At 39.0% G+C, this 116,281-nt stretch overlaps 1 protein-coding gene across 1 annotated transcript; it reads left to right on the top strand.

Moving 5' to 3' along the window:
• Positions 1 to 61,186: 61,186 nt before the first annotated feature.
• Positions 61,187 to 115,936, top strand: PALMD (palmdelphin; the record flags this gene model as incomplete). The annotated part of the gene is made up of 9 exons (XM_082002990.1): positions 61,187 to 61,230; positions 88,871 to 88,916; positions 94,313 to 94,393; positions 99,815 to 99,945; positions 108,587 to 108,701; positions 109,581 to 109,614; positions 109,704 to 109,814; positions 110,564 to 111,658; positions 115,893 to 115,936. The coding sequence occupies 9 exons, from the start codon at positions 61,187 to 61,189 to the stop codon at positions 115,934 to 115,936; spliced, it is 1,701 nt and encodes a 566-aa protein (XP_081859116.1).
• Between the last annotated feature and the right edge of the window lie 345 nt (positions 115,937 to 116,281).

Genomic DNA, 116,281 nt, shown 5'->3' with positions numbered 1-116,281 from the left:
CTACAACACTGCATACTTCATCCTCTATTACAGTCAGTCTTGTACTAGTCTTGTAAAGACTTACCAGCCTGTTTCACCTAAAGTGCAACTGCTTTGTGTGGAATCAATGAACTCTTTAAACAAATAAAAATAAGCCACTGTCTAAATCAGTGCAGAAACTGGACTTTAAAGTTTACTTTTAGAAAAAATGATAATGACAACAGTTCAAGCCTGAAATGTTATTTCTATGTAGTCACTATCTCATTGTTCACAATTCTATAGTGAAGTGCAAATGTATTTCTGCTTTAAAATTATGCCACCATGAAGCATTAGATTATCAGAAAGAGTTTAGCATTGATATATAGCTGATCTATTGAATTCTGAGCCCATCTGATTTTCAATTCCTTAAAAGTATTTGACTACATGAAACAAATTAGTAGCATAACAACTTACAGGGAGAGATGTGATATCTGTTATGTGTATTGTATTTAGGGCACAAAGATGACATTTGGTAGATGTTATAATCTCCTGCAACTGTATTAATCTTTACTGCCAGTTCCTGGTAGAATTCTGATGTTATCACTTAAATGGGAAAAAAATGGTATGTTTGAAAATTATTATGATATGTTTGAAAATTTTTCTCTCTTCTGTGAGACCAAAATAAGGTGTTCCCTTTAAATGTACTCCTACATGGATTTCACTGCATAATGGTATTCAGTGGCAGCAGCTTACACAGTAATGCTGCTTTGTATTAAAAAGCATGAATACACTTTATGTAAACTGCAGTAATTGTTTCCTGCATTAATGAAATGATCTTTCATCTTTCCAAAATGGGAAATTCAATTGACTTAAGAAACTATTGATCCAGAAGTTCAGATATTTGCAAAGTTTACACATCTCTGGTAACAATACCATAGAACAATCTATGCAAGCCGAAGCCTCTGGATGTGAATATCACAGATCTATCATGTTAAGCATAAAAGTGTTGAAAGTACTTTCAATCTATGTCTTCTTAAGAAGACACATACTTTCCAAATATGGAAGCAATACATATTTTTAGATGTTTTGCTCAGCATCCAGTTGATTCTGGTGACTCTTCACCTCGCTGAGAAAAGGACTGACTTTTGGCTCAGCAGTGTTGGTCTCTGGGAATATATTATGCCACATCTCTGTTGACTGTATTGTCTCTCTGCTGAATACAAAGTTCAAATCTATGAGTCTCCTTCTCCTAACTGCCTGAAAGGAGTCTTAAGAAAGAAAACTCTTCCATTTGGGTTGACCTTGTTTTTATTCCTTGAGAGTGCTTGGTATATACTAGAGTAATGAGTGCTAATTAAGGTGAGACAAAAGGACAGAAGGCTTGTATATTGTATACTGTTTCTTTTCAAACTGTCACCTACATCACCTAAAAAAAAAAAAAAAAGGCTGTAGTGGCTCTTAGGACAGGGAAGATCCAGTTGTAATGACCCTTTAACTATCATAGTGGATGTTAAAAATTTCTGCAACTCTATATGTTAGCTAACGTAATCAGTCAGTGTTTTCAGGATCTGAATTCCACTGAATTGACTGGAAACAGATAAATCAGGAGGAAATGTATACTGTCAATTCAACCCAAGATTAAATAACCTCATATGCCAAAATTTAACAGGGAATCTTCTAGCTGCTGCTATGACTTACAGCTCTGCCCAGGTAATCGATCCTGATAAGACAATGTCAAAATACGGCACACGCATGGACACATACATGATTAGTGGGTGGATTAAATTAATTTCTAACAGATTAAAAAATAAAAGAAACATTCCATTGAAATTACCAGAATTATTTGATAACTGCCAGTAAGAAACCAGATGCCCTATCCTTATATGTGTGATCTGTGTAGAACATGTGGTTTCACATAGGCTCAGTGCAGCCCTGGCTCTCCTTGTTCCAGCATAAGTATATTGGGTGAGGCTTTGGGCTTTGAAAACTGCTAGCAACAAGAGCCTAGGAAATTACAAACCTGGGGTAGCAGTAGCAGGGATCAGTGATTAAGCAGCATGGAAACTGCTGACAAGCAATAGAACAAGGACAAGAGGGGAAGACAATGAGATCTGGAAACCTTTGCTGTCTCCAGTTGCTTCCATTCTCCTTTAATGCTCTTAGAAAAGTGGAAATCCATGTATTTTTTAAATTTTATACTATTTAGCACTCCTCAGTGCTAAATCCACAGATGCCATGTCCCAATATCCTCCCTTGTTTTCTTACAAAAACTACAATTCCATAAAATAGCTTGTGTTTACCTATTTCTTCCTTTTACCGTATCATTACTTTTTGTTTTCCTTAGATTGCACATGTTCTGGGAAGCACAATCTCTCCCTGTGTTTATCATTACACAGGGAGAAAGACAGTGATTGTAACCTATATAGATGGCCATAATATATATGTCAAAAAGTGACCCTAGAGGCTAATCTCTGTCAAGCATTTATGTCAGAACACCAGGGAAGGTACTGCATAATCTAACATAAACTGCTATACCAGAGCCCACTTGAGACAGTATTAGGACCTACTGTATTGGCAGTATGAACCACTGCCAGTGTTATGCCCCTTTATCTACAGAAACAAAAACTGACCGACACATACTTCTGGCGGGCTGATACTGCTTCAAGGTACCTATTTTTAATGCTCTCCATTCCTCCTCTCCCTACTAAGAAAGGACAAAAGGATTCTCCAGAAGGGAAGTGCAAATAATGTGCAGTACCGTCATATGTAGCTTTCAAACCAGGAGAGTATCTTCCAAAGCAGATCAAATAATCAGCACTAATAAAACGATCAATGCAAGCAGGGGCTAATTATTAACCCACACTAACAAATGAAAGCAGTAGCATTTCAGCTCTTCCCTTAGTGTTAAAATTCAAAACCTCAAAATGAGAAAATGCTCTAGCTGGAACCTAGCAAGTGTCCTAACCCTCTCACCAATCTGTCTTTCCTGCCCATCAAATCCAATTGACTGACAGGCAGTTTGTATGAGCCTTTGTACTATGTAAGCTCCAGTAATTCCTTCTTTTAGAAAGCCTTTAATTCCTGTTCAATGTAACAGGTGAAAAAAATGTGTCTGTGTGAAGAGAACAGGTACATTTGGCAGAATGCAACCCATCAACTCCCATTAGCACTACTCTTGAGTATGGCAGCTGGGATGGCCATAACTAGCCACTTTCTCATCATTTTACTTAGCCTCTCAAGAGATGGTGATGAGATCTTACTGGCCCAATTAGCATCTAAGTCTTGTCAGACTACCTTATCTCAGACTTAGTCAAGACTGTTTGGACAGATGAAGCTACAGAGATAAAAAATACTGAGAATGACACATTTTATGTCGTGAATTGGCCATTTCTTCAAGGAAGAGGAAGGATTATTTCTCCCTTACCATTTCCCTAGCAACAGAGAAAATGAGAGGTTCTTTTTCATTTCTAGGAGAGCCTTGATTTCAGGATTGCTAGAAAATAGAAGCATCTGCTTATAACCAAGTCATCTTCTGAGTAGCACAGGACTTTCAGTTAAAACCCTAAGAGCTTTATAGACCTTATGTCTTATTATGGCAATTATTTCAGATAAAAGCAAATTACAAAGCCTGAGGTATGGGAAGGCTTTCATCACACCATGTAGTGCCCATATTATAATCCCTCCCTAGGAGAGAACTTGCTTGACAAATACGATAAATAGAAGCCTACGTAAGAGGATAAATAATTATTCATCTGCTAATAAATTCTGACAGATCATCTTTCCTATGCAACTTGAGTGAAAGACATAATCAGGAAGTCCTTGATCTGTTAATGGCCAAATAGCACTCTAAATCCAAACTACCTTGAAAAATACTGAAAGCTTTGTTAAATGTTAAAATGTTAATTTACATTTTTCTCTTTGTCAGTGAGGTAATATCACTGAACTCTAAGCATCATATTGACGCAGGACTGTAGGGCTTTTGTTTGTCTGTGTTTTTTTACTTTTTCACCCTATTAATGTTTAGTGGAGTTATTTTCATTCCCACTAAATTTAGTCTAAGTTCTCAAGCATTGCTTTTTGTCAGGGAGGCTGGCCAATCTCTCAGTTGAGAGAAAGGGTTAAAATGAATCATAATTAATTTGTTAAATCAATATACAAAACCCAAAATTTCTTACCAACTGCTACACTCGTTCTTTAGTCAGTCATTGTGTCAATTTCAAATGGACAAGCAGGCAATATTGGAGAAAAAAGCAAAAAAATTCTGCAACCTCAAACTACAATCCCATTATGTAGTGATCGCTGGAGTCTCCAAACTAAGAATTTCAGCTAGTCTCATTCCTTACAGAGACTGAAGAAATTTTTAGGTGACTATACAAGTATAGGTCATTAAATAGAACCTAGAAATGGAAACAGGTGCAATCTCCACAGCTTCTTGACTGCTGTGTTTGGAACTGCTGTTACTACCGCTGTGTTAGTAACTGTTATTACTACTGTCCTGCCAGTTTGCAGGGAGAGAAAGTAACTAGTGCTGAAGATGAATGAGAGAAGTATTTCTCCTTTTCCACCAGACCAATTATTTTTAAAATCACTGTGCAGCTGACAGTTTGGGGCCTGCTATAATAGCAGATCTGAAAAATCAGAATAACACACCTCTAGTGTACAAAGGGTAATGATTTTTAAGAGATATAAAAATACATGAATGTATAACAACCTATATTCCAAAAATCTTCCACTGAAGTCATGGTGAGGAGGGGGAAGGGGGAGGCAAAAAGGTTTTAACCATGTGATATGGCCACATTTTTCATATATATATATATAGATATTTGTGGAACAGTTTAGGGTTTTCTTTTTTTCCCATTTTTTCCCATGAAATGAAACATTTTAAATAAAATTGTAATAATTCATATTCAAAATGGACCCTCCATGCCAGATCTCTGAAGAGTAATGATGCTAAAAATAAAATGTTACCAGGGAAACTGAATGGAATAGAAATTAGCAATAGGGCCTGATCTAAAGCCACTGAAATAAATGGGAACAGGATCAAATTACACTGAAGAAAATAAAACTGTGCTCCAGAATTTCCTCCTTTCACATTTTAGTGGCTTCTGTTCCATGTTTGTGAAGAAATCAGTCTGAGTTGAAATAACACATAACCTGTCAACAGAATACAGGTTTCTAAGATTCACTGTGCTGGATACTGTAAATTCAGCAACAGGAGCTTTTGCACAAGCATTTTTAAGAGGACTCTGGCCCATTTTTGCTCCCTTGTCCTTTAAGACTACAGACTAGAAACAGGAAATAGACTTCAATTGGGGAAATACGAGAAAAGAGCAGAGGAGGAGACAATATAGCTGCCTGCATGGGAAACCTGCAAGGCACATCTTAGCCTGGACTTTACCTTGTGGAAGAATTGTGACAACAGGTGGGAGGCACAGGTAGCGTGTGGCATCCCAGAATGACGAAGGAGAATACACAGCTGGCTGATGGAGGAATAGGGCCAGTTGGTTGGATAAGTGGCTCAGCAAGCACGCAGAAAAGGAAGTTACTTCATGGGCAGGAGGAACGAGAGTGAAGTCCAAGTTCCAGTGCTCAGGATGAGGCAGACACTGCAAATGAAATTCAGTTGTAAAATGGTCTGTGTTTCCACATAAACATAAAGAAAGCAACAAGCATAAAAAACACAAACTGGCTCAATTTGCTCTCAGAACTAAAAGGTATTGTCCTTGAGAACATTATTTACCAACTTTATTTTTGTGTCATTGACAGCTGCTGTTATTAATTACTTGGCTAATACTTCCCGGTCCTGGGGCCATAGGCCATAAGTCTGTTTTTTGGAGAGGGAGAACATGAAAAATGAGAAAAATCCCATTGAATAAAATCCACCTCACTTTGTTCCATTAGTAACAGGAAGGCACAGCTGAATGCTAATGCTTTCAGGACCCCCAAAACTGTATTCTTACAGCACTAGGCCAAACACAGATCTCATGCAAAAGAAGTGGCTTTTATTAAAACCCCCATCATTGTCTTATGACAAAGCCAAAAACCCAGGTGCAATCTTTATAGAGGAACCACTCTGCTAGCAGCCCAACAGACCAAATATTTGTACGAGCAAGTAACATTACTGCAATTCATGGGATGTCTTATATAATTATGCCCACACTAATGTGATCAAGATTTTGTAATTTTACTCCTGACAAAGACCTGTTCTTGGATGCCATAGTACTGCCTGTAACTGGTTAGTTCTGTCTTCTTACTCAGTACTCGTTTTCATAGTGGTATTTTGTTTTCCAGGGCAAAGAGTTTCTTACACAGTCTCGTTTAACGATTCTTTGTTCCAACAATATAGGAAATTTCAGAGTACCTTATTTCACTACAGCTGATGAGGCTACTCTTCACATTCTTCCATGCAAATTTCTTAATTTACTAGCAGGGTAGTGGGGAAGGAGAGATAGGGAAAAATTCCTGTTAAGCAATTCAGCATTTCCTATTAAATCAAGAATGAGGTAGATTCTGCTCTGGTTTACATTGACACAATCACACTGACACGTAGAGGGCTTTGTACAGGCAAAGGCAGAGGAATACTTCAGCCATACAAAGCAGGACTTATTTCATGTAGATTTGCAGTAAGGTTTATTTTAAAGTGGGGGAGACTCTTGACATCTACAAAGCTGAAATAGATTTCCCATCCATTTCTTCATAAGCAGCTCAAAGGCTTGTTTATCTCTGTGTTCCAAATTCCCAGTTCTGAAGCCAATCTCCCATTTAAGAGTCAATCCTGGACTTACATATAAGGTTATCGCAATTATTGCAGTTACAAACCTTCAACAGCGAAAGCTTTACTCTGTTAGTATCCCTGGTTATAAAACAAAACCAAAATACAGCTCCTGGTAGGGCTTTCTTTTTAAACTGTCTGAATGTCCTCATACAGGGAAGTGAACAAAACTCTCAATATCTACTTAGCACCAACTGGCTACAAGAGGTCCCCAAGCTTGGCCTGCACTGCACTGATTTCCCCCTTAGCGTTAGAGCTAATAACTTGAGTCAGTTTTACATAACTAAAACCTCATCTGTTCTTTCACATTAGCAACTCTTCCATGTTATGTTTCTAAACTCCTTCTGAGAAAGAAAAAAGGTGGAAAATCATTCAGGATACATTTCATTGAGGGTCTAGACACTCTAATTTCAGAGTAAGATACACACATTCATAAGGACTAGAGAGTCACCTACCAGAAAGTAAAAAAACCAAACTTCTCTATTTCTGAATAAGTTAGTCTACTGCTATAAAATAGCCAGTTAACTATTTTCAGACAGAAGACATTACTTCAGGATTAAATTATTTACAGAGAAGTACAACGACTGCAGGCTTGACATCTCCATCCCACATTTGCTAATTTTAGCACCAATCTCAAGCTTATTTCCTCACTTCACCCACAACTTCACTGTGGTATTGGTATCCGAGATCTCTGCCACAATATCTATTCCTACTCACTGATAGCAGAAAGGCTCCCCTCTTTGCACTACTGCTCGCCAACTGAAGAAATCTTAATGTCTACATCCTCTTTCAAAAGAGTAAAAGTTTAATACTTACCAAAGTAACTACTTCAAGACCCATCTGCCCTTGAGGATCACAGTGAAAAACTCCTCTGTACTGTCTACGACACTGACAGCTTCACACAAATCAAGCCAGTCTGAACTCACAGAGGGCACACTGCTTGATAGGAGCACACTTCCACATATGAAAGCAGACAAATTAAATATAGCAATGTCTATAGTACATTGCATCTTCAAAGCACTGGTGTAGCATAATTATTTGATCCTTGCAGCACAGTGGTAAGCTAAAAAAGGATCATTATACCACTATATATATAATAAACAGGAAGAAAGAGCGATGAGGCTTGCTATGTTTACAGGGTTTTCTCAGAACTCTGATCATTTAGATTCTCTTCTGCAGTTCAGAGGCTTACCTCTCACACAGGTATCATGTAGGCTGTAGTTAGCTATTATGTTTTTATTCTACTTCTCTTGGGTTATGCTTATTGAAGTTAGATGCACTATTTCTATTTTCAACTTTCTTGAAGCTTTTGAAGTTGTCATTACATTTTGAAGAAATGAATCTTAATTCTCTTTCATGCCTAAAGTACTTGGGTTTTTAAATTAGAAACAATGAAGAAAGTGTCAGCTGGAAAGCAAAACTATTTGTCATTTCTATCAGATGGAATTTAGCCATTATTAATGCCAATACACAAGAAAGAAACATCTAACATTAAAATCCACAAGTACAAAATGTTTCTTCCTCTTGCCCAAATCATTTTACATTGGTCAAGTAGGAGGGTAAGAGTCTGCTCTTTTAAAAATATGATCCCACTCTTACACATCAGGGTTTGACTCATAATTCATGATAATTTGGTCGTACTACATCAACACCAACCATTCCAGCTGTAAGAATGAAACCATGAGGAGTACTGAAAGATCATGTGGAAATCCTCAAATCTCAAAATATAAGTAGGTACATCAGCATCAAATATGGTCTGATTCAAAGTCTAGTGAAGTCAAAAGAAACAGCTTTTGAAAGGAATTTTGAATAAAGCTGTGTGCCAGAAACTGGTGGATATTTTTGCCATCATTAATTGTTTGAATAGAAATCCAAATTAATTCTATACAATTACTCGGTGTCTGTATTTGCAACCTTGCAAACCTACACTTCTTCATAGCGGCTTTGAGTTCGCAGGCTGTGCTTGTCACTCAGTCACAAAAGTCAGAGTCCCCATCATAACCCAGACATTGTTATGAATTAGTCATAGCGAAACATCTACCACCAAGTATTACAAACCCCACTGCATTCTAAAGACTGGCTTGCATTAAAGCAACCTCATTATAGTCAGACGGTGGGTGCAGCCAAGCAGTGACAAGGCTGACAGCATGATGACTACTATAAAAATGAAAACCCCATTTCATAGCTTGCTTCCATAGTCATCACTGTGGAATATTATTCAAGGATTAGAGTCCTCTGTTATTCCTCCTCCCATTCTTCTCCATGTCTCCTTTTAGAAGATGTTGGGAAAAGCAGAAATGTACATTTCAGTGCAAATATTTGCTCAAGGGCATCAACCTCAACAGATCTGTTGAACACATGATGAAGTCTGTACACAGGTATGAGGGCCAGAGCTACGTCAATGGTAGCTCAGATATGTGTATCCATACTATTGTTAGACTTTCCGGTTATAGTGTGCACATACTGATCGGTTCATTAAAAAATCCTCACCCTTAGTCTGGGAATCACTACTTGTTCAAAATAAAGGTATTCTAGGAGCAGTCTATTTGGCACCAATAAATACAGTATGAGTACAAATGAAAGAACTGTCCCCCCTCTTGCATTTATAACCCTACTTACATTTATAACCTCCTCCTCCCCCCTACATAACTTGTTTTCCTTCTTTAATCAGAAGCAATGATAACCTCTCTAAATCCATGGATTAAACAAGGGTACATTTGCCATGAGGAACTTTGGCAAAAATCTTCAGCACATGTAGTGGTTTGTTTATTCATGACACAACACAGCAACGTTGGGGCTTTTTGATAGTAAAAATTGTCACCGCTCTCCAGACGTAGAAAGTAAAACAAGTGAAGGACAGGGTAGGTGAAGAATACAATAGAAATCCTGGTTCAAATGTGTGCCTCACCAAATGTAACTGCTTTGTCTAAGTCTAGAGAATACAAGTCTTCCATCTTGCAAACAGTATAAAATATTTGCTCTTTTAAGAATCCGATCAGATAACAATGGCCAAATTAAGAATTAATTAATCCCAGCATAATCTGAAGTAAATTCAGTGCAGTTCAGTGGAGCCCTATAAATCAGAGTGGCTGTTATACCAGATTCACGCTCAATGATTCTGCAATCACTTTCATTTAGTCATCTAACAAGTAAAATTATGCTGGCAGCTCTCTGAGCATCATTTTCTCTAAAACGTTACTGATTTTTCTTTTCTGGAATCTGACAGAAAGGTTCACAACATAGATGTTAACCAGTGCTTTTTAATGGCTATTCATTTTACACACATTTTGGTTCTTGGGCCAGATTTCTACATCCAACCGAAACACAGCTCAATATTGCTGTTATTATTAATTATTTGTTCAGAGTTGTCATTGTGGGCTAAATTTTTTCAAGTTGATGTCCCAGGGTTCATGCATAAATTTGCAAAGTCAAGGGTGGATTTTCATAACGTGTTATTGGCAGCATTTGTACCTTTTGTGTAATTACTCTAGCTTAAATAAAATGTAGGTGTAAGTACCCCAGAGTACAGTATTTTCCTTCTTTACCTTTTAAAATCTTGGTATTGACTTTCAGCAGAGTAGGTGCTTTTTAAACAATTTAAATGTAATTATTTTTGCAGAAACCCTATTGCAGGTTTACAGACATAACCATTTACTTTGCCTTGCATGCCAACTCCTCTGCTTGGGAAGAGAAACCACAACAGGCAATCTGTATCTCCGTTCTTCCACCTTTCCTGCATGTCCCCAGCACATCTCTCTGAATGCCAGGAATCAAAGCCTGCATGGTATCAGTTCAACATATTAAGTTGAAATAAAAACAAAACAAAAATCCCAACTCCAAATTGGTCACTTCGGAGTCATGTACGCATCAAAATGCCCAGTAGCCATGTTAATATAACTTATTTCCTAAGCATTATATATATTGCATTATTGCTACCAGAAAATAATTATTCACTACAAATGCCTCTTTGTCTTTACATTATAGGCACTGGACCCTGTTCAGAATTTTAAGACTACATGCACAGAGCCAGTCCATGCAATAAGTTAACTGAGTTAACTTACAGTCCACTGATGCAATAAGTTAGCAGAGTATTGTTGTCCATGTGTCCTGCATACTGCCAAACATACACAGTACCAATTTCAATAAAATTTCCATCTGTTCACTGTCTTTACTGCACTAGAGGAGATTCTTCTTTATATCCGTGTTTGAATCATTAGTATATAGTCTATATGTATGTGGTTAGGAGACATGAAGTTGAATAGACTTTACTGTTTTGTACAATTCAAAGCAAAAATTCAAATGTAATTGTTCTCGGGTTCAATAATATTTTAATCTCATTGACACTTTTTCTATTTTGTTTTTCCTGAAATGGTCGGCAGTAATTTTTGAATCTGTACTGCGGAAATGAGAACTTGCCTAAAGCCAAAAGAACAACCTGAGGTAGTTTGTTTGCCTCAGAAGCAGCTGTGCACACCTAATATTTAACACAGGATCAAATAAACTTTACCTCCCTCGCCCCCCAAAAAAATCACCTAAACTGCTCCCACTTGCTTTATTTTCTCATCCATGCATTCTACTGGCAAACTACAACCAACCTGTTTTCTCACAGCAACATTTTACCTTATCATAAGCTCATATGCTTCTGTGACATGCAATGACTTTATATGAGAATGTCTACTAACGACACTTGAAAACATAATATTTTGTAATACATGCAGATAATAAAAAGGTACAGAAAAGGATATTACTATTTTGTGATATAAAATATCATCAGTATGCAAAATACAAAGTTATAAAGCAAGAACAGACTGCAGCTTTTAGAATAAAATTATAACATTTAAACTGCCTGTAATACAAAGAAGATTCATAGCCAGCAAGAGTTGTAGAAAAAGCCCTATGTTAGCTTTTCTGAACGGCTTAACTAAAGTTCATGAGAAAACAGGAGGTAACCTGCAAGCAAAGCAAGTGATAACACAAGTCCATGTAAATTACCAGACATCGCATTTAACACCTAGCTTGCATAGCCTCCATCATTTTCACATAGCTATAAAATCATCTAGGTTGGAAAAGACCCTTAAGATCATCAAGTCCAAGTGTAACCCTAACACTACCAGGTCCACCACTAAACCATGTCCCTAAGCACCACGTCTGCACCGTCTTTTAAACAACCTCTGGGGGGGGTGGTGACTCAACCACTTCCCTAGGCAACCTGTTCCAATGCTTCACCTCTCAGTGAAAAAATTTTTCCTAATATCCAATTTAAAAATCCCCTTGCACAACTTGAAGCCATTTCCTCTCATCCTATCTCGTTATTTGGAAGAAGAGACCAACACACCCCTCACTACAACCTCCTTTCAGGTAGTTCGAGAAAGCAACAAGGTCTCCCCTCAGCCTCCTCTTCTCCAGGCTGAACAGCCCCAGTTCCCTCAGCCGCTCCTCATAAGACTTGTGCTCCAGACCCCTCACCAGCTTCGTTGCCCTTCTCTGGACACGCTCAAGCACCTCAGCATTCTTCTTGTAGTGAGGGGCCCAAAACTGAACACAGTATTTGAGGTGCAGCCTCGCTGGTGCTGAGTACAGGGGCACAATCACTTCCTTGCTCCTGCTGGCCACACCATTTCTGATACAGGCCAGGACGCTGTTGGCCTTGGCCACCTGGGCACGCTGCCGGCTCATATTCAGCCGGCTGTCAACCAGCACCCCCAGGTCGCTTTCCGCTGGGAAGCTCTCCAGCCACTCCTCCCCAAGCCTGTAGCGTTGCATGGGGTTGTTGTGACCGAAGTGCAGGACCCTGCACTTGGTCTTATTAAACCTCATACAGTTGGCCTCTGCCCATCGATGCAGCCTGTCCAGATCCCTCTGCAGAGCCCTCCTACCCTCCAGCAGATCAGCACTCCCACCCAACTTGGCATTGCCTGCAAATTTACTGAGGGTGCACTCGATCCCCTCATCCAGATCATTGATAAAGATATTAAATAGAACTGGCCTCACTACCGAGCCCTGGGGAACACCACCTGTGACTAGCTGCCAGCTGGATTTAACTCCATTCACCACAACTCCTTGGGCCTGGCCAGCCAGCTAGTTTTTTACACAGTGGTACAGCTTTTTACCCCAGAGGATACAGCTCAGGCAGATGGAGGCAGAAAAACTTTAAGTGCCCCTTCACTGGATTGGCAATGTCTGGAGGCTGAGGCAAACCTGAAAGCTAGTAGATCTAAACCTTATTCATCAAGCCGGTTCCGGCAAAGCTCATTGTTACAGAGACTACTTGCCCCAGCGTGCTCCCAAATCCGGTCCCCAGACCAGACAGCTGGACAACATAGGTCTACCACACTGCTTGTCTTCTAAGCAACTTCTGTCTGGTAAGTTACAGGCTGAACCCAAAGAAATAGTGGCCTTTATGGCAGACACCAAGGTCTGCCATTGTCACAAGGAAAGGTAGTATGTCATCTCCATGCCAAGGCAATATTAAAAATGAAAATGCACACTTTATTTTTGATGAAATGAACATATCAGTGACACTTTTATATTTTATTTATAAGACATAAAGCAGAATTAATTTTGAGCTTTATTCTGAAGCACTCAAACAGCATTTTCTTTAAATAGGCTCTCCACTATCATGCTATAGAGCACAGGACAGCAACACAGTAAGCTACATTTCCCTTAAAAAGTTCACGTGGAGTGGCATCACGATTCAGAACAGCAAAGCTCATTTGTTACTTCAGTATGAAATTAGTTAATTTCTCCTGTCAAAACTTCTTTTTAGAAAAACAAAGGGTCAGATAAAAAAATTTATTAAAAAAAGATACATTCCCACTTATTGTTTAGACTTGAATTTATATGTTTGCTGTTTTAGACTGTTATTCATATATATCTCTCTCTCCATTATTTCAGGATATACTAAAAATAGTTGCAGGGTATAATTTGAAATACCTTTTCAAAATCCTAAAATCAAATGCTAAAACTGAAATACTATGAATTTCCATTTTGTAGAAAAAGATTTTAAAAGTTGCTTTGTTCTAAATTAAAATTAAATCAGAACACTTTCCTTTATGAAATCAGAACACTTTCCTTTATGAAATGTAAATTCAGAGCTTTAACCAATGATATGCAGGGGCTATACAAGAGACTAGGATAGAGTGCTGCATAAGCTATGTCATAATGAACATTAATACACAGCTGAAATGCAGTTAACAGGTATCCTACCTCCCCATATAGTTAAGATAATGATTAACTGGCATTACTGCATGACATCTTGTGTTTTATTACTAACTTAAGCACCTGAGACATCCAAAAAAAAGTGCTAAAGCTCATCAAACCTGAACTCAGCAACATTCAAGTCGCTTTCAGACTTTTACTACGCTAAATGGAAGTGCAGCTGCTGAATATGTCAACGTAGCCAAACAGCAGCAGCTGTCTGGATTTCACACCTGGAAAAGGCTATTGGGAAGGCAGCTTATCAGAAAGAGAGAAAATCCCATGATGCTTAGTTTTTATTCTTTACTTTTTTTTTTAAATACTGCAGTGCAGTGTAGTGGAAAAAGAAAGCTTACTGAACCTGACAAAAGCAGATTTCTGCTTCAGATCAAAGCAAACGTACAGTCTGTGATGGAGTAGCTTTGCCCTTCCCAGCAAGCTCACTCAGCGATGGGAAATATCTACTCCATGTTCAGAAATGGTCTGAGGAAAACGAACTGATTTCTGAAACGGAGTAGACGGTTTGAAAGAAAGGCATTGGCTGCTCATCGAAAAATATCTCTTTCTAGGCAGCACTGTAGCAGCAGCCTGGCTGATGGCAGAATGGACAGATGTCTGCACATCCACCTGGTGGCTGAAATAATTATATCACCAAGTATTTCTTTGTTGAGAAGAACTGCAAGATACAAAAACAGCAACTGAAATGTATCATCCCACAATTGTACCAACACATTTTTATAGGTGCTTTAGCTGAAATATATGCCTGGCATAATGCATATCCAGTGTTTGTGATTACCAGCTGGTTATTACAAGAGAATCAACGTTTCTGTAAATCCAGGACTCACCTCCCCCTTTTGCTCACCACCACTCCTCAATATTCTTCAAAATCTGTAATTCATTAAAACAAGCAAAGCCTATGGAATTCTGTCTTTACTGTCAGCTATGGCTGATATATGCAACACACATCTAATGTACCATATTCTGTTTTCTCAATATTTATAAATCTTTAAAGTTCTTCGAAACTAATAATCCTACATGCTTGTGTATCTTGTTATACGGACTGACTGGAGCTTCAAAATTAAGACCAAAAGTGCTACAAGAATTAGTGCTAGAATCGCTTGATGGAGAAAAATATCTCAGGATATGGAAGACTACGCAGAAATACCAATACGATAATGTAAGAAAACTCTCAACTGTCTATTGTCCAGAGGGTTCTCAAACAATGTCTCCGTGGTAATACACGAGGCCAGATGCAAACTGGATTTAATGCAGCCATGTTAAATGACTGTGATATCCTAAGCCAGAGCCACCTTTTACTAATATCTGATTTGAGCCCTCGCATGAACATCTACCATGCAATTTCCTGACATTTTCTATGCAATTTATTATAATCTACAGTTTGGTCACGGTTGGGAAGATGATCAAAATTTATTCTTCAAAATGTACAGCACTGCTGCTCTTACATTCTTGCTATTCTGTTCTAAGAAAACTGCAGCTGCCACTAGGAATACAGTAAGGCTTCATAAAACAGCTGTCCTTAAATATCTCATCGCACCTCTCCATAGACAAATATGCCATAAAGCCATATTTTTTTTTTTTTCCGTTCTTTTCATCCATGTCAGTTACAAATGAACAAACACTGACATTTTGTGATATCTCTGATGAACCATGTTACTCTGGTGATAACTTCCACTCCAAAGTGCAATTGTAAAGTGCCCAAAAGAAAGACACTAGGAATAAAAATGACCCAAGTAGACATTATATTTCTGCAAGGTTCCTGATGGTTAAAAATGCAGACTGCTTTAGGATTGCACCAAGATATTAACGTTAACTTCCCTTTTTTAGTTCCAGATGAGACTAAAAGGCAACCTGGAAAACACAAAACATTAAAAAACTGTTTTTCATGTCTCATCTGGAGCAGCAACACAATATTAAAAGGATTTACAAGAAACTAAATTTACAATATTGAAGGATTTGCAAGAAAATTACTTCAACCAGTTACTGTTTCAAAGATAGAGCTTCATCAAAATATAAACTGGATTAAAATCAAATATAAACTGTGCATTCCTATGATCGCTAAAATGTAAAATTCATACAAAGTAAAGAAACAGATCAAGTTTATTTTTCTAAATTTTGTCTAGTATTTCCCTGCAAAATTAGACAGAATTCCCAGGAAACCAGTCAGTTCTATTAGGAAAACATTCATGTGTCTGTAAATCTCAAACAGAAGCTATCCCAATTGCACATTTATATCATGTGTTACCATTGATAAACATCCTTATAAAATACACCAATTAATAACTTCACTCTTCATGTCCAATGCGTCAGTAAAATTACACTGGAGTAACAGAGAATAACCACGGGCTGCAACTGTAGGGAAATGCATCAGACCACCTTTAGGAGGATGGGAAGTATGCCCACCACACGCTTTATCTCACCCACAATATAGGATGACTTACAGATTCAGCTTTAAACTTTGTAACATCCCTAATGAAATAAACTTAAAAGAAGTAGGAAAAAAATTAAATTTTTTTAAATTAGTGTAAGATAGTGAACACAAAATCCTCCACTCTTTTGCTTAAAGTCACTATTAAGACTGCTAAAAGTGATATTTTCGAAAAATATTTACAGCAACCCTGTGGACAACTTTGCATTAGAGAAAAAAAAAAAGTCTTACAAGGACACCATGCAAAGATATGCAGCTTTAATGTTTTTACAGAAGTCTAGTAACCTTCTACCTTGGTCTACCTGACATAATCACCACTCGTTACTGTCAGTACAGAATATTGATTTAATGTCGGGTAACATGCCCTGTACCGGTACTACTTATGTACTATTTCTGCCTTTTCATTTTTAGGAGATGTTTCAGAATTGCATTAATGATACACAGCAAGAATTTAATGAAGCATTTAATATCTTCATCATAGGTTTGTATCTTAAAATCACATCTATCATGGGATTAATTTTTGTAGTAACTACAAAACAACATTTGTTTTGTAATCTTTTAACTGGTCTTAGTTCTGACTAAAATGGTTTCTAACTGTAATTAGCTAATGATAAAAACACTTTTATGTGTTTTCATAACAGATGGATTGGAATCACATTTGCTTTCCCTGTGGCTTTGTCACTCATTTCTACATAGCAGAAAACCAAAACAAAGCCAGCATTTTCATATAACTTCTGAGAATATTTCTCTTCCGTTTTTTTACTTCTCTCTCCATTTACTCCATCTTCACAGCTGCCAGTTTCATCCTAGCCCCTTGCTTCCACTGGCAATGCTGGTCACAAGATTCAGTACCGTAACTTCCAGAAGAACAGTTTTCAGATGGGTTGTCATTCAACACAGGGAGGCAGCCATGATTTAAAGTTCCCACCTTCTAGCAGAATATTCTCACACCATAATGTGAGAATTAAGAATTCTGCCTCTTTCTCTTTGGCATACTACATTTCTTCTTGCTTTTCAGCAATGAGTTTCACACTAGAAACACTCAAAACTTCAGACAAATCTATTCTAAATACTTCCCTCTTTTGCAGAAAGAATCACATCTCTACTCATGATGGTCATCTACTTTGATTCACATTACAAAAAAACTCAAAGATAAGAAGTTTAATATGTACTAATTGTGTGTGTGTTTTTTTCACTTAAAACTTTTCCCTGATTTTCTCAGGGTGATTTTGTGTGTGCTTCCTTTACTTTTAGAATAGCACATAGTTAATATTTTTATTCAGCGGTTCTAAATAAAACACTCACTAAGGTGAGTTATTTCTTTGGCAGACCAGATGGCTCATTTAGATATGACATTTAATTTACAAAGCTTTTTAAGCACTTCCAGAGGCTCACACAGATTCCATAATGTATCTCCATGTATCTCACCCATGAAGGACAGACTAGGGCCCATGTACAGGCATAAACAGGCTGCTGTGAAATGATATACAGAGGTAGTCAAGCATAAACCAGAAAACAATTCATAGACACAATTTTTCTTCCATCAGCAGTAAAACTCTGAGTAGCTTCAGTTAAAGCAGCATGGCTGGAAAATCAGGACCAGAACAGTATTCCACCAGCACACCACCAATCTACCTCATTTAGACACTTCTCCCTATTGATTTTTGCCTTGAAAAGTTGAAGTGCGGGTATGATTTGAGTATTCTAAACTGCTGTAGTCGGTTGTCCACTATCCTTTGTTAGAGTGTGAGTGTTACTCACACGTGGTCATTATGATATGTTATGTCACCTAAAAGTGAGAATTTACACAGTTGACAGAACACTATAGTGCCCAGGATGTAGCTGCTGATACCCGATATTCAGCTGTTGTGATTTACAACATCACAATGCAAATATGAATTTCTACTTACGGAATACTTTGTGTTTGAATAATCCTACACAACTATGTTCCCATATTGCCAGAGTAAGGAAAGAAGGCATGGATACCAACCAGTCTCTAAACAACAACATAAGTGATTCTCTTTGTCCCTATACTTTGTACAGTCTCTTTCACTGTTACACAGCAGCTATCAAGAGATTCTGAAGAAAATTTTCACAAATTACTACATAAAGACAAAATACAAAACTAGATGTAATGTCAATGGGAACCTCAAGGCTTTCAATACTTCAATATTCCTCTACAAAAATTAGTATTAAAAATTGTGCCCAGTACTTTATACATACAGTGACTTACTACCCTGTCGTATGAAATCTTTCCTGAAAGGCAGATTTTAAATGCCTACTCTTTCCTAACAGCAGCAGTCTTTCTTGGAAACAGTAACACTAAAAGCACAAGCCTGACAGCTCTGTAAGAGTAGGTGCTTGTCATATGCAATGACAGATATTCATCCATCCACCCATCCATAATGACACAGCCTAAAATTATTATTTTTAAAAATCATTTGGTGTTGTTAAAATGTCTTATGGAGAAGGAAACAATTTTAAAAAACTTAATGTTAAGAGCTAGTTAAAACAGAATTCTTTATAGTACACACCTGTTCTCAAATTAATTTGAAAATCCAGAATTCTAATGAAAAAACATTTTCCCTTCTGCTTTTGTGAGCCTACAACATGTTTTCCCTTCTCTTCTTCATAACCACATGAGTGATCAGAGCTCAAGTAATATTATATTAGGTTGGCATGTCTTGAAAGCCTTGATTATTTCTGTCAAAGTCACTGTGGAAAGTTAAATGTAATTTAACAGCCAAATTGTTCAATATTAGTACTAAGATACAGTGGTTTTGACCTTGATCAGTAAGCCTCCTGGCACTGGTCAAAGGGCATAGGATCACCCTGATAATCTAAGAAAAATGTTGTAGCTAAGAAGGAGTATTGCCTTCAGTCTAAGCTGTCACAGGCTGAAGTACCTGATCCTAAATTTTAGTTGTGTTTGCGATGTATAACGCTCCCTTAAGACAGTGGATGGATCTACTCCAAAATTCTCTCCATGAAGTAGATACAAACACTGATTATGATTTTGATAAGATTTTGTTTTAGAAGAAGCAGCAGCAGCATTGACACTAATAGTAAATATAAGCCCATTTGGGGCATTAAGGGTTGAAGAGGAGAGTACTTGGGACGCTTTTACAGCCAATAGTTTTTAATCTCAGTTCCCTAGAAAAAAAACTGCCCAAAAAAGCCAACAATCTATCAATAATGTCACTTACCACTGCTACTTTTTATCACAGCTTCACTACCAATATGAGTAAAGAATGTTATAAGTAATATAAGTGAAAAGTGGAGAGGGAACTTTAGACACACCAGAAAGATCGAAAACCACAGCATTAGGAACATGATTTAGGGCAGCTATAAGTCCTGGACTCTTACTTTTTTCCCTCAAATATATACATGATATATATGTATTAGCATATATAAGCACCAAAATGAATGATTAGTATAATATTGAGATCCTGATTTTGATCAGAATAAAAGAAAAAAGCATTACTACATTTTAGTCTAGAATTAAAAATAAACTTTGAGGCTTTTACAAATGCAAGTAACTGCTTTTTGCATGCATGTATCCTTGGTGTCTTAAGAGTTTGGAATAAATGCTCATTTTAAACCAGCCATAAATGGGATTGTAGCAATAGCATTTACATTCCAGTGCAGTACCGTGCCATAAGATCTACATGACTATACCGCACCTGACTATGTGGTATGAAAATAATATTCTTCAATATTTCAATATCATTAATATTGTTTTAATACTGATACAACTTCATACCAAAGATCTGAAATCTACATGTAAGAATACTAACAGGGAATTTCTGCTCATTGCAGGGGGCTGGATTAGATGACTTCTAAAGGTCCCTTCCAACCCAAAGTATTCTATGATTCTATGACGCCTACTTTTAGATATTTAATTAGTAAGTTGTTCTCCCAGTTGAGAGAAACTCTCCACATTTTCAGACCTGGGCTTTTGAAAGTGGGCTATGAGGTCAAAATTTTAAAGCACAAATTGCATGCAGACAACTGGTGTCCAGGCTCTATTATAATGCACATTTAAATATCCAGATTGGATTCATGGTTTAACTACAGGCAATTACATCTTTAGCTACCAATTCCAATGAAGCACAACTTCATTTTCAAAAGCACTGAATGCTTGCAACTTCTATTGAATTTTATGAGAGCACTGGATGACAAAAGTTATTTATTTAGATACCTGAATTTGCATTAACTTCAAAAATAATGAACTTCAATTTAAGAAAAACTAGAAAGGATTATCTGAATTGGAATGGATCAGACAAAGAAGGAGATTTAGTCATTACAAGACTTTCCCAGGCACTTGGCAAATGCACAATGATTATGATTCCCTACTCAGGGAACTGTGTAGCCTAAAGTCATGATGAATTTGCTTTTCACAGTGGGCTGTCTCAACAAGTTCTGATGAACTAATAAAATCTCTCTGTGCTGTTTCTTAGAAGATGGTACCTATGGGCAGCTGTGAGGGGCCAGGGAGCAGAGACTGAAAGATTTATGCTAATGAGAAGTCACTTCAATCTTTAACATGCTTAAGTAAGGATTTACATGAAATCTTCTCCCTAATATTTTAATTCTAAGACAAGAGGAACAAATTCTGACCCATGGTGTCCATGAGACAAATTTAATCCATTTGAAGATCAGGATTTGTCACACCTATAAAACACTAACCATGTTATGGTGTGAAACAGCAAAACTTTCATTAAATATCATTCTTTGGCAGAAAATTTCACATCAATCTGTCTGGGAACCTTTAAGGTAAGGTCCATGCCAGTCTAGTACATTTTGAAGAGAACTTACTGAAACTATAGCTCATGGAGCCCAACAACGTGCTGACCTACAATAACTTCTGTTCTTCCACAACGTTATTAAAACACTCCTTGAAGAAGTCATCCCCTTGTCACAACCAGCATGGCATTAGCATGGAGTAGTGCCTGAGGGAGCCATAAGAAGTGAGTCTAGAGGAGACAGCCAGAACCCAGCATTGCCACACAAAACCTAGCACTCATGCCTCAGATACATAATAAATGCAGGACACATTTGGTATGTTTGACACTGTCTTGACCTACTTCACACAACCAATCCCCTGTAAAATGCTTAAGTGATGCTTCTTATGTGAATGCTTAAGAACTGAAGTTTCACTTTTCTTAGAAGTACCATAATTTAAAAACAAGTGAGGAAAAAATTATGACAGCTGATGGACTTTATGAATTGAACTAGCAGAAATATCTGCTGTGGCAGAACAACAGAGACTTTAGAGCTAGTTTGTGGGTGGTTTCCAGGCCACAGTATATAGCTATGCAATACACACAAAGAATACAACTATATTTCTGGCTCTTTCGTTTCCACTAGCAAGGATCTGAGAACTAAACTAGCAATCCCAGTAGTTACCTAGAAGAACATGAAGCCAGCGCTAAGCTGCAGACAGTATCATGAGAAAAATGGTTGTCTCACAACACATGTCAAAGGCCTCCAAGGACCCAGCCCATTCCTCAGATAAGAGATACAGAAGTAGCTCACCTAGAAAATAACTACAGTGAATGCCCAGAGAAACCCCTTCTGTACTGCATATGTTGCCTCCTAAGTGCAACCAGATTGTATCACATATGTATGGGACTGCCACATGGCCCTGAGCTCCTGTGACCTACTGACAAAGCCCTCAAGGCTCTCAGTCTCTCAGGGTCTTCTGCAACAGGATGCCTGGTAATCCATATAGGTATATTTATTCCCTCACCTTTGAGGCTCCTAACTCTACCAAATCATCCTAAATTTTCTACAATCCATGGAAAAATACAGGTTTGTACTGTAGGGAATTCTGAGCCCCTGAGGTCTTCCCTCAAACACGCTGCCTGGGACATCCCTCTCCATGAACGATACCAGGAGCCTGTGGAAATCCAACAGCTCAGCAAGCAGTTATGTTTCGTGGCCAGTGCTGAGTATGGTGTGCATCCCCTTGCTGCTCAGTAGTCCTGACCGTTTGCTGGGGTGTCTGATAAAGGCTCACTGGCCATGGAAGTTGCTGATCTGGAGACACATGCCATTAAAATTTTAAGTGCCTATTTAGTTACTCATGAGGACATTTACTCACACGAGCAAAATCATGGAGTGCAGGGGGACCCCTGCTCTCTGTTATAGATAGGATTATGTTCTGACCCATAATTACTTTGTATATGTCAAGCAGTAGCATTTTTTTATTCAGCATAAAAGGGCTACCATCAGGACAGGCATAGTCTGTCCAAGATAATTTGGCACAGTGCCAATGTGAAAGCTCTTACAGGAGTTTTTATTATAATATCTTGGTGACTATACTGCTGCAAAGATCAATAGAACAGTGCGTCTGCTCTGTTTACTGAAGTCATTTAAAATATGACAAATGGCCTATATCATATTTTTAATTAACCTGAAGTAAACAAATCTAGTATTGGTTGGATCAGAAATGGATATAAGGGTAAAGTCTGTACTGGAGTTAGGTGATAATTATTTGACTAAATATTTTCAATTAAAAACATGGCATTGACAGAGCTAAAACATTTTGTGGAAAAGAAACATTTTTCTATTTTTCTTAAAACAGGAAATCTGTTAAAATCTCTGTGGATATCCAAATAGCTTATTCTGTTTTTTCAAAACACAGAAAATACTATTTTTTGTTATAGTTTTCTTTTATATCTGAACACATAAATTTATAATATAAAATAAGGATAAAAAATAAATATTCCAAAATAATTTGAATTTCATTTGAATCATTTCATTTTTTCTGACTGCATTTTTTCCATAATATAAGTTCATTAATATTTTCAAGAGGCCAAATTTCATTATGATAAAGAAGGTCTTTAAATACTGAACATTTGTAAGATGGGAAAACAATTTCCTGCCCTGCTGTAAAGAAATTGCTTTTATTAAAAATTGCTCGGCTTGGTTTAAACCATATATAAAATTGTGGTTTTATTCACTTTATCTAATGCATCAGCAAATCAGAACTCTACCTCCACAACCATGCCTTTTGTAGAATAAACGTTACATGCAGGGCAGAAAATTGTCACAAATGCAGAATTGTTTCATTTCCAGCAGGTGAGTTGCCTGTAGAGTATCTTATACACAAAAAGCCTTTTAAATTGTTTCTCTTCTGCACTTGTGTAAAATGCACAATCACTGAAATAAAAGCTATGGGGGATAATGACAGGCAGGTTAAGCATACAGCAATTGGCAGGAAAATTTCTTCTCCAAATCCATCGTATTTGGCAGGCAGGTCTTGGGAACATACATATTAGCTGGCATTTATATTGGAAATCAGAAGAGTGTTCTGGTAACAAGTACAATCTCTTAAATTCTGTCAGAGCCCACAATATTTATTTTGTACAGCCCAATCATCCATTTCTCAAACACTTTCTGTTAATATTTCCTGAAAGTTAGATAGAGACCCAGCTGGTAAACAGCCAGGTAGAAGCACTAACAAAAGAGCTGAAAACAACAACAGAATCAGAAAACACAGTTTTCCTAGTGAAAAAGCACAGCTGAGTTTTCAAATCCTTCCTGGTTCATAGAATAGCATGAGAAACTTAGATTTTAGAAATACAAGGCCAGTTCCCCGAGATCCTGAAGTTAATACTTATTCATGTAAATCAGCCCAAATTTCTCAGCTGGAGTTTTTCCGCATGATGGTAATGTGCTCTATAAAGACTTGGTGGATTAAGCACATGGATTTTTAATCATGTCATATCTGTCTAAATCCATACAGTAATTTAATTTGTGTCCAACATGCCATTCTCACCCTCCAAATCAAGCTTTTTCCCTCCTTTCTTTTTTCTTCATCTTTTCACAACCATTAAAAAAATATTTCCATCCTGGAATCTCCCACCATGTTGTCTGCACTTGACAGGATGCCACCCACAGTTTTTTACAAGTGATAAGCCTACAGTATTCATAAGGTCTCTAAACTGCCATTCAGAATATTATCTGCAGCAGATGTTTTTCTTTGCTTCTGCTTTCGCATTTAGTAAGATTAAAAAAAAAATCAGTACAGATTAAAATGAAAGATGATAGAAATATAATTGCAGCCAGCTGAACACTGGAAGGAAAACCTCCATTCAAGAACATCTAAACGATCAGCACCCAGGCCTAAGCTCAGATACTAAGAAGTTAGAGCATCTTCTAGCCCCAATTTTCACTTCCACTGAAATGATTAAGAGGGTGCAGGCTGTTTGTTACAAGTCTTCCCTACTTGCATTGCTCCAGTGTTTTGATGTGCATATACAATGCCTGAACTTATGTATGCCAAGCAGATAACAAAAGATGGGCCAACAAGTGCTATTTGTGATCAGTGACATGCATGAACATTGGAACTAGTAGGTGGGGACCACAGTGAGACTCCTGCTGTGCCTTTGAAAATGTGATCCACAACTCCCGTGTGAAAACAATTTGTTCGTCTTTTTTAGATGATGGATCTTTGTGCTTTTTTTCTATTGAACTCACAAATGATGAGTGACTATGGTAGTTACTGCATGCACTGCAGGAGTAAACATGGCCACGATGCATGTATCATTTTGGGTACTCGGATTTGATATGAACACTTCCTTCTTTTGGGGCAAGGCTGTCAGCAAATCGGCCAGGTTCTGTTGTAGAGTAAGCTTGAAGTCTAAGATTCAAATTCACATTAAAATACATTTGAGTGGGGCTTATATATGTCACCACTTTCACACTGTTCCATAACTTTGTGTAGTTAATGTATGGCTGTATATCAAATTCATGCAGTTGTGTTACTTTTTTCATTGTAGGTAACATTTTTGCAACAAGTGAAAAGAATTCAGCTGATAGTGATGAACTTTAAAACCTCTGTTAAGACAGAATGTGTTAAATCATTAGAAAATTTATGTCTAATGGCTAGTGACAGTAATAAGAAGAGAATCTCCCTTTCTAAGATGAGAGAACAAAGTATTCTCTCCACATTATAAGGAAACCAGCTGGTTTTGTTGTCCAAGATATTGTTTAATGAACCCCAAAAACTGTCATGGTTTAGCCCCAGCCAGCATCCAAGAACCACGCAGCTGCTCTCTCACTCCCCCCACCGGCAGTGGGACAGGGGAGAGAATCAGAAGAGTAAAAGTGAGGAAACTCATGGTTTAAGATAAAGACAGTTTAATAGGTGAAGCGAAAGTCATGCACACAAGCAAAGTAAAACAAGGAATTCATCCACCACTCCCCATGGGCAGGCAGGAGTTCAGCCATCTCCAGGGAAGCAGGGCTCCATCACATGTAATGGTTTCTCGGGAAGACAGATGCCATAACTCTGAACGTCCCTCCACCGCTTCCTTCTTCTTCGTCACAGCTTTATATACTGAGCATGACATCATATGGTATGGAGTACCTCTTTGGCCAGCCTGGGTCAGCTGTCCTGCCTGTGTCCTCTCCCAGCTTCCCATGCACCTCCAGCCTTCTTGCTAGCAGGCCATCACAAGAAGCTGGACTGTCCTTAACTACTTAGCAACAACTCAAAACATCAGCACGTTATCAACATTTTCTCATCCCAAATCCAAAGCATAGCCTCACACTAGCTTCTGTGAAGAAAATTAACTCTACCTTGGCTGAAACCAGGACAAACACAGAAATGTAAATGTGACCAGTAAAAGGAAGAATGCAAATAGTGCTAAAACCAGAGGGGAGACTCAATAAATAAATATAGCAGGTGGGATTTTGTCTGCAAGTCCACTGCAGAGCATAAGAAAGAAACAAAGGATAGAAATTTCTGGGCAACTGCATATTGTCAGACAGTGCTGGTCATTATTGTATGGACAACACAGGGATCTTTATCTGTAACTTAGGAGGGATTTTAAGTAACATATTACTCCATTTTTTTGGCAGGAATGTAAAAATACCCTCAAAACAAACATTCTCTGTGTAAAGGCTCCATGACCATCTCTGCTGAACTTCTCACACAAATTATTTGTCCTGTAGCTCAGAGTTCTCCAGGTCAAAGGCTGAACAGTGCTAAGTTGTGAGCTAGGACAAGTAAACAGACAAATTATTTTCAGTCTTAAGATGTCAGAATCAACTCAGAACTCGGATTTAATTCCATTAACTTTTGTGGAGGCTACATTTGTTAAGTAAATTTAGCTACTGGATTTCAAAACAAAGGCTCTAGTATATTATGGCACTGCTTAACCTAACAGTCTGACAAAGCAATGTTAAAGGAGATCATCAACTTTAACTAGGAACCACAAAAAGTAAAGGAAAGTGAAATGTGCTTTAAGGAAAATAAAGGAAAAAATCCCAGAAAAGTTTGCAGAAAGCAGAAGACACTGAACTAAATAACCCCTCACAGCACTTTACTGAACTGAGTACAGCTGTCATTTGGCCTCTAACTCCTGGTGAGAAAGTTACCAAAACTTTAGAGGAATAAGAGGAGGTTCAAAGTACAAGTGCTGTGCTGCAAAACTAATCTATTACTTGCAAATAAAAAAAAAAAAAAGCGCTAACACTTGGTCTTACTTGATATTGTTACATGCATTGATGTTGTTATTACTTAGCTAGAGGAACAGATTCAACACTTACTTATTGAGAAGCAATTTGTTCTCCTGACAGTAACATGCTCTCATTGCCAGGTTTATTAGACATCACAGGAACTTATGAGAACACAAAAATTAAAAATGAAAGAGCAATCAACCACAAGAGGGAGTCAAAAAAACCCACAATCACAAGAATCAGTTATCTGAAATGTAAATGTAGGAGCACTTAAATTAAAGCTGACTCTCAGCCACTCATTTCCTACCAGTGCATTTCAAATGGGGCAGAGCCCAAGTACGCCTGGTGTTGTTCTCCCCCACTCCACTACGTTAGTATTATTTGCTACAGTCCTGAGAGTCAATTTTTCCCTTCTTTGTCATGGTTACAAACAGCACTGGTACAGTTCAGCAATAGCTATGTCTTATATCCAGTGGACTAGATAACCATAAAATTGTTTCCTTAAAGCAAGCAACTTGAATAGAACTGCAAGACAGCATTCTTACTGCTCACGTAAAAATATAGTATTCCTACGCCATATATACAGCACTCCATTTTCCAAGGCTTCCATGCAATTTCTTGTGCCTGTTGTGGCTATCTTACAACCAACCTGTAAATATAAACATATTCAAGAAAAGCTACACACTTCTGTGTTTGACCTTTGAACCAAATTCCCTCCTCATTTAAACAAGGTCCCCACTGATGTAGCTGAGCAAGAACTCCTAGAATTACCCTCCTTTGTCTTTCATCTTGTTCTAGCACTCCCTCATGCACACTTCACCGCCAGACTGAATGTTCATTTGAATGGAATTACAAGGAAAAACAAAATTCACCTTTTTTTCTTGTGTTTTTTTCCCCCTCTTTCTTTTTTATTTCTCCCTCACGAGCTTTAAAAGTCAGTTTTGAAAGGAAAAAAAGAAAAAAACAAAAATCACACTGCATACTTATTCCTCCCATAAAATCTGAATTTATGAATGTTTGAGACTTAAAAACAAAAATACTCAGGGATGCATCAATACATCTTGTTGAATCTTAATGCTGTTTTACATACTATTATGCAACATTCAAGAGGAACACAGAAATAAGGGTGAAATAAGCAAACAGTGCTTCAAAGGTATCTTCCAGCTCTTGAACATATCTTCCAGTTCACTGGCAACCTGTCAGTGCCTGCAAGGAGGTAGTGGAGGAGACAGAGCCAGGCCCTTCACACTGTTGCATGGTGGGAGGGTGAGAGGCAGCGGGGCTAAGCTGAAACAAGGGGCTCAGGATGGTTGTAAGGAGGGCCTTTCCCACTGTGAAGCAGTCAGGTAGTGGAGCAGGTCCCCCAAGGAGTCTGTGCCATTTTCCTCCTTGGAGGTTTTAAAGGCTGAACAAAGCCCTGAGCAACCTGGTCTGAGCTGATGGCTAACAATAGATATCTCTATAATCCTAACCTTTGCAATAAAATGCTATGATGACAAGGTCCGTCCTTTGCAGATGTAAAGATCATGTAAAAGTTTTCTTTTCCATACATAATTCAGCCAGCCAAAGAGGTGATTATCCTACTGTATTCAGCATTAAAGTACTGTGTGCAGTTTGGGGCCTCACAATTTAATAAGGATGTGAAGGTCCTTGAATGCAACCAGAGGAGGGCAACAAAGCTGGTGAAAGGGCTGGAAAGAATGTCCTATGAGGAGCAGCTAAAGGAGTCTGAGTTTGTCTAGTTTGGAGAAAAGAAGGCAGCGGGGTGACCTCGTTGCTCTCTACAGCCTCCTGAGGAGTGGAGGTGGAGGGGGAGCTGCTGATCCCTTCTCCCTGGTATCCAGTGATAGGATGTGTAGGAATCGTTCAAAGCTGCACCAGGGAAGGTTTAGACTGGACATTAGGAAACATTTCTTTACCGAGAGGGTGGTCAAACACTTGAACAGGCTTCCTAGAGAGGTGGTCGATGCCCCAGGCCTGTCAGTGTCTAAGAGGCATTTAGACAATGCTCTTAATAACAGGCTTTATCCTTTTGTCAGCCCTGAAGTGGTCAGGCAGTTGGACTAGACGATCATTGTAGGTCCCTTGCAACTGCCATGTTATATTCTAATCTAATTCAAAAGGCCCAAAATCTTCCTGATCTTAGCTATATCACTAGACTAGTACAACTAAGATGCATCAGCTTGTATAGCCAACCCAAAGGAATGGTTTCATTTAGCATCAGATCTAATTACGTTTGCATTCCCAGCCCAAATGACCAGAAACCCATTTGCAGATAGCTCATACAAAACAGTCCTCAGTGCAAGTCCAGAGTGAGGCTTGAGTCATAATAAGAAAAATTAATCATTCTGCTTCATGCACTTCCATATGTGAGTACTACTATGGATCTGAAGGCAGGTACACAATTTATCTGCACATTTCTCTCCCATGCCTTCAGCGTCAGCCTTAATTAACAGAATCCAAGAGCATTGACTGCATTTGATTTCAACTGCAAACATGCTCTGCGTAGGGACTGACCAGGTCCATTCATGTCAGGGAGCTGCATAATTATCCTGGAATTGTAACAGAAAATACAAGTTTTAAGTGCCAACAGGACAACAGGCACCTGACACATCCATGTAACTACATTACCTATGGTCACTTCAGCTTACACTAAGTGTTTTTCCTCTCAAATATACCTTCCTGCCAAAGTCAGCTAATTATTTATTCGCCTAGAATTCTTCAGTGCGCATTGTATATCAAGTTGCTCATGTGGACAAGTTACTGCACTTATACTTTAAAATCCTGGGGATACAAAAAGATAAAGTTATGACTATAGAAACAAGTACCCCTCGCAAGTGCAGTGAACTGCAGAATTATCATTTCTTCTTACTCATGCTTGTACGGATTGGCTATGCAAACACAGCAGTAGATGTTTATTCATAATGGTTCTGCACAAGCTGCTGTGAAATAAGCTCTAGAGAAAGAGTAGTGAAGCTGAAGGGCTATAAGAAAATCTCAGGTATTGTGTATTTTATGTCTCTTGTAGAATTACAGCACACTAATGGCTAGTAGAGAACTGCACAGAACAACCAAATGTCTCCTGAATATTTCATCAGGCATGTCCATCTCAAGAGTTCTTAACAAATATAGGACAATTGTATTAAATTAATTTATAAACTAATCTCTGTGAAATGTATCTCAGAAGACTCACTGTGCCTGGTTGCCTGAATAAATAAAAAAAATAAGACAGTACTGTGTAAAACTGGGTCTAGAAGCGATATTCACATTAATCGGTAGTACTCTTCCACTTGGCTGATAACCACATGGCTACTCATCAGCTGAAAATAAACTATTTACTCTACATTTTTTTGTTACGTATTTCACTGAAAATAATGAGATTAATCTGTTGCAATGGAAAACAAAAGCCAAAGAACCCGTTTAGACTAGTAAAATCTTCATAAGTGGGTACAGGTCTTTGTGAGAACTTGCACTAATCACTGCCAATCTGATCTATTTTCATTGCTAAGCTTGAATCAGCACCTCAAGAAAAAGCAACTCATTGCAGGGTTTTCATCAGGGGAGACTTGCACTTCTCTTCTCACATAACGAAAGCTAACCAGTGTACTGGTTTCTAGCAGGTGATTCCTTTCAGCCTCTACACAGAGCAGGCAATGGCTACTAAACTAAAACACCAGTTTGCTAACCAATTATCAACTAAAACCCACCTTTTAGCAATTTATAAGATAAATAAGAAGCTGTATTATGTCAAAACATTATCATGAGAATGGAGTTGAAACCACCCGAGCTTTACTATAGTATTATTCTAATGAAACTCAAATCTGGATGCTATACAATTGAAAGAGTAGGGTTACCATCAGAATAATAGGGTCCGATAGGGTTAAAATATTGCTTCATTCTTATGAAATCATATTTTAGAGCTTCTCTTGGGATACATATTCCGAGTTCTGACTGCTTATATTTAGGATTTTTGTAGATCAAAAAAATGAACAAGCAATTAGCAAATTACCACTGCAATTACATGCACGGGAATTTGAGGGCAAAATATAGTCAGAAACAGTATCTCCTTATTTCCATCTGCAAAAGCAAAAAGAGGTTTTCTACAGAGCTGAACAAGCTTGTATAAAAGACCTGCAGCACAAACAATATTGTTGATTAATGCTCTGCTAAAAATTCATTTTTAAGACTGTCATTGACATAAGCCCTCTCTTACAAAGAAACAGCTTCAAAGCACAATGAGAAAAAGTAATAAATGAACACATCTCAAAAAGTGACGTAGTTCATCTTGCTTGTTGTGAAGAACAATGTTTCTTTTCAGTGGCTATGCAAAAGGATCAGCATGGATCTAAGTATGCTACTGAATGTCAAGAAGGAATATTGAAATACCTGTGTGCCCTGTTCAAGCAGCCATAATGGTGCATCAGTGCTTTTTCTTACAACAGTTATTCCCATCAACGTAAAACTAAGTCTTTGAGAGCTAACTAGTACATGTCTTCATAACACCACCACAGGTAACAACAGATGAAATTATCATCTGCTGAATCTCTTACCACCGTTAGAGAGACAGACTCTGGCATTCAGTCTGTAACAGTATGATGTCCTAGAAATGCATACTGACTTTAATTTTATGTCTCTAATACTATAGAAAGCACTTAAGTGTCCAATCTTCCACTCACCATGTATTTTGGGAAAGGCTCGCAACAGTTACTGCTCTCTGCGTTCAGTCCATGCCCATAGGAATGGAGCACAACATGCACGGGCAGATCCTCACATATTTAAAATACTTCGTTCCATACCCACTCCATACCACTGTGGGAATTTGAACACATTTTGCACAAGAAGGGAGCATATGGGCTGGGTTTGTTTTGCTCATTTTTTTTTCCCCCCCAAGAGCATCCCCTAGGGAGAACAGCTTTGTGCATACTGCTGTTCAGAACAGTCCGTCCCAACAAGAAAAGACAACACCAAGGGAAGAATTGTTTACTGCCATATAGAAAAGATTTCAAACGGAGCCTCTTTTAATGGAAGCAATCTTAATAAATATCAGCCAAGATATCCAAACTGACAGAAGCACGGCCACAAAAGTACTGAATTTAACAACACATTTCTCAGAGATTAAAAATTAATTGGCAGAGGCCAAAGGCGAAAAAAATGTGATGCAGCATATTGTATCTTTTTATGACAGATGGTTTCAAATGGATTAATGAGGTGAATGCTGAATTTCTAGGTTGTGGCTAATATTTAACCTCCAGCCAGCAGACACCTCTAAGATTTTTACACCTGAGTGGTAAAGAGGCCTACCTAATTGAACTGTTGGAAAACCAGTGCTAATTTGAAGAGTATCTTCCAAATGAAAAAAAATAATAGATATTGGAAAGGGGGGGGAGAAGTAGAGATACCTTGTCACAATGTTGGCATGTCAGTCAAATGAAGAAAAAGAAAAGGATCAGTAAGATACATAATTTTTTCCCCTTCATTTCTAGACAATTTTAGAATGGTAAAAACTTACCTTTCCATTAAAAAAAAGACCAAAAAAAAGTTCAGCTGCAATAAAGAATCTTGTCACTGAACTTAGCACATCATAAAAATTACTTGCTTGATATAACCAGCAGGCACAGCATGTCTTCAATACCTCTTAGTATCTCCAAATTTTCACAGTTCATTTGGCTAATAAGTTATAGGAAAGTGTATCACTTTAGAGGAGGCAGAACCTTTCAGACACTAAACTACATCTGAAAAATAGTTGTAAGCAAGACCTAAAGTCCGGCTTCCTGGCTAAAACAATTTGAATCGGATTTATATGTGTAGAATTGCTGCTTAAACACTTCAGAGTGATTACTAATATTCGCTGTCAGTTACACTTTGAAGTAACTACTGGAAATGCAACAGTATCTATAGGAATTCAAAGATGAATGAGTGCAAAATCAAATGAGAAATATTAACATTCTTAGTGTAAATATTTACCATCCTAACAAAAATAATTATTAGGAAACTCCACTTCATCTTCCTGCTGCATTTATTCTTTTCCTGAAACACAGGTGAAGTCATTACGAAGTGACTTACATCATATTGAACACCCTGCACTTCTCCAACAAAATGGAAAAAAACAATGCCTGGTAACACACTCTTATATAACTGTAGTGATTTCCACAGTATCTGGTTCACAGAGAGCCTGCATAGGCCCCAAGTAACTCCATGGCATATCCTAATCTTTGAAGAATATAGGGAGTATTCATTATTCTCTAATAAACTAGGAAGAAAGAGATTGAGAGAAAAAATTACTCCTCCTTAAAAAAAAAACAAAACAAATAGTTAATGATGAGAATAACAAATTTCTTTTGGTTTCAAAATCCTTAAAGAGAAAAATTTAACACAGTTTCTCTTTTTTTTTTGCTAATAGACCAATAATATATTCATGCCATGGTAACCACAGACAGAAAATACAGTCACTAGAGCTTGCCTACAGAAAGCCAACTACAAACAGCTGAAACACAAATGCTCTTGGAAGGACCTGTGCTTTGGTCATAAAAGTTCCTTGCTTAAAAATCATCTTTCTGCCATGTTTATGAGAACTAATAGCCAACATGCCACACCCAGCCGCATCCCATTTTACACGGTTCTGACTGCAAATCAACACAGACCTCAATACCCCAGTCATCATCCTGTTCTGTTCCTGGGCAACTAGAGGGGATCTATATCTTTGTCTCAGTGTGGGCTGGGCTATACACTGTACGAATCAAATGCCCCTAAGGGTTTTTTTTCTTGATAGAAACAGGTAAGAAACTCCTTAATATTGCATTAATACTGCCAAGTAATTTGTGACAAAATGAAAGATTGATGCTCTAATTCAAACTGCAGTCCATGTATCTGTTCACCCCCCTTTACAAATTCTTTATAGAAAGCATTCATTTCCATGAAAGGCTGTCACAAATTGTTCTCTGAAGTAATTTCGTGACTTTTGGAGAAGAAAAAATATACATACATGTAATATACATAAATATAAAAACATTCCATATATGTTTAGATACTTCATATAAAATACATTTTGATGTAAATAAAGTGCAGAATACGCTCATTGATGATTGGCAATATCCACAGCATTTGTCAGATTTGTCTTTTGTGCTCTGTTTCAGCATATCCCAGGTAGACTTTCAAGAGGTAAAATAATTAGCCAAACTGGAATACACAGTGATTATCCAAAATGGTACTTAGAATTCTGGTCTAATAAATGTGATGAAACCCTTAACGACTTCAAGCAGTAAGGGGAGGGGGAACAGAGGCAAGAGAGTTTGAAGCGGTTTTCATTATGAAAACTGACAGGTCTTGGTTCCAATTTCACCCCAAACTGCCACAGAGATTAATATTTTTCTTTCAAAGCCACATTTTTATAAGAGATTACATTTTCCTCTGAAAGCAGAAGAGCTCCATTCAAAGACATTCCCATTTGTTGTTGTCAGATTCTGCCTAACTGGGCTGAAAGCCTACTGTAGCTCTGCAGATCTGTGACCTGCACTTCACTCCCTCCAGGCACTATAAATAATTTCCATGGAAACAGTGCTGAAGGAGATATCTGCAAGCCAAGAAGATATCTATAGCCTTTCTGTTAGATTTATGTCTTTTATTTTTTCCTCTCCATTTTCTCAGTTAAACCAACATTAAATACATTTATTTTATGAAATACTTTACACACACAACTAAAGTTATAAATGAAATGAAAGATACAGGGGAAAAAAATTGAAGGAGATTCCTACTCCACAATATGTATCTACCTATAGATTATCTTCACATCCTGCATTCCCATTTGCCCCAAGGAAAGAGTACATTGCATCTACGCTGCACTTTTTCCACCCAAGGAATAATTCTCCCTTAGCCATCAGGGCTGAAGCTAGTCATCTGCATAAGGCATTCAATGAAGAGTGTTCTAACTCACACCTTGATAAGGCTGAGAAGGAAAATAGATACATGTGAAATCCAAGCTGAAGGGCTCTGAAGCAGCCTCACCAGACCACGAAGGGAGAATTGAACACAGTATCACACAGGGAAAGTCACCTAACTTGCCAGCCACCTCTCTCTAAGCAATGGAAAGATAATGCCCAACACGTGGACATAGTAAAGATAATCCGGAAATCTACTGAACCCTGTTCCCTCATGATCCCCAACTAATGAGAGTCCATGTATATTGGAGGTGTACAGTACTCCCTTTCTCCTGGCCACAGGAATACCATGGCTTTGTGCCCTCCCTGCAAACTGTACAGCTGGTATTGTTTTCATTGTCCATGAAGCTGCAGGTGACTAGTCCCAAGTTGTAAGAGTCTCCTTACTGCAAGATCAGTCTAGAGATAAGGGGAGAAACAGAGATTGCCTTTTCTCTCCTTTTGACAGTGCTTGTACAGCCTGCTGTAGCTTAGCAGACAAAGGAAACAAACCATCAGATCAAAACTCAAACACAAACACATAAGGAGAAATAACTGTAATCACTGCTTTCTTTTTTTCTTTTTGGTATAACAATAGTTGTCACTGAACATAACAATAAATTTAAATAATTATTCTTAGCTGCATTACAGGAATTTTTTGGAGCTCCTTTTCCCCTCCGTGCTTTTCTTGTAGGATCTAGTTTATCCTCACGTAAGATTTCAGTGCTGACCATAAGGTTTATCTTCATTAAAACACACCAGATTCCACATCACCTTTTACATTTTTGTCTGTAGTTTAATCTCTTGTTTTATGATCCAAAATATTGCCCTTGCATCAGGAACAATTCATACAGTTCATAGTAGTATCAACATTAGCATTAAAAATAATGACTTGGGCTTCCTCAAGCCGCTGCTCTAAAACAAAGACTTCTTTAAGAAAAGACTGCCCACTAGGACATAAGCCATTAGCTGTACTCATCTTTTAAGGCTTCTGTCTGTACTATAAATATTAGAAAAATACTTGAGAAGCCAAGACTTTCTTAGAATTTTTTGATCCAAAGAAGTTTAGAAAAATATCAAATAGAAGCTGATTCATCCTAAGACATATTTGTATTGCATCTGTTCCTATAGCTACTGAAATCCATATTGTTGTTCAACTAATGTTTAACAGTTTTTACGTCCAGTAGTTAAAAGAACAAGAGTATCAAGATGAGAAAATTAGTTCTTGTTCTCAATCTAATATATCCTGAAGGCTGCTATTTTTTTTAGATTGCTTTCACATATCAACTTTACCTGTCAGAATTCACACTCTAACTACTTTAGGTACTACCAAATAATGTGGCACTATGTATACTACTTAAATTCTCTGTGCCTTGTCTTACCACTCTAAAATGAGTATCTCATAATAATCACCAACTTTCTTTCACAGAATTATTAAGAAGGTTAATTAATGTTTCTAGCACTCCTGAGATTCTCAGATAAAAAAGCAGTATATATAAGAAGGGCTTTGAAGAAAGTCTTAATTCACTGTTATACTCACAATTAAATCAAGGAGAAGTTTTATATTGTTATTCTCAGATTCTCTTTTCTTCGGTTCACTATTTTATTTTTTCCTACAAGTTACCATTTGCTGCAAAATATCTTAACTGATTTGAAATTCCATATTATAACTTGCTTTAGAAAAAAATGCAAGTTGCATCCATCACACATTAATCAATTGTATCTAAGCAACATAGGTGAGGTTAGATCATGTTTTTGCAATCACCGCTGTGCAAAGAGATGGACTCTGCACCTTTCACCTCTTTCATTCCTGGAAGTAGCCATGTTAGACCAAAAAAAAGATGCATAGGATCATAATTGTTCCTTAACTCCTGACACCAACCAGATACATCATCAGAATCTGTTCACTAGGAACAGTAACTCATAACAACATATATTAAATCTACCATGATCTTCCTGCCACTGTAGTTATGAACTTTGACATTCAGTCCCTAGTTTCTCTTGTCAACCATTTTCAATTAATAACAGAGTAACAAATTATTTCATAAAATATGGTCTAGACATTAAAAAAAAGATCAAGAATACGTGGATTGAGAAACAGTAAAAAAGAAGAAATTCAACTCTGCAATATTGTGTGTATCAAAAGTATGCTAGTTTCCTTCTAGCCATTTTCTGTGGAAAGACAGTCTTTTCATTTACCTAAAGGTATTAACTGAATTTTCCTGAGACATCCATTTAGTGTCTGTAACAATTATCTAATAAAAAAATCTTATAAAGTACAGGAAGATAAATAATTTTCAGAATCACATTCAGAATTTAAGATCGTGACATTTGATTCATCAGAGATTACACACTTACTAAAAATAGATGGTCTTGTTTTCACTTTCTGAATACCTGATTATTAGCTAATAAGATTAAATAGCTTAATATTCTGACATTAACTTAAAACCAAGATATTACCTTCAAAAGAAACAGTTTACAGAAGGAAAAAAAGCAGGTTTGGTCACTGAAATACACACCTTCAAGAAATAGACACAATTATAACAGTGTGCATGCTTTCAGTATTCTCTTGATTCTTATTTACCACTGAATCTGAGGCAGGTTCTGACCTCAGTTATAGCCAGGGTAACCGCATAGATTTATTTCACTAACCTGAATCTGCTTTTAGCTTTATAATTCAGAGTTTGGACTTTTTTTTATTATTTAAGCATGCTTTAGCCATATTAGTATATTTCACTGTGACACACCAGAACTATATTCGCCCTGTATGTAAGTACCTATGAGTTCATATACGGCCTGTTTTAACTTATCATCTGTTGTGCAAATACAGACCAATTAAATATACCAGTGGCTTCCACCACTTACTGAGCTTCCTGAGCAGCACCACTGTGAACCCCATGCTACCACTGCAAGAGCACCATGCAGTCCAGCCTCAGATAGCCCAAGAGAGGAAAATGAGGCCTAAGCCACTGGCAAAACAGAACTGTCTCTGCAGCTGCTTTAAAAAAATGCAGTTTTCTGCCAAATGTTTTTAGCTGAAAACTTTTTGACTTTGAGTTTCAGCCAGCTGTGAGACTCCCACACACAATGCCACTTTCTGAATTGTTCTACTGAGGAAAAAATTAGTAAAAGCATTGTTTCTGGCTTCCACTTTGTGTGGGTATTTATACCTCTGGAAGTTGGTGCATACTAATATGCCTGAAGAAATTTTTCCCTTTAGTACTTTTTTCAGTTTGCCTTACAGAGACCTTCATCTGTTCCTTGCTAACTCATTCCCTTTGAAATCAAATACTCAGAGATTCCCCCCACCACCCCTTCATTTTGGCCCCTTTAAGTTGCTGCAGCAGCACAAAATTGTTAAGTTTTTAACTCCAGTAGCCAATGGGGAAAGCTTAAAACATGAAACAAATGGAACTATAAGCAAAAATGAAGGGAAATAAAAAGAATCTTAACAAATGTTTTTATTCTCGGGGGAGCAGGGGGAGCTGACTCAGGATGTTGGAATGACTAAGTCCAGTAATAATAGTAGAATATTTTATTTTCACTCTATTTCACTCACAGTGAAAATATAAGAACACAAACATTCACCTTCCACAGCACTGTATAGAAGGTTTAGTGGGACTTAATAGAGCCTTTCAATACCTGCCGCAAAGTTCTTGGGAAAAGCTTTTACAGATGCCTGGCGGGAGGATGAGACAACAAACAAGAAATAAAATGAGAGGTTCTGACTTGAAATTAGCAAAACAGTTTTTGACAGTGACAGGACACTGAAGCAGTGAAACACGTTGCCCGGGTAGCTCAAAAAGTCTCCAAACTTGGAGGTTTTCAAAACCCTGAGAAATCTACTTTGAACTCCATGCAGACCCTGCTCTGAGAAGTGGGTTAGTCTGGATCCTGGGTCCCATCCAACCTGCATGAGTCTGTGAATCTCTGACATGTCGGTGTAAAAGCCAAAATTATCATTTCTTACACATACAGATTCTGAAGCATTCCAGACTCTGGACTTTCAATTCCACTCCCCCACCCTCCCTAATTCTGACTTTTGAAATGAGAAAGAAATCCCAAGGATATAGGAGAAACATACTCAAAGTCTCTGGCTGCTTTGGAAGAGAACCGGCAGATGATCACAAATGATGTCATTACAACAGAGTTGCCACTTGACTCCTACACTGTGGTAACTTCCTGTAAAAGCAATCTTCAATACAACCCACCACCACCCAAAAGCAGTGGTTTAAGCTTTGACAGTGCAGAGGACCATGCTGAGATTCACAGCATCAATTCAGAAGTGGTGGGAAAGAAACAGTGTACCCCAGGCCTCCATGCAGGTATTTACACTACTGAGCATTCAGACCTTCCACATCTGTTTGTATTTATTCTAACTACCTGTTTGACATAGTTGACCTACCTAAATAACTTATCTCAAATACAATACTGAAGGAAAAAGTTTAAATGAAAAACAAAAGCTCCAGAGATATTCAAGTTACTAGAGTCTTTTATTACAGGTCGTAAGGAGAACCTCTTTCTCTTAAGCAAGGGGGGGCCTCACTTTGCTGGTAACTGCTGAAACACATTCCTTAAGCCTGGGAGATCCTTCAGCAAAGCTCAGTGCACTGCCAATTTCAAGTCGCTTTTTCACTGCCAGAGTGCTCCTATACAAGTCTGTGATGAATGAAAACCCGCTTACTCTCACTACGGTTTCTGGTGCCCAGCAAGTCGTATCTCCGGCAGCATACATGTAAAATCATGGCTGTGATGAGCAACACACAGGTAACAGCTACAGGCTTCACACCTCAGCTGTAGATTTGGAGCAGCCTGGGAACTAGTGGATACATTTCTATTCTCAGATGATTCATCTCGTTTTACCGATGTTAAATTCTGTGGTGTAATTACTAAAAAGTCTTTCACGATCTTTTTGCTCAGAGATGAGTACTCAAATCATCTGGGATTAGGCTGTAATTAATTATGAGGAGCATTCCTTAGAAGCACATCCACTTTGCAATAGTTCTTGCTCCTCACAGCCATCTGACTTATGGTCGGGCTAAACAGGCTTCAGCCAGTGGTCCCCTTCCATCATTGAGCAAATGGGTCACTGCAGTATCTTAGAAAGTAGGCTGCCTTCTGCATTATTCCTAGACACAAGAAACACTTAAGACGTCAGAGTTCTCCTGTAATTGGGCACAGCATAAGCCTCAGGCTCCTGCTATGTTGTTTTTACAAAGAACAATATAGTGCTACAGTCTAGAATTGTAGTGTGTAGGACTATCTTCAAAATGTGTTTAAGAAAAATAATAGCTAATGCTGCAGAGGGTATTTAAAACACCACTGTTTTTTATAAGATGGGAAACATACAGATTTATTATATAGCTTTATATAGTTTAAAAATTATTCTTTAAATAGATCATAGGACTTTTCTTTGTGAGGACATGCAGTATCTGAGAAGCAGCAACTCACTGAAGCAGAAGACAAGCATTGTTTACATACCCCCCCCCCCCCAAAAAAACCCAAACAAAAACAGGCGACTTGCTTTCACTCAGATCATCATACAGCCGCAGAGACTGTGTTTTTGCAGAAATCGAAAGCAGGGGGCGGGGGATTGGGGAATTAAAAGCAGGGCTGTTGGGTTTTTCCCCCTTAATGCTCCTTAATTTTTGTCTCGTCCTGCCCCCTGGTGGTGGGAGTGCGGGCCCCGGGTCTGCTGGTTTCACACGAGCACGTTTGTACAATGTAACCCCAAATTACACTGCATTTCTTATACAGCTATTTGTGAAAAAGAATGTGTGTAACACGTAACATAGGAAGGATTTAATGACATCCTAAGGGACATACAATATTATTGTTACTAATAACAGCCTGTGTGTTGATTTATCTAAAAATTATCAAAGTGCCTGCAGAATTTTCACAACATTCCAATAAATCCTTTCTATTCTACATAGATATTTAATAGTCACAATTAAATGAAAATTAAAAGAAGAAAAAAAAATATAAGCACATCATTATTGAATGGTGTTTTAGTAGGACCTCAAGATATAACATCATCTATAGCATGAGAGAAAGTTTATTTACAGATTACATAAATTCCTTCATTTCCAGAAGGATCAAAGACCTGCTGTGGATTACAGCTTGGTAGTTGAAAAGGTACTTTAGATCTAACAGGTTGGAAGGACAAAAGCAGAATCAAAGGCCTTAAAAATGTTAACACTTGTCATCTATTTAACTGCTGCAATTCTGCTCTCACTGAATGATCTCCTCTAAGAATTACAAAATAAGACACTAGCAGCACAGATAAATGCTAATTTTAATCTTTTCAGCACATTCAGCCATGTTTAGATTATTTTTGACACATCTGTAGTGCAACCTCAATTCCTTCATCCTATTTCAGCTCAAAACACTTCTGTATACTCATGAACTCATTCAGGCAGCCAGGTGACCCACTGGCATTTCAGCTTTCTCTTGCCCTGAACTGCAGCTGCTGCAGACTCTAATGGCTGCAGGTAGCACATTCTGCTCTTGTCTACGCTACAGCTATAGTGGTGGGGCGGGGCAGGGGGGAAATCACTCAGCCCCACTCAGTTCACTGAAGGTTTGACAGTGAAAACACCAGCACTGCAGCCTCTGAACACACCAGAGCCTTTGAGACAACAATGTTTGCAAGGGCTCACTGTCACAACAATAATGGCAAGACCGGGGTGCGACACTAGAGTACACTCACCTCCAACGCTCCAGGAACTGCCACAGGCCTCTTGATAGACCAGAACAGTCTCAGCAGCAGCCAGAGCCCTGTCCACCTCACTTTCTTCAGGTGCATCTGCCTTCATCATTATTTCTTGCTGCAGAGGGCAAGAGTTACTTTTAAACATATATACATGCAAGCTGACAGAAAAGCTCAATCCTGTTCTCACCCAGACAACAGAAATCAGAAGTAACTGTAGAGGCATGTGTAAGAACAAAACACTAAAATGCCAGAAAATAGCAGAAACCAGAGCAAGGCTTTATGATTTCCATTTCCATATACATTGTGGCCGGGATTCTCAGCTGCAATAGAGAAGCATAATTTCTACTGCCTTCAACTTAACTGTTTTGCACTCACCAACAACCCAGCCATGTGTGACAGCTTTGGGCAAAGGGAGATCAGACATCTGATTGCAGTTACATAACAATTTGCCCAAGCTGTGAATTTACAAGCTGCCATCAGACTGGTCTATCCTGCGGAGGCATGTGAAAATGCCCCAGGCCATGTGACACAGAATTACACAATGTCCCTGACTGATCAAAAACCTGGTGAGAAAGGGTAGGTTGCAGGTGAACTGCCAGCTGCAGACTAAAACTAGAATGTTTAGAGAATAGACTGATTTGTGCTCAGGCATTTAGTGGTTATATGTCTTTATGAACCCCAGGTACTGGGGTACATAGGATTGCGTTTTCAGGGCCAGTTGATGGCTTATTTTAATAATGCTCTAACCGCACAATTAAAACCTGATGAGGTTTCAGTTCGGTTAAGTTCAGTTAAATTGCCAAGGGTACAAGTAGGTGCTATAAAGTCTAATTAAAAAAAGAGAGCTCTCACTCTGTTTACACTGAAACACAGAAAGGATTCTGGTTCATCTCCAGACTGTAATTGATTTAGTCCTTGGTTTATACAAATTTATATTCTAAATAATTCAGATGAGGACCTGATTCTGCAATCCCTGTTGGTGTCAAACAGGATATACTCAGCTGAACAACAACATTGATTTTAATATTCTAACTGCACACAGGAAGTAAGGAAGTAAATAAATAAGCAGGAAGCTTTGCAAGGTGAGAAAATATTTTATTTTTTGTGGTACTTTGGACTATAAAACACTCCCATGCTTAAAGTTGTTTGGTTGGGCCATCCAGCCCATAAGCAGTTTTCTTGACATGCTCAGGGAAGAAGCAGATAGCCAAACCCTGCCTACTCATAAACAGCCCATGAGTCAGAGCAATCTTCCTGAAGCAAGCTAGACATAGCACAGGTCTGCTATCTAGGCCACAGAAAGGACCCCTCAGGGACCAGCCCTAGGTGGGAAGAAATTCCCACCTAGCAAAAAGCTCTGGGTCTTTCAAGACCTCTTTGTGTAACAACTCTCCTTTTACCTGCTGTGATGCTCCGAAGTTGTTGCCCCAAAGCCCAGAGTTGGAGCCCACTGAGGGACGTGGCAAAGGCTTCAGACATAGCTCCCAGGCATGCTGCTTCACATCTTGGGGTTGCTGACCAGAAGAGCTGACTTCTTTCATCAAACCAAAACATATAGCTGGGAAAAAAAGACAAGTTTTCAAGACATATGGTACTTAGTGGCTTTTCTGTGCCCAAAACCTTTTTTTTTTTTTTGAACCAACTAGTCTGTCTAAATATAAGGTATCATCACCTCTACCTATCTATCTTGCATACTCACCAAGCACTTGAAGTTATCTGAATAAAAGAAAACCTCTGGCGTTAGAAGACACAGATAAATCTCTTAACAGAGACTTACTGACACTTGTGTCTTGGTACATATCTCTTGGCTCTGGACAGTTTTTGCTGTGGACCGCTGATGGTCCTCCCTCATCTAAGCAACGTGCAGTAAATTCCTTGCAAAACTTTTATCTGTTCCCTTTCACTAACATCACACAGGACAGTTTCTACAGCATCCCAAACTCTTTCCCTTAACCCACAATGGCGGAAGGCAGAAGTAAACCTAAAGTAGAAAGATATTTCAGTCATCTTGCAAGAAGTGTGAGGAATTATATAAAAGAGATTCCTTCTATATAATCACTAAATGGCTTCCATATAACCATTAAGTGTCTGACCATATTCCTCAGAAAAATGTGCTGCTTGGTAGTCCCAGTCATCCCACTGTGAGACCATTAGAGAACTTGTTAATTTTGCCCAGAATGCAGCCAGTGTAAGTTACCTGACCTCCCAGACAGGATTTTAAGCTGCTTAAAGGAAAGCAGCAAAGTATATGTCATAAACACAGAAGAAATTTCTGCACCTTCCAGCAGTGTTAAGTACAGCAGAAATCATCAATATGCCTCTGTGTGTGTGTGCACACGTGTGCAAGCGAGTACCAGTTGTCCGGACAAATAACAGAAAAACAAGTTCCAGTTGCGCAAATTTTAAAAATTCATTTCCATTTGAGCTCTCATTCTGTAAGGCTGCATCAGACATAACATGTTGTACTGCACAAAGTACATTTCAAATATTTGCTTTCACTATAAAAAGAAACAAACTGTAGCTAATTAAATATCACACTGCCTTTGGAAAAGAAAACGGAATAAGAGGAGGCTGAGAGGGCTATCTGTACTCGGCCCAGTGACCAGAAACTGTAACTAGAGAACCTACCTTGCTTTTAGCACAGGTCACTGATTTACTTTTACGTTGTGGACTGTGGTGTGTGCCTGGGCTCTTGCTCTCTGCAGCCTGCCTAGCAGTGTAATTCACTTTCTGGAAAACCACTCTGCAGAGATTTTGTTGCAATGCCTAGTGGGGATGGTCAGGTTTTCCATCTCTCCAGACTCCAGTCAAACGCTTTAAGCATTATGACCAAAAACTGAATGACCCAGTTAGAAAATTAAATATTAATACATGTATATTTTCCATCTCCTAAGCAACCACTCTTCCTTCTTGTTTCAGGAGATCTAAAATACAAACACACACACAAAAAGATTAAGGCAAGAAACAAACATCATTTCCCTCAGAAAGGTATGTGCTTTCCCCTACCTGAGCTATTTTTTGCCACGGCTTGTAACCATTGTCTGCAGAAAGACATTTGCATCACTTCATTGGCGAGATGTGAGGGAACCTGCTGGCTTGTGCTAGGGAGCTCTCATCCCATTCCCATCATGGATCTCGGCTCCAGTGCCCGGCGCGCCTCATGAGCCCCTCCTTCTCCAAGCTGCGGCGTTGCAGCGCTGCTCCTCACACTTTTTTCCCTCATTCCTCACCATCTTTGTGGCATTTTGCCCTTTCTCACATACGCTTTCACAGAGGTGCCACCAGCATGGCTGCGGCGTTCAGCCGTGCCCTGCTGTGGGGCTGGCGGAACCGGCTGGAACCGGCTAGAACCGGCTGGAACCAGCTGTGCCCGGCAGGCGGCAGCCCCGGCCTCCCCTCACAGAGGCCGCCCCCGCGCCCCCCACTGCCAGCACCTCGCCACAGACACCCCGTACAGAGAAACCCAATAAAGAGAAAATTCAGGATGTTTTCTGGGATCCGGTAAAGTGAAACTCGCACCACGCTAAGAACGACAATAGTTTTGCTGTTTTTCCTTGATGAAAAACGCAGTTTTTCCCCACTCAGAGAAGGGACTTCTTTTTTGCAGTTGTCTGAAGTTTGTGTGATCCCTTATGGACCGAGCAAGTTGAAAATTAATTCTCCTTAGTGAAACGAGTCCTTGCAAACTTCCACTCACATCCGTAATCGCATCCATGCCTGGCTAATTATCTGAGCTGGTCAAAATTATGAAGAAAGAACTAAACCACCAGCTAAAAAGCGCTTGCACGAGAGAACTGAATTAATTTTGAGAAATACAGCTGATCCCAAGAGGCAGCTGTATTGCTTGTTAGCAGCTAAAGGTGAACTGAAATCTCCAACCTGGTTCTCCTAAAACATAGTTTTTACCCCAAGCGAGACTGTGAACTGTTGGCTCCTTATCTTAATTCAGGATGATAAAAATCCTTTAAAGAAAAAAAAAAAAAAAATCACTTGAATGTTTTCCTGGAGGAGAGTTCCCTTTCCCAACTGCCTTCCTAACTCCTTCGAGCAGTCTCTCTTTGCAAAAGCACTTTCACCAAAGCTCTTCCAGTAGGGAATATTTTATGAGATATGTTTGAAAGAGATGTTCATCACATCGTGCAAAGACAGATCTGAACTTCTCCCAACGAATAATGTAATTCTCCCCCTCGGATCAGCCAAACAAAAACGTACTCCAACAGAGCAGCAAAGAAGGTGGCCCTGTCTGTCCCCTGCTTTTCCAGCACACCTGGCTGGGAAGATGCTCACTGCCCACTTCACAAAGTGCAGGTCGTCAGCAGGACAATAAAGGACAAGTAAATATGCAAACGTGAGTCTAACCTATTTCTTATCTATCACCTATTAACAAGCTAAAAAATAACAGCTTGGAAGTAATTGTTGAGGACACTCAGTATACCAAGAGGGGAAAAAAAAGGCAGGGGGAAAAAAAAGGCAGCCTCAGATCACATTTTCTTCTAGAAGTTGCTAGAGACAGAATCTTCCTTTTGTGCACCCTACTTCCTAATCTTTGATAAATTTTTAATATGGTTAGCACACAAAGGTCCACAAGGGTCATTAAACCCTCTAATTTTATATTAGCCCAGAAGCCCATAAAATTGCTTCAAAACCAACAACCACCCATTTTTTCACTTGAAGCAATGGAAAGTCCATCACCACTTTCCTCATTCCTTCCAGCAATTAATATGTCTGACTTACAAAAATCCCACCTGAAACACCATAGATCGATACTGATATAATCATGTGAGTCACCATCTTTACTGCAGCAAGATTACGTACGGGAACGCTGCTCCTAACATGGCTGTAGAAACGCAGTCCAGCTTCTCAGTGCTCGGGGAGAAAGAAATGGATGCTTCTGCCCGGGCAGATGTGACAGTTCCGAGAGATCGTGCTTCAGAAATCACACCGATGGCATGTGCCCTCAGAGCCAAGAGCAGTCAGGGAGCCTAGTTTCCCTTTCCTACCTTCACCATAGGTACCACCATTATTGGTTTTATCTTCCTATCAGTACAAAAAGTCAGTTCTGCTGCTGCTGTTTGGTACATTTGTCAGCAGATTTCCACAAGTTACGTTATGTGAAAATCTGGACCTTCATTAAAGTAAAGTATTTTTATACTTGCATTTGGTTATGAAAAACACATCTATTATTAGGAAGTAGTTTATACACCTAGGAGCGATATTATTATTCCTTCTTTCCTGTGACTTCTCCAAGGGGGGGGGGGGGGGGAGTTATTTGTACTACAGTAGCAATTATATCCCTCTAACAGCATCTGACTCTGCCAGGCACAGTAAATGCATGAAACACTAAAGCGACTTCCTGCCTCAAAGAAGTTACACTTTAAGCATACGTGACAACAGATGGAGAAAACCCTGGAGTATTAATATTGAATTCACCAGAAGGGATTATTCTCACCGTGCATGAATTAGACTGTAGACTGTTGCTACTTGTACTGAAAGTCCTTGGTCCAATACCACATCCTGCAGGACCGGAGGTGGAATTAGATTTTCTTTCAACAACTGATTGAGTGCTCCCTCCCACACATTTCATTATACTGCTGTCAAAGTTCATTCTCACTGGCATTGTCTTTTTATTTTGAAAATGTTTTCAGATTGCATGAGGCTGCAATGGAAAGAATAACTGACACAAATTTGGCATGCTTTTCTGTAAGCAGTAGAAGGAAACTCTGCCTGCATTGCAGGCATGACAATCAGCATATCCCATGGGTAAGACTACTTGTTTCCCTCATCTGAAAGCAAGACAGAACATAGCTGCACCAACAGTCACCATTCACTTCTGTATCAGTGCACCGGTGGTCAGTAACTGGGGAAAAGGAGAACTTAGTAAAGTCTAACACGTTGTGCTTGAATAGGCAGGGTCTGGAGCATTTCTGCAGCAAACTACTGACCTGAAAGTCCAGATGGTTTGTGAGCAGTGCCCTTACAAGTGATTTTCACTCTGACCAAACCAATTTAAAATCTGTTATGCTTGTCTCTACTGAGAACAGCTTTTGGCATATCTCAAACACATTATAGAGTGGTCTTCATTTTTGAGAAGCGTTGTTTCTTCTTATGCCTAATACATCTGAACTTCCGTAGAAGGACTAATCAAACCAAAAGAATACTCTGTCACAGGCTCTGTGTGGACCAGATGTGCTTCTGTCGATGTTGCTGAGAGATTTCTCCCAGTGGATTTGAATTGGGAACATGAAGAGGCCATATGGTAGTAAAGATAATTTACACAGCACCTTTTATCACCAAATATCACAAAGCACCTTGCAAATCACCTACTGTAAAGGAAAAATTTCACTCAGAACTGAAATGCAAATACCTTTGGAGTAAAACTTGGCAAACATAATAGCACACAGTAATGCTATGAAACAACTTGTAACTAGTTGTGAAGAATAAAGTCATAGAAAACTGAAATCATGAGAGGAGTATAGGCAGACAAGTTATGGTTACAAATGAGTTGCAATCTGCACAGTTTCACCCTATATTTGAAGCAATAATTTACTAAAACTAGTTTCTTCCTTTTGATAAATGCAACTCTGTTAAAATGATCTGCAAATATAGACATTGAAAACAGAACACAAGACTAAGTGGATAACTTATATTGGTTTTGCAGATTTACTATGCATACATACAGTAAATGTGTATACATCATCTTAATCTCAATGTCCCAAAGGGTAATGTGGCCAAGAAAAGTCATACTTTTTTGTATTTGCTATTGGGAGGTAGTGCGAGAGGCTCTGGACAGCTTCTGACACTGTCGTGCATATCACTACATAAGTTAGAATAATCAAGAAAAAGCAGTTGTTTCAAATACAATAACATTCTCTTTCTATCCATCTTGGAAAAAATGAACAGTAGGAGAAAGAACACATGATAGAGTGCAATACACATCAGAGTCGGCAAAGAAAAGAGTCAGTATTTAATTTTCAAATGATAGAACATAAAATTGCTTTAGTGTTGCTTTAGTGAGGTCTGTTATTGGAAAATGTTATCTTCTTCGCTTGCCATTCTACCACTTCCAGACTGACACTGTTTCAGCCCAGAATCTGACTTAATCTCCTGCAGATATATCCATATTATGTTTATGTGTTGTAAGGCGGCAATTCTAAATGCTGTTCAACAAATCTAATGAATATTAAGTAGACATACAATGTAATTTAATTTATGCTGCATATTTTAATTTGTAGAGCTCCCAGAATAACTTACTACAAAAATCGTTCACTGCACTTGAAACTGGAAACGTAGTTTTGACTTAAAGAGATTTTTGAGATGGGGATTTTCAAAGAACCCAGGAAGTTCAGCTGCCAGCTCCTACCTTTTGATTTTCTCTTTCTAAGAATTGCTGTCCACCCACAGTAATCCAGGCCTGGTCACACAAAGTCACAGCAGTCTTAGTATCATCTTTATCCTCATAACCTAGCCACAGTGATCTTTCCTATCCCTGAAAAGATAAAAGATGTAAAGACCATGTTACAGATTTCATAGTAAATGACCAGCAGGTCCTGTCCTCTTTCCAGCATTGCAACCTTTTGTAACGAAGAGCACAGCATTTTCAGCATAGCCATGTCACAGATGCAAAATTGTTGTGTATTAAACTAGCCGCTAATTAGGAGCAAAGTGTTTTCTTGGAGCTGTTCAAACCTTTAGAATTGGCTGTGACAAGATGGAGTGTCAGGATATTCCTGTTCGCTCCAAAGGAATAACAGCAGAGACTGTACAGCAGACACACCAATAAGTGGCTGTCTTGAAAATTATGGGTTAGAAAAGACACCAAAGATTTTCATGAATAGAAACACAGATCTCTGGGGGGGAGCAATACAGCCATGTACTGAGGCTCTGCCTGCTTACCCCTGACATGCACCTAATTAACATTCCTGGGAAATGTGCACTAGCAGCATCACTCCACAATTATGATGCCCATTTTCATGGTCATGTTTTGTTCACCCTCCTGATTGTACTACTTACAATCAGAGGCGCAGAATAGCATGAATGCAGTGCACTCAAGCCCCAGGAGCAATTTGCTTTTTTTATTTTTAAAGTAAGAGTCATATGCACTAAAAGGATGTGAAAAGACTGTTATTAAACTACCTTTAAACGAGTTTAATGGCACCGCATGCTGACTCAGAAATTCCTTTCCTCCAAGCCTATACAAAGTGGAGGGCCTAACTGTGAATGCTTTATTACTGTGTTGATAAATGTACCATATCATTCATTCCTTTTCAGAAAAATTTCACACCAGCCTTTTTATAATACAGTGTTTCAAAGATAAAATTCCAATATATCTATTTAGAAGAGCACTTTTAGCTTCTGTAATAATAATAATAATTATAATAGTACTTACCATACTTTAGATCTTCAAAGTGCTGCATGGATATTAAGCAATTTGTCCCTATTGGCAAGGATTTTAGTTTGCATTGGACAGTAAATAGCAGCAGGTATCTTAGTCTCCCCCCACACACCCCCACAAGGTATTTTCCTTCCCTATTTTATTGTACATATGAGGGCTATGATGAGGGCTTCGCTGCTCTGTCCATGGGAATTCCAGACATCCCTTACCTGTGCTACTGAATGGTTTGAATTTGCTTTTACCAGCCAGAAAAACCCATCAGACATCTATTATTTGTAAGGTCTCTCAGGAATGGAAATGAGAGTCAACTTTCTTCTGAGGCCCGCTCTCTTGCCATAACACTAAGGCTGCCCTGGGGAGGTTTCACAATGAAATACCCCTTTTTTTCTAGCTCCAATGCCCTTATTTACTATCACAACTAATAGAACCAGAATAAGCCAGAATCTTGCCTTTTGCAAATGCTGGGGTAGAAACTCTCAATGAGTGCAGTCCCAGGGGTGGTGCTTACACAAATACACGGATAAAAGTTACTGTCCTTAGTTTTTTCCAAAGTAGTCCAGTGAAGCAGGGCTTGACAAGTCCTGCTGCTTATAGGAGACCATCTCCTTTTCACGTGGCAGAGAGTGCAGGCAGAAGAGTTGGTTCTGCTCTACAAACTAGGGCCAGCTGTACAATAACTAAGATTTGTAGAGCCAGAGCTTGTCACAGCAGCAATGAGAGGCTGCCATTCCAGAAAACAGTTGAAAAACGTATTGCACTACCATTCCACCTAGAAACTCAGAAGCTGGGACAGTCCCAGTTCCTCTTTGCAGCATCTCTTCTTTCTGTAAATGTTCAGTAGTGTAAAGTACCCATGTCCTTGAAATTTCAAATTAAACCCCAAGGAGATTGAGGAGTTTGCGGATGTAACGAGTGTTAATTCAGTAGTCACTGTTGGAGGAAAAGCATTCGATGTTCAAGTGCATCACAGCCATTTATCTTTTGCTTATCGAGGAAACTATTTCTATAAGCTTGTGAGAGGAACACTGTCAATAAACGTTAAAATAAAACCATCGCAGCAGCTTGGCAATCCCACTTCCAAATGGTACCAGCATAGGCACAAGGCATATCCACAGCAGCTGTGATTGTGCTATGACCTTGTGTTGCTTCACTGCCTTCCCTTCCTATCTCATAACAGTACACGACCTGAAAGCGCTCTGCAGCATGTTTGCTTCTCCCAGGCCTGTATGGCTACCTCCGCAGAAGCAATTCTGAAGGGTTGTGTTAAAACCCAACTCCCTGCTTTCGTAACCAGTATAAATCAGTAGATCTAGAGAAAACAGCCCCTGCACAGTGATCATCTTGTCCTTTGCCAATACCAGTAAACAGTGCTCCAGGAAGACGCAGGCGGGTATTTTGCGGCAGAGACAGCCCTTCTCTATCACATGACAAAAAAAGACATTAGTTTCTTAGGTGCCCAAGTCAATCATCTTTGATTCAGGCATCAGCTGTTAAACTTTTCTCTTGAAAAACTAACAAGCACATCTCTTATATTTTCCATTATATTCATAGCTATATTCTGAATTCTGTCTTGGAGGCTACTGTAGTTACAGATTAGGTTTTGATGACAAGAAGTAGGAAGGTATTATTTGTTGAGAGTAGGACTTGCTAGAAGAATTTATACAGCTGAGGAAAAAATACAAGATTTCTGGGTCTGAAAGGATGAAGCAGAATTGTTTATCTCTGATGCCACACAGAAAAAGTTCTGAGCTGATTTATTGCATAGCTTATGAAAGATCAACACATGTACACAGAACAAAATCATTTTTTTCTTTTCTTTTTTCCCAGAACCATAAACTTATATTTCAAAAGCTGCTGCTGAAGTGGAGGATGAGATGGAAAGGCTGAACTCTGACTCAGTTTTCAAGGGCAGGTCTCTTGCTACTTAACCCAGGCATTTTCTCAGTAGTCTGTTGCATTCTATGCTGCCATCATCTGGCTCTTTTCATAAAGCCTGATATTTTCTAAATCTCAGTTATTTCCAGGCCTGAGGTTTTCTCTGGGTAGGAAGCGTCAATGCTTTTCATGAAGATATTTCACAGTAAGGATTTACCTTTGTCCAAGCCTCTCTCTCCAGCCACCACACTCCCAGAATATTTACCCAGCCTCTCGGCCAGGCATCCAGCTCCCTTTGCCTAACCGAGCACTTAAGATAGAGGGAGGATGTTGATGTATGTGTCTTTTCATAGTCAGACCTACTATTCTGATTCCAACCCTCCTCAATCATCTACCTGAGATTTCTTGATAGCAAGACAGTTACTTTTAGCATGCCAGCCACCAGGGTCCTGACTATGTCCTCCTAACAAAGGAATGCAGACATCTGGTCATGGAAAACATATTTCCTCCTACAGTGAATGGGTGTTACCAACTCCTTCAGTGATTAACTTAAACATAAACATGTTGTTTACTTACTCTGAGGCAAATATTATTTTCTGCCTGACAGGGCAATGATAAAAGGTGAGAGAATCTTTCCAATCCGCTTACGCTGATCCAAGGCCACACTGCTTCCAAGAGATCACAGCCTTCACCTCCTTCCCATTCGACTGGCAACCAGAATACTGTGTAAAGATTCAGAAACAAAATCAAATCAGATCAAATCTGCCTAAAAGTTGGATTTTTGATAGCTGATAAAACTCTCGGGGAACCATGAAAGCACTGACAATAATGCAGACATGGGGGAGAACAATACATACAATAAACTTTGCTTCATCTTTAGACTGCAGCACACCATTCTGGGTCCTCAGGACAGGCTTTGTTCCTTTAGCATTTTCAATGCTTGGCTTTTTGTCTGCTCTCTGATCTTCACTGGAGCCCTCTAGTCTCTGCGCATGCCAGACAAAAATCTGCTTAGCAAAACATGCTCAGCTGCTTTGTCTTCCTGCCAAAGGATTCACCCAACCTGTTATGTAGGTAAACAAGGACAAGAAAGCACAGTTGCCTGCCTCTCTGAAAAGTCTCCCACACCCCAGTTCCCAGTGCAGAACAGAAAGACACTACATAGAACATTTGTTTTACATGAACTTCAAACACAGTAGATACCCTCTATCACACAGCACATCAATTAATGTGTGCAGTTCTTGACAGGACACTGATCGATCACCACAGGGAGACAACAGCATGGGGTTACTGGGAGATATTCCAATATACTCTTCTTCATTCTTTTTCCTGAACAATTACCCAGGAGAGGTAGGCTGGATAAGGTCCTGCTGCAGCTTGGGATGCACATTTTTCAGAGTATGGGAATTACTGCATACAAAGGAGACTTTCAGGCCTATAAATTAGAAGTAACAAGTCTTGGGACAAACCAGTAAAACAGGGCATTGTCATGGTTTAACCCCAGCCAGCGACAAAACACCACACAGCCGCTCACTCCGCCTCCCAGCAGTATGGGAAGGTAAGAGAATTGGAGGAGTAAAAGTGAGAAAACATGAGATAAGAACAGTTTAATAATTGAAATATAATTATAATAGTAACAACAATAATAGTAATGAAAAGGAGAATAACAGAAAGAGAGAAATAAAACCCAAGAAAGACAAGTGATGTAAATGAAAAAAACCAAAACCATATGGTATGGAATATCCCTCTGGTCAGTTGGGGTCAGCTGTCTCGGCTGTGTCACCTCCCAACTTTTTGTGCAGCCCCAGCCTACTCGCTGGAGGGGTGGGGTGAGTAGCAGGAAAGGCCTTGACTCTGTGTAAGCACTGCTCAGCAATAGCTAAAACATCCCTGTGTTCTCAACACTGTTTCCAGCACAAATCCAAACACAGCCCCATACTAGCTGCTGCGAAGAAAATTAACTCTACGCCAGCCAGAATCAGCACAGGCATATTGACATGGGGACAGTAAGGAGAGACAAACCTAAGAAGAGAAAAGAAGAAGGGAGACTTGGTCTTAGAAACTTTAAGAATGGCTGCTTGGATTCAATCCCCATAGCTGAGCCCTGAGAAATTCTGCAGAATCAAAACTGAAATTAAACAGAGACTTTTTTAATTAATAAAGTAAAAACTTGTCTAATATTAGATATGCAGAAATGACCACATATTCTGCCTGAGTACTAACTTCAAATGACAGTGTGCTGAAATTTACGGATTCTCTATTTGCTATTTATTTTTGTATTGACTGAACAGAGGTGGGACAAAGAGGCTGGAAGATGTGACAGCTGCATCAAAACTCCATTCTGAATTCAAATCTGAATTGAACTTGGATCAATACAACAGGTCTTGAGCACCACTGCATGCCTCCCCTAAAAAGCTTCACTGACCTGAATACTGGGTGAATGCCTCCCTTACACATCCTGGCAGAACTGGGCTGAGACTTTCAGACCCATTTAGGAACTGGCAGAAATGTAACTGGGCTCCCAAGGCTTGAAAGAAGTCTCAATCCTAAAGAAGAAACAGAGAAAACAAATGTGTACCTCTGTAAAAATACTCACATCAGCACAGTTAAATATTGGAAGCTTGAGGAAATACCTTACACACTGTTGTTTGCAGAGGAAATGCAGACAAGTCCTTTATTGGCCCTATGTAGCATCACTGGCATTTATTTCTTACACAGCCAATTTTCCTAGCCTTGACCTGTGTAACTCTAGAGTAAGAAGGAAATAGAGAAGCAGCAAATCATGTAGAAATATGTGCCACATGTTTCTCACTCATGCATTAAACAAAACAAAGAATGCTTCATTTCATTTTTCAGGCAGGCTCTCCGTGCTTCTGGAGAGTGCTGATGCCCAGTGATACCTGAGCAAGAGAGCATGAGGACTGTACACACCGTATTCCTCCTTGCTTTCTTAATAAAAGAATAATGAACTCAGTGGTGCAGAAGCAACACAACATGCTGCTGTGAAGGAAACCTCAGAGCCCACTCAGCTGCCTCACTGGTGTGTATTAAAATTAATGAGTTTCTGCTACAGAAGGAAAGAGGTGTCCTTACATGGGAATGAGATCTGTGATCTTTGTATTGTAGCACAACCACTGAGCAGCACAGAAATTTGCACAGCTCAGTCTCAAATAATAAATTTCTTTTAACAGGAGGAAAGTAAGGACAGACTGAATACACTTACGATATAAATTTAAAGAGAGGATAGGAGAGCTTTTCATTTGCATCTTAAACACCTTCCCATTAGTAAAGACTGGATTGCTGCTCAGGATCTCTTCCCCACCCCACCTCCCCTCACCATTGATATAGCTAACAGAGCAAAAATTGGTAGTATTGAATGCCAGCCAGCACCTGAGGCTGCTAACTCAGCCAATATAGTCAAAATACTTAATGGGTCTCAATTACAGAGCCCTTATTTTTGTGCATGGGAACATATATCTGGAGGTCAGCACATTTCATTAATATTTTTGATTAACACATCCTTCACAGTGGTTTTGAGCTTTTAATGCTTCCCAGTTCATGAAGCAAATTTTTGAGGCAGCTATTAGCTTGGTGCATAATACAATTTAAAAAATGCTCTTTCATTAAGACAGTTCAGTTTTATCCCAAATTCTTCAAGGCTTCATCCAACTGGAAAGAGGAGTTGTTAACACACTGCTACACTAACATGTCTTTGAAGCTTATTTCCTGCCTCTGAGTTCCAGTGAGGAACAAAAATTACCAGCATGTTTCATATCTGAAAAACACATCAAATATCTTGTGAGTTCAGCTGAAGCCAATTGCTTGGACTGAACTTCTAACTGGGGAACACTTTTACCCTAGGTTACCTAAATCCCACACGATAATTGCCCAAAATCTTAAGGAAGATCACTTTCTTAGGTACTAGGGACACATCAGTCTCAGATATATTAATGAATGCCAGCTTCAACTATAGTACAGAATTACAAGTGCCAAATCACAGTAAAAATTAGAAAACCAGAATCACACCAAATATTCCCATCTTACTGAGGATGTTTGATCTCAAACTATTCAGATTTGACATTTATGCACTTTCTGTTCCAGAGTTCATTGCAACCTGTAGAGAACTCTGAGCTTTTACAGAGTAGGAAAAGGAAAGGAAAAAAAAAAAAATCTTGAAGAAGCATCAACAATCCAATCTGCTAATGTGTGCAGCTTTCCAAATGTAATTTTTTTAGGTTCCTGTGGCTGCGATTTCTACCTTAAAAACTTTGCTACGTCACTGATGTTGAACTCAGTGTTTCCACAGTATACCCGCCTCAGTCTGCAAACTGCTTCTTTTCTAATTTAATCAAGTTCAGCTTATTAATAGTATCATACTTATCAATAGTATACTATTAATATACTATTAATATGCCCTTATATTGCCCATATCAATAAGGGCAGATATTTCTCTTATCTCATTAAAATCCAGAAATTTGCTACACTGCCATGCCATTAAATCCCAGTCAGTCTAGAAGCATTCCATTAGGACTGCATTAGTTCATCATTACTGAAATTTATTTTTCTTTTAGTCTCACTAGTCAAGCTTTCTCAAAAAAGATACCACATGAAGAAACATGACATCTGAAGGTCAGCCTCTGTAACTTCTTTTTGGGAGGAATTTTTTGCAAAGGCAAGAAAATGGCAATGAAAATGTGTCCCAGAAGACTCCAGAAACAGTTATTTATAAGGCATAAGGAGAGAATGCTCCATTTTGTCACTTCCCTGTTGCTAGCTGGCAAACTTCCCTTTGTGTCTCTTTCCACTCCCCTACTTTTGTAGAAGAGCAAGCCTGAAGTTAAGCTCCAGACACTACCTGGGGAATACACTGATCCTGGGGATATTTGAACCCAAACACAGTTGATTCCAGCTTCTCTAGTTTAGCCAAAGCAGAACCCCAGCTCTGAGCAGTCTGCCATGTACGCAGTAAAACCTCAGACTGGGATTTGGCAAAGAACTGGTTTCGTTCTTCCTTCCCTCCTAAAACAGAGAAAGCGCAATTGGATGTGCGGTCTCACAGAAACGTAATTGTTAAGAGACGTTTCCACAAGGACTTCCAAGGCCAAAGAGACAGATACCACCTCTGCTAAAAGGAGTCATACCAACAAGACAGAGGCCATGTACACATCAGCAAGGCCTGAGGTTCACTAGAAACAGAGCTGTGGAATGAAACAGTTGGTGCTGGTGACCTGACATCCTCACTAAGCATATTTCATATACCTCAGACAAGAACTGAGCAGGTCCCGTTAGGGGCTGGATGCAGCTGGTGAGCATTGAATGTGCTCTTGGAACGCATCGTCCTCCAATTTCATCTGAAAGACATCCAATAAAGCACCCCAAGACCGCTCCATGGTGCGAATCAAAGCATGTTTAGCAGGGACAATCAAATTGGCTTCAAAAGCACATTCCTGGTCTGAACTAAAACACTGATCTCGACATACTATAAATTCTTCTATATGAGACCCTAACGGCAGAATAAAACAGAGGAATAAAATACATTCTGCGCTATGCCCAGAGACACACCCCTGAAAAGCGGAATCAACATGCATCCTCCAAAGTGAGGTGAAAGGCAAACAGATGGGCAGGCAATTTTTAAAATTAGAGATAATGGAATGAGGCAATTTAAAGTAATTTTACTCCCTCTAAGAGTAAAATTTGCTTTTGCATTTTCAGCGAATGAAAGCAGCTATGCAGCACGAGTCACAGAGCTAAGCACCAAGAGGAGTGTCTCCTCTAGTGTCTTGGATCTTTCTCCAGTGACATTCAAGTGACAGAAAAAAGATCAAGATTTTTACTGGGCTTAAGACCTTTGACACTCTCAGCTTTTCTGTAGCTAGGCTTTGTCACACAAAATTAACCAAAAGTATTTTGACATGCCTAAATAGAAATAAAATTATTTTTATTCAGACAGAAATTAAATCTAGTAACAAAATTTCAAAGCAATCTATTTTCAGCACTCCATGAGAGGCTGGAAAACATTAACAATTGTATATATTTGTTTGGAAACATTTACAACACACTTAAAAAGGAGGCAACTAAGTTAGCGCAGATCTCTAATGCCAGGAATCAAATTCAATCAGAGCGGTACGTCAGTGTTTCAGATGAAAGTTTGGCAGTACTTTGCGTAGGAAATTGATGCAGTGAGTGTGGGTCGCTTTCATATAACACAAAATTGAACAATATATTATTAATCATCCAATTTAATTTCAAGAATACTAATCTGAAAGGTGATCCAGTGCCAAATGAAACACAATTTTTATCCATTGCAGTGGATCAGTTCTTAATGATCATGGGTGATATCTGCAAATCTGTAGAGACTTCAAGTCAAGCTGTAAATTTGCATTTCAACTCCTCCATAAAACACCTCCATTTTAAGGAAGTCTGACTTAGGTGGCACTTCATGAGAACTGTGTAGAAAAGTTGAGACTTCACACACTTTGCTACTGCCTTTCATACCTCACCAGTTGAACAAAAAATAATGAAGTATAAATCCATCATCTTCCCTGAGCTGTTCAGTTGCCAACCCACCCTGCTACTGCGTCTCTGTTCTGGTTAGGCTGAGCAACAGTAAAAAAAGATGGTATCTTAACAGAGGAGGAAAAGGCGATCTTTTGCTTTAAAACTGTTTTGGGTTAAAAATCAATAGTAGCAAGACTCAAAAGAAAGTAATCAGGAAAGTATTATCACATCTATAATACTGTGTAGCAGTTCTAGGAACAAAATTATCTTTTCAGACAAGCGAAGTTCCTGTAGTACAACAAATAATATTAAGGTAATTTCAAGCTACAGACACTACTATATGAAGATGAAAGTCTCAATATAAAGTAAAGCCATCATGCTCTGTGGTCCTTACAGTACATCTATGCATATTTTTGAATGTCCAAAATAAAACCTGCAGAGCACTAACTGCATGTTCCTGCCTTCTTGCATCGCAGACCCAGACAATGTTTTCACAAATAAAGAAGAAAATGTTTATATTATGAAGGAAGGGAGATATTTCTTACCAGTCTGGCAGCTACCTCTCTGTTTTGTCCAGTCTTTTCTGAATATTTGTGTATGTTCATTACATGCCAATTCTGCTTTTAGTGTTACAATTTAGGTATTGGTTTGCCTGAATTTGACCAAAACATTCACAGTAGGCCAGAATTAAACCTTTGTGAGTAATGCTAGAACATGGCACATGGTAAGACTTCATTAAATATATAGGAGATGCATATCAATTTTATAATTATAATACCATAATTACACTTCTGACCCCTCTTTTAAAAGGTGACAGGCTTATAGCAAAAAATAATCCCATGTGTATGTTTTTAGAGATCATAAAAAACAATACAAGAGATAAATATTAAAAAATAAGCTGTATTGTTTATTGGCCACCCCTTCCCACAGCCCCACGGAGACTCCGTGCAGGCCCCTGCGATATTTGGGAGATCCCGTAAGAGGGAGACTTTATCGCACCAGCCCTTGGGAGAAAGTTGCTTAAAGTACCACGCCGAGAAGCTCTTTTACCAAGCCCTAATCCACCCTACAGCCAGATAACACTACAGACGTTCTGGAAAGATTGAAATGTAAATAATTCTTTTTAAGGGAAATATTTTTTAAATTACAACATTTGGGTTCTTATGCAATCTAAAGTTGCATATCTTGCATAAAGGAGACAATATTCAAGTCAGCATAGTTAAAGGGTTTTTTAAAATCTCCTCTAAAATTATTTCCTCGCTAGTATTTAACATATTTTTCTTATTTTTTCCTGAAGACAAATAACTAGGGCAATATATACACAAGGAGCATATGATTTTTAGGAGTTTTACCTGGAAAAGTGTAGAAAGGACACCTACAAAGTTATATTTTCCAGTTCATTTACATCTACCTACACAAAAGATGGGACCATGAGTTAAGAAGGAAGGTTAGGAGGTGGGACCGTGACACAGTTCACCAGCCTTCAGCTCTGCTGGTCGGAGGCCAAAACTCTGGGAATAGTGAGTCTCATAAGTCAGCAGATCTCCCCATCAGCAAAGAGCAGACCTGCATTATAGCTGGTAATCTTGCGCACTCACCTCTGGGAAATGGGCTACACCGCTTGCAGAACAAAGCTTGTATCAGCCAAAGCAAGTATCGTGGGCTTGGACCCAGATTGTCACACAGCTGGTGTTTCTGCGCGAACCAACGCCTGTGCCAACCTATCTTTTCTTATGTTATGAAACACAGAACAATATCCCAGCTGGCCCTTGAATACTTCCACATCTCTGAGAGATCCCACGTTGCCAAAATGGAAAGAACTAAAAAGACCATGTCTTTCTGTGATAGTTCAGATTTACATGCCAGATGCCCTAACCCCGAAAACTTCCACTGCAAGTGGCAATGGTTCCTCACATTTCCGACTTGTTCCCAGTCTCCCCGCTTCCTTAACTCTTTGTTCCTGATGCATCTGTCTAGAGAAACGGCTTTTCCAGATCTTTCAATTTGTCTAATATATGACTTGAATATTTGAGACTGCATGTTCTTTTGGCTAAACGCTTTGCAGTGTTGGTGCAGATATTCTCTGTATCATGTATCCTGAATCCTGCACAGTCTGAGGTACAGAAGCTCAGAAAGCAAGTATGGCACCCTGTCAAATACAGAGCACATTTCCTTTCATTCTTCACACACCACGAGATCGATAAATCAAGGTGTCGTGAAACTTGACACAGGAAAATCGAACAGGTGCCGTGAAATTATTGCTTTCAGAGCAATTTTGCATGAATCAAAACATGTATTGATTCCATATCCAATACAGTACTCCCATTGTATCTCTAAAAGAATCTAGCATTCCTGATCACAGAAGTTCAACTTTAGAATGCATTTGCTGAGATTTATCCTGGAGACTGTCCACGCACTTATTTCATTTAAAATAGTTCATGATATGAAAGTTTATAATTTTTTTAACTGCAACCTTTAGCACCTGCCTAGCATTTTTATCTGTCCAGAAATTACAGTAAATCACCACAATCTGTACCTCACCTGCCAACTGAATTAGGCTACGTCCAGAACAAAGGGCCACAATAAATGCCAAAGTAACGGCCACACCAACTTATAAATCACACAGCCACAAGTCTCTTATTTAGCAAGTTAAATATTTACTACATTATAACGCGCAAACACCACAAGAAGGTCCTTTAGATAACTTATTTATCAGAGGAAAAGTCTGTAGCAAGTATTTCTTAGCTCCACCACGGACATTTCTAAAATATCTTTTTCCATCTGTTTTTCTTAACCCCACAAAAGAAGGTCAAACTTCGCCTGGATGGAAATGTGCATGAATAAAGCACAATAACACGGCATCAAAGGATTTATCATCTCAGATTGTACTTCTGTCAGTACTCTACCCTGTCGCCATTTGCAAAGTACTAGCAATAAATGTGACATCAAAATGCAGTCTGCTGCTTTGATTTCTGAACATCGAAGACAAAAAAGGTAAGATCCCAATTTCTTAAAATCTACTTTGGTGGCATACTGCTCTTAAGAAACATGACTCTCAAAATCTGTCTTTCTGTAGTATTTTGATCCTGCTCTTCATTCTGCTTTTCTTGCTTACTAAAAAAAAATCCTAGTTTATACAGCTACAATTGTGGTGTGGATCTGGATTGTGAGTTCTTGTGCTTTCAGATGTGGAAGGACAGGACAAAGAACTATTTCTGTTAATCCAGCTTACCTTCAATGCTTTTGTGCCCGTTCACAACAGACGAGTATCTATTTCAACGTTAGAACTACACAAATCTTGAAATACCTCTGTGACTGTGAGTGTAGCTGTTCTTGGGAGACAAGGGGAAAACAGGCAGAGAGAGGATGGAAGGGCAGGTGAAGAAGAAAGAAGGGGATATTGATATATTATTAAATCTAATCCAACTGTTCTAAACCTGCTTCTGTCATGTTAAACAGTATTAGAGAGTGATTTTTAATATAGAAGAAACACTGTGGTCACTATGCTGATTTGGCCATCAACAAAGCAGCCGTGCATAGCAATAATCACAGTTTACTTAGATAAACAGATTGTGTAGTTTGGCTTTAACTTAAACCACAGATTTTCACTGTCAGAACTAAACTATTTATTTTAATAAGAGAGTCTAATTAGCCAGTTTTAAGTTAAACATTCTGTATGATCAGGAAAGGTAGCAAAAAGCATTGTGAGAAGAGACATCACTGAGAAACAAGTACAAAGAAAGATGATTTTTGTCTTGCCCTATTCATCTTTTTTGGATATCAAAGCTATATCCAGCAACGGACTGCCTTAATCACCCCCACACTGAGTTTTCTGCTGTATTATGTGACGACTCCTTTACCAGAAGTCATATGCTCATGAAGCTCATGTTTGACCTAACTTCCCAGTCCCTAACCTCCATAAATTATAACTCCTGCTCAGCTTTTCTCACTCTCAAAATTGGTTATTTCACCTTTCAAACACCCTGGCACCTTAATCTTTAAGTTGCTCAAAACAGATAATTTCAATCTTCTCTCTTGCCTCTCTAAATTATATCCTCACATTGCCCTTTTCTTTCAATCTCTCCTCTTCTCATTTTCTCTGTTGCATTTTGCCCCTCCCGTCCATAGACCCCACCTTGTCTATAGAATTTGCCTGCACAGATCGAGCTGCTTTTAAATGCACAGGGCTTTCCTTTTGGCAGAAGGAGAAGTCTCCCCTGGCTGCTTACCTTTCTCTCACGTCCTGCTTTAATATTTGCTCAGAATATTCATTTCAGATTGAACTCTCAGAGAAGAAAATTAACCACAGTCGTTTTTGCCTGCTTTGTGGTAAATTACAACCCTAGACATCCATAGTTTTGGATTTGTTCTGGTAGACACATTTGTATGTTTTAGAGAAACAAGCAGATAGATTAGGAACTGGTTTAGAAATTACTGGATTTCTCCTATGCTTTTTTCTTTCTCGCTCATTTAACTATAGGTGTCAGTGGTAACCATTTCATTTAAATAATACACATAACACAATATATGGGTTTTTTTTCCTTAATATGCTTAGTTACAAATTAAAGTTTTCCCATGCAGATTACCATGGGTTATTATTTCTGCCTAGGAATGTAGAATCTCAGTTCCACTATCAATCAACACACCATGCACATCACAATAAAAATTGAAATTATTACACGAAGGGATCCAAGCACACTAGGTGAATGGACACAAAGATAAGAAAGGAAAATCCAAGCTGATAAACATGGTGTGAATTACTAGGACCTTTTGCTGAACTGTGAATTAGCTGTAGGTATGTTTACATGGCAATATTTGGTCAAGAAATGGACATCAGCATTAGCGTAGGTAAGTGAAGACATAACTGTGTACACAGGTGAAACCAAAAATGCAAAGAAGATATATAAAGGCTGAAACTGTGAGTAACAGAATGTTAGAATGTGTTTATAGAACTCATAAGCACAAATTTATTTAGAATATTATATGCACTCTGATCTCTCCATCTATGGAAAAGGCGTTTGAGAATTAAAACAGACTTGGGGAAAGGTTAAAAAAAAAAAAAAACCTCACTCCCTGAAAAACAGAATATTAAAGTAACTTATTTTAGGAACAATGCAGAAAGAAGCAGACAAAGTAAGGGAAGTGAAAAACTCCTAATCTGTGTGCATCTCTTAAAAAAACAAGGAGGCATTTCATAAAAGTAAAAGGTAGAAAATCAAAATAATACTTTTACACTCACTGTGTAATCAAACTGTTGAACCTGTTGCCACAGGAGGCTGTTGAAACCTATGATTCAATATTAAGAAAGGGATTAAGTAGTTACTTCCAGAATCTTCAAGTACAATTAGGATGTCAACTTTGTAGAAAAATTATTTAATGTTTCCAAATTCAAACCAATCTTTAACTGCTAAGGCCCATGAGGGAAGAACAGATTATTCCTTTCCTCCCTACTTTGGGTCTCAGAGGCCGTTTCAGAAGCATCTGTATGAGGCTGAGCAGCGTTGGCAAAGGGATAATAGATGTAGATCCAGCTTGGCTCCCTTCCAGGATGGCATCTTGGTTTTCCTAGATTTGCCAGTGGTCAACAGTCCAATAGAATTAACCTTCCAGAGTACTCATATTAGGGGGGATAAAGAATGTCCATTAACATGACAATGCACCTGTTCATGTTAAAATATTGATTTTAATACATTTTCAAAGTCTGTGGACTTTCATTTGCCCACATATTAGACTTGTTCTAACCTGCATTGGCTGGGGACTTCTGTATACAAAGAGTCAAGAACACTGTTTTGTGAACAGGAAAACTAGCACGGCAGAAAGAGGCTCTGTAGTCAGCAGGAGTCAGCCACTTCCAGAAAGCAGCTCATCTATTTTCGGAATGGCCAAAGTGCCCTCTAGAGATGCCTATCTCCACTGACTGCAGAGGGAATCTAAGGTCTGTCCTACAATTATAGTGAAACTGGTACATGGAATTGTTGGAATGACCACTCCCCCTCAAACTTCTAAACAATATTGGTAATTAGTTTAATCCCAGGATGTCTATCTCAACAAAGAGCTGCTCTGCTAACTTCCTGTGAGATGTATTACGCAGATGCAGGTTAATACATAGTGAAGATTTTCACTGACTTTGTTTTGAAAATATCACTCGTTTTAAAAAAGCAAATAAATCCAACCTCAGGCACAGAGAAGGCTGTGCCTTCTGGCAGCTTAAATTATGGCAGCTTCAGTTCAACAAACGGCCATTGATTTCTATAGCCTTTTTCCTGAAGAAAGGACACACGAAGTTGTCGCAGCGTTTGTGTGCTTCTGTCGGCTAAAATGTCATGGTAAATTCCTCTCAGAAGTACAGGACCTAGATGAACAGGAAGGTTTTCCAACTTTTCAGCAGTGTTCAAGTGCCATTCCTCCTCCAGTTTGGGTCAGAAAACTGTTTTTTTAAAAAATTCCTGGTGGGACGGTGTCAGAAGTGCACAGAACGTGGCTGTATAGAGCAAAAGGCAGATAGCAAACGGCAGCGCTGCGATTGCCTGGCACTGTCCGTATCCCCGTCAGGCTGGGACCCGTATAAATCCGTCACAACCAGCTATGCAACTGATAGCAAAGTTTATCTGCACACAGAGCAACAGGAGCCGGTATGATTTTACTAATTTAAGTACTTGGAAGCAGCAAAGAAAAGGGATAATAGGTCACGTCACCAAAGTCCGAAGGTAGAAGGCTTGAGGGGAGGGTAGGAAGGCTGGGTGTTGAGGGGAAGTCTGGCCTGGCTCAGAGTGACAGCAATAATAGCCTGTTTGACTGCGGTCTATCGGTGCGCACAATTTCCAGCAGTGCTACATTGCAGGACTCACTGGTAGCAATCATAACTCAACACCTATCCAGCTGTTTCCAGGTGGTATTTTCTGTAACAAAACAGAGTAACTTTACAGAGGTACTTGAATCAGAGTAAACTGGTACCCACAGAGCATGCTCATGACTTAAGGCTCAAGAGATCTGCTTCTATTTGTTTAAAGATATTTCAAGTTTTGGAATTCCAGGGGGAATTCACCATCCACTATGGAAATACAGTGCCAGATTCTCCACTATTGTATATTTCCATACATGCCAGTGGACAATGTGATACCTAGCAACACTATGAAGGTGTAATTATAGGGTTTTTTCTACCTATAATTTTCTATCTATAGCACCAAACCTTCGCTTATTATCATATATCCCTTGGCTTATGCTAGAGCCAACACAGTTCTCTTATTCTGTTTAATTTCTGCACACCTTGAAGCACCTTTGTCCATACTGATTACTAAAGAGATTACAAGAATCAAGTTTCCCAAAGGCTAGATGGCAAGCGGCAAGTATGAAAGGGAAACCTCTAATGAGCAGCACTTATCTATCAGCCATTAGCTAGGGAGATTCCCACTCCATCTGTTGACTGAGAGGTATTTCAACAGGAAGATTACCCAGATCTCATCAGGAATATTCCCAGCATAGGAAGGTCTCATAGTTAATAGATGGTAATAATATCAGTTTAAGATTTAAAGAGTGTCAAGCAGTGCAAACAGGTTCAAAAATATTTGATTTTGGAGTCATTGTGGTATAAAAGAACTAGAACTCAGTGGTGCTTTGCTGATGGTTTAATTCTCAAATTCATATATCATTTTCTACTTCGGACAAGCCATTCACTGAATGAAAGAGTCAACATAGACCTCTGGACAAATTAAATCATGGGAGAAGAGGTGAATTTTTTCCTTGTTTATTTTGTAACACTGTACTTACCTTTGGCCTGTAATAAAATCCCTGAAATGAGCATACCATAGCAATTTTCAGGCAATTAACAAATATAAGAAAGACTTTGGAGAGATCATTGATGCAGCAAGCACTTGACAGGCCTGCCAATGAATGTTCTTATGAAAACAAATACAGAGAAGCTACTGCAGAGTTCCTTAACTTCTCAAAGTATCTGCTGGCAAACCAGGTATCAAGTGATGGATGACTTGTCACAGCCTATTCCTGCAAAGCAACCATTTCTAGCAATTATATAGTCTATATAAATACGCAAATAAAGTTATATAAACCGGTACTTTTTGCCGGTTTCTTTACTTGCTGTTTTCTGGCAGTTGCCACATGAAAGTTACAGAAAAGCATGGATCCCTCCGTGGTACGTATGCATAAACAGAATCACAATCAATTCATTCAGTTGATAATCCATTTCCATATTAAGACGTCTTAATATTTAGCTATGAAATCTGGTCTGACTAAAGCTTGTTACAGAAGTTGGAATATTTTTACATGTCCATTTACTTGTAGCTTCATTTCTGCAGTTGTCTATTTTTCAATTGAAGCATTTCTGAATGTGCAAAACTGCCTTAACTATGAAGTTATTCCATACACTTAAATCTGAGAAACAACTCAAGAGATCAGCATTTTATATCCTGAACAAAATACCATGCAACTCTCTGGCTGCAATTTGCAGAAAAAGAATGAAGACAGCAGTTGTGTTCTTTTGGGAAGCCTGAAAATGCTGACTAGAGAACAAAAAAGGCCAGATTTGTAGGGTCATGAATCCCTGTCATAAAAATTACAGAAGATCTCTCTTAAGTAGGTTACAGACATCTCTGTCACTGTGGTTACACCCATAATACCTGACCACTCCCATGTATAGAACAGGATCAGCCAACTAAAAGTACGTCAGGACACAGGCTCCAAGATCCTTGCACTTTAACAGCTGCACATGGAGGTGGACACATGGCCCCTGAGCCCAGTTCTAAAGTTTCTGCTGATGACTGCACAGTGGAATTTGGGTGTGAATCCATTCATCTTCCATTCCTCTATCTAGAATGTGATAAGGCCAAGCCAACAATTCAGGCTATGGTTGTGCTTCTTCCTTAAACGCCTTCTTTTCCCATTTGCCACATTTCCTTTTTCAAAAGACCAACTCCTGTGGGAATAAAGAGCTCAGGAAGCAAAATAAAAGAATAACTTTTTGCATTTCTTTATGAGATGTTTAGAGCACTCCTCTTCCTTCACATTCCCAAACTTTTTCCCAGCTCACAGCTATTTCAAAGATGTATTAAAGATCTGGGCACAAACACTGCCTTGCTTCAATATATATGGTAAGATCTTACTTCTTTGTATGTAAACATTACAAATGTTTTCCATCTTCAAATAGATGGCAGTACAACTTGCTTCATTCAGAAGAAAGTTTCCATTAGTCTGGAAACAGCTAATGTTGGCAATGCTAGCTGAGGAAACAGTAAGCTGGAAAATACAGCAGCTGTTATGTGACAGAGAATAAAGTGGGAAAACTAACAAACGTTTGTCTCCAAGCCTGGGTTTGTCCATCAACTAGAGTTTCACACTGATGGCTTCCCAAAAGCAAGTACTTTAAGGTAAGTATTTGCTACATAGACTGGAATGCCAAGTATTTACAACTTGCTCTAGGTTGCAGGTGATATGAGTCAATCCTATTTAAATCATTATAATGTGATGCTAAAGTCACAGTATTGGGGAAAATCTACCATGGGGATTATCAGGTGCAGAAAAACCCATTTAATTCTCCAAGGAAAAAGCCATCACAAGGAATATGAAGCAGCCAGTGCAAAAAAATCTGAACATGAGTTACGCTCATCCTAGTGGGATCCTGCAAACATTTTTGCAAACAACTTCTACTTTTTCTATCATCTTAAGAGGTAGATAAAAATCAGCCCCTACATTAAAAGTGAGTGGAAAGGAGAACATTCTTCCCTGCTAGTCACACTGGCTGTAACCTAGGTCAAAGACAGCAAAGACATCAGGCCTATCGTGACTTTTTACACACAGCAGAGTGATAGCAAAAGGAATCCTGTGAAGTCTTTTGAGCGTCAAGAGACCTTTAAATGCAGTAATGGAAACAAAACATTGTCACTGAAATGACCTTTACCCAAGTTGACCCACCTCCTCATTAACCCACATCATACTGATGGGCCTAAGCACGATTCTTAATTGTTTTCAGGAGATTTTTTTCCATCTTTCACTGAAAACTAAGACAAAAACACTTCTTTGCAAATGCAGCTTTTGAACAGGCAGCAAGGTGACTCACGATGAATAATGAAAAGCCACACTAAACACTGCATTCCAGTAGAGAGAAGCTCTTAAAAGGGGATTCTCCTGCAAGATTCAGCACAGCCTTTATGCTAAGAAGCTTGGGACTTTGTACAACTATAACTCCTCTGACTTCAAAGATACTTAACGAATGCATTTGGCCCTGTTTGGTTTGGTAATACCTGACTATACGAAAATGAAAGCTAAAAATTCAGGAAACACTAGGGTAATCTTATTTCCTTTTCCCCAATGCAGTGAGTGCAGAGCCCCTAGTTGTCTGCAGAATAGCCAGGATGAGGTGTCTCTTGACTGTCATTGGTCCACATGCTGCTGCTAGAAATCAAAGATTTATCTTCTCCAAAAAACTTCTTGGCTGATACTCCTAATTGTGCTGCAGAGTAATTCAAGGTACTGAAGCACATTAACGCAGTTTGTCGTGTATTTGGGCAGGGGGCAAATATATTCCTCTATAGACTTAATCCTTAGCTGCCATTTCCCATAAAGATTCACTGTCTCAAGGCAACAAGCTTGACCTTGAATCTGCCCAGACAGAGCTTGTAATTATATGTTTTGAACTGCAAGTACTTCATTTCTAGGTGCTCTTTGCCTCCTCAGCCCCTGCATAGTAGAGATCACCACGCCCTGGGATTGCTCAGTGGAGACCAGAGTCAGCAAATTCCATAAGAGAAATTCCTTATAATGATATGAGAAATTTTGGTAATCAAACCTTATATTTCAAGATGTTCTTTTACATAGTGAAGCAAAAACTAAACTGTAGCTATCTGCAAACACTTTCCTTAAGAATTAGATTTTTAGGGATGCTTAAACTAATAATGCATGGCTGCTGTTTTGGGACATGCGCTATGATGTATGCAAAACTGAGCATAAGTATGGACACATTCCATCCCCTAAGTGGGATTTTTGGTTGAAGTTCAAAAATTTTTGTTTCAAAATAAACACGTTCTTTCCAAGAGGTTCACATATTACACAGAAATTACCTTCTTTGAGGTGAGAATTGAACTGCAGTAAGCAGTAATATTTCCCATTTACACGGAGCTTTTCAAGGTCTCCCAGGTAGAGGATAGATCCAGGTTGGTTGTTCTTCCTAGCAAAACTCTACAACAGCTATGAAATCAACAGACAATGATACTCAATCTTCCTTACAAGGTCGATGCTATGGGGTTAAAGATTGTACGCATGTCTTTAGAAAGATACCCGCAAGAAATGTTATTTTAGAAAACTACCTCCAGGACTCTAGAATGAGCCAAAACCTACTTCATGCGTGCCACTGAAAATTACTTTTAGCTTTCCAGTCAATTTTGAGCATCACAAGAGTAATGTTCTTTTGGCTGGCTCCCTCAGTGCAAATGAGATGCTAAGTTGTTTGGCCAGCCGCTCCTTCAGCCCAAGCTTGCAACATCCCAGCAGGTGCTATAAAGAAATTACATTGCACAGCCAGAACCTTCTTTAGTAAGTTTGATCTCTATAGATAATTAAAGCTACCTCCCCCCGAGGAGCAAACTTTGTGCTGTAAGAGGGTACTAAAAGCTCTTTGGAACCTCGTGCTGGTCAACAGTGCCCAGAGCTACTCTCAAACAGCGGGCCTGATTCTGTGCATTGTTGACAGAAACCTGAAGTAACTCCATCAAGGTTTCACATCAGATTTGCAGGTCTTAGGCTAGATCTGCATTGGTGAAGAGACATAGAGGATGAGGCTCTATAAATTGAGGACCAGGTTTTATATAATTAAGTCCTAGCCCCACTGAGGTGTTAGTATTAATTTCCCTATGCTGCAGGCTGGAAGGATCACAGCCAATAACTATGAAGTGTGTGCTAGTACTCATGGCTCTCAGAGCCATGGTATACAAGCACCTATGGACACTTCCTTAGCAGCATTAGTTTCATCCGGTACGAAAACATACAAAGGGAATTGCTGGTACCCTCAGAAAGAACCATTATCAAGTCAGGACTTCAGAAAAGGAAGCACTCTCTCTTACATTAAAATATCAGCTCAAGCAGTGTCTTTCTGCTCTCACCAAGTTTCATGCAGCCTGATGACTGTGTCATTGTGTTGTTTCCACACTTAAGCTCCTGTGTCATGCCATATTTACTTGCCAGAAACAACCCAGCCCTCCTCACAGGCAGTGCAGACCCTGCCAGGAACTGACGAAACAGGTATAGAATCTGCCCCCCCTCCCCGACAGCTGACAGCTACAAGCCCTAGCAGGTTCATCCCTGCAGCAAGGCCAGTTTCTGTGCTTCCTTTTTTGAAAGTGCTTCCTTTACTCCAGCTGAACAAGTAATACTAGATGTGCTGTTGGTTAACCTTCCCATGCTCTTACTTCTCCTACAGTGATTGGTAAAGGTTTGCTCTATCACTGTTCTTACTAATGCCACACTGACTCCTGCTCTGTGTCCATCCTGTAACTCAATTTACTTGTCAGAATGAGGTATCAGCTGAGCAAGCCCTGCCTCATTCCCCGTGTGGGAGCTGAACTGCTGATCAAAGAGCTTTCAAGCTTTGTTTTTAGATACCTGCTGATGGCCAGACAAAAGACCAAACTATAGATCATGAATACTGCTTCTTCAGCAACTTACTTTCTCATGTATCAGTTAACTTTTTCCTAGTGTTCACCACGATCTCTGATCTTCCTGATATCATCCCTGTTTTATGTGTTCTTGAGGTTACCTTTATAATAAGATCTCTTCCTGAAGTTCAAGCATGATTTATTTCAATGTTTCCAGAGGTGCTAAGGCACATCTATAAGTTAGTCTTTGGCATGAAATAGTACCAAAAATAAAATGAAATCAAATTAATCAAAAGAAAGTAGTGGGCTTCCTGTATGTTTTTCTAATTTCTTCTTTTTTCTGGTCTTAAATAACCCTTCTGGGGTTAATCTTCCCCTCATCTCACTCACTGTCAGTACTACAGCCCAGCGAAATCTCCCGCTACCAGATGTGTTTTTTTCTGCCAATCCCTTATGACTGCTCATCAGAAACATCAGTTTACTCACGTATTGTGAGTGTTCAGGACCATGACCTGCTATGCCCTACCTCTCCCATTAAATTTTGTAACCTTTCAGGCAGTGAATTGTTCTGTATCTTTCCCAAACTGGAAGGTATTGTTAGAGAAAACAACACTATAAATACCATAACGCAAGCTATTGTCTAGAATAAATAGAGGCAGCTGAGTTAAAACAAGAATTATCTAGTTACAGCTCAAGTTGTGGGAGTGGAAGGCTGAGTAAGTCCAGCTAGCTTTGGATGACATCTGGTCACAGTAAGAATCAAATCATGTTATCTTACTTAAATCACATTAAAATAGATGTTTTCTAACAGCGCACTTTTGCCCGGTATAGATCTCTATAGGTCTCTATCATTATCAGGAAAGGTAGCGCATATAAAGCATCACAGATTCAAAGCCAAGGCTGTTAATGAAGGCCCCTTCCATTTTCTCAGTTTATCAGCTCACTGCTGGCACCATTGCCTGCCCAAGTGTTTGTAAAACACCTAGTATGACTGGAGCACAACATGCTTCGTTGGTTGTAAAAGACTGCACAGACTCTGTTCTGTCAGCAGTCAGTTCTCTGGATGAAGGAGGGGTTATTTATAAAGGTACATGCATAGGAGGAATATCTGGATTTGTGGATTTTATATGCATAGATATATACTTTGCTGGTATGTGCAGGCAGCAAGAGAGAGGTGTTCCTACCTCTCCTGCCCAATATTGTGGCTTGTGCTTTATATACACCATACAGTAATCTATCACCACCGACTACCACTTATCAAGGCAGAAGGAATTCAATACCAACTAGAAGCTCAGTTATTGACAAGTCACATTGTTCCTTTCAAAAGCTAACAAACAGCCCCTCTGAAAACAAGCGAACTTGTGGCTGATCCTTGCACAAATAGACATTTGCTGCACAGAGAAGCAGACTCCTCGCACCGCTGACAGAGGCAGGGTTTCTACCGCTCTTCTCTGTTCAGAGCTCGCTGTCCTGGGTCTTCAGAAAACTGCCTGTAAGCGTCACAAGAGCCACTCGTGAAGACCTGCCCCAGCGTGCTGCGCCTGGCACACAAGCGACGCGTTTGTAAAGAGCAGTTGCGCCCGCCGCCGCAAACACCCTCGTCACAAAGATCGAACTGAGGCAGCGATACCGCTGCGACGTGACAGAGACGATGCTTCTGCCAAGAAGTAGCACAGTTCCTCCCAGGTAGCTCATCTTCACGCCATCAGGCTGAGCCCTGAGGAAGCCCTGAGCGCAAGGAGGCACGGGGTGGGCCAGAGGCCCTGCTTGCTGGCTGTGTTTGCTGCTGCGTATCAAAACGGCTTCTACACAAGCTGTAACTGAGGAGGCATTTGATGGCCGCGCCTGGCTCATCCTCCAGTCTCCCAGGGTGAAAAATGCCACTCCCCATCACCGAACCAAGTGCTGCCACTGGTAATGCATAACGTCTGGCCGGCTGCATGATTTAGGAAGGGCACTAAGACGAGATCTGAACTATAGGCCTCTGTGAAGATAGTCAGCCTGCTCTGTTCAAACAGTCTCGGCATGCAAAGAATTGGGGAGCCAGTCAAGCCACACAGAGACATTTTCTGAGAGGTACTAAATCGCGTGACAGGACCTTCCCTTGTTGCTTTTAGCAAATACAGCTACTCCTGAAAAAGGATGGTAAAGGCATAAAATGAGTAGCATAGGAGACCGTTCAAGGGCAAATCACATTTGCTAACGACGACTACAGTGTATTAGCCTGCTGCTGGGTCTGCGCCATCCAAATTAATTTGTTTGAAAGGTAAAGTTATGGAGACTAGTAAGGCACAGCAGCCTACTGCCACAGAAATAAAATAGAACAGAGACACCCTTTGAAGCATAGGCAGCTGGTATTCCCTGGTGAGCACTTGCTTATGACTTCCAGGGTTTTCAACAGGAATAAAATAGCTGTTTCAGTTCTCTTCTGGGCTGGGGTGGCCTGCATTTTGGTAGCACAATTTTGGCAGCACTATTTTGGCAATATTCCATTATTGCTATGGTTGGTTGCAATTGTTATTTTGCGTGGACATCTATAACTCAGAAAGGCTCTTTAAAGTTATTTTTTCTGGTGTCTCTTTTACCAAATGACTAACCATAATTTTATCTAGATCCTGAATTCAGATCTCATCTAAATGGCTGTGCAAGGAGTAGTCCATGTTCAATAATGGCAATCCTTCCCCTAGGAAAGTACTATTCTCCCCATCTGTCAGATGGGAAGCAGGAAATACACAGCGGAGCAGGGTTGATTTTCCCGATTTACACAAACTCATTCACACTTCGTCTAGGCTCATGATAAGAGAGTGAGGAGACACAGTCCTCCTACTTCCATTTCATTACTCAGACCACCAAGCAACTGGCAAACCCAGTCTCCATTCGAAAATTACTGGTTCTGGATTATAAGAGACAGCTTTAAATGTATAAAGCTCCAAAAGGAAGGTTACAATCATGTGGATTCAGCAACTGCCACAACAAACAGGTTCTGTAAGTGTGTTCTGTAACTGCTACAGTAGGACTGTAGATGCTGTTATAATGCTGACAGCTAACTGCCAAAAACATCACCCACCTGTGACAAATAGCAAGTTCTGATGCGTTAGATTTTTTAAATTTTTCCAGCAATGTGAAAAGTCAGAAGAAAATTGAAAAAATATCGATAAGAAATCCCTTTAAATTGTCCTGTAAGCAGTGTTTTCAATTACGCAGTAAGACATCTGCTTCTAAATAACTTGAATAATTTCACTCGTCTTCACTCATCTAATACTACTTACCAAAAACTGGTAGATTGTTGAATATAAGTATATTGGTTCGGTTTAAACCTTAAATAAGTTTAGTTTAAGGGAAGAGTCTTACTCCCACCTGCACTCTTACTTGTGTCTGTCAACCACTAGGAAACTTCATCTTCAGAGAAAAACATGGAAATGTTTCATTAAAACTTGAAAGTGCTGTCTGAGATTGTAAGGAAAGCTTAGGTGTTCTCACAACCTAAAAAGAGCTCCAGAGAAACCATGGAAGAGCAAAGAGTGTTTCTGATGGCTGGGGTGGCAGAATGGCTGGAGAAAAGGGAATACCAGCCCTATGTCAGGGATTTTTTTATATTCTTATTTCAGTAAATGCCCTAAACAGTACTAACAAGTTTGCCTGGCCTTTGATTAAGCCATTTTTGTACCATCTAATTTGTTACTTTCCTGAGCATGCTAAGAAATTTGTCCCGTTTTGTCACAGGTTTCATAATTTTGCTTTTGCCACTCCCCTGGCATTATTGTCCATTGATTATAAGGCCAAAGGAATCTGCTTTTTTAAGTCTGCAGCAATAGAGACTGCACTCAAACCTTGTTGCATTAACTGCTTAATATCCCTGTTAAAAATCTTCTAGCACGCAGAAATTTCAACTTTCAACATCCAGTCACTGGATTTCATTACCATTTGGCAAATTAAAAGGCCCTTTATTGTTAAATTTCTGTTTCTTACCGAGTGTTCCTGAAGAACCACTTAACTTTCTATTTAGTAAGTTAAGCTCCTTTTGCAGAATATAATAATAATAGCTTCTATCAAATCCTTCTATCATTCTTCCCAAAACATTCCAGTCAGATTGTAGCATGCCTCTTGAAACATTGCCAGCAAAATGGGACAATCTATTCCCCACAACTGTTGCACGCGTTCCCAAATACAGAGGAACTTCAAATCTCTTTAGAACATTAGTCATTTTAGCTACAGGTTTGCTATCAGAGTTAATATTAATCTGATTACCCAGTATGACTCACGAGATCTTCTCAGCATCATGAGGTTTCAGGGCAGTGACTTAACCTGAAGAATTTCATCCTTCCTAAACATATCACCCTGCTTTTGACAGTGTTGAAATGAATATTGGTTATGAGCACACAGTCTGCTAGTGTTCCAGATCACCACATGCCGGTGAGCTGTCATCTTTACTTTTTAGCTCTCGCAATCTCTGTGTTCTTGAGTAGGCCTTCTGTAAATTTGGTTCCTAAGGAAGGTATATTTATATTAAAATAACATATCTACTCTATTACCTTTCCCAGAAGTAACATCAAATTAGAGTGACAGAATTTATTTCCCATGTATTGGTACCCACTACATCACTTTCCTTTAATGCATTATTAGATCTTGTATCAGCCTACCCAACACTTTGCCTGGAACTGATGCTGTTAGACTGACAAGCCAGAAATTAGCTGGGTCATACTATCTACCTCTTCTAATAGCAAGGCACATTTCTCTCAGGAATTTTAAACTGCAGTATATGCTACAGATTAAATCAATAACTTTTGTTGAAGACTACACTGCTGCTTATTGTACTAAAGAATGGTTAAGAAAAGATTATTCCTCTCCATTCAAGAGAGAATGACATCTGCAAAGGAGAGAAACCACAGCCAAGGCTTTAAGGTTTTGTGAAAGCAACTATTACTGTCTTCAAATATTGCAGCAGTTCAGATGGAAAGTAACACAGATTGCTAGAAGTCACTAGAAACTCCGTCAAACTTTAATGTGGTGTGGTAGATCTATAAACTGTTTCTTGACCGTGTAGCATTACTCGTTTTTCATTTAATGCAGGCCTATGAACACTAATTCTGATCCCTCGGGGTGTTGAGGGGGGAGAAAACACCAAAAAAACCCTAATTTTGGTGTTCATTCAACTCTTCTTCAAAATTTTGTCAATTTATTCTCTACTCCTATGTCACAAGTCTCCTTTGCAAGGAGTTTTTATATAACAATGAAGACAAGTTGTAAGTTGCTAGCATTTTTTAAATCTTGTTTAAAGGAACAATGAAGAATTTGCAATGATCACATTATTTTCCCAGCCAATCCTCAAGCAAGAATTATCTTATCAAGATACCTAAGTCAGCCATTACCAGCTGAATCAAATGGTTTTAGATTCAATTGCTTTCCGTCTCTGTATTTTGAAAAAGTGCCACAGATCAAAACACTGAAGAGTACAAAAGGCCACTTAGAGACTGATTTAACAAACGTAGTCTTCCTACTGCACAATGGCACATCAGAATCTCAGCCACTGTGAATACTGTGCTGTTGGTTTAGCTCTAAGCAGTACTGGTTTTGAATTACAATAATTGTAAACTAGTACTGTCATTTACATTATGTCTCTCACACATGTAAGCCTTAAGGAAAAAAAATCAGATTTCACTTTCTTAGAACTACAAAACACATTTGGAGCAGTTTGCCATTTCTGAATTGCAGAGAGTCACTGCAAAGGTCTATTTGCCACGTGTAGGCGTTATTGTCAGAGAAAAAATATGAAACACCACTAATGAAGAATTCTCACGACATGCAGAAGCCCAGAGGGAAAATAGAGATCTTCAGCTATTCCTTCATAATACTTCGGTATTGATATGAGCCTCACAAACCAGAGCTTGAAAGAAAAAAAACAAAAGCCTGATTAGGCAAATCTAACCATTTTGTAATTAAGCAGATTGGAGGCAGATGCCATCAGAGACTCTCTGTAAACTTCTGAAGTGCTGAGATTAACCCAGGCAGACTACTAATTTAGCCAACAGATGAAGGAGAATGCATGACAGATCTCAAACTGGTTATTAATCACCCCACATCTACATGGAATGAGATGACACCTTGTTCATGAATTGTTGTAAGCCTTTTCATTACTCAGGAGGATCCAATTATTTAGAATGATTAAATGACAAAATAATTGAATAATCAAAGATGTACAAGCCAAAGAATTAAAATAATTCTTATCCCACTTTCCCGTCTGAAACCAAGAGTATCTAGATACTAGAGGTAACTGTAAATTAGAGAGATTAGTCATTGTCTCACGAGCTAGGAACATTCTTGTAAAACAGACCAAAAAGTTTATTGGCTAATCACTCAAAAGGTCAAGTAAGTAAATTAAAGGCAAAAGTAGATAAAAAAATACAACTAAGAAGTTAATCTAGGATAACAGATTGTAGGATCTAATAATTGTAGGATTCATTCACAGCATGCAGATAGAAGTATGGGGGCGGGGAATGGAAAGCCCATACAAAAGCATTGATTTAGCACAGGAGGATTTGTGGCAGACTCTAGTATATTTGCCTTTCATACAAAATATTTTTGGCAAGCTATACTACAGATAGCTTTTACCTACAGGAGTTAGGAAATCACAAGTGAATCAGTACTTCCAAGGAAAGGTCAGTTAGAGAATAATCAAGTAATTTTCTAGAAAAGGAAAAAGAAGAATCGAGAGTCAAAATGGTCTTTTGATTCACATTTCTCTCTGAAAGCTCTGCGTAACCAGAATAAAATCCCGATTGCTTCAGTCATGCTCATGATCTTTCAAAGTCTGTCCCATTTATCTATTCTTGTATTATTCATGCCGTTTTCAAAACTGGCATTTAATTTCACTCACTTGAAGACAGTCCTGCACCACAAGCATTACACACAACACATCCTAAGGGACCAGTCTGTAATACTTCCAGAATGTCCTGTGAGCACTTAAAGCTGCTTTAAGGGTTTCATACCTGCTTAGGTTAGGGACAATTAAACCAGGGATTCAAACTGCGGTCAGTTCTGACCGCAGGCTGTCGGTGCGGGCTGAGCACACCGAGAGCCGTCACCCTGGAGAACAAGGCCTGCCCCACCAAACACTGACAGAGGTAGACAGATTTGCTCAGGGTTTATAGGATTAATATAGGGTAGGAAGAAGACTGGTGATTAGGATAACGTCTAGCAGAAGTGGGAGGAGGAGGTGGAAGAGGCTGAGGCTCACACGTGGTTTTTTGGAAAGCAGACGCTATCGGTTTGAGAAAGTACCAGCTCAGGTGCTGCCCTCAGTTTTGCTGAAGCTGTCATAATGATAAGGCAATTAAGACAAAAGGCTGCCATCAAAGGCACGAGGGCTTAGAGGAAAAGTTGTTCTTAACCCCCCCGCAGGAGCCACCGAGCAAACCCACTCCAGTACCTGCACCATCAGCTCTAATTGCTAATTTGGATATGGTATCACAGAACTGGCAGGTAGCTCGGCTCTGGACAGCCCGGTTTGTGCACGCACGGGACACCCACGCAGCTCTGAAAACCCCCAAGACACACCGTCACCTGTTTTTCCGGACAGGTGCCAATGTCACTATCTGCACATCGACAAACTAAGCTGAACACTGCTAAGGGTTGTGGTCATAATGTGTAGAAATTGTTCCTTTTCTGATCTATTTTGCACTTCTTGAGAATTCGTGCACAATATCCTAAAAAATTGTTTTAAGCCAGCTTCAGAAAGCCAGTGATCAGCTCTCCCAATAAGGGGAACTTGTTTCTGAGGTTCTCTGAAGCCAAATGATTACGACAAAAGCCGTTTTCCACCTCTGTGAAGAACAGGTAGCCCTCAAGACATCTCTTAATTGCAGTTGTTGTTCAATTTGTGGTGGTGCCGGGGTACTCTTAAAAAATGCAAATTCAGTTTTATTTTATTTCATCTACTATGCTACAACCAGTATTCAAAAGAGGAACCTGAAATCATGGCCTGTCAGTATTTTTAATTGCAATAATTACAGAATTATGAAATTAATGAGGGACTAGGAGATGATATAAGAAATATGCCTATATGATTAACAGGCATGAACTTCTCTAGATATGAGCAACACATATGAAATGAAACTGTGTCAACCATGAAGTTAACTCCATACTGGTAAAAAGAATCAGTTCAGAATAATATGACCTTGCTGTAGGACATTTCTTAGGACTAGAGAGAGCTAAGGTCCGTCAGCTGTGTTTAAGCCAACATTTCTTTCTGACAGATCATTAGGCCCCCAAAAGTGCCTTCCTCTGCTAGCTGGAGGTCCAAATTGATGTTATTGAAGTTGTTTGATCTATCTAACTTCAGCTCTTCAATTTCTGAGCTATAAGATTAAACAACTCAACAATACATCAGTGCAACAGTTATTGAGATTCATGGTATAAATTCCAAGCAATACTTATGTAAGTGGCTGTCCCCTAAGAGAATCAAGTGTTAATATGAACCTACAAGAACATACAGTTCATACAATTGGAAAAAGGATATCTACATAAAGAATATTCTTGAAACTCGGCAGAAAAAAATATGCATGTATAAATAAGTTAATTATTAACTTTTAACTGGTGTTTAAAGTGTAGACTATGTGAAAAGATGTTGATACTTACACTGACATGTGGTGTTCCTTCAGTGAAAGGACAGATTCCTGTGTGTGCTCATTCCTTGGTTCTTCATCCATTGCTGACAGTCCACAGGAAACCGAGAATATAAAACTTGTCATACAAGGACTGAGCAGCCATGAGATAATGACAATTTTTTATTACAATCCTGACCTGCATTAGCCAAAATAAGTAAGAGAACAGGCCAACTAAATTAAAGGATGATAGCAGTTAACTAGAACTGCTAGAGTGTTCTTAATTTTTCCTTCAAACACCAAAATTGTGTCCAATCCAGCGATGGTTACACGCAAGAAATGTGGATTAAGTTTCTAAACCAAACACCAAGAACTGGCTTCTTGAAGTCTCCTAACACCATCAGCTATAAACCTGACAATAGAGCTTTACAGGAAGCTTTCCTTTACAGGAAGCTATTATAATACTTTCTGAAATAAGAAATTACCTGACAAGCCCCTTTTCCAGATTAACACTAATCATCAAAATCCTTTTCAAAAGGTCATTTCACCTACAGGCTAAATGCAACAGTGTTGTTGTCAAATGTAAAAATGTTTTGCTAAAATAGATGATTAAAATAGTATCCAACTCCAACCATCAGTCTCAGGCCATCACAGGCCATGAGTCTCCAGGTGCATTTGGACAGCAAGAAATCTATACAAAGGCTATAATGGATCTTCCCAAACAACAAAGACCCTGCTTGCTAGGCTGAAATTTGCAAAGACACACTTAAGAAATTACATCTAAATAAACTGCAGATTAGCTTGGCTTTCCTGATGTCACTGGATAGAGAACTTGTTCAACAGCCGAGAAGATACGATAGGAAAACAGCTTTTACATTCCCCAAAATATTCTTTCATACAACTCGCAGCCAGATTAATTTTTGCATTATTCACGGATGGTAATAAAATATTAACCTTTGATCTGCCAACAGTGTTTGAAAGGCCTATTCAGCCTTCAGGGGGAAGAAAAAAAAAAAAAAGAAAAAAGGTTTCCCCGCATTGTGTTATATAGTCTGTAAAGGTAAATAAGAGCTTACCACCACTTCCCTTTCCTCCTATCCCTCCCTCCTCTTCCCCTGCTCTTTCCCCCTCCTTTGCATTTTCCAGTAGCCACGGTTCCACCCTCTGCCCTCTTCCTTCACCACAGTTTGGCACTCACCGGACTTCTCTGGGCAATGATTTGACTCACTAGCTCAGCAATAGCCACCTTTTTGCTCGGTTAGTTCCCTGCCAGCTTGGCGAGTGGATTCGGTGAGCCGACAGCCAAGTAATCTGTGGGAATACGTGTCCAGGACAGAGAGAGAGAAGCAGGATGCCTCTTCTCAGCACCACACGGCCACTACTTCAGCTCAGGCTTCTCACGTCATTTCACTCTAAGTGAACACCAAGCAAACAGTAGAATATCACTCACAGGATCCACTTCAGATTCCGGTGAAAAGAAGGAAGATAATATTGCCTTTCTGGTAAGAAAGTGTAGCTATGAAACAGGTCTGAAACCCTGACAATCAAAACAAATCTTACAAGAAAAATAAAGGAAACCATACTAGACAAAGTTTTTTTGCTCCTAGTTAATAATCACCACTCTAAGGTAAGGGGCTAAGTAAACATACAGTGCTATGAGGAGCAGAAGTGAAATATTTGTATCTGTTGAAAAACATAAGCTGGTGACATACTCCCTCAGGCATCCGGATGACTATTCGGCTTCAGCTGCCTGGGCTGCACCGCGCGGCGTTCCGAGCCCCCGTGTTATTCAGATGACCTACCCGGCACGGCAAATGAGCCAGGGACAGCTGAAGTTAACAGTTTGAGTGACTGACAAGTTGAGAGTTTTTTTCAGCCACTGCTTCCAAACAACAAACTCCTCAGCAAAATAATAGGCCTTCTCCACTGTGGAAAAATAGGTCTGTAACTGCAACAAGTGTTATCTGCCACAAATATTCTTATCAGTTCTGCTAACAATAAAGTTTTGCATAATCTTATCGTGTATTTTTTTCCTTTAATACTTGGAAAGGCTTACGCAAAACAAATTGTATGTGGGATATTTTTTGCCCACCCACAGTGCAGGATACTGAGTATCTGGAAGCACAGGAAGGATTGCCAGGGTCTGAAGTCATCGTGTTTCCACAGCAGTTTCAAATTTCAGATAAATAGCTGAGCATACATGCTTATTATACACGTCAGTATAAGGTCTCTCGTGGTCCCTGGACCACTGCGTAAGCCTGGGGCCTGCAAGGTGGCCGAGTTCATCTTAGCAACTCACCGCTGCCAGAAGAGTCACATTTCCTCCATCTTCTCTCGCCAGAATCCCATTCCTTCTTACTCCCTAACACTACTGCTCCTCTCGTCTCCCATTGAGCCTCTTCAGCTCACTGCCACAGCGGACACTCATGGATTTGGGGGTTTAGGTTTGGCTTTCGTTGGGTTTTTTTAATTACTTTCCTGATAGATTAGCAAATTCAATTGGTTCACAGAGCAGTCAGAGGAAGGAAAGTGGCTGGAAAATGTGGCTGGAAGAGTGGGTGGAGAAAGCAGTAATTTCTCTTCGCTCTGCTGAGAGATATCAGATAAGGTTCATCCCATCTCGCAGAACACCTGAGCTTCAGTGCTCAGGGTAGACCTTGCTACCGGCACAGGCTAGTTAGGCAGCCTCCCAGGGGAGCAGGGCAAGTGCTCTGCCCATGCCTCAGGAGATGGGAATTAACTGATGTAACCCACAGAGTTTCTATTCCTCAGCCTGCAAACAAGAGGTTGGTCATTAGGGGAACTTGCTGAATGGCTTCACCACCTCCAGTCTTGTCCCTGCCTCTCTGCAGCTCCAGCTGCAGAGAAAGGTTTTCTCCTAAGAAATTCCTACTTCAGCTCTGTCTTCTAGATCAAATCATCTATGCTTTCAAGGCTTCCACCAGCAGCAGTTGTACTTGGAAAAACCACACTTGGCACTAAAGGTTCACAAAAATATGTCTGCAAGGCCCTAATTTTGCTCTGCAATCCTACTGAGGCCTATTAGACCCAAACACAACTATTGTTCTCTTTGTGTTCTCCAAGAGCATGGGAAACCAAGAGTCAGGAGACCAGATCATGCAGTTTACCTTACTATGGACAGCACAGTACCCATGTGGGTTTTGTTACTTTCCGCAGGATTTGGCCCCGGTTATGGGGTATTTGGTTTCTCTTAATGAAAACACAACCAAACTACATAACAACTAAAGCTGGTTCTCAGAGCCCTGCTAAAAATTCCCCACACAGTTGGCTGGGTAGGATTTAAAACTCTTCACTATTCTTAGAAGTGTGTATCTGCAGCAGTTGGAAAATGCTGGGTTGCAAGCAATGAATTCCACAACACGTTTACGGCTCTAATCCTGAGTATTTCAGACTCTTTGTGGTTTTATTTATTTTGGTTTACATTAAAAAACAAACACACACACACAATCCTATCACTTATCTAGGGCCCTGAACACATTCAGTTAAGAATCTCACATTTAATATCACCACAGTAATTACACTTAAACTATTCACTGAAGTGTGATTTTTAAATGAGACAACAGGGTTTGTTAAAACTGCTTTGGAAAGCCTCCCACATTGAGTTTCATAAAACATTTCCAAAATACATGAGGCCAAGAATTGACAAGTGTCTGGAAACATGAAAAAGGCTACAAAAAACATGTTTAACTGATTAAAAAATAATCAATAGACTGTGTCAAAATTCACTGTGTAATTTTAAAAAATAGGGGCAAGATGATCTGTATTTAGCACAATAGCATTTATAGCGAGGCTCCACTGTACATATAACACCCCCACCCCCACCATGGAAGAGGCAGCAGAGCCCGTGTTGCGTTCTTAAATTTCTCTATAATATTGAAAGATATCTGACAAGCAGATTTATAATTAATCAATGTTTTAAAAAGAACTGAAGGCAACAACCAACAGCCGTTTCTTTAGTTTGATTTTTAAGACTTAATAATTCATAGTTATGAATAGCAACAGGAAGGGAGTTGTACCAACAGAAACATAATAGTTCAAGGCTTTTCCCCCCCCGAGATTCAGGCTGTGTGTCTACCAAAATAAGTAAAGAAGGTAGAATTTATCTTCATAAAACTGTATAAAACTGAAATACTCACATATTGGTTTGCTTCAGTGAGAGGACCCAAGAAATTCATTATGTTAAAAGAGCTGCCTAGTAGGAAATTACTTCTCCAAAGTTGGCCTTCACAGCAAAATTTTAATCCTTCCTAAGAGCTGGCAGAGGTTTTGTTATGGGCCTTCTCTAAGATCCTAAAAATGTACAGGTTTTTTTATAATTTCTAATATTGTGTAATTTGATGGAGGGCATGAGACATTTTTTGGGTTGATTTGTTTTGGTTCACACACCCCCCCGCCCCGCCCCAATTTATCGCATTACTTTATGCATACTGGCTAATATAATCCGGACTCTGACTAAAGTATAAAAGAAAACATCTTAAATTTTATTCACCTAATAAGGATCAGGCAATCCCACATGCTAAAACAGATCATTAGACTAAAGATTTAGTGACCAACAGAAACTGAGAGGCTAGAAAGCTATAGACGTATGAGCCACAGAAGGCAAACAAGCAATGCGAAAGTCTCCCACAGACATGCTAGTCAGGTCTAGTCTGGTAGTTATACGTACCCCCAGATGCAATATTTAACATGTACAAGTACCCATAAAGATACCCAACATCTCTACTAATTGCTAATAATAATTATATTTTTAAAAAAAAAAATATTTGCATAGATACACATATTCATGTATATAAAATTATATTCTGGGAATAGTTTTTAACTTCACCTCTCTAGGTTACCCTCATTTTAAAGCTTTTTTCCCCTGTTACTAACACACGCATTTTTCATGAAATACCTTCCAGTTTAGCTTGGAATTCATGACTTGATGGAGACATGAAAATATGTTATTTATACTGTGAAAGAAATCAGGTTAAAGTAAAACAAATTTAACGTGATAGGTGCTGCCTCTGGCTAGTATTCTTTCTCAGGACTTCAAGCCTTTTATTTACTGAGGGCTAAGTTTTCCATCACTGAGAAGTGCAACTGTCTTAAGCTCTTTAGCCAAAAAAATAGTACCATGATGAACCCCAGAAGAGTTCTTTAGCAGAATGTATCCTAGGCAAAAGCTGTTTGCAGCTTATTGTGCAACATTAATGCATGTTGACTGGAACAGCTGGAAGTACTTCGCAGACTAATGGTGGAAACTGCCTTCAAAACCAACCTTTGAGTGAGACAAACGAACTTATTTCTTTTGGGAAATAACATACAGCTAAAGAGAAAGTCTCTCTAAAAAAGAAGTTTTGGGAGCAACTGCCTAAAGGCTTTAGTTGTCTATTTGCACGCATTTCATCTGGAATAAACAAAAGCTTTTAGATCTTTAAAATTTCCATTTTTTGTTGGCATATTTTTCACCTTTAAAATGCAAAATCTTGGTTCTAGCTGGAGAAGAGACCATTTCTCAGTCAGCTGAGGCATCCCAGACACCAGACCTTTGGGTCAATCGACAGGATGCTGCAGACAGGCATTTTCAGTGAGGGACCTTCAGTAAAATTTACCTCCCCTCCATTCCTCTGCTGTCAAAGATTCAAGGCTACATGCAGACAGATACATAGTGGCTCACTGTAAAAATATAAAATTCACTTTGATACCAAGTCCAAAATGCCCTTTTCCTGTTTCAAACTCAGCTACAGAAGACAGCTCATCACAACGTGAAACAATCAGACTAGTTAAGATGCACGAAATGGAGATTAATGGATTCAGTAACCACTCTTTCCAGAAAGTATAAGCTATGCTTTCAACTGATAACAATCTGATCAACTCCATTCACTTCAAACTCACTTTTTCAAAAAGTGAAAACTTCTTGCTCCTTAGCTTTAATGAGATGTTTCTTCTTAGACGCAATTGTTTGCTACTACAATAATCTATAACTCACTGTACGTGTATTACCTTAGGTTAATGATTTGTTTCTAAAGAAATCCCAGTGCGATAAGCAAGAGTAGAACTGAGGATGGTTTTGTTTGTAGAGTATGGAAAGGGACAGCTGCTACAGTTCTGAAGTGACAGTATTTCTCCATGCCCCTACTCAGACTTCACTCCAGAAACAGACAATGGAACTTGCATTTTGCAGCCTTCCAGCACTCAAAGGGGGCTTGAAAGAAAGATGGGGACAGACTTTTTAGCAGGGCCTGTTGCGACAGGACAAGGGGCAATGGTTTTAAACTAAAATAAGGTAGATTTAGACTAGATATAAGGAAGAACTTTTTCACAATGAGGGTGGTGAAACACTGGCACAGGTTGCCCAGAGAGGTGGTAGATGCCCCAGCCCTGGAAACATTCCGGGTCAGGCTGGACGGGGTTCTGAGCAATCTGATCTCATTGGGGATGTCCCGGCTCACTGCAGGGGGGTGGGACTAGATGGCCTTTAAAGGTCTCTTCCAACCCAAAGATTCTATGATGTCCAGCTGTAAAAGTGCTTCAGTGGTCCTACTTACAGATTTTGGTTCAGGATATTGCATTCTTCTAAATTCCCACCCATTTTTCTTTAAGACATCATAATGCAACTGTTTCACCTTGTACTTCAGATTCTTATTATTACTCCTACATTAGGTACCCAGTACAAAAAAGAAATTAGCAAAGGAAGAAGTGGAGCCAAAAAAACCCAACCTGCATGACTCATCATGTGATACAACAAACACCTTCAGCATAACTCAGAGAATCTGTTCTACGAAAAGAAAAATGTACAATTACCAGTTACAGAAACACAGGCTAACACATTATTCTTCCAAAATTTTTCTTTTTTTTTTTTCTTTTTTTGGGGGCGGGGAGCTTAAACTTGCAGAATAGGTAAGTAGTTTCCTCTGGCTCTGTTTCTGGAAGGCAAGTTCTGAAAACTTTGTTCCAAGAATCCTGTGGGCTGAAAACACAGCTGTTCAGATTCACTGATCTAACCTACAGCACCGTGGATACTGCTTTTGGTGAAGCAGGCTTAAGCGGCAGACAAAATGACAGCTGGTCCATTTCTTCTCTCGCACATAAATCCCATTTAGAATAGGATTAAGATAACTGGAAAACAACCTATTGACTGAACAACAAATCCTGCCTAGCAAGGGAATATATGTGGTTTAAACAATTTAAAATCTTTACAGTGGACTTTAAAAGCTTTCTCAATAATGGTCTTAAAAAGGGAAGCAACTTTTTAGAAACCATCTCCAAGTTACTTCAAAATCTGGGGGTTTAGATTAGGGAAAGACATGTTAAATAATTTTCTGGTCTGTAAATATATAACATCCACAAGCATTTAAGTATTTTTGAGGCATAAAGTTAAGATAATATTTTAGATGAACAAAATTCAAAGCAATGCAACTCCACTGATTTTAATTTGAATCAATTTTGAAATACTCATCTAATTTCTCCACCCATTGAGAATGGAATCTCATTTATATCAGGATACAGATTCTGGCCCCAAAAGGACTTCTTTACTTCTGATGTAATCGTTTGCTGCTTGAAATATTTTTTAAACATTTTGAAGTCCACATACGCACTTAAATTTTAAGATGAACTTCGTAGAAGACAAAGATGAAGATGAAGTAAGTTTTGGGGGGTTTTTTTCAGAATATAATAAGGCAGGCTATACTTACTTATGAAAGATTAAACAGAAAGACTGTCTTTCTATTGGCTTTTGCAGCAAGAATATATTTAATTCAGTGGGGTGGTTGAACTTATTCTCAAATCCATAAACTGAACGCATTTAAATTCCCATGTAATCTGGCTCTTGATATACCTCAGTACACTTGCCTTTGAACTTCACATTTGCTTTTATGTGGTAATTTTTTTAATTTCAGGTGCTGACCAGATGAGGCATATATTAATTTTTTTTTTTTTTTTAATCTTCACTGAAGAATAAAACATGGGGTCTTTGCAAGTTTGAACAAAACCTCAGGGTGGATCACAGTATAAACAAGACATTAACGCATCCTTAATCCCGGGGCAGGGGCATAGTCTGCTTGTCTATATGGATGAGTGATGATATACCAGAAATGGGGAAACTGAAATTAAATATTGATTCATATTGAATTATGAGGACGTAACTTCATCATCAAATGTTCAAATCTGTAACATCTTAGAATTTGCTAATAATGAGCCTGATTTCCCACCAAGATTCAGGTCACTGTACTGACGTGAAGTAAAACCCCTCACCAAATCCTGCTGAGTTTAGTCACCTCAATGAATTAACAGGAAAAAAACCCAAACATGCTGACTGACTCTCCTGTTGGTGTCCTTAAAAGTCTTAAGTTACGTGATACTGAAGGTAGCAAAGGGATTCCAGATTCACATTACATCTTTATGCTGTTTGAATTCGGCTTTATCTTGCTTAGAATTTTTTTCCACAACTGGATTTTACTAGAGGCAGTTCCGCTTGTTTTGCAAGTTTTCTAGATTGATTTTGGAAGGCTGACTCCCACTCATGTAATTGGAAAGGTCAAAGTGTACACCACCCCTTAAGGAGCATAATGCTTTTTTCAGCAGAAGTCCACAGCAAAAAACCCTTGGAGTCAGCTGAATGGGAAGCCAGTGTGAGAAATCCACTGGCATTTTAGACTCATCTTGGTAACACTGAAATGATGATCCTGAAATCCTTACTTAGACAAAGCTTCCCCTGAGTCCTAGATAGCTGACCAGTAATTGCACAGATTAGTACTTGCATTCAGTGACAGACCCGATTGCTTAAAGTTTATTTTACTTTGGGTTAGTGGTTCTAAAACATTCTTCCAGCTATGAATAGAGCTTCTCTAGAAGTTTCATCTAGGAAACTAAATTAATACTGCCATCTCAGAAAAACCCATGCCATACGCAGTGCTAACATTGTAACAGGATAAAACACACAGGTGAAATAAGTTTCATAAGAAATTGGAATACTTGGTAAGTTTAAAATGTCTATTTATCACCAGAAGCACACACAAGGGGAAGAAAGAAAAACAGGAACATAATAAAAGTTTACTTCTACCACAGTCTTGGCAGATTTGTTTTGGGCGTTTAACAGTTAAAGAAGCAATGGCACACTAACTGAGCACATTAAAACAAAGAGTTGGCAGCTTCTGAAGGAAAAGGGCTTGTGCTCCACTGTTCCAACTTGTCAGTCAGCTCATGCCAGCACTCTCCACGTCTGCCTCTTCTACACACCCTCATTACATGTGTCTGTCTGGGCTGACCTGCTCATCTGTTCAGGGACTCTCCTGACAAGTCAAAAATTCTGCCTTCTCTCTGCTCTGGAATTGGATCAAATCACCTCAGCTTTTTTCGTAGCCCCACCAGGAGGCTTTTTGCTTATGGTCTCACTCTCTTTTCCTTCACTACTTGTCTGTTTTTGATTTCTAGAATGGAGGAAGCTGAACTGCTGAAAGAAAGATTCCAGGCCATAACAGTAAGTGCTTATAGTTATAATTCGCTATTTAAAAACAAAACAAAACAAAAAAGGGCTTAGAAATAGTATTGCGTTAATGAACTACTGTGTGTTTTCCGAAGAATTATTTATTCCAGGATGAAAAAACTTATGCCTGCTTGAAATTGTTGCTTCTTTTTATATGCCATTGCTTTAAGTTGCCTGTACTGACTTTATTATGGGTTGCACTTTCAAATTGAATTTAAAACAGTGAAAGTATGTGTGTAAATCACTACTGGACAGTCTAAAATACATATTACTATCATCAGCTGAATGTTTGCCTGAAGGACAGCAGGTCAAAAGGCAGCTAGAGAATTCCAGAACAAATAAATTTTCCCATTTCACAAGAAAACTGAGTTATGAAAGATTTTTGGTTTTGCATCGTGGAATTAAAAACAATTTCTGAATTATTGATAATCTATCATAAATATGGCTGAAAAGTAAAAAGGGACAAGCCTGAATTAAGCAAATTCCTACCTGTCAATTTTCAGAGGTGGGGGGGAAAGATGAAGTTTTTGTTGAAGATTTTAGAAAACATTTTAAGTTTCTCTTCTAAAGGGAAATCTGATTATTCAAAAGATTTATTGTGTTTTAAGGGAACTACAGAGTTATTTTTTTAAAGGAATCTAACCTGATGTAACAAAAATGGCTGAATCAAAATTCTCCTCTGACTTGATCTCCACTGAAACATATTCAGTTACAGAAGAACTAAACTGAAACAACATTTGGCCCTTTGGGATGAAAGGAAAACTGCAGAAGGATCACTCACTGTCACAGGCAATCTTTAAAAACAAATAATGGGAACAAAGGTATTTTTCACACTCTTAGCATGATAGATTAGTTGTGAAACAAACACTATTGCCTGAATAAATAGTGGGCAGTTACAAAATACCTTATTGGAACCAAAATAAATGTGAGAAGGCGTAACTGGAAGTCTACAGGAGTTGAATAGGTTCATTTTTCATTTGGTTGGGTTTTAATTATGACACTTGATAAAAGGCAACAGGCCCATAAAAGCCTATGATAAAAGTATAAACAGGCCTGCTAAATGCATATTTACTTGAGACCTGACTCAAGCCCAAAATAAGGTAGTTTGAAATGGCTTAGAGTATTTTTGTTCGTTTAACTGTAATGGTGTTTGAACCAGACTCATAACCTGGACTTTGTCTCCAGCGTATGGGCTCAAAAGATAAGAGACGTCCCGGCCTTGCAGTGTTTTCTATTTCCTGGTACCCGGCAGGAGGCACGGGGCAGCACACTTGCCTGAGTGGGACACCTCGGAACATACTAGGGATGCATCTTTGCCTCTAGACGAATAATGGAGAAGTAGTTTTTTTTTTAAGGAACTCTGACAGCTTCTGTGTCTGGCATTACGGGAAATAAGAAATCATATTTGGGTTCTGGCCATGACTTCATTTATTACACTTGCTGCATAAAGGAACTATTTGCTCTCCACTTCCATCAGCTGAGAGCATTTAATTGAAACACTCAGTGTATTTGTTATAATGCACTGCAGAAATGAAGGAGCCTAAATAAGGTGAAGTTATCAGGTTTAAGAATCTGCAATACGAGTTTCTAAGAAAAAAAAAACACGTTACAACTCAAATTGGGAGTTACTCGGTGGCTCTGGGAAGGTTTGTCCCAAGCAACGTAACCAGGAGTTTCAAGTGTTACCTACAAGATAAATGTTGGAAAGGATCTCACAGAGGATAGCAAGGGGCACGCAGGTACTCAGAGCAGTAAACAACTGCACTTGCACTAAAACCTGCCTGGTTTCTGTTGCTAAATGTCTGGCTCCTTTACAGCATCTGGCTCTCACAGAACCACTAAGGGGTTTTCAAATGATTTTTCATATCTTCTCCATGTAGCAAAGCAAAAAGGAAACCCCTATTAGTAGTATTAGTATCATTATTATTATTATTTTAAGATTTTGATGCTCCCCTGGCTCAGAAAAGGAACCATTTTTTTCTGTTATATACCTTCCGCTGGCTGCTGGTGTATATAGAACATAACAACTAAAAAATAAAATGCATCAATTTTGTTACAGAGACCATCATATCTTAAAATACAAAAGTTTTAACATGTTTGCCACAGCAAACGCTGAGACAAAATAGCCAAAGAGGAACCTTAGGCTTAATCCTTTCTCATCAAATCCTCCATTCTATGGGGAAAACAAAAATGATAGATTTGAATGACTAAAGATTTGAATCATGACATTCCTGCAGTCTCATGCCATCAGACTAAACTGTCCATACCTCCATCTAAGACTGTGCTCAAATAACCAAGCATTACCTCTGGAAAAATCTTACAAAACCAAAAATACATCAGCTAAAACATTAGCTGTTCCACTGGCCTCGACAGTACATAGCATCTGCCATGAAACCAAGCAGACCAACACTGGCATGACTGTGAAACAGTGACAGAAACTAGTGGACTTGGCACACAAGACACCTAACAAGACAATGCCCTGTAGATGCATTTCCCTTCCTTTCAGATAGATTCAATTTAGAACATGAATCTTTTCTGTGCTCAGAAGTCAGGAAAGATTCCTACGTGTTTCAGTGGGAGTGAAAATTAGGACCAAGGCGCAAGTCTCACCTTGCACCAGTGCACAACAGAGGAAGGGATGAAGGTGCTCTTTCATAAGAAGCAAATCTTGCCCACATTAACAAGAGCATAGTAAGAGAGGATTAGAGAAATTCTGCCATCAACCTGATTATCTACAGAGGCAGAGTATGAAGTTTAGTAGAAGCAGGGATCTCTTAGCTATCTAAGTAAATAAACATTTATTCCATTACATGTGTAGTTAAAGCTTTGTACAGCAAGACATGATTTGCAGACAAAGCGTAGCAGAACACAGCATAGGAAGTGTCCTAACAGGTTTTAAAAATTATTCTGGCAACACAAGGTTCAAAAAGGCTCCTCATACATCTTCCTTGAATTTAGCTTCTGGCATTAGACTTTCAGCTTTCTTTGACTAGATATATAAAAGACAATCTATTTCAACCTATTTAATTTGGATAATTGTATAATGCACATTTATTACCAAGCAGTGAAATTAAAACATGCTAGAACACCGAAGGATACAAGTAGAAAACAAAAAGAAAAAATATGGGATGCAAAAGGAACATAGACCTCTAACAAGAGACACAGGCAAAAGTTCCATTACTGAATAAGTTCCTTATTACACAATTAACTTAAAATGCAGTTATTTGTGCCTTTACACTCTTTACACACTTTACAGATTTCTTTCTGCACAGTATTTTTGCATACCACTTCTCATTTCAGACTGCCCAAACTCTTAGTACACATCTCCACTAGTATAAAAAGAATATTTAACTTGACTTGAATGTTTTTTAACGGTATAAACCAAGTAAAAGTTCATTCTCTGGATAAGAATCTTATCCAGACCTTTAGTAAAGAGAAAAAGCTGTTTCCTCAAGAATTATAACAATCTGTAAACACAAGCTCTTGTCACACTTTGCTCATCTAATGATAGGTTATTTAAAGGCCATTTATACAATGACCATGAGTATTTCCTAATTAAGGAAAGGTGTGAAGGTCAGAGACCAGATGCTATGTCTCCAAAATCAGGCTGAGTAATATCCAGCACAGCAGCTCTTGGATAAAGTCTTTAAAAAGGGACAGAAAAATTACATATTGTAGTGATCCTAAATCAGTAGCTTTGCTGACTGTATTGGCAGAACTCAAAACCACTACAGAGATGAAGGTAGCATGTATCTTGAGGCAAGAGCCCTATCTGCTCTGTGGATTGAAGAGGCAGACTAAGACCATCGAGGCAAAACTGTGCAGAGGCACAAGCAGAAAAGTACAGATTGGGTTTACAGATGGCTATTGCACATTACAGACTGCAAGAGAGATCACTGACACTCGTTCATCTACTAAAGCCCAGCATAGCATCAGTTGGGCTTGGCCAGCCTGTAGTCCTGCCCTCGATCTCCACAAGGCTAGGTGGTTTCTTCTGCTTCCTATCCTTCAACAAAGTGTCCCTGTCGCCTGTGGCCCCACTGCTCATTTCCAGGAACAGTGAAGCGATTCGGCCAAGCACATTACAGCTCTTCCTGTTTCCAAATCCCGGATCCAAGGGAAACTGGAGAACAACTCCCAGCCTTATACCCAGCACTTCTTTCTTACTGAGTTTCTACACTCCTTACACACAGCTGGTTCCTCAGGTGAGCTGAAAGGGCAAGTCTCTTCCTATGTTTGTGAAGAACTTAGCTCCTTCCTAAACCATGCTTGTGTGAAAAGAGACTGTTAAAAAAAAAAACAAACTATCAGTAATCTGTTCTAATTGAAAGGAAAGGGGGATTAGCCTCCAGGCAGGAAACATGTCTGCACAGGACAACAGATGATTTAATTTACTTCCCTAAAACATACCAAGAAACAAGTGCAAAAGTTGCCATGTCCAATAACAGGATTTTATAGCATTAGAGCTGACCGAGAGAATAGCCTATTAATACAGCTTGTAAAAGTTAGCTTCTTCTGGCATGATTTCTTTCCCACCGGCCACTGAGGACACAAAGTTCTAAATCAGTGTTTGGCCTCATATAGAGGAGCCACAAGGATACTCCACGTGACAGCAGCTATCCAAAGACACAAGAGGCTCACGTGTTGCCAGTGTTCAGAGACTATTCATCCATTTCCTTTTTTCTATAATCTGCAGCTAAAAGAACGAAGGTGGCACTATGATAGATCAGTACTGCTTGAGGTTTTTCCATCTAAAGTTCGGCAGCCGTGAAAGCAGCCTTTGCACATATATGAGGCATACTACGTTTCTCTGTATTCGTCTTTATGATTATTTGACTAATGAAATAAATTTATGTGTCTTTATGTATTCCTGTTTATTTCAGCTATTAGCCACAAGATACATAAGCTCAGTCCTGGATTCAACAACAGCCCATTTCATTTAGTGACGTAGCCTAGCTGCACATCACTGCAGTCCACACTGCAGAGTTTAGACCATGCAGACTCTTTCCTCTCCTAAATGATGTGCCAGCTGCCTTAGGAATTTTGGTCAGGACCCATTTCTAACATTGTTTTGCATATATGATTGTGTTCAAATGTTATTTCTTCCTGTTTTCTTCCCCTACCCTCCCCAACAGTAAATTATTTGTAATTTGGATGGTCCCTGCTTTGTGGTCATTAACATGTTTAAATGTACTTCAGAGACAGAGTAATTGAAACCATACCTGCATAGGACACATGAGCTACTAAGTTATGTACTACTTGAGCGCCATATAAGCTTTAAAATAAGGCTGTATTTGCATGGATTGATTTCACCCTACTGAACAACACTTAAACAATTTTTTTAGCAGCAAGTAATTTCTCCAAAGTTTTATTGTTCTCTTAATTTATAGGACAAAAGAAAACTGCAAGAAGAAATCACACAGAAACGTCTGAAAGTGGAAGAGGAAAAAATGAAACACCAACATTTAAAGGTAAGTAAAGTGTTGGATTTATGTAACTAAAGATAGCCTCAAGTTGTTCAGCATGAATAAAGGTTTTGGATTTTGGAATGCAAATCTTCACGCAGTTAAGACGTGCTTTTACTGTCAAATTTCCACAGTTTTTTGGAGTCTTGCCAGGACTCGATTTGACTGTAATAAGCATCAACCTTTGAAAAAAAATTACACTCAGGAGCTAATGTTATTTGATCACTTTCATGGCATAAAATGAGATCATAACCAGGAATAACTCACAGCTGAAAATTAAGCCTCACATTTCAGACTGGGTGTGTTCACTCCTTAATTCCACTACAGCAACCAAACAGGGTGCAGCACAACCATAAGATCTAATGGCATTTTTTCTGGGAAAAAAACAGACTATTTTTATTTGGCTATAGCCTTTTGTCAGCTTGTTTAATGACTCTTTAGTAAAATAATGCTGTTTCTTTGCGCATTTGAAAAAAAGCATAAATACTGCAAGTATTGTGCTGAAATATAGCCTGGTAAACTCAGGATTACAGATTCCAGATTACTAAGAAACCAGAAGATCCACCTCTATAGACACTTGAAATTGCAGCTATTTTTACCCAACAGCACCATTCTTTAAATGTCTATTGCCGTCTGGCAGTACATGTCATTTAGGGAGATGAGACAAAAATCTATGCTTCTAGAAACACGCAGGACTTGTTACATACTCTTTTAATTATGTAAGTGGATAGAGTTTCAAGAAAGATATGTTGAATGCAATACCAGGAGTGTGGCGTGTCTCCTTAAGCAAATGTGGGAGAAGCATGTTTAAAACAGACTCCTCTTCAAAATAGACACCTGATCCTGGGTTTCATCCACTCTGTTATTTTGTGTTAAGCCAAAAAAATGAGACGTTACGATAAACTAGTTCACTGGGACAGGCGAGCCAACGCAAAAGTCACCTATGCTTAGGTTTTATTCATACGGACAGGCTTGACCAATTGTCTAATGTCTTGCCTACAAGAGAGGGAAATATCTTTTCTAAGTCCTGTAACCAATGAGCAGCAAACATGTGACTGTCTTCCTCCGTCTTAGTACATGGTTACATGGAGTACCGCAACTTATGTTTCGAGTTTCCATGCCTATAAATTCAGAATGACTCTTTTGCCCTTCTTTTAAGAAGGATAAACTGATCTGTTCTAGACAACCAGCTAATCCTCACTACTGCTGTGTGCAGAGTCCTAGGGCAGTTTACTTACAGATTTAGTACATGCCTTCAGCTAACATTAACAGGTACCACGGAGTTAAAAAGTTAAGAAAACAAAAGCCCACCTTGCACTTATTCTGAAAATGTTTTATGGAATTTTACAGAAGCTAAAACACTCCTGGAAAAATATTACTGAAATGCTTTTCCTTTGGAAGAGGACAGAGGATGGGATTTGTTTGCCTGTTCTATGAAAAAATCATGCAGATATCACACAGAAAAAAATTTAAATTAAAATCAGTCATATTGCATATGAGGCAAATCAAGGATCTGTAGAGGAAATGGTTCACTTGGCAAAGAGGGATCAAGCATGTGTTTAAATACATACATATATATATATGTATGGTGTATAAATACACACCTATCATTAGCTATCTGGAGCACCCAAAATGGAGACTACTTTTTCCAGCTGAGTACTAAGACAGGCACCTAATATGAGATGCAACATTACTACATGAACATCCTCTGCTTGATGCCCTAGAAGCATTGTCCTTTAATTTAATTAATTTAATTTAGGTATTTCAATGGAGTCAAACACCGCAAGAATCTAGTGCAAAAATAATTTAAAAACAGATTTAGACTTCTAAAATGTTTAAGCTTAAACATTTTATTTTATTGAGGGCTCATTTCCCTAGCAAGTCAGGTTGATTTCATTCGTTTATACTCCTACCAGTTATGCATGGTGATACCTAGAGCTCCATGACCTAGTCCATGTAACTCGCACCTGTCCCTTAGGAAACTATTGCAGGTTAGTAAATCTCACTGTCATATAGATGTTCCTGTTAGCTGGATATCACTATCCAGTTCCTCATTTTGTCCTTCATTCCTATTTATAGCCCTTAGCAACAGGTTTATTAAAAGGTTGTTGTTTTGTTTTGTGGGGGTTTTTTGGTGGTGGTGTTTTTTTAAACTTCCTTTTTGTAAATAGGAATCTCTGCTCCGACTTCCCAATGACTTTGTTTGCTGTCCCCAAGCTAACTTTTTACTAGAAAGAGACAGATGAGGTATCATAATAGGTGTGGAGAAGAAATATTTATTCCTTACATGTGCACCTCTACCACATGAAGTAGAGGACATGCAAGCAAATAGACACCTGTATGGATAGGGCTTCATGGAACTGCAAAGAGCAGTGGGGGCTGCTAGTGAGTGTACATGGGAAATTTCCTTCTCAGGTAATTCTAGATGCACCAGCAACTAATTCTTCCTCCTACCTGGAATCCTCCTCACAACAAGGGAAAGGACCAGAGTTGCAAGAAAAGCGCAGTCAGCACTGATTTACACATACTTTCCAAGAGCTAGTTTAGCTTATAAAGCTTTTGGTTTCTGACATGCCTGAACTCTATTAGAGCTGCCCTGTAGGTGCTCTTCACACACTTTCTTATTCCAGGAGTTAACAGTGTTGACCTACACCATCTGTGAAAAGTGCGAAAATTATTTATGCCTCCCCAACTTGCCGCAAGGTGAACTGCCATGCCACTGGGAGAGCAAGCCCCACAAACTCAAGACATCTATGCCTCCCAGGGAAGGAGGAATCTTTCAAGGCTGAAAGACTGTTAAGGCTTACAGTGGAGTTATAGCTGGAGCACACCTAGGACGTTATTCACAGAGTTTGCAGGATATTGTCACAGTACTCCCGATGTGACCATGAACTTACAAAAGAAAGTGATTGCTTTCCAGTACTCTGGCCATTCCTAGGGTCTTATCACATCACAATGTACAAGCATCCCTTTCCCTGTTAGGCACCAAGCCTAACACAAAGGGAAAGTGCTTTCATACAAATGCTGTGAACACATGCACGACCTAGTACTGAGCCAGAGATGCTTTACAGCGGAAGGAAGAGCTCGACAGCAGAAAGAACCCGACAGCCCCAAAGCAGCTGCTCCTGCTTGTGCCCATGCCTCAGTGGAGCAGCCTGGAAAGCCTGCTGTTCTAAGGCTGTTTCCAAACTAGGCAATACGTCATTCTTTCAAAAATGGCTAATTAAATTTAAAAGATTACATGGCATTTAGTTGGGAGCAGCAGCAAACTATTCTAGGAAAAGCAAAAATAACACTATTGTGTTACGCCCGTATTTAGGGAGTTTGTTTTCTTGGGCCTAACGCTGTATGTACGTGAAGCTTTTGTTGATTTCAATGGGTGTTATCAGTTTCTGAGGTCTACAGTGCCAGCCCTGCTGTAATTCTCACAAGGAATTATAGATTTATTTTTTGGGACAGCAATGCTAGACTAATTCAGTTCCAGTCAGGATTAAAATCTCACTTTTCTAGGAGTCCAACTTATCTTTAAAAACTAAACCAGCTTGATTGAAAGGAAATGAGTAATGACGTTTCCTCCAACTTGAGAAAACAGTATTTTGTGGTCACTAAGAGTTGACCAGACCACATGCATCTACTAGATCAGGTAAAACCATTCTATTAAAATCTGCATTTATTTCATTTGAGCTTAAGACACAACTTCTAGGAAGCGCTGCCAGGTGATCCTACAGCCAGTCTCAAGGCACAGGACATCAGTCTTGAGCAGCCCTTGTTTTCCACAGATTTCCTAGGATCCAGTGTTGAGAGAGAATACTGTCCTGCGGGGCTAAGGCAACTGTAAACATTCCTCTTACAGTCCACAGAAAAAAGTACCGTGGAGTGCCACAAAGTTCCCAAGCTTGTTTTAGCCATGGTTTCTATCGCATCATGTCACACATCAAGCAAGTTGAAAATTGCTTTTAACTGCAAATCAGGTCCTACATGCACTCTTCTCCATCAGTGGGGCCTCAGTAATAACCTCATGTAAAATATACAGTAAACAGAAAAGTGTAGGAAGCAACAGTTTAAGTGACTCAACGCACAGAATGCAGGCAGCGATTCCAACAGCTGCTGCAAGCAGCACTAAGGTTAATCCAGCTTTCTCACCAGTGCTGGGCACAGCTCTGCCTCAAAGCAGCAGTAGTCAAAATCCAATTTAATCTTCATCCACTTCCTACAATTAACAACACTGTATAAGGAAAACTTAAAAAAAAGGGAAATCAGACAGCTCAAGGAATCTAAATTATAAATGGAAAATTCATGGTTAATTAAAAACAATATAGTGTGCTGGTTTTCCCCTGTTGAAAGAGGTTTTTTAAGGAGCCCTGACTCCCACTTCTTCCCCAAGGCAGCAACTGGATTTATATTCCTGAGTTAGACTGAAAGGAATAAAAAGAGCACAAGAAGGTTGGCACAGTTCACAACCTCTAGCCTGCAAATATGAGCTTACGAATTTCCCCCCCCCCACCCACTAGGAATATTTGAGCACGCTCTGATGACTTTCAGCTGCCACCTTTCATATTGTAAAGCAGCTGTAGGAAGTGCATACTTTTCAAAATTTGAAAACACAACTGAGAGATCCGCTCACCTGTACACATGCAGTACACCCATTTATAAGTCACTACTGGACAGAAAGAACTTCACAGGCACTAAACAGGTCAGGACCTAAGTACATAAGCCCTGGATTGCCCCTACAACAGCAGTTCTAAATACATGGCAAGTCTGCTGAAACACTAGCCAGACATCAGCAACCCACCCTTCTAGTCCCACTCCTACCCCACACATCCTCACCAGGTGAAATGCGAGTTCACTACCATAATCACCCAAGTTCCTTGTAAACTCCAGAGACAGCATTGCATCACTATCTCCCTGTCTCCAGAGATAGGGAAGAGATAGAGATCTCCTATATAACCTTATGTACAGAAACTTTTCACCTTTTAAACCTCCTCCCAGAATTTATGCAATGCCATGACCCCAGAAATCAGGGCTACTGAAATAAAACTACAGCACTTCTGACTGGGACCTTTTGCATGAGTCTGTAATATGTACGCTTTGCTACAACCGTTTTACTTTATTGAGGACAAACCCACCACTGGATTCACTTACAAATATTAATCTGTTACAAGTAGCAACTAACATCCTCTATGTATTTGTTGTGTGGACTGATAAAATGGGACATTGTTCTTAATGAGTTTTGCTTTAAGCCTATCTCGAAATACAAATGTTTTTTAGTATTTCTCTTTCAGTGGCACTCACTACTGTCAGGCTGCCTTATGCTAGTAGATACAGCACAAGACTGTGGATCATGCCCGTGGCATCAACACAAACACAGTAAATGATTGACTAGCTTAACTTTTAAAGTACACTTACTTGTCTATTTTTCCCCATCAGAAAAAGGCCTTACGAGAAAAATGGCTCTTGGATGGCCTTAGTTCTCTCACTCCAAAAGAGCAAGAAGAAATGCAAAAGCAGAATCGGGAGGACCAACAACGGACTCATGAGCTGGAGCGAGACATTTTCAGGTAGGGTAGTACCCCTGCTCTTCTGTCTGGATTAAAATGGTCCCTTCTTAAAAATTCTACCTTATTTTGTAAAAGATTAAAACGTTAGCAAGGGCTAAATGTATGCAGTTTGATACACAGAGTAATGCAATCCTTGTTATATTTTCTGGTCAGCTAGAATTAGAGAATATACAATGCAAGCTTCCATACTGTGAATTTTATCAAATTGCACAGTAAGTATCTTGCAGAGTATTTGTTTCTCTAGTTCCAGATACACCTTTCATGCTATACTCAGTAGATTTAAGCCACAGTATACGGGTTTTGCTGTGAAATAGCAATTGTTGAATCAGAATTTCAAAATAACAGTAGTTTTAAAGGTTCTTCAGTTTCACTAGGTCCTGCACGGCCTTTAATACCTGACTTCTACCATAACACAGCACTTCAGAACAGTGCAAGCTGCCTACCCCCATTAGTATAGCTTGCCTTTTTTTCACTTACCTTTCATACTGTTTTGTCCTCAATTTATTCCCAGGAGCCTTTTATAGCAGACTAGATTTTCAAAGTCCTTGTTGACTTTGAGCAAGAGACAGAGGTTTAGCAGAGATGTCCCTTATGCTCTAAGAAATTTGATGATGGGAGATGTGTAAAACTACTTGTTTAATTGATTTTGGTTTTTTAAGCCTCAGAACCAAGTCAAGAACTGGATCTGGTGTGTGGCTGTGTTGGGGGAAGGATGGTTTTATTCTCCTGACACCTACATCTACACTGTTTCCAATTCATTTGACAACACCCAAGTAAAGAACAAGCAATGCTAGTATAGTGGAGGTCTATCAATGTCTATGCCACTAAAAAGGAAAGCTACTGAACTCCTGACATACTGGCTGCCTTAAAAACAGTGAAATATTTTAGCAGGAAGTGTACTCTATCTCCAGCATCTAAATCTAGTTTGTCACCTCATAGCATACCTTTAGGGTTCTCTGCACCTAAGTCGTTGTAATTAAGCTATCTCACAGCAACACTGGCAGCAGGTCCCTCCTGTCCTAGCCCTGGGAAGATCTGGAATGCAGGATTAGGACTTGAAAACTTTTTCACAATACTAGTTCAAAAATTTCAGCAAACACGGTTGATTATTCACATATGTAATGTCGTTTCCAGGCAGAATCCTGGGTTTATAGTTACAGTTGTAGAGTCTTGATATTGGTTTTGTAATTATTGTCCTGCATTTGTCATCAGCTCAGTGGCCTTAGTTTTTATTTCCTCAGAAACCAAAACTGAACACACATAGTGAGCTTTACTTCTCTGAATATAGCCATATAAACTTTTTTTTTTTAGCATGACTAGAATTTATCCCTATCACAAATAGTAAAACAGTAATCCAGCTGGAGCTTCAAACCTGAAAAACTCCTTTAATTTGTGTAAATTAGCATCACAGAGGAATATTCCCTCTGCTTTAATTCTAGATTGGATGGAAAAGTTGACAAGGGGTTATAAATTTTAACGTTTATCTCAGTTAGAAGCTTCTAGGTCTTTTAAAAGATGCCCATAGCATTTAAAGGAAGATTTCTAAATGAATTTGTGCTTTAAGGAAGGAGAAATGAACGTGCCAAACCCATCATTTGTCCCTAATTGCTTTCTCTTTCTTAAATCACAACATGCATCCTGGAGTAACATCTCAGCCCATCTCTGTTTTTTGGTAATTACAAGGACTAGATGCAGATACACAGCCAATGGGAAAACTGCACATTTACTACTGCATCACATGACCAAGAGCACACATATTGTACCAAACGAGGTGGAGGTTCCTCGGCTCATACACTTGATATAAGCCTGAGCATGTGACAGCCTAACTATAGAAATGTGCCTATTACTTTCCCACTAGAATTTTTGCCAGAGGCTTGGTTAACTTTCAGCATGTAGAAAAAAAAAATCCATTTTAGAATTCCTTTCCCATGTAGGTGGGATGCAGGTATGACGGGTTTGGTTTGTTGTTTGTTTGGTTTGCTTAATAGTTTCTATATATATGGCTGCATTTAGGAGAAACGTATTAGGGAAAATTTCTTCACCAAGAAGGTTGTCAATCATTGGAACAGGCTTCCCAGGGAACTGGTGAAATCACCAACCCTGGAGGTATTAAGAAACACGTAGATGTGGTGCTTAGGGACATGGCTCTGGGAGGACTGGGCAGTGCTATGTTAATGGTTGGACTTGATGATCTTAAGGGTCTTCTCCAACCTAGACGATTCTACGATTCTAGGAATTCTTTTCCTACATAGTTCCAGATTCAGTTAATTACAAGCACAAGTAATGTTGGTACATCTAGACTACTGATATTCTGACCATAAACCAACAATTTAAATGCTGATGACAATGAAATTAAGTAAGTTTACTTGCAACTGTAAGCACTACAGCGGAAAAAATGCAATAAACATTTCATTGTAGTTGCTGACCTATCTCCTCTTATTAAAAAATATCATTCTTTTTCCAAGAATATAAGGCTATTAATTTTACTCCATTTGCTTAACAGAACTTGTGAATGGTTCCTCTTATTTTTAGATATGCTGCTCTTTCATGGCAATTGATTTTTTTCATGGCAAATTAAGTATTTCCACAGCCATTTGTTGTTAATACCAGTGTTACCAACTAACTTTTCCTGCCTGTGACTGTCTCCTGGGAAGCTCCACTAAATTGCTTCCTCTTTAAAATGATTCCTACTTGACATACATCTGAAATACTTCAGATTTATTTGTAGTGAAATGAATCAGACAAATTACATCAGCATAAAAATCAAGATTAACTGACAAAGAAAGTATAACACAAAATTACATGCTGTCTTGACTCTTACGATAACTTCACAGGTATAATGCATCCTAGAAATGAAAATCAGTACAGAAATGCTCCTAATTATATTCCTGAGCCATTCTGAATTAAGAGGACTTAATTCACCATTGCCGAAGTTCTAAAGACAGTTTAGAGGTTTGTAAGGCCTTGATATCAACAGAATTATTTTCATTACTCATGTACTTACTCTCATAACCAATCTACACACCTTAGTCTTTGGCAGCTATTGTCTTCATGACACTCAGAGGACTCAGACAGATGTAGAATGGAAGCAGAACGTACCTGGAGTCACGTAGGAACTTCTCTTAACTACAAATTTAGGCAGGTTTATTCACATCAAGCATCTTTTGCTATAAATGATACTTCCTACCACTTCTCAATAGCTGTCTAGCAAAGGCCAGAAAAACATCCTTGCTGCCTTCCAGATATCAGTATGTTTTGTTTAGACATTCCCAGCCCAGTTTCAAACCAGCCAGCAGTGATACACAAACCTAGTAATAGAGTTCAGTATGAACAAAGTCCAACAAAAAGCACAAAATATGCACCATACAGTGCTTGCAAAGTGCTTTTGCTATGCCATAGATAGCACCCACGCTAATAAAAGCTTGCTTGACTATATATATGTGAAGTCATACCTTTGACCTGCCCTGTAAATCAAAGATTGCTAAATTGGTCATGTAGACACATTATGTCTTGCAGTAGCAGTAAGAATTATTGAGAAGCTCAGTAGAATTCTTTCTTCTGGGCATCTGATTATTACACTTGCCTGGATTCAGATAGGTTCTGTCCACTCTGATGATTATTCTGCATGGGTTTTATTGTCAGTTAAGAAAATCTGAATCACTTTAAAGACTTTTTAAATACACTGTCTTTGTTTCTTTCTGCTGAGAGGACAACTATAATAGGCATTGTAGGCAGATTATTTCCAGTAGTGGCATAGGCCTTTCCATCACCCTCCTAAACAGGACCTCTGTTTCAAAACATTCTTTACTCAGGTATCAAATAGAGCTAGTGCATGTCTGTTAATCAGTTCAGATTTGAGCATTTTTTGATAAAAGGGAGAATTCCATTCTTTGTATCAACAACAAAACAGTGAATAGCGAACGACCTGAACCACCTTGCAGAAAAATAACCCTCTGGTTACAGACAAAACCAGCATTTACATTATCTGTCCTTTTCACCTCTTCACATGTTAGAAGCTACACTGAGCCGAGTGAGCATGTCCTTGGTCAGGGTACAAGCTGAATGAAGAATTAGGAGTCCCATTTTCTCATTTAATTTTCAGCAAATCGCACTCATTCTTTATTGAATTAGTTGCTACACAACATACTTAAAAAGGCACAAACAACATCACAGTTAACTAAGGTCTGTTCAATGGTTTGTAATGTGGTACAGGAAGGCAGGCTCAGGCTAGATGGAATCCAGAGCTGCTAAAGCATTTGACTCGCATCAAAACATGTGAGGACTTGCTAAACTGCCTTTTCCTCTCAGGCTGATATTTTCCAGGGTGGTATCCTTCTATCTGCTTTTCATTCTTAAGCTGTTTATTTTTCTTCTGGGGTGGCAGTGGTGCCAAACCCAGCAGATTAGCTGGTGGCCAGCAGCAGTCAGGTATACTCTGTAGAATTTCTTAATTTAGCTACTACTTTGGCAGAGAAACCTCCAACTTAGTATCTCAGTTTCTAAGGTTCCTTCTTTCATCCACACCTCCATACTACTTACTTTCCCCTTTCAGATAATGAACACTACTCAAGGAGAGAAGGACAAATATCCAAAGGATTGATTTAATACATTGGCTGTGTCATACTTCCATTTCTCTACAAAACACAGCAGCACCATTGAAAGATATTTTCCTATAATTGCTAGTGTAGCTGATAGACCCTTTCAAGACAAATACATACCGTGATGTAGCTTCATAAAAATGTCATCGATTCAGAAGTTTCTAAAGATTTAAACACACCAGAAAGATTCTGGCCTAACTTTTCAACTGCACAAAGTCAAAAGGACTTGATTTCTTTGAACTATACAGATGGCATCTTTTAAAAGTTTCCTTTCAACAAATTCCAGCATGCACATTCACAACATCTTCTGAAAATGAACCATAAAAATCTATGTCTACAGGCAAGTATGAGTGCGAAAGAGATACTTAAGGTCTAGATCCAATTCCCATTAAATGGTATGAGAATTTTTTCTTAACCCCACTAAGCACTGAATCAGTCGTCTTAATTACCATATGAAGTGGGTGTTGGTATGGGTGTGACAGCATATATAAACTTAAATAATACTTTCTTGATCTCCCAGACAACTATATGGGGTTTATCATTTATGATTTATTTGGGGTTGTGTTTTCTCTTTCTCTGCCCCCGCCCCCTTTTTTTTTTTTAAATACCTTTCCAGGATTTTTCCTCCTCCTTTTCCACTTGTGTGTCTAGGGGTGTTTAGAGTGCAGACTGTAATAAACCCATAGTAAAGGTTAATGATTCTGCAGTTCATTATGCTTCTGTGAGCTTTAATGATCAATTTTTGCATGATGATAATATTGCAATTAAGTCCCATGTAAAAATACATTTCAATATATTAAACAAATACTATTCTGTAAGAAGTGCAGAAATATGCCACATGGTCATTGCATTACTTTCTTTTATAGCCCTCCAAGAATATTCATCCCCTCATTACAATTTTTTTAAATTTTAGCACTATATACAGTACCTTTGAGCAGGGTCCTAAGAACATCTTGCAGAGCTCAGGTCCAAAGAGTTATCTGCTTTTAAATTTTTTTTTAGCTTTTACTTTGATCCTGAATGCATATTTTTTTTCCTCACATCTCAGTTCTGAGGTTTGTGATACCTTTGTGTTTCAAAAAGGAGGATATTCTCAGTAACAGATAAAAGTCCATGTAGTATCTTATTATTGTAGCTCTATAAATTTAAGTTTAAATAGGGCAAGAGCCACAGTATTAATTCAGACTCCTCAAGTCACCCAAAAGGAGATAAATAATGCTTCTCTGCCAGCCCTGCATTCAACTTTTCTGGTCTGCTTACTTTAAAAGGGATGACAGGCTTCTATTATGAATGTTGACTTTGGTGTATATCATGGATACTAGCACATACTAAAGAATAGGTCAAAACATAAAAATTATAGGCCATCATTACTCCTTTTATAACTTTGGCTCAGATCATCTGACTGGTCTCAGCAACTAGTGATAGCAATTGCCTTAAGCCTACAGTCATCAATTTCTGACACGGGTTCAAAAACAATGGAAGACATATTTCACTGAAATATGGAAGGTTTTGAAATTTGCTTTTGTTTTTTTCCTTTAAGTTAAAAGTATTTCTTGCAAAACCAATCCCAAAAAGAAAAGATAGAAGAACCAAGAAACTGAAGCTATATGGCACTCATCTACAGCATGAGAGATCCAGTTTAAGGCCCAGTTCAGAGTTAAATCTGGACTTGATTCTAGATCTTCATGGAAAAGTGACTTTCCAACTACTAGGCTAATAAGGCAAATTTCTATCTAAAACCCAACAAATACACGCTTATGCAAAAAGGACGTGTCTTGACTAGAAACAGGAAAAAAATAGGGTACTGGACACCTGCTTAAGTCACTGCCTTAGAGAAAAAAATTTGACTAAGATACTTTACCTTACAGGTGTTCTTTAACCAAACACAGCTTTCTCCCTCTCTCATATACATAGAGATTTGATATTTTATCCTGAACCTTTCTGTCTAGAAGTGTTTCGTCAAACATCTTAGTGCTAAGAAAATAAAAACTCTAATTAGGAAAAAGATGCCTTAAACATTGTACTCACCTTTAACATGCAAGAAACCATATTACATAGATTTAACATATAACAAAAAGGGGAGGGAAAGGGAGTTGTGACACTTTTTAAATAATATACAAACCTGTAGCAGGAGTCAATAGCCCAAAAGAAATTTTGACTTCTGAACTTCAAACTCCCTTTTACATAACGATAAAGGTTTGGTTTTTTTAGCAAAGTAGTTAGCCCATCAGCCAAGTCTTAACTGGCAAGATACTTCCGTTTGCACTCCTAAAATCTGACAGAGGTAAGTCAATTGCTGAATATCTTGCTGTCTTAGAGCATATCCAAAGTTAGTACATTAGGTATTCATAAGAGGTAGGCTGGTAGTCTTTGTAAAACAAAGCTCTCACTGACTAGACCTGGGTAAAATTAAGGCTCTTCCTCTAATAAATAGACCCTTAACAATTGTTTCTTAGTGTTGGAAATCGCTACCTTAGAAAGTGATTGCTATTAGCACCTGATGGGACGTGTATCACACCTATGTGAACTACCCGGTTTTCTCTTGCAAATTCTTTGGTAATACTTGTGAAAAAATTACTTGAGCAAACACTGCAAACATTAACTTTCCCAGCTTCCTGCCCTAGGTGCGTTGAACCAGTGTGTCTTATGTGACTGCTGTGCTGCTGAAAAGGAATGTTTTCCAGAAACAAGATTCCAGCACTTTTCCCAGAGAATTAAGTACACAAAATGCCAATGAGTGACTAAGGACATATGTATGTCTGTAAAAGCCTTAGTGCACAGCCCTAAAGAGGAGCCTTTAAAACTTACTAGTATTTTTAAGTCCGTAGCTACACAAGCTCTGGTCTAGTCTATCAGGAATGCTACAATAACACTCACCCCATATCAGCAATATCTTGCTTTTTTAATCAGGATTTTTTTTCTATGAAGAATCAAGCTTCAGGCTGTCAGTCAAGCACTGTTACACGTGTTTTACTAAAGCAAAGAGTTTTGAAATCCCAGAAACCACATTCACACATGCAAAACTGTGGAGAAGTGTCTCGGCATCTTGGAGCTGAACACACACACACCCCCCTCCACCTCGGAAAGCCCCTTCATCATCCTGGGTGTTTGTAAATTCTTAATTCTCAATCCCAGACAGACTAGAAAACAACAAAGCTTTAGTCTCTCAAGCATCCTCCCATTACGCAGGTTGCTTAGTTTTCAAAATCCACACAATTATGAAGTTATCACTTCATAAAAGTAGCCTGGAAAGCACATCACTACTATGGTTTCTAGCTGTATTAATTTTCATATTAGAAAATTAGTTAGAAGCTTTTTTATCTACAAAAAGTACTTGCAAATGCCATTATTCTTTTATCAAAAAAGCAATACCTGTTCTACCCCTCAGAAATACAAATGCAATTTGATTTCCATTGATAGAGGTGGTTCTTCTGGAATTGTAGCTTCTAGTTACGGATTGACTAGGACTTTCCTCCACAGGGGATCCTCCTGAATAGAGTTTGGCTACATACATTAAAATGGAGTGTATGAGGAGATGTACTCTAGCACTTTAAGTACTACCAGGTACAAGACCATTCTTCCGAGTTTCTTACAACAAAAGAATTTGCTTCTTTTCATCATGTGTACAAGTACACATACCAAATTGAGAGATAAAGTCATAACCCTGGTGTCTGTATACTAGATTCCTACATATTAATCACATTTCTTGAGACAATGTAGGAGAGAAAATTTGCTTAGAGATGAGGAAATGCTGTGAGGGCCTATATTCCTTATTAACTTATTTTTTCAGGAGGGAATAGATTTCAGCCACTGTTTTCAAAGTAGACTCAGAGGGAATCTATGGCAGGTACTTTTTTTTTGTAAATGAGAATACTATTTCACAGTATTTCCTGATGCATGTGAAATTTTACGCTGATCTCATAATATAGCAAAATTTGTCAGGATCAGTAGAACCAATCCCACTAATGTCCATCTTCACAACATATTGAATCTGCAATGTTGTTCTCCGCCTGGTATTAAATCAAAGGGAATTGTGATTGCAGACTGGAGAAGGAAATTGAGGCTCTGGAAAGAGAGGAAATGGAAGTCTCAGCTAAGGAAGAAGCAATTTTAAAGAAGCTTAAGTCTGTTGAGAAAACAACAGAAGACATAATAAAGGTTAGTGCCAAATTACTCCAGAAGTAGAACTCATTACTCATTCATCATAAAAACCAGGGAAAGGGGAACCAGCTGGATCCTGTGAGTGGTCATGGGCTTTTGTCTAAAGTGACAGTACTTCAAATACAAGAAGGGTCAAGATGTTATACTGTTCAAGTGCCCAAACATCTCCATTTGCTTGTTTATGGAGGTGGGGGAGCAATTTCTATCATTACTTATCTATAGCACATCTCAAAAAAAAAAAATAGCACTGCCACTGACACCAGCCAGCAACTTTGCATCTCCCCTGAGACAGACATAACAGGTACAGAGGTTGATGTATTCGTACTCCTTCAGGTGATGTGCCCAGCTAAACTGCATCATGCTTTCCCCCAAGTCCTTGAGAGAGGTTATAGTGAAACATGACTTAATATTATCAGTCATTAGTCTTTGTCAATAGGTCATTTTGATATTTGAAAATCATCTTAAACTGTCTCAAAAAATAAAGTGAAGGAACTAAACTTCAGTTCTCCAGTTATTCTTAAACACACACTCTCTCTAAAGCAACACAGAGCGATAAGCACAACTGGAAAGCCAAAGCAGAGTCTTTGAAATTCTTTGAAGCCAACCAGCTTGGGCCACAGTGTGAGGTGGGTCACTGATTAACACTTTGTAATGGCCCATCCTTACCTGCGTGACTTGGATACTGGCAATAAAGACAGGAAAAAATTTCACTTCCTCCCTTAGCATGCTCAAACCAAGCAGGTTTCACTTTTAGCCCATTCTCAGTATGCAGTTGCACATATAAGAAGTTAAAACTGTGAGGTAAAGCAAAGCACTGTCCAGTTAACACCTTAAAACTGACTAATCACATTTATTGTTAATGATTCTCTTTCATAGTCTGTGAAGACTGAAAAAACAGGAGTTGAAAAAGGTATGTTTATTCAAAAAAATATTTTTAAAAAGGTTCTTGTAGAAGTCAGTGAAAACATACTAAATACTTTGTGGATCTTCTTTATTCAGAGGCAGCAGACTACATATACGCTAGTATACCTGACCTTCCCAAGTATTTCAGGCCTTCCATACTGAAAAGTAAAGCACATGCTGCCACCGATGATGAAGAAAAGAGAAAAGGTACTGCTTATTAGTAACTCCAAAGGGTGTCAATACGTGCAAAGATTTCCTACAAACTGAATCTAACGCACTTTAAGCGAAGGATAAACATTACAGATATGGGACAATGTTGTTCTCATTTAAGCTGTGTGATGTTATCAGTGAGGTCATCAAAACTGAGAGGTGGGACGCTGGTGTAAGTTATGTGCCATTGAGAATAAGGATCAACTGTTTTCAGCATTCACACTTCTTTCTGGCACTTCGTTTCTCTACTTAGCATAACTTTCAGTAGTTCCTCCCTTCATATCACACATTCCACATTTTTTATCCTCACTCACACCTCCTGGGCAGCCAGCAGTAGTCTGGTTATTTCCTCAAGTACTACAAAACCTCCTAACCCTTCCGAGCGCCCAAGACTCCTTAGTCTTGTAGCACGCTGAGCTCTTTCAACTGCTATTGCCCAGCACAACACCAGGGGCCGAGGTTAAATCCAATGTTCTCAGACAATCACAAAATGAAAACTGGCTCCTCAACAGCTTAATTTTGCTCACAGAATTGGATCCAAACAAAAATTTTTCTTCCACTTCAAGTTTTGACAGGATGGAAGGGGGTATTCAAAATGAGAATCCGATATATTGCTTATGTATGTGACAATTTCATGTGTTTGATAATTCTTTCTGACGGTCATTCTCTATCACTGTCAGAACTGTTCCATAATATTTCTTGCAGCTGCTGTATTACAAGTTTAAGCACTTGTTTTCTTTCAACAGCATTGTTTGCCATGGAAATTAAAGTTGAAAAAGATATGAAGACAGGAGAAAACACAGTGTTATCCACAATACCTGTTCCCTCAAAGGAGTTTAAAGAGACAGGAATTAAAGTCTATGATGATGGCAGGAAGTCAGTCTACGCAGTGTCCTCAAATGGCAGCACAACACAAAATGGGATTGATGAACTTGCTCCTGTTGAGGTAGAGGACTTGCTACGGCAGGCAACTGAAAAAAATGCCCAGTCTCCCACAGAGTATCATGAGCCTGTGTTTGCAAACAAATTTTGTAGGCCAGTTACTCCTCAGAAAGACAAAATAATCCCTGGACCAAAACTGGAAGACACTCACAGAAGAGAGACGAATGGATTTAGCAATCATCAGACAGAATACTCCTCCAAAACAGAGCCCTTTATGCAGCAACATAAAGAGAATGGGCTTGATCTTCCAAAGGTAATACAGCCAAAGTCTCCCTCTCCAGTACTTTCCCATTCAGAGAAGAAAGCACACACTAATCCTGAGAACAGGATGATACATAATGAAGACAGACAAGCTGCACAGGAGGAATTAAAACCTTACCAGAATACAAGCAAAAGACAAAATGAGACAAGGTTTTTAAGTCCCTGCCATCTTAATCAAGCATCCCCTGCACCTCAATATGAGGAAGATGTTCAATACAGCATTGTTCAAGCTGTACCATGCTACGTGGATGATTCTGAACCAGTAACAATGATTTTCATGGGTTATCAGCGCATTGATGATGACGATGCAGAAGCAGACCAAAAGTTGTCACGATACGATGGGGTTATCCGTGCAGAATTAGTTATCATTGATGATGATGAAGATGACAGCAAATCTGAGAAACCAGCGTATCATCCCGTAGGCCACTATAGTCAGGTTTATCAGCCACCAAGCAGGAAAATCACCGAAGTACCACAGACGAACCCTGTGAACAGTCTGGGAGCAAGCCTGAACAAATTACCCCACAAAAATTCCATCTCCCTGCGAGAACAAGAGGAACGCTTAAGCTCACCGACACACCGTGCTCATCTTCACAGCCAGGTATCCGGAGACGGTACCGAAGATCCCTCACTAACAGGTAACAGAAAAGGAAAATCATGTCACTGCTGTTCGCTCATGTAGCAAACTGATACTACTCTTATCTGCTAGCAAATATTTCACTTTACTGTTTGGATTGTTTCATGGACTAATATGCAATCACTAATAATTTCTTTGCTCTTCTTTGTTAACAAATGCCAATCTGCATTTTGGTACTGTTGAATTATTTAATCTTTAGCAATACACTAGTTACCATATCAAAATTTGGAAACCAAACTATCTCAGAAAATCTATTTCTGTAACCTTCAAAGATTAAAAGTGGTTCTCTTTCAAGTGGCAATTAAAGGTTCCTTTAATGCTACCTCACTTAACAGAATTAGTTTTAATTTCTACCAGGTAACTAACAGCATTGCTTCTTAATGCTGTCTCCTCATTGGAATGTTTTTGTGCCTATCCACATTCTAACTACTTCCTAGACAATCCAAATTGCTCCTTAAATTAGAAAGACTGTTTAATAACCAGCTTTACTTTGCATTTTTCTGGAATCAGCATTGCCAACCTTGCCATGACAATGTTTATGCAAGTTTTAGCATTTTTCTGTTAACCTGAGTTAGATATTTTTGTAGCCTCTGAAAAACAATGAAACAGTTTTCATCACATGTAGTTAGTCCAGTGTTATTTTTTAGCACTTTTTATAGTCTACTAATACTCAAGATGTCTATTTCTTACTATAAAGTTTTATTATAAGAGGTTGAAAGAGCAATAGCAAAATCTTCCAGAAACACGGAAAGCTCTTCTTTATGATTATGTTGCACTTTAATGCATACAATTAAACTGCATTTAAGTATATTTACAGAGCAGCAGATTTCAGACAGTAGTCACATTCCACTTCAAGAGAAGAACACTGTGCTTGAATTATAGGAAGATCAGGGATCCTGATCCCCCATTCTCTCCCTATTCCTCTTTCAGACTGTATTTTGAATAATTTTGCAATTTGCAGCAAAAGTATAAGTTCGGGCCTTGCCTAAAGCTGCATTGGCAGCCCAGCATTTCTTTACAATACAAATAAAGTCAGGAAAGAGAGTGGTCATTGGATCACAAAGACTTTCAATTTTTTATCATCAGTATGCACTGACTGGGAAGAGCTGTTCAGTAAGTAATGCTCTCGGTTTATAGGAGTATCAGCCTCGTGCAGTCACGCACACAACAGCCTGAAATAGTCCAGTAGTGCTGCCCAGCCTTTCTGATCAATGAGGCCACTGCACTTTTCTACCACTTGAGAGGACCTTTGCTTCTCTCAAGCACCAATCCTGCCGTCTGTGCACATCCCTGTGTCCTCCAGGACCAAAGGCTGCTGCCAACAACTCTTATGCCAGCAAATGAAAGCAGAAGTAGCTGGCACAGGCAAGATAAACCACTCCAGCAACTGCTCCAGCCCATTGTATTTTTGGGGATAGTCCCTTAATTCCCCCATCACATATGTATAGGCATATAACAAACAAGCAACACTCACCCACCCACCAGCTGGTTGCTACTGAAACAATTCATCCTACAGCCCGCTGCTTGAGTGCTCCTGAACAGGTCCTGGGAAAGAGGTTTTCAAGAAGTAACTATGAGCTGGCAGTACTATTCAGGTGGGCCACATATAGGCCATGAGATGTTAGCTTGAGCACTTCTATCTGTAACAATCTTTGTTTATTTTTGTCTCCCAAAAGCAGCATATAAAACATTTTCATTTCTCCCTGTCACTCATAGGCAATCTTCAGACAATCTGGGCTCTCTCTCTTTTGAGGTTAGTGGGGAAAAAAAAAAACCAAAAAACTCACTGTCAGGGAAGGGGGATAAGGATAAATCTACCAAAAGACAATTGAGACTCTGTTCTGTTAATCTGTATTTGGTCTTACTCTTTTACTTAAAAATATTCTACCAAGGAGGAAATAGCCAATTAGGAAATAACTGGTCCCAATTAAATTAAAAGCAGTTTGGCAACTGCCTCAAAAATACACCCTAACAGTCACCACTGCCTCCAAGTGAGTGTCTTAAACTGCCCAGTAGAATTTGGAACTAAGCCATATTCCTCTTCACCCCTCCACCTATTTATTTCTACTCCCTGAGACATTTTGATCTGTGGAAAAAGCCAGGAAGTGACTCAATTTTTCCCAAACAGTCCCACAATCCTACTGCGACTTCTAAAAAGGAAACAAAACTAGGAAAGCCTCTTAAATCTAGAACAATGTATTACACAGAGCTGTTACTTAGGGAAATAAACTGTTTCCAAAGCAGCCGCTGATGCCCAGCCTAGCAGGTTCCCCCTAAACACCAGCAAAAAGAGGGCAGTCAAAATTATTTTTGATACCTCATCATTCATTACTGAAACAACAAACCGTACAACAGAAAAAATAACCTCTCCGAAATGAAAGCTTTGGGAGGCAACTGCAGCATTTGAACATTGAACAGGCACTGAGGACTCTCTGAAAGAGAATGGAAAGCAAGGATGCACAGGACAGACCAGGGAGACGGTCTCTTACGTAACAATCTTGCTTTGGGAAAGAAATGACCCTTCAGAGCAAGTTACTGAAAGTGTTATTGAAGGCCAAGGACAACTAGGAGGCAGAGGAATTGCTCCATGCGCCAATCTATACAGGGGAATATCAGATTAAATTAGGAGCTTTCAGCATGCCCCCAAACTGACAGAAGTGTAGGACATACCTCTTTTCCATATGGGAAAAATTTTCCCATCCTCATGAGCTTGATGAGGGACCAATATCTCAAAGTATGTTCCCTCAGAAAAACCATATAGAGAGACAGATAACAATGCTAATACTTAGGACACCAATGTTTTGCATTATTAGGGCTTATTTTCTTCTTTAAATGTCAGTCAAATGAATTAAGTGTGCAAACGTTTTGAAGATTCAGTACTTATTAGGGAAATGAAAAGTCCTTGTGGGGAACAAAGGCTAGACATAGTGGAATGAATAAGGAAAGGAAAAACTGAAGCCAAATAGGCAGTAAAACCTACTGACAGTGTGGAACTGGCTCTCATGGGACACGAAGGTCCAAGGCTTTTGGCAGGTGGCTAGTCTAGATGAGCTGATTTTTTTCCTTGCCACTGGAAGCTTCAAAAACACAGTGCAGACTTAGCTCTATTTGTGTGGAAGAAAGTAACAGGCAACAAAACTTCTTAACAGAGAAAGCCTCATGCATGCCATCTGTTTCTGTAACGCATAGAGCAAGACAAAACCAGACTATTGGCTATAAGGGAAGCACCATACTGACTGTTCTCTCAAGCCACGACCAGGACTCAAATTCTTCAGCATTCCTTGGTCTGCAAACAGTACAAACGGTCTTTGTAAGAGCTAAGCTTACCATCAGTGGCCCTATGATATAAAGTTACACTCAGATGCTTCTGATTCGCAACAGCTACAGCATCGAAGACGTAACTCGAGTAGGACATTTGCTGACAAGCATAAATCAAGCAAACAGCTGCTTTGACCCTCTGTCTCAGCAGAGACATACGCAGGATAAAGGAATGAGACACGCTATTTTGGGTGACTCTGCAAACTAACAGGTCAGAGTGCTGGAGATTATTCCCACTGCCTTCTCAGATCAGCTACGTGGTGGGGGGAGGCTCTTCCACATCAAACAACAGAATTATACTGCTGTTCTAAAAACAACCTTAACATTTAATCATCAGCCCTGCACTGTCACTTTCAAACTAACCCACATTATAATCAGTTACAGACAATAGCCATACTGATGTTTATACAGATACTAAGTTACTCAGTCATATTCCTCATTTAAGTCTGACAAAGTCCCACTCTGACTCACTACACCAGGAAAAAAGTTTTCTGTGAACATTAACACAAAAGAAAAAGGCTTCCAAACAGTTATAGCTCCCACTGAGGAGTTCAGTTTAAACAAAGAGTTTGTTTAATTATTCATGCATGCTTTTAATCTGTCAGCATCTAGTCAAGGACAATACTCTCTGTCTGTGAGGCCTTCAAGAAGGTAACAGAAACAAACCAGTTAGAGAAGAGCTGTGCTAATTTTCAAATAGTGATAATGGACTTATTTCTTAATATACTCACTTTATTGCAAAATTACCAGAACTAATGCCTTCTACTGATTTCTTTCTATAACACTAAAACAATGCTTATACTACTGGATTAACCACTGGAGGTACGTGTATTCTTCATTTGTCTAAATAAGGAGAGTTAGCATCAGAAATATAAAGTTAGTCTTAAAATTCAATGGCTTTGTTTTCTTTTTTTCAGCTCTGAGGATGAGAATGGCAAAGCTGGGGAAAAAGGTGATTTAACAGCTGTAATGACATTGAAGTAAAATTTACTACTCAAAGCAGAATAAAACTAAGAAGAGTTTCTCCAACGCACCTTTTTGGATCATAATGCTTGTTTTGCTCCTCTGTTTTATGCATCTGGGTTTTTTTGCCCTCTGCATAATCCAATGGACGTTAACAGACTTTTAGATTTGACCAACTGCCACATACACACGTTTGGTGAAAGTAGTGGAAAGTTCCCTAAGACCATAAATGCAGTGTGTAATAAAGTATGAAGACACGTGCAGACCTGTTCCCACAATCAGGAATACGTTGTTGCTATATACACAGAGCACATAAACACCCATCTCCAGGGGACTTCACAGG

This window comes from Phaethon aethereus (assembly GCF_964289735.1).
Source record: "Phaethon aethereus genome assembly, chromosome: 8".
Lineage (NCBI taxonomy): Eukaryota > Metazoa > Chordata > Aves > Phaethontiformes > Phaethontidae > Phaethon > Phaethon aethereus.
This window is presented reverse-complemented; position numbering and strand designations above follow the sequence as displayed.